Consider the following 127,468-nt stretch of genomic DNA (forward strand, 5'->3'; position numbering starts at 1 on the left):
TTTTTTTTTTTTCCTTCCTGGTGTAAAAGTTCTCAAGCTCTGGACAACAACAGGTTGCAATACAGGTTGTTTCACACCACGCTGAAAATGTGCTTTGCATTTTGCACCCTGATAGCCTGGACCCCTCTCAAAATGACTCAGTAAAGAGGTAAAATCTGAGGTATCATTTTCTTCAGCTGTATAAACCCCAGCATTTTTAGAAAATATAATCGGAGATCACATATCATACCTGTGCTATAAGAAAAAGAATGAAATAAAATCCAAATTTTGAAAAGAAATACAGAGTTTTCTTAATTTGTCAATTTATCACAATTTATGCCACAGATAGTGAAAACTACTCTTGTCTCAATATTAGTCAGACAGAAAAGAAAAAAAAAATAAAAGAACTGTAATATTTACCAGCACTGCATTTTTAGTAAGTTTAGTCATCTTATTCAAATCTTTTTCACTAGATTATCATCACTTTCTGGGGAAAAAAAATAAAAATGAAAATAAAAATGAAAAATCCAAACATTTCCAGTTTCTGCTGTAGAAGAGACAAAATGCCTGTGACTTAGAGAACCTGTCACAAGTTATAAGCGTAAATAGCACAGTTTTATATCTTCGGGAATAACTTCAAATACACAGAACAGCCCCCTGGTTTTAATCTTATTTTTTCCCTTAATAATTGACCTACATAAGCAACCAAATCCTTGGTACATTGTAGTGGCATAATTTAAATTTCTCTTACGTGTACTGTAGAGTTGTCACTGAGGTCCCTAACCAATCATTATGGAAGACTGAGGGCTGGAGTGATGCTCTGGTTGCCGCACTATTTAGGGGGAGGAAAAAAAAGGGAAGCAATAATAAAAAAAAAAAAAAAACAAAAAAAACCCTCTAGAAATGAACAACCTGGTGGAGATTTCAATCCATTAGCAGCATTGAGCTTGCCAGTTCTGTACTGCAGCATTTGACAAGGCTCTGAGCCAGAGATTAAGGCACGTCTCCTGAGGAAGGAAAAGAACAGGAGCTTCCACACTTCATTAAGGATATGTTTTATTTGCAAACTGCCAACCCACAGAGTGGCACTGACTTTTGGGTCATGGAAAAGGTTGCAGTTGTGCACTTGAGCCGTGCCAAGCTGACTTGGATAATAATCCTAAAAAAAGCAAATCAAAGAAAAATGATAAGGAAAATAGGGAAATCCACTATTGCAAACCACCTAAAATAGGACTTGAAATGTAACTTGTGCTCCAGTCAGGATTTTCCTCCTCAAAAATCGTCCTAAAGCAGGACAAGAGCCCAAAACAACAGGGAGCAGTTAACTACAAAATGCATATTCAGGCTGTATATTTTTTTTATAATTTAAATATACATTCTCAGATTTATTTCACAGTGATTGCTATAAAAAAAATGTTAATATCCCTATTGAATCGAGCCTTATCTCTATTTGATGCTTTGCCAAAGACTGTACTAACATTCCACAACTGTACATATTTTTTTTTGCTAAGCTATTGTTGTTTTTTCCTGGCTTGTTTTTCAAAATCCAAATAGAAATACGTAGTTTATATGGTTTAGAGCATAAATCATAAATCACTTGTCATAAAGGGCCAGTTCTTGGAGTCTTTATTTGTTATTTGCACTGGCAATTTCCCAATAATTCTCACAAGGAGTAGAATTTGAATAAAGACATGGTTACCAGTAAAGGTAAATTTTCTCTCTTCTAGGAAAAAAAGCTTTAACAATAATATTCTGGGTGTAGGTTCCAGATCCTCTGCACTGACATCAACAAGATAATTTGAAATGAAAGGTGCTCAATGGCTAAAGGTAAGAAAGAAGAGTGCCCATGGGACCGTCACTGGGAAGCTGGCCTAAGAAGACATAAATTATATTTCTGGAATGTCCATGACCTATTTCCTTGGATTTGAAAAGCTCCAATAGTGATGACCAACGAAGCTGTGATTTGTTCTGCCTGTGCACCCACCTGGTCCAGTTGCAAACACCACTGCAGACACTGCAAAAGTGGCAGAGGTGAAGGTGTAGCTCTACCAAGACCAAAGCTTATGGCTCTGCATCACCTTTGGTGCCTAAAGAAACCAAAGCAGTTACTTTTATTTTTAATCTGCAGCTGAAAGAAAACCATTTATGGACAGAAAATGCTTCTGCTCTGTGTCCTTCAATAGTTAAGAAAATATGAATTTGATTACCTATTGCTGCACAGAACAGCAGTAATTTTTAAAGTACTTCAAGCTCAATCACCTTGATGGAATTTCTCTTTATCTTTTTCTTTTTTTTTTAATGGATGCAGATCTCAGGGTATTTTCATTTAACATGCATTTACCAACCACAGTTGACTGGTGGTTCTCCCCTGTTGAGCTTCCTGATTTTCCCCATTTCACCACCTTTAATGACATTTTCAGCTAGAACTGGTACTTTCTGTGCAGCCCAAAATGACAAGATGTCATGGGAGCCATAACTGGCAGCAAAAGTAGCACCCTGGCTCAGCCCAGGCAAAGGCTCTGGGAAGCATCTTTAATGAGATCAATGGAATTTTTGCTTTGCTTTGCCTCTCCTCTCTGTTAGAGTCATGCAGAGCAGGGAAAGTCAACAGCTGCAAAGATATTGGTCTTTTTTTGGTCTTCTCCATTCAGGATAACCAAATCTGTGATCTTTGAAGGAACAGTTAAACTATTTGTAAAGCTGAAGTGGATAAAATCATGAGCCAAAATAAAATGTTCACCCAGAGCAGAATCATGGCATCTCCTCAGTCTTAGGAGTTGAGAGAGAATCAGTGATTGGGAAAAATATCAAAAGCTTACAAGAGAGAACTTTTGAACTGTTGGCCAATTTTGCTTTGCTCCTATAAATTTTCTTCACTTGCCATGTTCCGCTTGCATGAAAAAAAAGAACAAACAACTGACAACAAAAACACCAAACCTATAACCATTAGTTAGCTCTGTGGTGAGGTGTTTGTCTGCCAACCTGAGGTCAGAAGCAGAGCTGGGATCCCAAAAACGAGGCTTTGTATTATAGCATTGTATTTTTGATGCGGTATTTGAGAGTCAATTACTGTTTCCATTATAAACCCTGTTTTCCAAGGGCTTATACCTCAACCAATTTCATTTTCATCATGCTCAACTTGGCATATGAGCATTATGGGTTCACAATTTTTAAATAGACTAAATGAGGTTGGCCCATTTTTAGATACAGAGTAGTCAGAAACTGTCAGTTGGTTTTCATTTTTATTCTTTGAATTTCACAAACTGAACTGTAGTTTCACTTTTAGAACTACATTACTTCAGAGAATTAGTCTCTGTGGCTCTGTCTGATACCTCTCAGCACTTCTAAAAAAAATTTAATTGCATTTTTTTTTGTAAATAAAAAAGCCTTTTGACAAATTCTCCCTTTAAGAGCTGATTTTCTTTGTGCAATTTCAGATGCCGAAGCTCCCAAGCCATATGTCCCTACAGAGGCTGATGCACATCAAGCCACTTTTACAGCTGAGAAGTGGATTTTAGCCCAGTAACTTACCTCATTTTGGAAAACAGGGGGCAATGCATCAATTCAGAGGTCAACATCTCCAGTCATAATCTTTCCGGTGACTTCAGAAAGCTTTGGACCTGAGAGACCTGGAGGAATTGTCTCACTGTTTCCCCCACCAATGACTCAAGGTTGACTGTGCAACGTGGGGCAGAGGGAGGGCTGTCTCCTGGGCCAGGTGAAGCCCAGAACAGAGTGTACCCTTGATAGAGACTGAAATCCAGATGGCCACTGGCTGCTGAGCCCTCCATCTGGGGCTGCGTGTCACTCAGTAATTGCACACAGCAGATGCTAATTGCTTAAAAGCTACTTCAGCTTAGAAAACTCACTTTGCCAAGGCCACGACGAATATTTTTCTTTGACTTCAATTTCCATGCATTCCTTCCACCTGAATTTCCTGCATTTTTTTCTATTAATTGAAGATAGCTGGAATCACAGGGCAATGACACAAAAGTTTCACAATTTGGCTGTAGAACTGTTGGACTGACTCATATTCTGTTCATCCCTGTGAACGCCTGTTTCTGGAGAAAAGGTTTGTTTCGTCTGAAGTGCAAAGAACTCAAACTTCATTCTTACTAGAAAGGTTTCTGGTATTTTTCCCCAACAGAGCTGCTCTTAGTCTAAAATCAGAGCAGAGTTTGCTCTCTATGAGCCAGATCTCTACTTTAAGTTGACCAATAAAACCTTTAACTTCTAAAACACAATTCCACATAATTTTTTTATTTTTTTTTTTTTTTTTTTTTTTACAAATCATTCTTAGAGTACACCGGTAAGATCTGTCAGTTGGAACACACTAATTTGCTTCATTGGGAAAATGAATCACAACAAAGTTGTTACTCACCCAGAGCCACACAGAGGATCAGGGTCAGAGACAGGAGGAGAAAAAACATTCCAATTCCCACTGCCGTGGGTTGCTTCCCCAACACAGAAACTGAGCAGAAACCTATTAGATTCTAGTCCAAACTTTGCCATTGGCAATTGTTTTCAATAAGTTCTAGGACAAATCACTACTTCTCACTCATTCTGGAGGAACTCACACGATTTTGTCACCTCTCCTTACATCCCCTATCGCAGCAAGGTGAGGCACCATGCCAGTAGGCAACACCAAGATCCACCACTGCTACAGTTTACATCATACTGTCAGGTGGAGCCAACTTTTTCCACATGTGATTGACAGGATGCATTTCAGGGGTGGAATGCAGAGTTTTGGGCTGCCATCTTCCCTTTCACCATCTGTGTAGGATCACCACGGGCTGTATATGCAGAGAGTGCTTGCCCAGATCATGTTTTTGTGAACACTGACAAGAAGAACTTTCTTGAAAGCTATCAAAGGCCTCCTCATTATCCTTTATGGGCTGTGTAGAAAATGTCTCCACTATTAGACATTTAACTGGAGTGTAGCAGAATGATTTTGCTGGCCCCCTCCAGTTCTTCGAGTAAAAGCTCTGTTCATAATCAGTTTCTGCTTTTTTTAATGACCCTCAAGAGGTCCCTTCTGGTACACTTCAGTTCCCTTTCTAGTGTCCCATTGATTTTACAGACTTTAGGAACTTGCTCTTAACCTTCTGTTTTTTCCCTGGATCACTGCTGAATGATTAGGCACTACACAGCCCTTTGTTACCCAGTACACTGAGAGTGATATCTGGAGAATTAAAACACCAGTTACAATAACATTTGCTGGGGAAAGAGACTGTTCTTCTCTCAGGGCTATTGACCCCATTTATGTGCATGATTTTCTAAGAGGACAAGAATGACTTCAGACTCAAGGAAAAAATACAGGACGGTCTGCTTGAGCACAAGATTGAAATCCACTCAAGAGCCTATGCTTGTACTCTGAATTTCAGCAGCAGCAGAAGTGAAAGCATTTAGTGTTGGGAAGGGCAGGCCAGAGCCTGGAATATGGTGGGCAGTGTGCAAGAATAAAAAGTAGAGATTAAAGAAAAGGATTTTAAAGGATTTTCCAACTAAAGTGTTTCCAGTTATCTGATTTGATTCACATGGAGCCACAGCAGTGCCAAAAATGTATGCTTGTTGGGTTTTTTTGAAGCTGGAGAAGTTTGAGAATTACTTCTTAAGACATTCCAGGTAAATTCAAAGAGAGGGATGCTTGATGCAAGGACATCCTCCTAACCACAGAATAGCAGTGCCACAGGCTGTGATTAAATGTGCTGTTCCTCCCAGAGATTCTGATCCTTCTCAGATGCTCTCATTCCACCCAAATCCTGGTGCAGGAATCATAGAATGGTTTGGGTTGGAAGGGACCTTAAAATCATCTGATTCCAACCCCCCCCTCACTATGAGCAGTGACTTTCCCATGCAATTTTAGGGCTTTTTTCTTTACCATGCCCTCTCCCAAGTACCCCATCAAACTTTTTCAAGGTAGATCAGTTCTTTGAAAAAGATAAAGGACCGAGCTCTGATATCATCCTACAAACTTCCTCATTCCCCCACAAGATTTTCCCAGGAGGGTGAAGTTCAGGAAACTCCATTTGCATCAACAGGTTTGAGCCAGAGTGCAGAGACAGCTGCTGCCCAATTACCGCCCGCCCTCGGCTGGCTGAAAGATGCTGGGAGGGGGGCAAAAATAAAAAAAAAAAACAGCCAAGCTTAAAACCAGAGAAAGAAATCTCACCGTTGTTGTGGTTGTTGAGATGCCAGCTGAAAAGGAATCATTATAAAGAGGCTGATACTTTCAGGGGAAACAGAGGACTCACCCGAATGATCCCAGTTAAGGGCCTTAACAGAGAGGCGGCTTTAACGGCTCTTTGGAACTGGTGAGTCTCCCTGCTTGGCTGGGTTTGAATTGTGTGTTACTGCAGTAACATCTCACAAACAGGGACACCCCTCCTCTAAAAAACTGTTTGGTCCCGAAATAGCAAGGCAATTTAGCAATATTTTGTATCAAGACAATTACATTGTAGTATTATTGTAGTCTTAGTACCTCATTAAAACAAAAAAATGTTAAATCCTTGTTTTGTTGAACACAAGAGATGAATAGTAAATATTGATTTAGAATGAATGCAAACATTTCCCTAGGAGTGGATAATTACAGCCTTTCTATGCAAAACACTTATATTTGAAGAAGCACTTCACTTACTTTGCCATGTGGTATACATTCTTTAGTACATTTTAAATTATACGTTGTCCTGGACAGTGTCTGCTCTGTAATTTCTTGTGTCTCTACACCAGAGTCAGTATGTAATTTTAAACTGCAAACTTTCTGCCAAGGAGAAGGGGAGAACAAGCTTAACTCTTTCCCTTAGCTGGGCTCAGAAATCAAATCAGACTGCACACAGAGTCCTACAACCAGCAAGCTCAGGGCTCGAGCAGCAAAGAACAAGTTTGGAATAGCTGGAATTTAACAAAGATGCTGCTCCCAGCACTCCTCGTTTTCACACGGCATATTCTGATTGCATCCGAGGCTCCATGTGCTCCAGTTTCCAGCCAGACAAGGAGTCCAAAAGTTTGAACAAAAAACTCAACTTCCAGAGAATTCACAAATGAACTGAACATGTGAAAAAGAGCACTGAAGTTAAGCACATTCAAATGTGTATCTCAAGGAAATAATTTATTCTACTTATTTTGGCATTAAGATGGGCAGTTCCTTTGCAGACTGACATGGGAGAGGCTCGGCTCTTTCTAAGGAGGGTCAGGCATCCACATGGTGCTTAGTGAAAGTAGAGGACAGAGCTTATACTCCGAACCCTACAGCCCTTGTCAGGCATTTTAAACCATGTATGTCTATTAGGTTGAAAAACTGGAATATAAATTCATAATCAGGCAACATGAATGTGAACACAATATGCCCCTAGTAACTTGAGAGATTAATCCAAATGAGTTATGAATTTTGTTATCTTATATAACCACAAGCACCCTCACTGCATATATTTCATGGACCATGTTTTCCAAACCTGGGACCTTGCACCTAAATTACTTTTTTTTTCCATAAATATTCAAGCCCTCATCTCCCCATCCCACAACTGAGACAAGCTTAAATGGATATTTAAACTCATCCTAGTTTAAGCAGCATTTAAGGATGCATTTAGAGCCCCTTGACACGTCATGCAAGGAGAGGGTTCCGTGTGCTGCTGGATGCAGAAACTTCAGGTCCCACAGAAGATTAGAGACTGTGGTTAATTCGTTGTAGTAATGAGCAGAGCAATGGTACTCAAAGGAAGAGCAAAGAAGCATTGAATGTGATTCCAGACATTGACCACAAATTGCATTGACTAACCCAGCACAGCCCTGGCAGGAGGTTCTTACATGTGCCATATCCTCTGGATATCTCCAACTTTTTCTGTAAAACTTACAGAGCTGCCTGTAACTACAGGACAAGAGCAAACTGCCTCAGGCTGTGCCAGGGGAGGTTTGAGTTGGACATTGGGAAGAATTTCTCCACTGAAAGGGTGGTCAAGCTGCCCAGGTGGAGTCACCATCCCTGGAGATGTCTGAGGAATGACAGGATGTGGCACTCAGTGCTCTGGTTTAATTGATGAGTTGGACATCAGTCAGATGTTGGATTCAGTGATGCTGGATGTCTTTTCCAACCTTAATGATTTTATGTTCTATGATTCTGCAAGTCTTACATGCACACATGTACACTGGCACATTCATGTTTGCTCACAAAGCTCATCCCAGTGTTACTCCTGCTGGATTTTTAGCCAGGGAACCCATTGAGTATCTACTACTGTCCAAAGGAGTTAAATACAGGTTTAAGGAAATATCGTTGTATTAGGGCAGAGGTGGAGGGAGGGGAAAGAAACTAGATAAATTTTAAATAAAATATTTCAAAATAATTCCCTGGATGGGGGAAAAGGGGAGAATGAACCAAAAAAAAAAAAAAAAAAAAAAAAAAGCAGCATATCAAAATACATCAAGTTCTAAACTGAAACAGCCAAAGATTGCTGGGAAAAGCAATGAAATGCTGATGCCCCTTATTTTCCCCAAGATCTTTCTCATGAGCCTCACACACTTCACCCACCACCAAACCCTTTCCACACTGAGGTTTTATCCGGCAGCTGATCATAAGGAGACACATTTCCCTAACGTGTGCTTCCTTAGGCACAGCTTTGTACTTCCCAAGAAGCTTAGCAGAGCATTAAGGCAAGAGACTTCAATCCTGTGGGCAAAGTTATGTGTCTACAAGGAAAATATTCAACCTCTCCACTTGGCACCTACCCCTGTGCTATTTGGAGGCAGCCCCATCTCCACAGCAGCACCCAGGATATTCCTGCTCAGAGCGACTGAAGAAACCTTCCACTGGAATTTGCTAGCTTTAAAATTGCCTCTTCCCTTTGCCCCCTATTCCATGGATTTTCATAACCATAGGGGAAAAGAAGACACGAGATAAAAATAAGTGCGGCCACTGCGGATCCAAAATCAAGGGGAAAGTGTCAGGGCAGTGTTTTTCTTTGGGTTTTAGTGGAGACAAAATAACTGAAACTACTAGGAAAGATAACGTATGACTAAGAAAATTCCCTGAGCAATCAGAGGATGTGTTTTCAGCTTTTTTACATTCTAGTTTTATTTTCTCACAGCAATGAAATAGGATGAGATTGGAGTCCCATGACCAAGCTGGCACAATCCACGCACCCTACCTGGATAATCACGGACTGTAAATCATCATTTTATAAGAATTTAACTTTTCAGCTTCCAACATAATCAAACGTGGTGGCGAGGGGGGCCACTAATCATGACAAAAAATATACTTCAGCTTCTTTCTTGAAGTGCCAACTCCAATAAGTTCTCCGAGCAAAATTAAATGCATGCTCTTATTCCAAACCACAGTTTCCCCCTGGGATGGCCCAATCTCAAGTGGGGGCTGAAAGGCCAGTTGAACCACAGCCCAGGGTTACACCCATTTTTGCAGTTTTTTTTAACTACTGCATGTAGTATAAATTGTATCCCAGCCCACTCAGTGACTGTGCTTTCCAGCATTGGTAATAAAAAAAGATGTCTTCATAGTTTCCACATTCCAGCACTAACGAGTGAGCCAGTCCATATCTTCCCTCCGTTTCTCACAGTTTTGTGTTTGTTTGTTTTAAAGGCTTCTCTGCAAAGCCAAGGGCAGAAAAGAAAGAAAGATCTGGTGTGTGGCGTGACGGTTGGCACCGAGTCTGAGAACAGTAACAAAGAGTCATTTTAGAGCAGAAATTAAAGTGGAAAAGACCCATTAGTCCATGTGCTGCGTGTCCCTGCCAGTGCGAGGGTGCTCTACAGAGCGATGCTTTTCCGCAGGCTCAGCACCAAGCTCCCCTCTCCTGCCACCAACGCCGAAATCGCAACATTCCAGCACAAAACGCAGCCCTCGACATCCCAAACCCTCAGAGAGGGAGGTCCACCTCCTGAAGCCTCCCAGAGACCGAGCATCTCCTCTCCAATGCCGCAGGGGGCTGGGAGGACCCTGGCCTGGCCTGTCCTCCAGCAAAGGAGCCGGTCGTGGTGTCGGCGTGCCAGCTGCTGCCCTGCCACCACACTGGCCAAAGCAAACATCACACCATGCAAATTTATAACAAAAAGTGGAGCAGAGGCCAAGCACAATGCCCTCCTGGTGGGAGGAAGTGTGGAGACAAGACTTTTTCCTTTTTTTTTTCCCCTCCCCCTTCCTCTTGGAAGGGAGGAGAAATGCTCCTTGGCTCCTCACTGTGAAATACAGCAGTGGCAGGGGAAAGGGAGCAAATCCAGGCACTGGCTTCTGCAGATATCGATCTCTGTGCACTCTGAAGTGGATTGTGACCCTTGGCAACCTCACCCCCAGCCAGAGAGCGGGGTCAGGGAAGACTATCTGAGATGGAAATAGCCATTTTAGTCACTTTTTAACCCTGCAGTCCCTCAGCAGGGTATGAAATGCTGGAGATCGTGCAGGTTGTGCAACACAAGGCAAGTGCTGCAGCAGGCTGGGCAAATTGGAAGGAAAGGGTGGAGTGGGGTCAAATTTTTCCATCCCGGCTCCCAGATCATCTCCAGAAAGCTGATGGCATAGAGGGGAGTTAGAAAGGGTGAAGTCCTTTGCCTATGGCATGAGTCAAATGTAGAGGCAAAAGAGAAGAGTGGAAGCACGAATGGATTCACACTATTGCAAAAAAAAAAAAAAAAAAAAAAAAAAAAAAAAAAAAAAAAAAAGAGTAATTTTATATTTTAACAATACTGGCACTCAGGAAAGATGCAGTTCTTGAAAGCTGTCATGTGTTTGGGACTCCAGTATTCCCCTCCAGACACATCCATCCTCCATTCACAGGACTGATGGCCAACGCATTCAGGGCTAATTCGGCGCATTCCTGATCCCTGGGACCCGCTCTGCGTGTGCAGAAGAACTTCTCACAATGCAGGCAGTTGATCTACACACACTGCAGGCTTTGTCCAGGACTTCTCCATGTCAGGCATCCAAAGTGGAGCTGCTGAAGTCCGGAAACAGCCCAGACAAATAGCGAAAACACTATTTCTCTGTATGCAGAATATTTTTAAGCAGAATAAGGGCACTTGGATTATGCCGGCTGTGTAGGGGAACAACCTTAGAAGTCCACTATGAGAATGTAAGCACTCAGCAGACAGGCCAGCCAGGGAACAAGCCTCTGTATCAAAGGATAATTGAGGCTAGGAGAAGCAAATCCGAATTTCCTAAGCACGGAGAGGGCTCACAGGACTGGTGGAGATGGTACTTACCATACGAAAGTGTTAACAAGCAGTGAAAGAACTGAAGCGCATCTAATTAAAAATGCATACCAAGGCATAAAGACAGAGTATAAGAGTAAACAAATGGCAGAGACCAGATTTGTTTGCAATAAATGAAGAGGAAAACACCACACAATGCAAACTCATCCAGCACAGAGGATATGGAGGGAGGCGGGCAGGGAAAGGCACCACTCTGCAAAAACCTCCCAAAGCAAAGTACAAGGCAAGAGAAAAGCACGTGGTGCACTCAAGCATGGATGAGGGGAGACAAAGGGCTGGAACTGGCTCCAAGACACCATCCCTGGTAGGAATATTTGCCGTTTCCAAACAGGTACCACACTGCAATATGGTTAGACCAAAAGATGCTGCCAAGCAGAGCTCCAGCTCAGCATATGAACAGGCCACCACAGGACACAAAACAAAACAAGGCTTTATGGGAAACAGTACAATTTAATATTTCTGCTGTAAAATATCTAGAAATAGGCAGGAAGATACTGATTTTGTCCAGGAGGTTGGGGATGTAATGAAAGAGTCACTTCTGTTTAACTGGCTGGATGCACAGAGTTTGTGGCTATTTATATAAGTGGCACTGCCCCATCTGCCCTGGATTTTCAGAAACAAAAATGTCTTCAAATCTTAGAATGATTTGAGTTGGAGGGGACCTTTAAGCTCATCTGTTCCCACCTTTGCCATGGCCAGAGACACCTTCCACCATCCCAGGTTGCTCCAAGCCCTATCCAGCCTGGCCCTGGACACTTCCATGGGGGTCCAGGGGCAGCCACAGCTTCTCTGGGCACCCTGTGCCAAGGCCTGCCCACTCTCACAGGGAAGATGTGCCATTAGAAGAGCTCTTGCATCCAGAAAATACTGACACCCCACACTGTTGGTGTGTTCATCATTCCTGATTCTGAACAACACTGGAAAACAAAGCCCAGACACTCTGCCAAGACTTGCTATGTCACACCTTAACCACAAGGAAAACATGGGCTTTCCAGGGCCAGCAGGCACTCAGGCCCATTGGCAGCAGCTTGTCCTCTCTTCCCTCACCCCAGTGACAAAGCCACCTTTCTTTATTCAATAATTTTCTCTCTTTTGGGTCCTGCAGCACTGAACAATGGTGATCACACCATTTCCCAGAAGCAGCGTTTGCTTGATTACTGCAGAGCACTGTCATCTGTTTGTTTTTTCAACACATGATAGGCCACTGCCTTCATCCCCTTGGGATTCCCAGCCAAGCGCAGTTCCCATCCAAATGGGGATAAAAGTTCAATTTTATTTCACGGTTTTGTCTTCCTTACAACAAATCTTTTCTGACAGTGTTTTCTGACTGCTAAACTGTTCCGTTTTGAGCGATTGATCTAAAACATCTGTCTTTGAGATGAAAAGCCACATTGAAGGGTTACTGTGATGCTAGTCCAAAGGTGTGGAGGTGTTTGAACAGCAAACTAGTAAGTAACAGGAGGGAACTTTTAGGAAAACTCATGCACCTCACCACTTGGGTTTGCAGCATGCATCTTTCCCCAGAAAGTTTTGCCAACTGCCACATAATACAGGAAGTCGTGCTTCAAAATATTTAAGGTTGCATTTCTCACTATTTCCTCCTTATCGTTTATAAGACCCACATTTTAAAATGTCAGCCTACATATGGGAATGTTTAATCTCAAGGATGCTGATCCTTTGGGAAACTTTTTTAATCTTCTCCTAAAGTTGGGGGATTTGTTGGAGTTTTGTTTCCCCCCTTTGCTTCTCTCTTCTCTTAATGTTTTGCTTCTGTTTAGGCTGTACCTTGTTTCTTAGCTGCTTTTAAACCCCCCAGCCTCAAGCTGTTCTTCCCATAAAGAGGACTTATATACACCTCTTGTAATACAATTGAAGGCGGGAATATTACATTCCCCTGATATTTCAGTTTTCCAAGAAATACAACAAAATTATAAACCAGCAAATTTAACTCAGAACATTTAAACTGTGAAAGTTTGTGTGCAATGGATGCATGGTGTGAGTTCTGCAATGGGCCTGAATACCAGTCTCAATGTTTGGCATTAAATTTTAGTTTAAATTCCATTACTTCCGCTTGCCCATGTTACTGCATTTATTTTTAGTGTGTGTTCCTTACTGCCAATTTAAATTCATTTAATGTTAGGCACACCACGGTTTTTCAATACCTTTCTGTTATTTGGCTCTATAATTAGCTTTCCAAAATATTATTTATTTTATTTTAGTTAAGTTTTGGCAAGAAAGCAGGGGGCATGGGGAGTTCTTCAAGAACAAATTTACTACTGGCAACACTGTTAAGAAGGGCATGGAGACCAGCATCAGAAATCTATCTTATTCACAGAAAGGGCAAATCCACTGGGGATTAAGTGTAGCCCCTCTCCACCCTCCCCTTCCCTGTCCCCCTTGGCTACCCTCCATTTACCAGCTCAGACATGGAACTAGGACTTATTCCTTGATTCAGAAAAAGGAGCTATTAGAAGGCAACACCAGTTCTGAGTGTGCTGGACCCCGTCCAGGCAAAATTTGTTCATTTCTTAATAATAACAACATCACATCCTTCTAGGTCATTAATAAATAAAGGGTTTGGAGGGGCAATAAAAGGATTTTTCTTTTTTCATTTACAAAATGAAACTATTGCTATAAAGGCCCTACATAATTCACAGTAACCTGTGGTATCATAATAAAATGTGTTCCTTGGCCCCAAGATCATACAGTGCTTAAGAATATGTTTAACTGAGGCACTGAATAGGACTCTCATTTAGAAAAATAAAAAGAGATATTTCCCTGCCTTTCAGGAGAACATATGTGCCAACATTTAGATATTTGGGCACCTGTGCACCTTGACTCCTGGAAACAACCACAGTGAGGTCAGTGACAACCAAAAGTACAAGATTCTGCTTATTGAAGAAGATATTTTATGCAAAGCTTTCTTCAGCAAGCTCCTGATCACATCAGGAATGGACTTGAGATACCTTCCCCCGAAACACTAGTGGACCAAAAGGAGCAGCCATCTTTGACAAGTGTTTTAGACTTTCTCCTTCAGGCTAAAGGACCTGTCTGTGTGGATGGGAACAGCCCTGGACAACAAACAAAAAGCCAGTACACACAAAAAAAATCCATCAGCAGCTCCATAAGCTATAATGAAATAAATTCTATTTGCTGTCATGAAATTGAAAAATTATATAATGAAGAATATGTATGTGTGTATACATACATATATACATATATATATATATATATATATATATAGGCTGGACATCAACAGACACCCATCCCACATACCAATGCTGTTGTCTCTAGAATAGATCCTTCTGGAGTAGATAGTTTTCTGGGAATAGTTTTTTCCTCTATCTTCTGATAAAGACTGTTAAAAGCCATCTAGTCCAAACTCCTTCCAACAAACAGGGACATCTTTAACTAGACCAGGTAGCTCAGAGTCCCATCCAGCCTGACCAGAAGCAGGGCAGCTACCACTTCTTAGGACAACCTTCTTCAGTGTTTTACCTCCCTTATTAAAACTTCCTTATTTCCAAGCTAAACAAACCCCCTTTCAGTTTATCCCTCATCCTCCTATCACAACAGGCCCTGATAAAAATTTGCTCCCATCTTTCTTACGGGGGAAAATATGCACAGTCTTGACCTTTTATTGTCTGACAGCCTGAGGATATGGTGGACCCCCGTGCTGATCCTGAGGTGCCTGCTCTTCCCTTTGTTTCCTCCTCTGATGGAGCACTAATGAGTGCAATTATGTGTCTTTTGGATTATTAATCTACATGCAAGAATGCAGTCCTGAACCTTCAGAAAAAGCCATCCCACTCATAGTGGGATGACCATGATGAGTCCTGCCCTGCATCCAGCTCATCAGACCCTCCAGGAAGAGGTGAAGTTTCAGGGTGACAATGTGGCTGTGGAATGAGGTCAGCTGCTGCCTCTCCCAGTCTCACCTTTCCTGTGTGGAAAACAGGATGTCACTCAGTGATGTCTCATGCCTTTCCCCCAGTCAGACTGAGAAATGGGGACACTGCACATCCTCTTACACCACTCAGCTGCAAAACTGGTGTGGGGCTTTGAATAATTAACAGCAACGACCAGCCGTGGCTGCTTACAGGAGTCATCAAGAGAGATTAGCTGGAAGTAAGTACTGATGCTCTTAAACTTCTTATGTCTACAGCTGGCCTTGTTTTTTTCCTTCCTGTTTCATTTAGCACCAAATTCTCCAGGTGCTTACAGGGCAGAGCTGTACCAGGGGATGGTCCCTGCTGCCACCCCAGAGCTCAGTCCTGCTCAGGGGCTGCCCCACTGCATCTCTGCTCCCCACGTTGGAACAACTGCCCCAGCTCGATGCCTTCAAGTTCAAATTCCCTGGATTTTGTTTGCTGTGCCATAAAAAGGACATGGTAGCTGCAGTCCATCATGCTAAATCATTTTAGCACCTCCTTTACCCTACATAGACTTACAGTGCTGAGAGCACATTTGTATTTTTCTCCTGCTACTTTGGATTTATACAAAAAATGCCCCAATTTCCATTTATTTGTGACAGAATATTGCCTGTCTTCTTGTTTTATCTTTTCAGCTTAAGAAAAATAACATAGGACATGATCACCACTAACAAGACAGCACGTTCTATATAACTTCTCCCGCTGTGTTGTTTTATTTACCAGCTTTCAAATCCCTAACCTTCCTCTCTCCAACTTCCTTTTAAATGAAAGGATCCTCTTGTCTTTGTGAAGTTCTTATCATCTGCACTGGTTTGCGTGCTAAAGTTTCAGCATCCATTTAATCAGTGATGGTTATTCTGCCTAATGACTCCTATACCCCTGCTAATACTCTTTTATCTGGCTCTAATATTTTAAGATCTTGTCTAATATTAATGCTAAATGCTAATATTAAAGATTTGCCACTAATATTTTAAGCTCTTGCTGGTAGTGTACTAATGTTTGGGGAGGTGCTTGGGAGTTCATTGTATTGGAAGGACTGCTGGATAAATTCTAACAGCCTTTATGAGTATTGCATAGAAATCTAGGCAAAATAACTGGAATAGAGGTACAGGTTTTAGCAATTTATTTATGAGTATCCTGCCAGCACTGAGCTCAGAGTCAGGTTGAAAATGTATGTGTGTGTGGGCATGTGAGTGTGTGCCTCTCTGCATCTCTCAATAAACCAGGATAGAGAAAAATAATCCAAATAAACCAGGATAGAGAAAAAAAAAAACAAAAAAAAACAAAAAAAAAACAAAAAAAAAAAAAACCAAAACAAAAAACCAAAAAAAACCATTGTGAGGCAGGGGTGGGGGACACCTGCTGTCTCTCCCCCATCAGGTTCCAGGCAGTGCTGCCACTCCAGGTGATGGTACAGGGACAGGGAAGGAGGTGGCTGCTGTCCCACAGGAATCCCAGCCCTGAATGACAATTCTTTCAGTATTGCTTCTTCACCACTTTTTTCTATATACCTACAGACAGCCATGTTTATCTCTTGGCAATAGAACATCCTAAAGGTTTACAGAGAACTAGGAAAAAATATTTAAAAGAAAAAAATAAATTAAAACCTCCTGTATTTCAGTATCAGTTTATTGACACGAACCTCTGCCACATGCAAAGGGAGAACAGAATCCACTCTGCCTCTGAAGAACTACCTCCTCCACTAAAAATAAAATACAGTGCAGCATTTATTTCACCACAGTTTAAGAGTTAATGAAAGATTTGCACCTGTACAGCTGTTGCAGACTGAAACGAGCTTGTGGAGAGAATGTGTTTTCTGGTTGAGACAGTTGTAAATGCCTTGAGTAAAAACACTGAGGACTGCTAATGGATAGGTTTATTTTAAAGCATGCCATCTGCTATCAATCATAGAGAAGTATAGGAAGCAAGTTTGGCTGTGCTCCCTCCTTGTGAGCCTGATAAAGATAGGGCTGTGGTACTCTGGAACATTTAGTACTCAAGAGAATAAAACATCAAACCTACTCAGCAGCTCCACTAACAATAATAAAAATGCCTCTGCCTAAAGGTGACATTCTGAATTTACGATTATTTGTGTCTATAAAGTGTATTCTTTGGCTCCTGACTCATTCTGACTGTCTCACTACAAGAACAATACATTAAGCCTGCCTGAAGTAAATGGAAATCCTATCCTTTTATTAAACCAGCAGCCAGTACCTGAGATGTTCTTATGCCCTGTAGGACCCAAAGAAGGTTTTCTGCTCTGAGTGTTAATTCTTTTGGTAGGATTAAAGTCAACTGCAGAGAAAATGCTTATTTTGTGCACTCAGAACTAAGCCCTTCTCCAGGTAAATGTACTTTTAAAAGAATAAGAATAAAAACAAGAAAACCCAAGGCCGATTCTGAATATGCAAATACATCAAGCAAAGGCTGCAAAAACTGCAATTTACCCCAATAGCTCATATTTTATGCTACTTAGCATCTGAGACGGGAAAAGCTTACACTGTGAGAACCTGCCCAGGAAAACCATGCACAAAACTCCCAAAAGGTGTGTCCCAATCTTCCTTCCTAGCTCTGAACTTCACATCTGCTGAAATTCTCCAGAATTGAATCCAGGGAAATTTTTTTTAATATAATTTTTTTCCCTCTTTTTTTTTTTCCCTACCCTGCATTTTCCCCAGAAAAGTCAATTGGAAGATACAGAGCTACTTCCCCGAGATACACGAGCATTTGGTTAACTTCAGAGGTATGAATCATTCCCCTGGCTAACACCACATTACTCTTCTCTCACTCACACTCTGGTACCCCACTGATCAGGGGCTTTTGAGCCTGCCTGTTTAAAAATAATTAAATATATAACACTTCTTGGCAAATTCACCAGATATAAAAAACATTTAGCAATGGAGCACACCGGATCCAATCACATTGGGCTCCCATCTCCTATCTGCAGCTTAACAAAATTCCCTTGCAAGCCTGCTGCTCATTGGAAAGCATTGCTGTGGAAGCTTGGGGAAAACCCACCTGGTGATCAAGCTCATGAGCCTAATTCAAGTTAGTAGAGAAATTAAAAGTGGGAAAAAAAATTAGAACAGCAGCATGGAAAAAAAAAAGGAGTAAGCACTAGGAATAGGAAAAAGATAAAAAGCAATGGGAAAAGTGAGCTTTCCTTTGAAGTATGCTCTGGAAAGTGATGGTGATTTCTTTCAATGCCCCCCACATCCTGAATTCTTTACACAGCGGGCCATAGGTCCAAGGAGAAAACTAGAAAGTGGAGGTTTAGACTCACAAAGTTCAAAATACTAAATCAAGGCTGGTTTTGGGCTGTGTTCACCATTTTGGTCCTCAAGAGCTTCACTGTCTTTAAAGTCCATGGTCAAATGACCACTGGTTTCAAAAGATATCTTTAATCCCTTTGAGGAGCAAAAGAACTGAGAAATAAGTTTCTAGGGGAGGATCAAAACTAGTACATACTTGGAATGAGTAAGATGAAAGATTATGAAAAAAAATTATGAGACTATAGAGACAGAGGAAAACCACAAAGATAGAGAAGATTGTTCTACAGGGAAGTGGATAAGCTGTGAGCATGTTGAATACTCTGAGCATGTTGGGAAGCAGTCTGCATGGTCACTTGGCTGCAGAAACAGAGAAATACTGGAAACAATGCAGGAATATAGGAAAGCAAGGCTCAGTAACAGGAAAAACTGGAAAACAGGCAGTTATCAAAAATTCCATGCTCAGCAACACCTGGGGAAAAACTCCCTGGAAGTACTTCTCACTTCTAGGTGAGGATTTCCAAGTTACTCCCTGCAATGCCCCAACTTATAAGGAAATAAATATCAATGACCATCTCTTATTACTGAGCTCGGTACCAAAACCAGTCTGTTCCATGCTCCAAAATGAGGAACAGCAAGTTCACACAAGGGCACATCATAACACCAAGGTCACAGACCAGTCACAAACATTAAAACCTCCAGCAAAAAGAGTTCACCAAAACTCCAGCTGATCAAAAAAATTATTATAGCATTGAAACTTTCACAGAAACTGAGCTTTTTCCTCAAAAAATGTCATTGCCAGGATTTTAAGTCTGGGATGAGGGTCTTGGATAACCAGAAGAAAGACAGAGGAAGCCAATCCAGACTCACCCATAGCCTGATGTACACGCCCAGGGATGGCAGGAGGTCCAGGTCCAAATCCCAACTCTGAAGACATTCCCAACATTGCTGACAGCATCCAGAAGGAAAGATGTGCTCCATAGCCTTGCTCCACGACATTGTGCAGGAAAAAAAAAAAATATATATATATAATTCTCAAGGTTTTCTTTTTTCTGTCTCATGAGAATTGGAAACAAATTAAAAGGCTTGAAAATTTTTCATGGCATAGACTCTTGTCTGTGGCCAGCCCTAACCCCACACTGCCCAGAGGTTCACAGGCACTCTGCTCCTACCAGAGCTCATATGGTGAACTCCCCATCTTTTGCACAAACTTAACAGGATCGTTTTAGACTCGCACAGAACATTTTCCTGTGAAAGCTCGCAGGCTCGGAGCAGCTTGTCACCAGAGTTCAAGTCCCTGGCACAGTTCATTGCAGCTCTAATGAAAAAGCACAATGATGGAGCCTGCGTTGCTAAGATTAGACATTAGTGGCCGTATCAAGAAGAGAAATACCTGCAGATTAGCAGAGCAATTTGCTGCTCTAAATCTGAACCTTCTAATCTCTTTTTTTTTTTTTAAAGTAAGTAGCAGCCCATGAATATGGGAGCAGAATTAAAACTGCATTTACTAACTGATTTCTAAAATACTTCAGCATGTGTTTTAGAAAACTGACAAGTCATTAAAATATAGTTAATAAACATTATTCAGAACTCGTTGCTTTAGATTAACACTGCTTCAAAATCACAGACATTGATTGGTTCAGTGCACTGCTGCAAGAGGAACTCCAGCTGGTGTCCATGCCCTGTAGAAGGAAACATGATGGGCAACTCGAAGTTTACCTAGCATCTGTATTTTCTAACCACAAAAATATTTCAGAAATATTTGCAAAAGACTTTAAAACTTGGCATCCTCGCCACTGAGAGCATGCACAGAGACTGTAATCACAAGTGAAAACCATGGAAAGATTGAAGGGTGGCAACAGACTGAGATAGTTGGGGTTCTTCAGCCTGGAGAAGAGGTTTTGGGAAGACCTTAGAGCCACTTCAAGAGCCTCAAGGGGTTCCTATAAAGGGACTTCGGGCAAGGGGGAATGGCTTTAAGCTGAAGAAGAGTAGATTTAGATTAGATTTTAGGAGGAAATTATTCCCTGTGAGGATGGTGAGACCCTGGCACAGGGTGCCCAGAGAAGCTGTGGCTGCCCCTGGATCCCTGAAGTGTCCAAGGCCAGGTTGGATGGGGCTTGGAGCAACCTGGGATAGTGAGAGGTGTCCCTGGAAGAGAGGCTGGAACAAGATGAACTTTAAGGTCCCTTCCAACCCAAAGCATTCTATGATTCTAAGAAAACTAAAATAGGAGCAGAGATAGCAGCACCATTTTCAGTGACCAATTCAAAGGAACCTGAAATCATGAGCCATTTTTGATCAAACGTAGGTGAGAAACCATCATGCACAGCTTTCACTGATGACAACTTTTTAAAATTTATTGTGTGACTGTCAAGAAATTTTCTCTTTTAGAAGCTCTGCCCTGAGCCAACTGGAGCTGACTGCTTTTCTTATTTTGTGCAACCATGATCAGCTCAGATACTGTGGGAGAAACAAACTCAGGCACAACTCTCAACTCTGGACCATTGCTGGTGACCCGAAGCCACCAGGTGAGCTCCACCATCAGGTGCCCTCCCTGCTGCAGAGGACAGCAAGCTGGTTTTGATGTTGTTTGCTGATATTTTGAAGGAAAGGGAAGGATTTAGTGAGGTATTAGTATTTTGAGAAGGGGTTGATCAAACTCTCTAGGACAGCCCCTCCTGTTTTAATTTTTTTATCCAGGTACTGCAGGTCAAACTCTAACAGAAGAGAGATGAAACTGAGAAGAGAGACAATGTATCTTAAAAATGAAAACATTGCTATTCATAGTTGACTTAGTAATGTAGCTAAAGGGAAAAAAAAATCATGGCTCAATAAAAATTGTGCCCATCTAACTTAAGCTAAGATAAATATTTGCAAATGCTCTTAATGACCATTTTTAATCACTTGCAGGATTTAGTGGCAGCTTTCTTTTGTTTTGTTTTTTTTTTTCTAATAATAAACTACTTCATATTCAGAAATGTCTGTAACCTGGTGAATGGTTTTGATTTATGACATCTCTCAGACATGAGAATTCTGGATTTGAAAGCTGAAACATGAAGGGGATCCAGATCCTCCAAGTGATTTTATTTTTCATTCTTTTAAATAACTTGGAGCGCAAAGTCTTTCACCATTTCATATTGCTACTTATAAGGAAAAAAGAATAACACCTTGCACCAACTAAGATCATTTGAGTGATATCAGCAAATTTATGCTTTGAAGGTTCTTATGAGATGGGCGTGGTTAAACCCATTTTACCTTCCTTGATCCACGGTGCCATTTTTTGGGGCCACAAATCTCCATGAATCTCTACAAACCCACTCATTTCCTCACTTCACCATTGTGGCTTGGGCATGTTTGTTCCATGGGGCTGAGCAGAGCAAATGGTGGCGTCACAGAGTATCCCAAATCAGAAAGGATCCACCAGGATCATCAAGTCCAGCATCAGGAAGCTTTAGCAGAAGGAGAATCTTAGAGAGATGTCACACACATGAGGGGGCTGCAACTGGAGCAAGGGTGAAGGGTGACTCCTCCAGTGACACATCTCGAAGCAGCAGGGATATTCTGAGGCTGTGAGAAGCTGCTCTGAAGAACGCAAGGAAAACTGCCTGTTTGAAATGAAAAAAAAAGAAAAGAAAAAAGGAGAAAAACAAATCTTTAAGAAACTCAGAAGTGCAGCTCAAGGTCTTGTTTTCCATAGCCCAGCAGTGAAGGAAAATTGTTTTCAGAAGCACAAGTATTTAAACAGCCTCTGACAGCAAGGAAGCAAACGACTACTTCTGCCAGTGACCGAGGAGAGCTCAGCTGATTCACATCCAGCCCAGATCTGGGAACACTCTCTGGAGCAAAAATCCCTCTCCTCAGCCTCTGTAGCGCCTGTCTCATGAGCCACGGACCAAACCTCAAAGCCCCTGATCACATGAGAGTGTTCCCACTTGGATCTGGGCTGCCTGGTCCCCAGGTGGAGGGTGGCAGGAGGACCCACTCGCCGTGGGGCTGAGTCACCGTCCTCTTCTGCGCCGCTCCTTCCAGCACTTCCAAACAAGCCAACAGTGTACAAATATGTGAAAATATTCCTCGCCCACTCCCAACCATGTTGAAAAGAAACCTGTTGTGGTTAAATGACTCGGTCAGTTCTTCAGGGATTTTCCAAGGTTTCCTATAAAAAGAAATCTGTGGGAAATGAACGATTGCATAATCACTAACACATGCCAATTCATCTAAGCTTATTATCTTTTATGGCATTTTGTACTCTATTGTCCTTACTCTGGTGAGTTTCTGTCTTGCAATTCTTTTCTTTATTAAATTATTTGCACATTTTGCTCTCTCTGACCCTTTTGCATCAGTGGGATACTTAGCATCTCCATAAGGAAAGAAGTCAATGACAAATGGTTCCACCACCTTTTCTCACATCATATTTTTCCCACCTTCACAGGAATATCTCAACAACAATCCCAGTGAGAATGTGAAGGACCTGTTCAAGTGAGAAGCTGTATTAGCTGGGTCTTGGTGCCACAAAAAAGAATTTTCTTAAGGAATATGCATTTTTACAGAGGTTTTCTAAGGTCCCTGACAGAAATGACCAGTATTCATAGTTTTAAAACTACATAGTCCCTTGAAAATGCTGCAAGTTGCCTACAGGTCATAATTTCTTAGAAATAAACCCCCAAGTGTCTTGGAAGTCTTAATTACACCACATTTCAATTGGATTTAGGCTGCTAAACCACAGGTTTTAATAGGAATTTCAGATCTTTAAAAACCTTTTGATTTTCGACTTTAAGACCCTGACATTGCCTGAAAGCCAACCAGGCATTCACCTTTAGAATTAATATTTAATCATATTTTGAGTGGGTTTTTTTCCATGTTTGAGTGGGTTTTTTTCAAGTTTTGAACTCTTCCCAAAAACAACAGGTTTGAAAATGCATGAATCATGGCTAAGCTCTCACCTCTCCACAAGGTGTGGCCTCTGGCATCACTGCATTTTTAAATAAGAGAAAAGTGGAGATTTGGAATCTCCTGTGTGATTGAGGAGACACAAGACTTTTGTTCCTAAAATCCCAGTTATTGAGAGGAATTATCACTGATGACTACTGACCACTACTGACCACTGGTGACTACTGACCACTGACTACTGTCTGATGACTACTGGGAAAAGCCCAAATCAGCGGCAATAATCTTTAAATTAAACTAAGAGGTAACTCCCCATAATCTTAATGTGAGAGAGGAGACTGCACAGCAATAATGGGCTCTAGGGACATTCAGGCAGAGAATAAATGAGCTACAGGTTCACTGAGCAAGGCCCCTAACCCTAACCCTGAGGTGGGATAGCCAAGCTTTGGTTATACCGCTCATCCCTACATTGAAAATCCAGTTCTTCAGAGCAGATCTGTGTGAATTTTCCCCAGAAATGCAGCAGGAAAACAGGAGGGTTGGGGAGAGGCCTCATGTCCCAGACATCTCAATTCTCCATCTCCCAGAGCAGGGCAGCTGCACCTTAGGAAAAGAAGCAGAATTGGAAGGGTGGCCTGGATGGGAGATGGGAGTTTAATGGGGATCAGAGCTGGTGGTGCTGAAGACAGGGAAGAGCAATGATCAAATACTGAATAACAGTGCAAACAGGAAAAAGCTGTGCTGTTACACAACCTCCTCCCAACCATGCAAATCCTCAGTGTTCCTGCAGCAACTCAAACAACTGCAACAAAAAGCAGCTCTGTCCTCTCTTTTGCCATTCTTGAGATAAAAATGTCTTAGACTCCACTTACCTTTGAAGAGGGAAGCAACAGCCAGCAAGTCTCCAATTTCCTGACAAGTTTTACCGACTCTAGGAAGCCAACAGGATCTTACTCTTAATTTACCTTTGACTCCCAGCAAGCAAGAGTAGAAAAGTTCTATATCAAGTTCAGAAACATGTCAGGCCAATGATGTCTCTATGAATCGGATCAGCTTTCCAGAAAAAAATATTATTTCCATTGCCCACAGAAGCAGGTTTTCACAGACAGAAATACCCATTTTGGTTCTCCTATACTATTTTACGTGTTCCTTTGACGCGTACATTTCTGAAACCAAATTGAATTTTCTTTTCATTGGAAATAATTTGCAAGACTATCTGGCAACATTCACATCCTGCAAGTGTTTTCTTGTTGTCAAGGGCTCCTGAGGATCTCCAGCACCTGTCATCCTCTGCCAGCCTCAACCTTTCCATATGGGCAGGTCTCCAGAAAAGATTATGGGCAGTGTAAAATCCACCCATCTTAAATCACCATTTCTCTGATGTACATCAGGGGTTCAGAGAGGAGAGTCCATTCGATTTTTTTGCTCCTTTCTACACTTTCCCTTCAAAAATAGATTCACTCATATTTCTATTGGTCTTGTAAGATCTGCTCTGTTATTTTCTATTAGCTGACTATTCAGTCCATTGGTAACATTTTAAAGCACTTTATCAGCCTATATAATTTTATAATCATTTTGTTGTTTTCACTAAAAAAAAAAAAAAGTAACTAGTCAGACACCTAATGCTACTTAAGTGCAAATAGATTTTTTTGTGGTTGAATAATAACATCTGTTTTGATTTTCCAGCCACAAAAGTGCATTTTATCTGGCCTTCCTTTATTTGAACTTTTCACATCTGCTCAGGCCTGCTTCCCATAAACTAAATACCAGATCCTTTCACAATGTAGGAAATTTACCTGCACCAGTTGTTGTCCAAGCTCCAAAGACTTCTTTATAAAAATGTCAAAAGACTATAAATGCAATCTTAGTGCACTGTGTATTTATTAAACATTGGTCTTTATTTTCTCCATCCCAAATATGTGATACTCACAGTGACCTAATCCTGAAAAACTTATTTTATGAATGAACTAATTTAAGTTTATGGAATAAAGCACGTTGTGGGCTGGTGCCCCCTGTTCTACACAAAAATTAGATATAAACTTGTCACAATGCTCTATGTCATCAGTTACAAATTCAATCAGAAATTACAGGGATAGTCAGATGCATTGTGCTTTCAGCAAATAAAAGAAGTCATGAGAGGAATTTCATGAGCCATTTTCAGGGTTATCTACAAAGATTTGCTAGTGAAATTTGACTTATTCTTGTCTCTTCAGAGGTGAGCAAAGTCAGGAAGGATAACTATGCTAATCAAAAACACTTTTATTTTTTTTTTCCAAGTAGGTATTTATTTTCTAATTGTAGTTCACATCCCAAAACTTAAATATGCTTTGCTAAAGGGGAAAAATTAAAGTGAATGCTAAGAAACTTCAACTGAAGCAAAACAAGCTGAGGGGTTGGAAAATACATCCTGGGTATCAGATGAACGTTAAGGATCATTCTTTGAACTCAGAGCTAAGGAGAATTTTTCTCTGCTGATGTGACCAGGAAGATATGCAAAAAAAGCACCCCCTCATCAGCCTCTTCATAATATCTGCATCTATTCAGCATTTCTTGCCACTGATAGAGAGATACGTCTTGAGAACTCCTACGTCCCTGGGCCCTGTGCAGCTGTGTCTGCAGCAAAACTGCAATATTGGGCCACTTTCCACAGACAGAAAACTCAGCAAATGACTCTGCAGAGCAGAGGAGAGAGCACTGATTGCAAAGCTGAGAATCCAGGTTTTCCTTCTCTCAGCACACCAGGAGCATCTCTTCAAAGTCTCCTACCTCTGTTGTAGGGAAGAAACAGAGTTTCATTCTTCTGTTGTTTGGAATCTTTAGCAAATCTGGAGGTCTGTGATTTGGCAATCTCATCAAATACAGCTTTATCAACCCAAAACACCCACCAGCAGCAGTGTCTTAAATAGACACGAGATGGAAAAGTGCAAGGAGGACCAGAGTGGTTTTGGGAAATGTTGGAGGGGTAAGACAATATCCATGCACTGCCCTTGATTTACACCTTGATTGTTTTCCATCTGCACGAAGGATTGAAACTGCGTCATGATGGAACAGTTGTGAGAATCACAAAGAATTTAACAAGTCAAAAATGGATTAAAAAGCACTTTATGGCTTGTTAAAGAAATCCCCCTGTTCCTCAGAAGCATTTTTAGCATCTTATTAGTGGTATTTGATCTGACTAACATATTGACTCGTCATTTGAATAGGAGATGAATCCTTTTTGATGGACCACAAAGGGAGTATAAATTCAAATGAGGCACTTCTCCAAATTTTTATTTAAGCATAACCCCAAAGAGCCCATAACATCTGTAAAGGTTTTTTCTGTGCCCCACAAAAGACTATCCTAATGATCTTTTAAATCATGCTTTTTTTATTTTCGTTAGAAGTAATCATTGCATATGTATTTAAATCAAATAATAATGAGTTGGAAGTTCTCTTTTACCTGTTTTCTGCAATGCCATGCATTAATTTCACTTAAGAAAATACTCTAAGCCAATATAACTTTTTTTTAAAACAATCTGTCATGGAACTCATACTTTAGCATGAGTTGAATTCATCATCAGTCTCATACAAAGTAGTTCAGAACTTGACAAATGAAAAGCACAAAACATATCAGAGAAATATGCAAAAAGCCTCATGCCTTTCAATCAATTTCTGATATGAAATAATTTTGATCTATCCAATCTATACTATTTAGGACAATTTCAGTGTCACCAAGACAGATACTGCTATGGAGTTAGTAGGCAGACCCACAATTGGCTTCCCTTTGGCAAAAGCCAGAAAACTTGCAACTAGTAATTTTTTGGAGCAATTTTATACCATCTAAGAATTTGCACTTAGGAATAAGTTGGAGACCTCCAGCTCATTTTGAAAACAGTAATTTATAGCTACACAGACATTATGATTTTACAGTGTTTTGATAGTTACGCCTTCACTATCCACATGGAACATTTAAAAACGGATTAGAAGCCATTAATCTTGGAAATATGAGGGATTTGTAGACTGAAGAGGAACTCAGAGCATTTGCAGTCTAAGTCTCTTTCTGCACCTAGGTGTATGGTGTTTATAAGGTATTTTATCCTCTTCTAGAACAAGTTAAGAATTATATTGAGGCAAACCTTCTGTGGTAAAAGTCCTCGATAATAAATCAGGGATCTTCATACTTTCTCACAGATCTCTTATTGACCTTGGACAAGTATTTAAGCTGGAAACCACTTTAGGCAGTTCCTGTCTCTTGTTACCATCTCCAACAGCACTCAGTCAATTGGATCCCCATATGCAATTTCATCCTTTAGGCACAATAATAATCACGGCCTTCCACTTCACTGAAAGTCTTTGATTTTAAAATTGAAATACCTTAGAGAAGGTCAAATCAAGTCCTTGTATTTTCCACACCTATGCCTTGAAATGGGGGGAGATCCCCTCGATCCAGGTCTTTGCAGCAGGCTGTTAATTCTTCTGGAGCCTGACCTCAGATGCTGGGTTCAGCTATTCCTAAACTCTGATAAACGTCAGGTCCAAATCCAAATCTGGAACCCAAACTTGTGGTATGGGCCCATCTGTACTTGAAAGAAACATTAAAAAAAAGAGGAAAGCTAAGATAATGAATATTTCTATTTGAATACTGCATACAACAGATTTATGAACTTAAGCAGTTACTTTTTTCTTTGCGAAATCAAAACTACCACAGGATTTCCCGTCCATATATACCATATGCTTTTTCCAACTTTGCTTAAAATTCTTAGCGTCCCAATATGCTGAGGCTTCTGAGCACTACTGAGGTGTTGCGGGATTTTTTTGCAAGCTTTATCAACTTTGCAAACTACACTATAGTCAAGGATTAATTTTTGTATAGGAAAAATGAATTTTATCTATTTATTTCTGCAATATGGTAATGAATGGTGAAAGCATCCTATGCAATGGAGCCCTTGGGGAACAGCCTGAAATAGGATTAATTCTCCTAAATGACAAGAGCGTTCATTTCAGTGTAACTGACTGTGTACATTGGGTCAAGAGATGCAAAACCGAGTCCTGCCAGCACATGCCTTGCAGGATCTTCTGAGTACAATCATCATTTAGAGCCCAGTCAGAAGCATGACAAGTGAGACACCAACAACACTAAAGGAAACTTATAAATGTTTGCAAATTCACTTTATGGATTAATGACCCTACACATAAGAATTGACATTTCCAGGACAAATCACTTCTTTATCCTACTGGTATTTCAGCAGTTTTTGCTTATGCCAGAGCAGAGGCAAATTTTTCCTTCTTCAGATCAAACGAGATCTAAAATCTGGGAAGATTTAACAGTAAAATAAAAACAATGGGGATGTAAATGTTAACCATCTGCATTTGTCGCTGCTATTTCTTATGATGTGATATCTCCATCAATGGCATTATATTTTTACTTTTGTTATCTCTCATAACTTTTCATTCTATTATGGTTAATCATTGATAAACAAACACTTTGACTTATAAAGTGGCAATCATCTTGTCTAAATTTAACTGTGTAAAAGTCAAACACCTACTCCAAGCTACTCGTGAAGGCTCTTTCTATAGATAGTGGTGACAGATTGGCATTTTCAGAGAGAGACTTATCCTACCTGTCTTACACACTTGTTTTAAGACGGGATTAATCACTCTGTGGAAGTACTTTCTTATTTTTCTTTCCTTGGACTGACTTTAGTAAAAAAGCAGCGCACAAGTTTTGTTAACAAAAAAAAAAAAAAGAAAAAAAAAGTGGGGGGGAAAACTCCCAAGATATTATTTCAGGCCTTGAACTTGAATCCACAGAGGTATTTAGCCTCAAAAAGCACAGTTTCCCTAGGATGCAGAAAGTTCCTTCCCAAAGGCAGATGGGAAGAAGGAAGGTGGAGAGAGACAGGAGCACAGCCTTTATAATAATATTTATCACCTGCCCCGACTCCCTGCCTTTAGGGCTGGTGAGAAACAATGCTAAGGAGAACAAAGACACAGGGGAATAGCAGATTTACTTTGCATTGTTTTACCAAAGAAACCACGGGGACCGTCATAGTTTCCCGCTGGATGGAATTCCAGTGACGGAAAGGTTTTCCAGGCTTTGGCAAGAGAAAAGGGCTGGCCAACAGCTATTCTGCTTCAGCAGAAGCAAAGCAAAACCAGCATCTCCCTTTTTCACATGAGATCAGCTCCAGCTCAACACAGGGAAGGACCACACACCAACCATGGCTTCAGGACATGAGCCTTAGGAGGCAATGCAACGGAAACTTCTAATACCCTTCACATCATTCAAATGAAAAGATGCTGATGCTGAAGAGGGGAGAAACATTCTTCCTGGCATCTCTCCATTTGAAATTCTGCTACAGTGACAGTATCTGGATTAGACTCCAGGACAGTATTTCTGAAACAGCAGGAACCCTGCTTACTGCATCGGTTTCAAATTATAAGCCTTCCAAAGATGTCAACACCACTTTCCTGGAGACTTTCCTGAAATTAAAACACTGAGCTTTTCCCCTGAGCCTTCACAGAGTCCTATGGATCCATCGCCCAGTGTCACCATTTGTATCGTGATTTGCCCATGCTGGGTCACTGCTACTACTTCATTTCTGCTCTATAGTCAGCCTGGCTCTTTGATGTTACTCAGTCACTATTTCCTTTCCCTTTACTTTTATCTCTGTCCTGGCATTCTTCCTTTAAGCATCCTCTCTACCAGATGGTCTCCATCTCTCCTTCAGAAGTGCCCAAAATATTCCTACTGCCTCCTCTTGATCTTCCCCCAGCAGCAAACCTCTTCATCCTACAGAGCTCAAATACCAATGGATTTCTCCTCCTTGCTGCTTCTTTCTTGCACTTTGAAAAGGAATTCACTGGAAGCAGCTAACCTCCAATCCTCATTATGCACGATGCACTCATTTATAAGAGTTTACCCAGGAGAAAAATTCAGACGGGATATAGGCTGCTACAATTGCGTTTTTTCAAGTGGAAGCACATCTGATGTCTGTGTGCCGAACCTAAGCTCCTGTTTTAAAAACAGGAGCTCCAACTTTTGCATTTGGAAATCCATATGGATCCTTTAATCTGAAGGTCAAACAGCTTTTATGAAAGATACTGAAAACAATGATACTTTATATTCGCCAGCATAATTATATAAAGATGATTCAATATCGTAGTATCATCAGAGGATTCAGAAAAGTCTCTGTGTTATGTATTTTTAAGATGGGGTTTAGATGGTGTAAGATGAGGCTTCAGAAGTTTACAGACGGGAAAAAAAAATCTTGTCACAGTTTATATCTTCCTAATAGGTCACTGAAACTCTGAGGATAACAATTGCTTTTACTTGCAGTTGGCAGTGCACTGTAATCAAGAATAAAGCTCTAGATATTTTTGTGGAAGAACAAGCACTTACTAAAATGCAGCAGCATAATAATGTATTATATATTATACAAATACAGCGAGGTGGGATTTGTGTTTGTCTCTTTGCAAGAGAAGAAAGAACTCTGAAATGACCTTCTGTTCGTAAGTTTCTTTGAAAAAGGCTTGGCCTGAAACCACTTCACTGCTATTGATATAGCCTGTTTCTGTACATAAATCTTAAATGTAAGCACGGCTTCAAAAAATAACTAAGCAATCACAAAGCTTTACTTTTCACATTCAATTGCCTTCAAATCCTTTACTGAAGTCCCCTTGGCACTGTCACTTCAAAATCAGGATAATGCTGCATAGTGTTTCTCAGTTTCAGTAAAACAAAAGCCTTATTGAATAAATATGTGTGAAAACATTGCAAACAGAACCATCTCAGCGGCCACCACCTGACCAGGCTGTGGTGACCCTCCCTGGTGAGCCGCGTGGGCTCAGCGCTCGACTTCTTGGCTTATCCCAGCACTGCTAAATTCCACTGTCTTTGTCCTTAAAACTGCAGCAAAACACACATTTTCCTCACAGAAACCTAAGAGCAGGCTTTAGACATCAAGGAACAGCAAGGTGACCTAGGATTTCCATATGCAGGAATCTGCTGATCAAATGGTATCTCCTTTTTTTAATGTGCTTCTTGGATAGTGAATATAGAGGAAACCTTGTGGTTCTGCTAATCCCTTAACTCTGGGTTTGTAAGGGGAGCTCACAACATTACCCCATCTTGGAAACGCAAAGGCAGAGTACAATATCCAGTATTTACTATCTCATGCCTTGTTCTGCTCTAAAAAAGGGTGACTCAGGAAGGTTTTTCTTTTTTCTACACATCATCCTCTGCATATCCTACATTTCCCAGTAGTTAAAATATTAGCTCAGGCCCACAGAACCCATTATTGCAGCAAGACAGCCCCACATGCCAACGTCCCCGTGATCAGGTTTCAGGGCTGTGAGCTCAGGTATCCAAATCCCTGAAACCAGAGTCACCCAGCAATTAATTCCTGACATTTGGGCACTCCTTGTTGGCAGGAGGCACACAAATAGTGCTGGTTCACAGCTGACTGCACCAAACAGCCACAAATCAGAACAAAGTCAACTGAATTAGATTTGATTGTCCTTTCAGAAAGGTTCTCCTATTAATTTGCTGCAATTTGTATTTCATTTGTTATCAGAGAGCCTCAATAGTCCTCAGAAGCGCAAAGAATCTCACAAGAAAATGTAGCAGGTGAGGTAACAGGGATTTTTTTCTCTTGTGGAAGGGTAATTTCAACATGCTATCTCTAAAAAGCAAGAATTATTGTCAATTATATTTCTGACTCATTAAGGCTAGTTAAAAAATAATTACGAAGCAATTATTGAAAAGTAACTTCTGAAGCTGCAGAATAAGAAACAACAAACAGGCTGTTTATAGCAAATACAAAGAACCATTGTAAAGGTAAACCTGTTGAGTTTTAAGTACCAAAAATTGAGAGAGACACCAAGTATTCAGAAAATATCCTGGTTCTCTCTGAAGATTAGAAATATCCAGTAGGAATGACAGCACAAACTGGTATCTGGGTTGAGGTATTGCAATTTTATCTCACCTGAACACGAGTTCTGCCTAACCTCCTGGCAGTCCTGTGTCTGTGAAGCCAATGCTGATTTTCCCCTCAATCCTTCCATTTCTAAACCTCTCATTTCCACAACCCCAGCCAGCAATGAGCAGTGCCCAAATCAGGTGTGCAGAGCACAGGGAAGTGGCCTTGACACGGGCCAGGGTGAGGAGGGCAGCCTTCACTTAATAGTGGGACAGCTACAAAAACCTGATGCTTCACACTTCACACCGTGATGGGAAGCAGATGTCCATGTCCTCGCTGTTAGAAAGGGCAGATTAAAAAAAAGAAAAAAAAAGGAAAAAGAAAAAAAGAACAGTGAATAAATGCTACAAATTGAGGTAGGGTCAGCTCTGCAATGTAGGAGATCAGGCTAGACAGAGGCAGAAATAATTTTCTTGCAGATTAGAAGCAGAAAAATGAGAGAGAGAAAGAAGGAAAACACGCAATACAGAAAGGAAGATAAGAAAGAAGCTGTTCATCTTATGTATGGGAACCAACTGCTGCATATGTATTTCCTATGCAGCTTTAGTAACTATCCCCAAGATGTTAATCTGAAACACTTTGCAGGAAGTGGACCATCTATTTAATTTAAAATGTTGCTTGGAACACTGCAGGATTTTCAAATAATTCAGTTAAAGCACTGGACACTCAAATATGCTCAGCAAAAAGGCTCCAGCCAGGATTTTGAATTTCACACATAGATGTCTTACTTAGGAAAAAATGCATTTAAGCATTCAAGTTGAGTTGTTTGTACTTGCATTTAAACATTTTTTCTAAGATAACTGTTTACTGACAACATGAAATATAAATTACACATGCATGACTGAGGGCATGCAGTCATCCACCACAATTAGTGAGTGGGCACAAACTAAGCCCAAAAAAAGAGGGTATTTCCAATGGAATTAATAGAAAAATAAACAACCTGTAAACCAAGGTGAATTCTTGTTCATAAATTAACACAGAATAGCCCAGTGGGAAATGTGACGTGCAGTTTTCACACATGGCAGAAGTTTGCTGGTGGTTGTGTCCATTAAAGGTGAAGGCTGTGTTACCAACAAGCACGTTTTCATCTGGCCTTAGACTTAGAAATAACAGTAAAAATCAAACACAAACAGTTATTTTCTTCCTTTTGGGATTTGGCACATGTGCTAGAACAGACCTAGATGGAAACTTCTAAAATAAATTAAGGAATGTACTTGTCAGTTTATTAATCAAAGTTTACCTGCTTCACATTACACAGAGACAAATTAAACAAGCTACCACGGTACTCGGAAAACATCTGCTAACAAAGTCAGAAGTAATGATAAACAAACTTGAGTTCCCTTTGTGGTTGATTTCCATCCAGCTGCATTTAATTATAAAAGAGCTATCAAAGAAAGCTCCCCATTAGCAGCTAATTCAGAATGACTTCAGAAGAAAATCCCAGAGCCTCCAGGTGATATCTCTCCAACAACTTTCTCATCTCTGCAAGTGATTGAGAAGAGCTGAATTAGACCAGTTTAGTGATCAGTCCTCCTGCTAACTGCCAGAGTAGAATGAAGATGATATATCTTTTCAGTGACTGCCTGTTTTCAAAGTAGGACCTATAAGATGTAGCAGACTCTTCCTTGCAAGTAATCTCTGCCAAAAGTGTCGGTGCCAGCCAGAAATACAGAGATAACCCTGAACATTGCTGTATGCATTTTCTAAAGCAGAGCAGCTGCTGATATCAGGCAGAAAGAGAGAAAATTTGTCGCTACAAGTTTTTTAATAAAGTTTCTTTGACTTGGGTATTTTCCACAGAGAAATCGAAGATATGGGCATTTATAAATATCTAAGTCTGGTTTACAGCAATCAGGAATTTTTGTGTTGATGTAGCGTATAGTCCCAGACTCATGCTCTGGACCAGATGGCAACAGCCTTATCATAGTTTTTATTCTTTTAAAAATTAATTATAAATTAATAAAGTTATTAAAATATAGCAGCCACTCTTAAAAAAAAACGTTTGAAATAATGAAAAAAAACCAAATACATCAGGCTTCTCCTGTAATTTCTTAAATTGAGAAATTTTGGTAATTTTATAGATAGACAACCAAAGCTAAAATGTGAGAGATTTTCAATGCACCCAGATTTATCAGGAATTTTTATAAAATTCCATGAAGACCAGCATGAATCACACACCCCAAAAGTGCTCTGTGTACACAGCTCAGTAATGCACAAGCAACTTGTAGCATATTCCAACTGGGAGCTTTGGACAACAATACTTGATAAACCATTGAAAGATTTTTCCTTTCTTTTGCTCTGTATTCTTATTCTTTCCGTACAAGACAGTAATGGGTAATTCTTCCCTGAAAGCTCACTGCTGCCTGGCCAGCAAGCAAATATGAAATCAAAAACCCTGTGTGCCAGATCTGCACAGCTGTATTTGTGCTGCCACGGCTCCCAGAGGAGCGCACACCACATGTCGGCTCCTTGACTTGGGGTGGGTTGGTGAGGTGTAAGTTAAAAGGGCAGCTGTACACTCCGGGAAATTTTCCAGATTCATTTTCTACCAATTGCTTTAACAGCACCACAAGCCATGCTGGGTTGGGATGCTGGGTAGCACAGGTAAGAAACAGGAAAACTTTTGCTACAGCTTATTCTTGATCCAGTCCCCTAGCTCTCTTGAAAAATCTCTAGGGTCTTTATAGAAGAGTTTTTTTCCCTGCAAGAATGAAGGAGTTGGCTCTGATTGTTGCTATTCTAAGAGGTTAAGGGAAGAAAAGAAATTATTATATATCCACATGGTAATCAACCAAGGTTTCATGTAACTGTTGCTCTTGATGTGGTTCTTCCAGACTCTTCCAGAAAAGAGTTTATTGATGTACCTGGCCTAGAAGTTGGAGAGCCAAAGGAAGAAAATGATAACACAGTTTAACAAACCCTTTGTTTACGTAAACATCCATCCACAATCTGTGTCTGGTGGGGTGAACATACGGCTTTAATTTTACCCTTGGCACACGGATCAAACAATGTTGCCAATATCTATTGTTCTCCTCATAACAATATGCCTGGTGGTTTCAACATATCCTCTCCATTAGCTGGCTTCAGATCAAGCATTGCTGTGTATGTGCTTGTGTCTCCATAAAACTGGAATATGGATCTCTTTTTTTTTTTTTTTTTTTTTGCCTTCTTTGTACCAAATGTGTAAGAAGGAGCACAGTTGAGAATGGTGGTCAACCGTCCCCGTGAGTCATGAGAACAGCTCACTTCGGATCACGCGGCGGAGCAGGCACCGGGTGGGAAGGAAGGGTTGGATTGGATTTGAAAAGCCATGGCCATGCAGCTTAGGCTTTTCAAAAACCAGAGGAAGTGGTGAGTCAGATCCTTATCCCATTTTATTTGGGCTTTAGCAAACCTTACTGGATTTGGTCCATCTCTGATCTGCATAAGCCCTGCTCTGGAGCATGGAGACACCACAGGTGGCTAGGAAAAGGGTGATTGGAGCTGCTTTTCTTTGGATTTTCCCTCTCCTTTCTATTTTTCAGTTTCCCTTCCTTTCCATTTGCTGCAGAAAGCCACAATAATTCTTTTTCCTTTTAGAAATTTCCAGGTTCTATAGAGACAGCACAGCAGAGGAGATTGGGATCTGGGGAATGCCACAAGAAGAAACTTCCAATGGACTCCCCAAGCCAGGGTAGCTTGTCAACTCCATGCTAATCTTCTCAGCTCCTGCCTCGGCCTCTGGAGCAGCAGCACTGCTTTTTTATGCTTCCAGCAGCAATCAAACTTGACATTTCTCCTCTATATTGTGCTGTGTTTCAGCCCATACTTCCAAATGTTTGGTCCAAAATTCACTCCAGTCAGCGGAAAGAATCTTATTGCCTGGAATATACTTTGGGTCTGGCACCTTCTTTCCACTTGATCACTAATGCCTGATTCATATTCAATAAATCTGTGAGAAAATAAGGATTTCCAATTTCTCTGGTGTCATTTTCACAGTAATGGAGAAAATCTCACTGAAGAAACATTTTCACTGGTAAAGACAACAATTATATCTGGGCCATTCAGAGAACTTATTTTGGTGGTTTCTTTCATTCATGACATCTTGTTTTCTAAGGCTGAAAGATGATGTTAGAGAGGAAATGGCTGAGAAGAGTTGATGGTGTCTCAACCATTTCTCCTGCCTGGAGCAGAAGCTGCTGCTGGGGGTGGCAGTGCCCCGACACCCTTGGTTGCTCTGGGGCCCTGCATGTGGCATAAAAGGATGACTGAAATCTTGTGGGAACTCTGCAAGGAGGCAGCGCTGGGAGATAACACAGTGGTGATCAGCACCACCAAAAATAGGGCTCTGCAGGCCTTTTTTTTTTCACCATGCTCTCATGACACTCCTCCTCACTGGAAGTAGTAATTCTGAAAAGCTTCAGGGTTTATTCAGTATTTCTGTTTTCTTCCTGCTGCACTGTTTCTCCCTTGCCTGTTTCTCCCCAGTTTTGATGTTTTACCTTCTGAATATGCTGAACCCAAGCCCAGTGTTTGAATGATTTCACTGACCCTGCATGTCAGCACAGATACATATCTTTTAGGTTTACTTTTCTCTATGCTAATTTCACTTCCCCCTCACGATTTGGAAGCTGAGAGCAAATGCAAGGCTTCCTGTGCATCCCGAGCTACGATTTAAGGAGTTTAAGAAGAATTAATCTTGATGCTGCTCGTGCTCTCATATATATTCAAGCACAGCTTTTGGTCTCCTCACCACACATGTGCTTCAGCCTGTTCTCGACTGTCACAGTGATAACATTTCTATGTAAACTCATTCATTAAGACTATCAGATCGTAATTATCTCTGCTGTGCAGAATGAATTCAGGTTTCCTCCTGTAATGGCATGGCAAGAGAAGGAGAAGAGGGGGTAGAAGAGCACTCTTTTTTTAAATTTTTTTTTTGGAATTACTGTTTTGCTCTGAAAGCCATGGCAGTTCTGGCATTACTGGAAAGCCTAAAAGTAACATCCAAGTCCTAGCCCTTAGTGGCTGATCCCATCAAGACGCAGAATGCTTGCCTGAATGAATCAGGCAGTCTCCATAATATGGATATTTATTTTTGGGTCCAACCAAAACTAGGGAGTTATTTCCCCTAAAAACACCTGTGGGAGGTGGGGACACTGGGAGTCAGCAAGAGAACAGACTCCTGTATAATTCAGGCCTTATGTGGAGAAAAAAGTAGTGCATTAGCTTTGAAATTGTCTAATACCACAGATTTATTTACTATAGAATTAATTACCTTGCTTGAAGTAATTAATTACCTTACTTGAAGTGGCACTCATTGACACATGATATTTTTTCTAATTCTCTACTGTGCATAAAAAGGCAATATATTGTAATATAAATGGTAGATGTTATTGCTTTAAACACCAATTTAATCAAGGGGTTTGACAAATGTAACCATAGACTGATAACGCTCTTTTGTCAGTATTTTATATTAGGACTTTGTCAATTTTACTATCAGTTTGATTTCATTCTGAAATAGCAAATTATCATCATAAAAATACTCTTGTCCTAATCCATGCAATTTAAAAAAAAAAAACGTTTAATCCACCCCATCCATTGCCATATTAGGCATAGAACATAATTTGAGTTTAGGTGCAGTGAAAATTGCACAGCTCAACACAAGCATATGGGTCAAGCTTCAGGGTTACTACAGGGTTACTACACGGTTATATTTGATTTGGTTCTCCTATCTGTGTCCAGCATACCCTTAGTAGTTACTGGAACTCTGCTTGGGATAGATTTGAGGAATGGAAAGAGCTTTCTGACCAAACATCCCTAGTGAACTCCAAAAAGGCCTGCTAGTCAGGGAATTAAAGCAGTATTAAGCCAAACCGAAGCACATGCTGGCATATAATTAACAGAGCATTGTCAAAGAGAGCTCATGGTTTAATTTTAGTGGGGAAAATATGGTATCTCAGATACCATGATATGGGTGTTTGTTCACAGCCACTGTACCTGTCAACTATTATTATCCTGATGCTGCCGTGTTCCCTGAACTGTTTTGATTTCTTAACAAGAAGAGAATTTTCTCTGATGTGCCATCTGTAAGGCACAGTTTACCAAAGGAAAATTTTATCTAAAATTTTTAATAATTTTCTGTCAATTCCAATAAAATCAGATATATTTTTATAATACTTACAAAATAATAGCAAATGTGACTCACCACATGTGCCACTATTTCATTTGATATCCTTCTTCTCCCACTGACTTTTCTTTCCAGCACAAAATGCAATTTAAATGTCAACTTGAACTAAAAAAAGTTACATTCCTGGGGAGATTACTGGTATCTCACACAATATGAAATAATTCTACTTATTCCCACTACTTTACCTGTTTTCTTCTATTTTAGTCTCTCATTGCAAAGGTTCTAAAATTAAAAAATGGTGGAAAGGATGAAATAATACACTTTTTGTTTACACATAAGTGACAGGACAAATCATAGAATTATAGAATGGTTTGGGTTGGAAGGGACCTTAAATCTCATCCAATCCCATTCCTGCCATGGGTAGAGACACCTTCCACAGCCCCAAGCTGCTCCAAGCCCTGTCCAACCTGGCCTTGGACACTTCCAGGGATCCAGGGGCAGCCACAGCTTCTCTGGACAATTTTTGCAAGGGCCTCACCACTTAATTTCTTCATAATATCTAATCTAAATTGAAAAAAAACAAAACAAAACAAAACAAAAAAAAAAAAAAAACCAAAAAAAAAAAAAAAAAAAAAAAAAAAAAAACAAAAAAAAACCACTTCAAATCAAATGTGAACAGAGAATATCCACACATGAGGTGCAGGTCTGCTTTTCTGTGTCCAGAGATGTTGTGCTTGGCAAAGTCATTCAGCATTGTGAGAGCGTTCACATTTTTATATTTTAGATTAGCCTGGAGACTTTCAGGTTCTCCTAGGAAAGTATCATTCCTACACAAAGATGTTTGCACTCTCCACAGGTTTGTTTTTCTTTGGGGCAGCACCACAGGCATTGGATACAGGACCCACCAGCCTGGATTTTCCCTTCTGGGACATGGCACAGGAGACTTCTCCAGCTCAAGCTCACTGTCACATAGTCAGGAAACAGTGATGGCAAACAACTGCCCTGCCTTAATGCCAGAGTTCAAATCCCTTCCCTCACTGCTGAATTTATATGCATTTTTCACTTCCATAAAAACATCTTAATCCATAACACCAGAGAGTTGTCATGATCTTTCTTTGCTAATGATCACTCTTCCTCCTAAATTTATAAGACTGCTGAATGTCATCCTCAGCTCCCTGTAACATTGCACAACAGGCATGGGAAAGCTGGGAAAAACAGTTTTGCTGACATCAGTTAGACGTCAAAAAGTTTAGTGCTGAGATTTAGCCCTAATCTCTGTGTCTTAGTTCCTTAATTCCAACACTCCTAGCACTCCCCAGTTTGTGAGAATACACAATAAAGACTGAGAAAACCAGCTCCTCCATTTTTTTCAATCATAGGAGAAAATTGGACTGTTCAAGTTCAGGAGAAGTGAGGATTTTGATATCAAGCAAACTGAGGACTCACTACTGCCTGACTTAGAAAAGATGGAGATGGTTTAGCCTAAATGAAAATTAGATGTTCAATATGTCAAAGACACCAAAAGCACCATGAAATGTAGGAAGCAGACTCAGGTTGAAAACTCACCTGGAATTGCCATGGGAATTGCTGGAAAAGCCATCTGGAAAAATTCCTCCAAGAGAAGAGTTCTTGGTCAACCTGCCTGGGCCCTTCATCCAGTCTGAATACAGAGTTTCCTTACAGACACAAAAGGTTCAGTTGTGCCACAGATTTTCAGGATATTGATGGTATCTGCAGCAATGGACAAGACCTGCAACAAGAAATGTTCACCAGGAGATTTATACAATTATTTTCTAATGAAGTTATTGAAAACTGGGGCTAGAGTCAAGTTCTGTATACTAACACTGACTTCAAAGGCCATTTTCACACCCAAAAACCCACTCTTCCTCTCTTTTTCTGTAATTCTGTGCATCATTCACCATTGTCACCTAACTTTTGAAGCAAACAGGTGATGACATTTTTAGCTCTCAGCTTTGATTCTCCCCTGCAGTAAAAATCCATCCTTTGCAGAGAATGGGGGATGATCTTTCAGGAAAAAAATTCCCAGGCTTTAGGATGCATTTTATTACTCATTTTCTGACTCAATTTAACGAAGATAGATATATCTAAGGTATAGATAGATAGATATATTTTCCCAAGAGGAAAGGTCGCCTACAGCCCCTGTATATTCCAGAGATTTGTAGGGTTGCTGTGCTCCACGGACAGATGAAGAGCACCTCATACTGCCTGTATTTACCTCTCAGAGGTGTTGGAGGCTGTAATTAATTACTGTTTGTAGAACCCATTGAGATTGTTAGAGAAAGGCACTAGAGAGCGAGTGGTGTTATAAATTATTACACTTGAAAACGTTCAAACTCTTCAGCCTTCCACTGCTCGCCTTCTCAAAAACGAAACATTTCCTTTTCTCCTCCTGGAATAAAATTTGCCCTCTTGACATGCACAAACCATTAGAGAGGCTGTGCTTACAAGCACCTAACAGTATTTTCTCAAGTTTATTTTGACATTGACTTTTAATCAACGTGACGATGATTGAAAAAGCCAGTCCAACGTTTCACTAAAAGGAATATTAAAAGTGCATTGATTGTGTCTGCAAAGATATGCAATTAAAAAGTATAAGTGCTGTTATTTAACACTTGACTTACTTATTTTGAACTCTTGTGGCCCTGTTGTGTACATGGTTAAATGTGCAATGCTGTGTGTTTCAAGTAACTTGGCTGTAAGCAATTTTATATTTTAATGAAAATAATTACAGTTTGAGTAATATGAAGTGTATCTGAAGTATAACCCCTGATGCTACTTCCCCAGAATTAGCTGTGATATAAATTATCATGATTTATTATGGTGACTCTGGGCTTTATGTGTTTATAGGGGATCCTGGCTAGCAATGATGATTCTTAACTAACAAAGAATTGCATTTCAAAAGCAATTTTTTCTTGGATCTCATCTGTAATTCTTCCCCAAAAGTGATATGATTTAACTGTGCTGCAGTATGTGCTATTGCAAAGATGGCATTATTGTGCTGTCATTTTGACAGCTTACTTTAATTTACACCATTTAATGGGTGAATACATTTTTTAAAAATCTGGTGTTATTCTTTCTTAATATACCATATGCCATCGATCCCACATGCACTTCTTTGCATAAGCATACCAAGTTACAGAGTGGTATAAAGCAACCTATGTGTCATGTACAACCTCTCCTTTGAGTGACACATCAGAAGCTCAGGTCCTCTCTGTTCTTCAAGGATTCTGTGGATCCTGTGACATTTCTGAGCCTCGAGCTGAAATATGTCACACGATACGTGATGTCCCCACTGGCATCTGTCCACCTCAGAGATGGGCACTTTTCAGATACACTGTACAAAAATAAATTTCTGAATGTCATTTGCCTTGCTAAAAGCAGTAATATAGAAAGTGTAAAGATTGTTGTAATTACATTACTGCAAAGGCCAGTATCTGCAGCAGCTGGTTTCAATTCCAACCACTATTTTAAACTATTTGGTCAAACAAAATCTCTTCCAGCTCCTGACACATTTTGCCAGCTAATGGTAACTACTCATCAGCACGGGCAAAGGTTGGACAATCATTCCCTTTGTCTTCTTTTGGGGAGGGCAGCCTGATCATTCCCCTGTCTGGGGAATTTCAGGGTCACCTCCAAAGGAAGCAGAGAATACAGGGGTTTGATCCAGGCCTGTCCACACTTTTCCCGTAAATGTACACCTCAGCTCAGCAAACACCAGCTTCAGTAGGGCTTTTCTATCCAGAGTCCTTTACTTAGGCAGCCTTCCTAAAGGATTCAGATACCCAGACTACCAAGGCCAGGTTGGACAGGGCTTGGAGCAGCCTGATCTGGTGGAAGACGTTCCTGCCCACGCAGGGATTGGAACAAGATGAGCTTTAAGCTCCCGTCCAACCCAAACCACTCTATGATGATATGATTCTACCCATGTTATTGCTCAGAGGATGCCACTGAGAGCAATCCCTCCTCCTCAGGATGATCTGTCACCCCAGGTTCATGTACTGTGTGAAAGCATCTCCACAGCTCCCGGGTCACACCTGGATTTTTTCTATCTCACTTGGTCCCATCCACAAATACCCCTCTGCTGGTTCACTCAGCAAAGCCTGCAATCCTGGCCCAGCAATAATCTCTGAAGGCTTCAGAAAATCTGCTGTGGGACGTTATCTCAGTAGAGGAAAATTTCATTTGGGAAGCAGCCCAATTTAAGAAAACAATTTCATGACAGCGTGGAAAGCAAGCTGATGAGCTCCAAGAACTTAACTTTATTTGGTAGACTTTTGCCTGCTTTCCAATGACACCTAAGGGTTAAATAATTTAAGACTGTAACAAAAACAACAAAAAAAAAAAAAAAAAAAAGATATCCTAAGTCGTTCCATTTTCCTGTTACAAATATTATTTTTGGACAGAAATGCTGCAAATAAAAGTACAAGACGAGCTAAAGATTTTAAGCAAGAGGTATCCAAGGTTGAAAAGGATTTTGTTGACATGAACTGAAGAAATACAACATACCTTTATACTTACTTAGCTCTTTGATGTTATACACGATACCCAGTATGGCATTACAACCAACTGTACATGTCATAAAAATACAGAGATTCCATGTGGAGTGAACCTGCAGTGAATTAATGCCTCTGTCAAGGTGTATCCTGAAATGTATTATACCATCCTTGCTTCAAATTCCAGTTTACATATTCCCTGCAACTCACATGACCAGGAACAATAAATCACCCCAGCAAAAACAGGAAACCGATTCTTTTGAATTCCATCTCACTGATTAACAGTAGATTTGGAATGAGAAATCATGTGAAATATTTAGAAAATTGTGTGCTTTTTAAAAAATGACAGCTATTGTGGAAAACTCTATAATTCCCTATTTTTTCTACGTTAATTTAAGACAGTAGGGTTTGGGTCTGGAGCAGAAGTCTGATGAGGAGTGTCTGAGGGAGCTGTGGTTATTTAGGCTGCAGAAAAGGAAGCTCAGGGAACATTTATAACTCTCTACAATCCTAGGAAAGAAGGTTTTGGTGAGGTAGGCTCAGTTTACTCTCCAAGGTAATAAGGAACAGGACAAAACAGCCTCAAATTTCACCAGGTGAGGTTTAGGTTAGGTATTAGGAAATTTTTTTTCATGGCAATGGTTGAAAAGTATTGGAACAGGCTTCCCAGGGAAGGGATGGAACCACCATCCTTGGAGTTTTCAAAAATAATGTGGATATTGCACTAGGGGAAATGGGTCAGTGGATAACATGGTGGTGGTGCAGGGTTGATGACTGGGCTTAAGGGTCTTAAAGGTCTTTTCCAGTCTTAATGATTTCACAATTACACCTGTGTCTCACCTAAAAAACTGCTGGGAATTTTATATGCCCAGAAATGAGGCATTTGTACATAACAGAGCAACAGATGCTGACAACTGACACATACTTCCTGCACCTACTGAAAAGGACCAACATCTTAAATTATCTCCAGGTGCTATGGAAAAGCTGCAGACCACTGAACAGCAAGTCAGAAAACTGACACAAGTGTGATTTCTTGGGGGTTTTATGCATTAGCTTGAGTGGCCACTTCAGACAGAATTATCAAAGTGAAACAGTAAAGAAAATGCAGACAATGCTGTGTGTTAGGAAGGGACTTTCATTTACAGCAGGTTTTTTTATTCATTTATATTTTGCAGAAGACATCTCTGAGACAGGATTTGCACTGGACTTTGCTGCAGGAGTAGAGAAGTTGCATATTTTAAATCTCTAGCAGAAATCCTACGGAGTAGAAGGGGCAATGTTCCCTCTTCCCTCCAGTGCAAAAGGAGCAGATGAGAAATTTTACAAGTTGGACACACGGCCCCTTGACCTGTGTGATACTGGATAACCCTCTGCAGTGTCAAGCAATGGATCATCTTACCTGCTGCTGCAAAACAGACTTCCTCATGTGCTTGGAAAGGACATTTCCCAAGTCTGAGACTGAATTCCTAGGCTGTTTCACCTATGGAAGAAAATCATAACAAAACAGAACCCACAAACAAACCCCACAAACAAAAAGCTAAACAAATAAAACAAAACCAAAAACAGAACAAAGAGAAACTTTACAGAAAATTGAACTCAACCTTCAAAATATTTCCCAAAGCAGCCTTGAAAAAGTGCATTTCTTGTTACATCCACCCCTCTTTCAGGGTGGAAATGTGTTAGAGTCGCAGATGTTAAAAATTTTAGGCTTTCTATGCTAACAAACGCTAACCCCCAAGAAAACACTACATTTAACCTAAAGCCATAAAAAAAAAAAAAAAAAAAACTTTCCAAAATTAATTTATAACACTAAAATTATAAGTATATAATTTAATTAAAAATATATAATATCAAGTAGTGAAAAACTTAAATGTTAAAATTTTAGAATATAGTAATATATATGTATAAAACAAAATAAAAGTTTTAAAGCAGAAACCGAGTTCTAGAAAAATGCAGCAGAACTGAGAGGCCCTGATGGAAAGGAGAGTTTCTGGCCACTGAGAAAAGCATTGCAGCAGATTGGTGCTGTATCATATTTGTTTCTGATGGATTTAGTTGGTCAGCCGTCTTCCTCCTTCCACGCAACACATGCACACTGATCTATAGCACACACATATGGTCACCAGCATAGAGGCAGCAAATGCCAGATCAGATAGAGAAAGGGTGAATTTAGGAGGTTATAAATGTCTTTTCATAATAGTATATATCCAATACTGTCACTAAAGTAAGAGTGTCCAAACACAATATGAACACTTTTCTCCTCTTTTACAGGATCATAAGAAAATAATTTCAGTTCAGCGTAGTAATGGCTTTGCTGCGTTGTTAAAAGGTGATTAAAAAGGCAAAACAATTTTCATTTTGAATCTCTAAGGAGAACCATTGCCCTAGTGAATATTAGTCAGAAAGGTTCTTTCCTGCCATGAGGTCATGAAGAGGTGAAACCTTTTCAGTGGGAAGGAGGACAGGGATGTTGTTGGTGCAACACATCCTGACAGTCACACAGAGGGGGAGATGGAAGCCTTGTGAAACCAGTTCTGTGTCACCTCTACAGCTGTGTCCAGCCCCCTCTTTGTGGTTTCAAACACAAATCCAGCTTTATGTATCTGCAAAAACCCTCTCACAGAAGCATTTTCTTCAAAGAGATGCTAAGATTTGTTTTATCAGATAATGCTGCAACCCTGTCTAACGAGACACATGAAGAAAGATGAAACTTCCCTAAAAACATTCCAAACTCCTCTTTGTGCCACCCACACGTGCAGTCATTACTGAAGGACAGAGCTGCTTGTGGCTCTCACACACTGCAGGGCTGGAGCCTGGGGAGGAATCACCCCAGCAGCCACTGCCAGGCTGCCCAAGGCAGAGCAGGATTTCCCCACGACCTCCCTTCCCTCCCCAGCACAGAGCTCAGCACTCCCACAGCTCTTTGGGTGTCCAGCACAATAAAAACCTGGACACAAGATTTAAAATCAAAGGCACTGAGTTACAAACCCTGCTGAAACTCTGGCACTTTGCTGAAGTGTTGAAATACTTCTGGTCAAAATATGGCCATAATCACTAAAATATACAATTGCTTTTCATAATCAGCAGTATTTACTCACATAAATAATTTTATTGACTCCGGTCACAGGAAATGCTAATTTTTTGTGACACTGGGAAGGACTTTGAAGACCTAGGAGACAACCATAGTGTAAATATTGCAAAGACAGAGCTATCTAAGACTGTATCACTACAGCTTCAGGGGATGCAAACCAGAGTCAGTGTTAGTTCTGCAAATACTTCTGCATCACCTCATCAGGGTGTGGGAGCAAGAGGTAGACTTGGATCCCTTGGAAAATATGCAGAAGCAAAGAGATGGTAGAGAGAAAGAGGAAGATTATATTTTAGATGATCTTTAAGGTCCTCTCCAACCCAAAACTTTTTCTGTTAGGCACATATTTGTGAAGCACAAAACAGTGACACGGTGCCTGAGAAAGGACAAACAAATTATTGCACTATGAGTTTTGCTTTTGTTCAGCCACAAAGAAAGAGTCACCCAGTTGAGATACTCAACATTTGAGTTTTAAAAGGAGTGCTCTGGGATGAGGGTCCCTCATTAAGGGATCAGCTCTATAATTAATCAGCTAACAGGCCAGGGTGCACCATCAGCTGATGGCAGATATACTTCAAGTCAAACCTCTGCTCCAGCATATTTGTAAAGCTTTTTCAAGCAGGGTCCTGGGTCAGACCAGACATAGCAGTCTTGCAGTATTTTCTTTAAGTATTGCCCAGCCTTGGAAATACAGCTGAGCGTCTTGGATTCTTCTCATAAAGTGAAAAGGGCCATGTGTCTTGTAAAGACAAGCCCCAAGGGAACTGAGGTAAAGTATTTTTGTAGCCTTAACACAAATTTTCCTTGTGTTTATGACTTCATTATTTTAGTGGGTGTGTTATTTCAGTGGGTTTTTCAGCTACTTATTTTCTATCTTCTTTATGGTTCTCTTTTTTTTTTTTCTGTCTACTTTAAATGAGGAAAATGGACTCAACAGACGATGCAGAGGTCTTTATAGCAGAGCTACTGGTTTTCATTCCTGTTTCCTGAACCTCAAAGAATCATGTGCTTAAGATGCTCAAAGAATATTTTTGTAACATAATATTAAAGTTACTGTTGGTGTCTGGTCAGTGTAAAAGCTCCCCATATGAGCAGAGGTGAAAATTTTAGGCATCTATCTTCTGTTAAGTGTAGTGAAAGAGTTAAGACAAAAGGAATTAAGTGAACACAACCGACAAGAGAAAAATTGTTTCTGATTAGCAGGAAAACCCAGGATTAGGATGTGGTTACTCTGCAATTGCAAAATCTGATCTTCAGTAATATCTGGCGGGGTTTTAGAGAGAAAAAACAGTGAAAGGACTGAAAATTAATACTAAGCTCATTTAAGGTGAATTAATCCAAAATATTGGTCTCCAAACCTATGGAATTGGCCCTTACATGGGGAGAGCCCTACCTCTGCAAAAAGCTGCTGGGATTGGTAGGCCAGATGTGGTGTAGCACATCTGTCTGGCCTGGGCAGAGTGGTTTTCACAAAAGTGCCCTTTTTTCTAGGTGCAGCTTCAGCCAAAATGCACAGAGACAAGCAGCTATTGATCGAGCAGAGCTGAGCCGATGACCCATCCAAATTGTTGGGTTATTAATTATCACTTCTGCTTTACCTGATGCCAGCTCACTTGCCATATCTGCTTTACGGGTAGCTTGTTTGCCTAATTAACAGTAATTTGGATTTTAACTGAGCCTGTAAGTTCCCTGTAAAGTCTGTGCTTGGGGACCCCAGTGATCACCAAGTTGCTGGTCAAAGTTTTGATAAGAAGTAATGCTTGAGTAAATCCTGCAAGCCATCACCCTAAGGCAAAGTAATCTCATGGTAGGGATGGCTGAGTAAAATAATAGGAAGCATGAAGCTTTTCTCAAACTTAGAGCCAAATATTTTACAAGACATGAAGTTCTCATTTTTCTTCTTTTTTTTTTTTCCTGTTTTAATTTGACATAGACATTTTGGTCTGTGTCAGAAAAAAAAAAAAAAAAAAAAGAAATCGAAATACCAAAATATCAAGACAAAAGTCTGTTCTTGGATTTATGACATGACAAAATCCAGGAAGGAAAGGAGACCTCATGACAAAGCCGGTTTTCACTACATTTTTACATGGCTTTCAAAGTGTATTCATTGGCAAAAAAGGTACAGATGCTAAAAATCAATAAAACATGAGGAGTTGCTTTCCCTACCAAATCAAAAGAGGTGGTACCATGCATTAGAACCTGGCAGAGTCCTGACATTCCAGTCCATGCCATGCAGTCTGCATCCTCAGCAAGAACCTGTGGACACTGAATTGTCCAGTGCTCAGCTCTTCCAGCTGGAGGTATCTCAAACACTCTCTTAATTTCATTCAAATATATTAAAAATATGGTGGAGAGGTAAAAGTACCTACTACACGCATAGGAAATGTTCAAGGCAACAGGCAGAAGTGAGTTCAAAGGAGAGCAGATAAGTAAGCTGCTGTAGTTTATGTTTTCCTGTTTCAAAAAAAAAGAAAATTTACAAGAAAAAGATAAATGTAATAGATTTAACACATAAAAGAGTTTGGTAGGAAACACAAATACATGACTGACTCAACACAGACTAGAGTGAGGAACACTGCCTTATAGATTATCTTAAGGGGAAACCAATGTCCTTTCTTCCCCACTCAAAAAAATGCAACATAATTGAATTTCACACCGACAGGATTGGACTTAACATCAACCAAATAAAAGTTCACAAAGCAGGTCATTAAAATTAAATAAGAATGTAAAGTCTATCACTCACCTCTCCTCTGTAGCTTGACTTTTCCTGTTGTTTCCTTCTAGTTTTGGAGTTTCAGAGAAAATTTGAATTTAAAATTTTCCTCTTATACACAGGACTATCCACTGCACTCATTTCTGCTGAAGAACCTCAGCCTTCATGAAATAACCCAATTCTACTTACAGGCCCTTTTGATTAGGCAGTTGAGTGAGGTCCAACCAGTGAAAAAAAAAAAAAAAAAAAAAAAGAAGGATATGTAAAAAGACATTGGTCACTAAAAAAAATCAAAACAGCAGCCAAAGGTGCCTACTCTGCAAATGCTGCGGTTAGAAAATTTGAATCTCATGGAAAACAGCTTTGGGTTTGGGCAGGAGAGCTCAACACTTGCTATAAATGATTTGTGCTGATGGTCAGGATCTGGTCATTGAGCTGGACAAACTTTCTCACCCTTTCCTTTACCAAGAGAATTTCTGAGCCTCTTTTCATACGTGCTGTATTGCTCAGGGACCTGCTGCAATAAGGGCATGTGGGACAGCAGCCTCATAAAAGTGGAAATTGGTGCCCTATTCACACATTCACCTAACTTTCCTAGAAAAGCACCAATGAGGGAAGCTGCTGCTCTCTGTGCTCTAGCAATCTACCCGAGGGTTAAAATATTGATCCTTACCTACAATATAATGTAGCTTGACATGTTTCATCAAGCATGTCGTTCTCACTCCAGTTCCAGAGCTCTTCTCTGAAAAGTAAAAACAGTACCAAAAAAAAAAAAAAAACCCTAAGACTGCTACTAACATGTAAAATATACTTAAATAAACCAAAATAGCAGAGAGAAAAAAAATTATCATAGCACAATAGATAATTTAACACCAAACTTTAAACAAATAGTACCATTTGCTTTTGCGACAGCAAAAAGAGTTTATTATTTCACTATTTCATCTCACCTTGTGTCATTAAAATATAGGACACAAGTAGTAAAACACAAAGTAAATATGTACATATCTTTACACCATGTAGAGCAGCTATAAATCTTACTCTTTGATAACAGCTGTACTATAGCAATCATTTGAGTAGTGCAGCTGCCACAACAATATCAAATTTTATAGTTAAAAGGCAGTCAAAACTTTAATGGTACAGTGGAGGTAGATATATATTGTGCTATAAATAAACATTATCTAATGAAGAAATGAAACATGTTTATTTTTCCTTGACATATCATTCAAAATCATATATCTTTGCTGCTGCAAGCTGCTATAATAGCAGCCATTATACTTCAGCATGTATAACAACAAGGTCTGTAGTTGGGCTAATTACGCTGGATTTAAATGAGGGATGGGAGAGCTTCAGACAGCGTGGCCTTGCAAGCAAGGCTTTCATTTCAGCAGAGCAGTATCTTAAAATGTTATCAGAGCTAACATGTGCTGGCAGAGGTTCTGAAGGGGCTGGGAATGCAGTGAGAAACGAGTGGGTTTTCCCCTCAGACGATGACTTCTGCTGCGCTGGTGTGACAGGGTGTAATCGATCTGGGGAGCAGGGGACCATGAGAACTGATGTGCTGGTTCAGTCACTGCCACATTACTCAAATATGAAAAACCTCAGAAAGGATTCAAGAAAGCACATGTTTAGTGCAGGCAGGCTCATCTCCCTCCCAAGGTAATAATGTGCCTAAAATGTGGTTTCCATGAATTTACTGAGGTTTCTGCTGTGCTCACATTCAGCCTAAGGATGCACTGATGGCACCTATGGAGACATTCACCTGCCTCCTGCACAAAGACTGAGTGAAGGCATGGGAATGACTTTAAACAAGCTAGTAACACCTAATATTGAAGAGTTTTGAGAACACAGCTCATCATGCTATGTAAGGGGAGGCCACAAAGCACTGTGTAAGTTTCAGCTGTGTGTTTCTGCAGGAATTTTCTCATGAGTCAAGACTGAACTTCTGAAAGACATCTCCCAGTCCATGATGCCCATCTCACTGCAAAGAGGTGTCTGGAAACTGCTTGCTGGGTGCCCTTGGAATGGCACTAAAATGCTGGTACACACCAAGGGCAAACACAAAGCAGTCCATCAGTGCCAGGGAGTCAGTCCGTGGAACACACTCAGTCCAAGGGTAGCCCCAAAAGACAAATGTGGTTGATTTGAGGCCCTCAGCATCAGCTCCATCTCCACTGCTCACTAGGATCATTAAGGTTGGGAAAGACCTCTAAGGTCATTGAGTCCAACCATGAACCCAGCTCTGCAGGTGCACCACAAACAGAGATGTTCCCTCATGCTACCAAATAAAAGACCAAAGTCCACAACTACAGTATGTCACAAGATAAGAAAGAAAGCTGAGGGTGGCAAAAAAAAAATATCCTGGGTTCCTGCAGCACTAGGGAAACTGGCAAGTAAAATTCATGTGCTCCATTCCCTTAAAATCCTCCTTAGGAAGCTCTGATTCCCTTCTTCACATCATAAAATTCTCCCTGCCGGAAGGGAGATTATCATCTTGCCTGGAGTTTGCCTCCTGTTCAGTGTGGGTTTCTCTGAAGGTGACACATGGACACCCTGGTGGGAATTGCTGTGACCCAGAGGAGCAGATCCATTGGAGAGCAAATCCCTGACAAACAGCTTATTACAGTCAAACTTTGTGCATGCCCACCATTGGAGATCCTCAGGGTGCTTTTGCTTGCCATCAGCAGAGCATTTATCCAAAAAACCCCATGAGAGGCTATAAAATAAACCCAACAGCTGTTAGCAGAAGATGACAAATCCTAGATACCTTTTTGTCACATTGCAACCTATACAATTTAGTCCATGTTTACAAACAAATTGCTGAAGAAAAATATTAAGTCCTGGCATTTAGAGAAGCTCTGGAAATTACTCACTCCCCTGGAATTCTGCATGACAAATTAAGACTACTCATCTACTCCTAATAAATGTAGCTAGAGCAAAGTTTCATAAACATTCTTGAGATTTCTTCTGTAACAGCTTTATTTTGGCTCCCCACTTTTCCTGCTTAAACAAATTGTAAGGTTGGCTGATATTGTCAAAATACAGCACTTCTCATGGACCAGGAGTCATTTATTAATGTAATTTATTGAGGTGGCATTGTAAAACATAAAATCATATTTTTACTGTGGGGCTCACACACACTAAACAAACAAAAAACAGTAAAAAACCCACTCATTACCCCAAGCAAAGATTTTTTTTTTTTTTTTAAGTCAAATTATTGCAACTGTGGATCTGTAAGTAAGATTATGTGCTTCCAGAACTGGCCTTTCAGAGGCCAACAGGGTAAGTGTTAATGAACCGTGCAATGTTGGGAAAGAACAGAACAGATGTTTGCACAGCCATCAGGTAGACCTTTGTTTATATAAATGCACCACAGTAGATAATACCTAATACCTTTCTCATGGTTTAGAATAACCTTCCCACTAAAAATACAAACAGGCTTTTCCCCAGTTGTGAACATGCTTAAAATCTAATTAATGCACAGCCGACTGCAAACCCACCAAACTGCTCAGGCAGGGTCGGGCCTGTCACCCAGCGTCACCTCTTTCATGACACAGTCTTAATCTCCTCCTTTGTCCTTATATTGCAGTTTTTGCTCTAAAGGTTTCTGCACTAAAAAAGTGGGGAGGTGAAGCCATAGTTCAATTCAATTTATTTTTATATTGCCTCTCATACAAAGTCTTTCAAAACTCTTTATAGCGAGAGATAAAATAATCATATAACGCTTGCCAGAATTCAGCGCTGTGACTTTATGCTTGGGGTAAAAGCTACGTACCAGGAAAGTAAAATTAAGAAAATTTAGAAATAGAGAGAGGATTAATAAATACATATTGTTTCTGCACTATGGGAGAAGAGGGAGGCACATCCCTGTTCTGGTGTATTTGTAGCCCTTCCTTTAGTTTGGTGGGTCCCAACATAAAGGGGCTGTTGGAGAGGGTGAGAAGGGAGTCACTCAAAGGAGCCCCTTCCAGCTGTGCTGGGTACAGAAACATCAGTCACTTGTTTTCCTTCATATAGAAAACCCAGTTTCCATTCAGAAAACAAGAAAACTTCAGCTTATCCTGAGAAAGGAATGGAAAAATGTACCAAGTCACCCACACTCATCATCTGACAAACACAACGCAGGAGTAGCCCCACAACCAGGCAGGGAAAGATTTTTGCAAAAGATGACCAGAAAAAGCAAAGAAATACTTATGGAAACACCATTATTATAATTAATTTAAACTATTTATAAACACTCATTGTTCAAAAACATTACCCTGTAGTAAGTAATGCAATTATTCATGAGGAATGTTAAACTGGAACCAGGTACACATCACACCCTTGCAGAACGACACAATCAGCAGTCATTGAGTGGATTTTGTTTACCCTGCTCTACTCATCAGACCCAGGAAATAAGCACCAAAAAACTGCCTCTTGGGCTCCCAATGTAACTCTACCCCATATCTAAAAAAAACTGAATATCAGCACGCTCACCCAGTTTAACCCAGTATAACCTCAAGCTGCACAGGAGAAAAATTCTCCTGAAGACACACTGATAATTAAAGAAAGCATGTTATAAATTCTGGGATACAGTCTTAAATTGTCATTCTAAAAGTTTACTACATCTTTGAGGTCCATCGATTCAGAAGCCCACACATAAAGAAGCCTGATAAAAGAGCATCTAAGAAAATATTTGGGCAACAGCTAATATTTCTTCCCACCTGTCTTCATGCCCACAACATTCAACGCAAGCCACATCTTTATAACACACAGTAAGAAAACACAATATATAGTAACTCATTTTCTGACCTTTTAATATTTCTGCCATTGATTGTCAGAAGTGAGGACGGCTCTCTATCCTAAGGTGATGGATTATTTAATTAACTATTGACCTTTTCAGTATCAGATGTTGACAATGAATGCGCTCCTGTGTAAGCTGCCTCCACTGGATGCTGCTCAGTTCTCCAATGCACATGGATTTGTCTCACATTTTGGTTTTAAGCAAAACATTTCTATTATTTTAATCTAAAAACAATTCAAAGTCTTGTATTTAATGGTGAATATTTTTAGGATCTACTGCTTTGATTTTTCTTTTGAACTGTACTTCTAGTGGAATTTATGTGAATATTAACAGAATTGTGTCTTTCATATATAAAAGAATTTCTACTGCTTACCTATGACTTAGGTTCCTGGCATGCTTTCAGGACAACTTCTGCACCAAGAGGCAAAGAAGCCAACCCAGACAGGAGAAATTGTTCATCATCTGTGCACACGGGTCAAAAGACGTCCCAGACTGAAAATTGTAGCAAACATTTGAAATTACACTTTGCCTTTGGGCCCAGCAAAGACTCCAGCCAGGAACATGACATTTACACTGAGCACCTTTAAAAAGAAAGAATTTCACTACTTTCCCACAAGATATGCAATATGAAGCTTTGTTTACACACAGGCAAACTGGCTTTTTCTCCCCCCAAAATAAAGAGAAAGGACCCAGATCCTCTTCCTGGAGACCTGGGATCCCAGTGCTCTGTTCTCAGCAATTACGTATTCAGCTACAATCTTTTTATAAGCAAACAAGGCATTTTACTCACAAGCTTGTTGTTGGAACCAAACACTGAACAAATGATCCGTGCCTCCAGGTTGTCAGAGAGATTTACATGTGACTACACAGCAGTTTGGGTATTCCACTGTGATTTCTCTCCAGGACTGAGAGAGGTGATTAATCTAACATATTCCTGGTAGAAACCATCCAGCATTTCTCCAGGAAAAAAGTTGTTAGCCTGGCACACCTTTCTAATAAATACTGTCTTCTGATTTAATTTGTTCACTTAGAAAATACATATTTGCCAAACCAGACACGAGACAGAAGTTTTGGGGGTTTGTGGGGTTTTCTTGTTAAACAGACAATAATAGTTTTTCAAGGTGTTCCATTTCCTTAATTATTTTGGTAACTATATAACCATAAAACCACTTCATAGGAATAATTCCACAATGTATCCCTGCACCAGCAAATAACAATTAACACATTTCTAGAAGATCTGTTTACAACAAATCACGTTCTCTTTATTTTTTTTATTTTTTAATCATATTTTTGTCTGTGAAATCAGCAGCACGCACGCCAGGAAATATTCCTGCAGCTGATGGATTTGGTAAGTGGTTTTAATCAGGAGCTTTCCTTTTGCATCAATCAGCCTTCCCCGCAACCCAGGAGAAACCCCTACATATGTCATCGATACACCCAGATAGCAGAGCTATAAGTCGGATTTTTTGTGATGTTAATACAATATTATGATAGATATCTATTAGTGGGGAGAGCAGAGCAGCAGACAGACTCCAGCTCCTCTGACAGCGGCTGCTCTTTCTTTGTCAGTGTCAATCCGCGCCGGAATCGCAGGGAATGAGCGAATGTGACAGGAGAGGACCGCTCCAATTATGGATGAAGGGATACTATCTACTCCCACTGGTTGATGTGATTTATTCGACGGTCCTTCTGCATTTATAGAGCAGCAGATTGTAGCTGCTTATGAAGTGACAAATAGTGCTCGATGACATTGACTGACTTGTCTGATCAATTTAGCTCGTCTGAAAAGTAGCCGCGAATCGCTGTCCTCGTTGAATGACGGCACCAACGGTCCCGGCTCAACTTCACCGACCTGAAATCTCAAATGCCATTAGAAAAACTATTAAAGAGGACTCCTTTTAATCAAATAACACGACAGTTCCATACAAAGGATGAAAAATAGAAGCCTTTCCCACAGCTTTGCTTTGAAACGCACCTCACTTAAAGAATGTTTTGCCCTCGATAAACATAAAAATGTTCTCCGTGTCAGGAGAACATTTTTATTATTTTATAAGTTCCTGAATATTTGATATATTTTGGTGGAGGAGTAATGCATTTGACAGAGGGGAAACAAGTGAAGTTTTCTTGCAAGAACCAACAAAGCAACTTCTCATGTTTTCTAGAAAAGCTGCCAACTGTCCCAATTTTATTGAGCCTTAAGTCATTAGATTAATTTTAAAATTCAGAGGTCCTGAAATCTGGTGATGATGTAATCCAGCTTTTATATTAAAATCAAGAAGAAAAAAAAAAAAAAAACAAAATGTCTGGTCTTGCAGCCAGAGAGCAACTTAAAAATGTGGTTTTTGTGAACACAGTACAACCAAAATCCAAAATAAAATTGGAAGCCAACTTACAAACACTGAAGGGTGTTTGTGGATTCTGAGAAGTAACCTTAGGACTACTGGAGCCTGGCAGGACTTTTTCACACTTGGGTTTGACGGCACAAGAATTTCTTAGATGCCTGGCTCATTTTGATAGAGCTGTTGTGTTAATACCCTAATACTGAAAACTGTCAAATTCTCAGTGGCTGGAAGCCCTCATGGCAGAGAGAGTTGTTAAATGGGAAAAGGTGGCAGAGCCAGGCTCTTGGGTGACATAGAATTCCCACTGCTTTCCTGAGCCTCAGCACAGCCCTTCTAGTAAGTCTGGAATTACATGATAAGGTGTCATTTGGCATAAGCAAAGGCCTCAAAATAATTCCTTTAAACAAACACAGAATTAAAAACCATTGAGAAACTGTTAACAATTGCATTTTATCTAACATTAGATTAGTATTTTTATAAAGTCATAATGTCACATCACACCTTATAAATAATGCTTATGATATTTCTTATATGAAGCAGGCACAGGAGTTGCCTGCGAATGGTAATTCCGTGCATAAATATATACAAACTTGTGAGGGAGTCTACACACACATATCAATATATATATATGGCCATAGCACGAATAAATCAATGTCTGCATGTGGGGGGTGCCTGTGGGCCATTCATTATATATTACAATATTAAACTGTTATCCATGCACAAGTATATTTATGTATATATTTCAATTTATTAGAGCTAGGCAGGCCTTTACAGACTTAATAAAGAGCACCAGCATTATAAGCCAAGAACCATTTTTCCCTTTCCCTGTATTATTCAAATTTATTAAACAATATTTCACATTTGTTTGACACAATGTCAAACTCGGGACTCCTAAAGAACTGCTGCAGCTTTGGAACTGTTATGCTTTCTTGGACTTTAATCATTTTTGGCAAGGCTCCATTTCCTGTCAGAAAGTGAAACAGCTTAGGAATGTCATTTTCACGAAAGAAAACAGAGAGAATCCGAGAGGAAGTTCTCCTCCACTCCAGAGCCCCTAAGATACTCAAACACACTCGCAGGAGGGCTGGAATACATCAAACATTAGCAGAGGGAAAAGGACACACTTTTCCCACATTAAAATACATGGATAAAGTTGAACTTTTGCTAAAAATAGTTCCCATGACTAATCCTATTAAGTTTTTAAAAAATTGGGCTGTATCTCCCTTCAAGTCAAATTGTTTTTTAACTTTAGAATGACATTAGAAAAAGACTCTAAAGTGGCTTTGCTAAGTCAAAGTCCCTGGAAGGTTATTTTTTCTTTTCTGCTTTTTTTAAAGTGAGATATGAAAAATGAGGACAGGAGCATGGATCACTCTTCTAAGAGGGCAATTTACCTATTGAAGAGGTGAGGAGGATCAGTCTCTCCCAGATCATCGCTGGTGATTTACTGTTTAAAAGAGGCTCCCTACAGAGGGAAGAGGTTCAAGGGAGCAGACACAGACAAACCCTTCCCTGAGCCAGCTCAGTGCCTGAAGGAGCTGAGCACAGCCTAAGAGGCAGGGATGTAGGAAGCCCAGTAATAGTTTTGGGCAAGAATCACCTCTTTTCTTTGATCAGAAGGCTGGTTATGTAAAATCCACCTTGACTGCTCGTTGTGATGGAGAAACAAGTAATGGCCAGATGGATTTTGAGAACACATCCCACACCCCAGCAGGAAAAACACTGCACCAGAAAAGTTAGCAGTTCTCACTGCATTGTGGCCACGTTGGCAGTAAATAGAACTAAGGACTTCTGACAACCACCAGATCCCTAAACAATTTATTAAACCTATTTGAAGCTCATCTGATGCTTTTCTAGCAGACCAAACACTTCCCAAAGTTTATGCCATCCTTGTTTGTCCTAACATCCCAGACAGAAATCTCAAGCTATGCTAATACCATAGTCGTTTCAGTGGGAAAGCAGAAGGAAGCTGGCTGCAGAGGAGGGTGAGAATCCATTCCTAAAGGAAAAGCCATTTGCAACAGGATGCTGAGATAAAAAGGATGTTTATCTCATTCAAGGAATTTGACCTAAATCCAAACAACACTCATACACAACTAGGAAAGGCAGGTAGGTTTATCTATCATATTTTCCTTAGAATTGGGTTAAACACCAAGTGGTGGGATTTAAGGAGCCTTGCAAATGTCTTAGTCCTGATTTGGTTGCAATATGTGTTTAAACCTGTGTGTTACAAACCCCAGTGGGGCACAGGCTGCCCTGGAGGCCAGATCAGTGAGGCCAAGCTGGGAGGACATCCCAGAACTATGATCCACAGGATCCAAACACAGGAAAAGAGCACCCAGCTGGCAAAAGCTGAGCAGAGTGTGACATGGTCAAGGAAAAGACAAAATCCTAAAGGGAAAAAATATGATCTATACCTTTGAAAAGTGTGCATACTTCTAGCTCAGTCACAAGAAAGATCAGGAATTCATATTAATGAAATTAGAAGGATGAAGAAGGAGAATAGAATAGAAAATTGGAGAAGGAAAAATAAAATTAAAATAATAACGCTCTTAGCAATAAATTTGCACTTTCTGCAGTTTGCTGGTTTTTATTTTCCTATGGATAGACGAGCACAGAGCACAAGAGGAAAAGGAATGGAGGGGTCACAGGAGTTGTCTGCTTCCATAAACCTTCACATCTCCCTGTTTGAATTCATTCTCCATCTACCTTTAGTTCAGCACAGAACAAGGAACAGACAGAACAGCATAAACCCCACTCAGGTTTGTACAGGTAGAGGCACACAGGCATTCCCTTCGGGAAGGGAAAGAGCAGAGCAGGTTGTGGTGGGAAAACCACCCCCCTTGCATGTGCTTTTTCTCTCCATCTCTCGGGCAGCCGGGTCAGGTACGATGGGGTGGTCCCAGCATGTCCCCCACACACCAGGGGACTGTAAAAACTCTCAGCATCAGCCTACATCTGCTTGCCTTGAAGTCATCCCCCCCACCCACACTTCCATAGCAGCTGAGTGAGGTCAATCCCCAAACACTTGTGAACACGTCGCTCCTTCTCACCGCCCTGAAGCCCCTCTGGCAGCATTGTTTTCTTTTCTGCCCCCAGCTGAGCTTTCATGGTGCTCTCTGATGTTCCTGCAAGTAATAACTCATTTCCCCAGCCCAAACCTGTGCAATAGGTACCTTTGCAATTTTCCTATAGCACCGCTGCCAGTCATCCTGACATTCCTTCTTTTTCCTCAGACCAGCCTCGCTGCTGAATCTCTAATTCCAACCCAGCACATGACATTTGCTTGTTGTCGAAAGTATAACTTGGTGCTTGCACTTACAATAACGTCTTGTTGCAAGTTAGTCACCGAGGAACATTCCCAGTCATTTATTTTCCAGCACAGACTACAGGTTTCCATGGCTATATTCCACAGGAAAAAAAGAAAAAAAAGAAAAAAGAAAAAAATTCTAATTTCATGTGTAGATGAAATACTTCAAAGTCTCAAACACTCAAGCCATCACTAACACATGCAATAATATAAACTGGAATGAATTTCCAGGATGTAGTAGGCTGAAACTCAGCTTTTGGAGCAGCAGGGTAGAAGTGCACTTTGACACCAGCCCTCCCCATCCCCTCTCCCCACACCAACTAAATCCTCCTTACCTCACCTTCTTCCCATGGCTGGCCCAGTCTCACAGCAGCTGGCAATCACCAATTAACACCAGAGCCCATGAACTTGTCCAAGCTGCAGCTCAGGCTGCACTTCCGGCCCATCACCATAGTATCAGTTTATACTGCAAACCCACGAAGTCAACTCATCACATGTTCCTCCAAAAATCTCCCCATTCCTCAGTGTCGTTCTTCATTCAAACTCTTATTAACCTTCATTGTATCCTGCATATTTCCCTGCATGTTAAGGCAAATACCAAATCATTTAGGTTGGGAAAGCCCTCTGAGATCAAGTTGAACTGTTAGCCCATCACTGCCGAGCCCAACACTAACCCATGTCCCCAAGTGGCACATCTACAAGTCTTAAATCCCTCCAGTAATGGGGACTTAGACACTGTGAAGGCTTATGTGATAAATCATTGTTAAAAATGTTGTTTGTATGTTGGAGGAGTCTTCAATTTCTACTGAGGGGAAGGATTCTGCAGAGTGAAATCTATATCTAGAGCTATGGTTCTATTTTCCTGTACAGTTAAATACATATAAGGACTTACTGAACTTCCTGAATTTAATAATATTTTTTAAAAAAGAGAATAATAAACTGCACTGTTAATTAGCTGTTAAGCAACGATCACCGTGCCAATTCTTCTTGATAAACTGTGTCACTTAAATCACAGCCTTTTCCCACTCCCGTAGCTATAGGTGCCTCTCAAACAGCAGTTCACACATTACACTTGGCCCGCCTCCCTTCTGTCCCAGCCTGGTACCTCCTTCAGGGTGTCACATGCAGACATCCATTTATCTTCCCTTTTTATCAGCTTGCTGAGCCATTCAAAGATGGGCAGAACTTCTTGAGGCCTCCCCCCTTTTTCTTCCCCCCCCACACAAATTTCCATTTATATCTAGATTTTTCCAAGCCCAACATAACCTAATGGGCAGGAGAAGGCCTGAGCCCAGATTGTTTAACAATGCCTTGAGGGGCTTATTCACCAAAGTTTGACGCTCTGACGAACAGCTTGCTGCAGCTCTAATGGTAAGGCATATAAAATGCATCATACATTAAATTTAATGTTGCCTCATTAGTCTTAATTAGATTCCTACATTACACCAGGATTATAGTTTCTTTGTGTTTATGTTTGTTCCTAAAATAAAGTCTACACTAGACAACAGTTTGGTGTACTTTCTAACCGTTGAATAAATACGCCCTGAATGGATACCTGTGGATACTCTTAACCTAGAAAAAAGAAGAAAGAAATTAGCTGGTGTTACAAATGCCTTTCAGACAGAGAGACTGCTTAGAGTCAGTTAAAAATTAATAAATTTAAAGAAAAAATATAGTGTGCAAATATTAGAAATTACCTTCTATTTTGAAGGGGAAACAGTGAAGGGAAAGGAAGGGACTGTTTGCTTCAAACAAGTGGTATCTTTTCTATTTTCATGGATGCTTTGATAGATTACTCTCATACTAATTAATTTTGTCTTCTGGATTAGATTTTTTGCTGTTTATTTACTTTCAGTTGTAAAATCTGTTTCCAAGTGGTGCCACTAATTCATCTTTGGAATTTGGTTCCAAACACCAGCAGAGCTCATCCCATGATTAGTCAAAATGACCTACACCAGGACCACACATGTCAGAGGTGAACAGTTTTTTAAAATGGAGCATCCCACTTTTCTTCCTGCAATTAATTTAACAAGCATTATCAAATTTTAAAAAGTTTGGAAAAAATACTGGTTATTTTGTCATGTCAAACTGAAGCTTGATTGTTAAAAGCATTGAAAAGGTGAAAGCTGGTTTGCCTAATGTTGCCATTCTTAATATTTTGGCTCAGATCTTGCCATGAAATAGTTCAGCCTCTTGAAGCTATTTCTCACCCAGCACAGAGTGCAATTCATACAAGTCCATCTCTTTCTTTCTGATTGATTTGTCCACGCTCCCACAGTAGTATAAAGCAAAGAGAAGTCAATTAGCATTATTACCAGTAAGTATTCTGCTGATATTTTTAAGATTATTTCCTTTCATGTCCCATACCATTAATTTGATAAAATTTAATAAAATTTCCTTTGAATTTGCATGTGGCCCGGTTTACTTGTTAATTAGAATTTGAAGAATATTATTGAAAAGACAGTGCCAGTCTGTACATTTCATTTGCTCAAGGATTTAAAATAAATTTGGATTATTTGAAATTATTTGGATTTACCCTTTTAGAAATCTTTGCACAAAAGCGAGCATTTGAGATTTCTTAATATTTCAGTTGGCCCTACCAGGTACACTAAAATAACATTATTTCCTCTGAGATAAAACAAGCTGACTTAGGCTTTGAAAAATCATTTCCTTGGCTCAGGAAATGGGGAAAATGCTTATGAAAATTTTCAAGAGCTGTCTGGTTTTAAAAGTAGATCAAAGTCTAAATATTTGTTTCACAGACAATACTGAAACAATTATTTAAATGACAAAGAGTGTACTTTGTTCAAACTCAAATTTAAACTTTTCATCCATCTACACTACAGTAGCTGGTTTTCCTTAGGAATGACATCTTGGGAAAGGCCTGTACAACACAAAAAGGAAAAGGTTTACATTTTCTGAAATCCCCTAATCCTGCCTTTTTGCAATCTCTCCAAAAATTGTTACCTTTTTCCTGAGGGGATAAAAATCTCAGTCGTTTCTTCAGTTCCTGGGGCAAACTGCAGCTGTGGAACAGCTTAAATCTCAAACAAACCAACCAAAAATCCAGAAAGAGAACTACCATCCTTCATCACGAATACAAAGAATAACAAAATCTATCAGTACACATGGATGAGGACCATATCAGTGGGCTAAGGGATGGATTCACAGGAGGAAGGAGGACTGGATGTACTATGGACGTATCTTCAGCAGCTAGTATCATGTATAATTACAGCACAATGCTGAGCACCTGAAAGAATTTTGGGAGAGGAGGGGTGAAAAAAGCAGTAACTGAATGACGATCTGTTATTTAGAAACTGATGCTTATGAACATACACTCACTTTTATCTTAAAACCACATAAAGTGTTTCAGAATGGGTAAGACTTAACAGAATTGTTTCTTTTGCCAAAAGGCCCAAGAAAAGTCAACTCTGTCTCTTGCGTGGGTTGGCTGCAAGGCAGGATGCAGCCAGGCAGGACACATTCACCTCCCTCCACTCTGGCTCTTACAACCTCCAGCAAAAAATAATAGATGTTGCAGAAGGCTGTGACATTTTTGTCTTTTTATTGCCTTGCTGCCGTGGCCCGCTGGCAGCAAGGACAGCCAGCCATGCTGGGCTTCACTGGGAAAGGCTCCCAGCATGGCTGGAACTAGATCCATGGAGAAGGGGAGCGTGTGAACCCCAGGCACCCCATGCTGTAGACCAGACCTCCAGATGTTGGAAGAGCAGCATCTCCCGCTTGGCGAGCGATGGAGGAGGCGACGAGGGTGGTGATCCTGCCGTCGGGAACTGCTCTGCTCTGCAGAGCTGGCAGGAGATGAGAGGTATGTTCTGCTCTGCAAAAAGCTGCAGCAACTTCCTCCAGAGCAACAGGGAGCTGAGCAAAGGGCGGCTGCACTGTAAATCACAACCCCAAGGCTTCCACAGGTGAGGCACAGCTGGGCAGGGCTCTGCACACCGGGATGGAGCAGGCCAGATCTGGTCCAGCCCATTGCTGCGCTGGTTGGATCCAGACCTTTCATTTTTCTGGCTCTGTGTGAGGGGGATCTATCACCTTCCTGTTGGATTTCTTTTGAGACAAAAAGAAAGCTCTGGGACAATACCCAAAAGGGGATTAATTATTTTATTCTGCCTTCCCAAACAAGGTTCGAGCGTTTCCGGGATCAGCCGCGCTCCTCGCACGCACATGAGCTGTTCTGGCAGGGGCGCCTCAGCCCAATTTAGTTTGAGTGACAAAAGTTAATTTTATTGATGCACAGCCTTCTGTGATGCTAGGTAGGAGGTCCGACAATGCAAATCAAACTGCTTCTCCCAAAATATCCCAGTGATTGATAATGAGGCAGTGATGCAGATTTTTGACACTTTTGATCCTACCACAAGCAAATGTTAAATTTAGCCCCAAGAATTTAAAAAGCTAATGCCACGTTGCTTTAAAAGCGATCAGTGAAAGATATACATAGTTTAACAAAGTCCAATGTAATTCAATGAAGATTTCTTTTTTATCAATGCCAAAACAAAGCTGTAATAAGCAAGATTTCAGAAATAAGGGGGGAAAACTAACTTGAAACAAACCTAGGCATTGAAACCTGTCAAATATACTATTCAAGTTTAATTTCACTTCTAGGTGAAAGGTTATATATTGTATCTTGATTTCACTACAGTATATCTACAAACATAAATGTTTCAGCTGTTCTGCATGATGTATAAGGGACATATCCAGAAGCATTTGAATAAGGAAGATGACTGACATTTATAAGAAAAACTTTATTATATGTCTATATTTTGTTTCATTAATCATGCATGTTGTTCATTAACCAATCACGGTAATTTATTATGCACTGTTTGAAGACATGTTGCATTACAATGGTGTCATTGTCACTTTGATCATCTAAAGATCTCACAGGATGACATTTCCAACCATAGGACCTGGTGCTGCATGAATATGTACTAGAGACTCAGAAGTGTTCAAAAAGAAAAAGAAAAAAAATCAACAACAAACCTGCAGTGCAACAGTGTTTGCAAGATACAGAAATTAATTATGTAGCTCAAAGATAACGACCCACAAATTAGGTAGAAATATTCAGGTGAAGTGATTTGCACATGATTTTAATAGTGGATAAGCACCAAAAGGAGACGGCATTCATTTTGTCATGTAATATTTGATCATTAAGTGTTTTGCTAGGTTGTATCATGCTCAATCTACACAACAATCTGAAAGACACGCTCTTTACAAAACAACCTAAAAATGTTCTCAAAAGTCTGGGCTTTCATCACTACCAGCTATTGCATTTATATAGCAAGAAACTAGATATATGTTTACCAAAAGACAGAGGCACCACCACCATAATGCAGCATTTCCTTTCTCCTCAGTCTGAGGTCACTGCAAGGAATGTTGTGAACCTGAGCAATACATAGAGTCTGATTTTATGGAACCAAGGTTTACAACTTCTTCACTGCTCATTTCTGCCTTCTATTGCACCTTTCATAAACCTACTGATTAATATCAAACAGTGAACAACTCTGACAAGCAGGATTACTAATCCAACATAACTGTTTATAGTGTGAATGAAAAAAGTGCTCCATTTCCAGCCACTGCACTTAATAATAAATTCCTGTTGTACTTAAATGTTGAAGGGATTACATAACTGTCAAAGTTCCTTTAAATGTTAAGGGTAGTAATCATATTAAAGACATACTATACAGTAGTGAAAGCAAATGTCAGTTTAGCTATTATTACCATATTTGCATGGAGTTTGGAAATATAGGACCAGATTCCTAAACACGTCATGTTTGGGCTCGTTGTGCCTGAGCAAAGAGGAAAAGGATCTGCAAACCCACCCTGCCAGTCGTGCTGCAATCCTGTGCCATATAAGGGTCAGAAAAAGGAGCTTCACGTGCCCTAGCACAGCCACAGGGCTGCTCTGGATTCCACCAGCTGAAACAGGACCACCAGGACAATTGTGCCAGAGAGACGGACGGGAATGCCACGCATTCCTTCTCCCTTGCTCCCTCTTCCGCTGCGCATACTTCACGCGAGGAAGCTGTTGGATTGGCTCAATACCATCCCAGGACAGTTCTGAAGCACCCACTTAAGACATGCTTATGACAACTGTGACCCTCTTGGGTATCCCTAAGACAGTGAGAGCCAGGAATCTGATGCAAACAAGATCAAATATGCAGATGCTCTCCATGCAGTCTTTAGATACCGTTCCTCTGACCTCTGCTATTGGCTTAAACATATTAAACACCCTAGAGTCAATTAGCAACAAGCAACACTATGAATTGTCCAGAGAAAATTAGGATAAATTAATTAAACTATTAAAAAATAAATTTAAAAAAAAAAAAAAACAAAAAACAAAAAACAATAGCACAGCAATAAAACCCCCAGTAAACAGACTTCCAAACCCAACGAAGACCAAGATCTCAGATTGCACTCTATATTTACCTCCTTCCCTGCACTGGAATCATTTGCAGGATTAAAACCTGAGTCTGGCGCCTCCCCACACTATGGTTATTGGCAAAGAAACAATTCTTTGACTGTCTTTCAGTACTCTTTTAAAGGACTGGGGTTATTCACACAGAGCCACACCCCGCATCCAGCAAGACAAGAGGAATGCTTGCCCATGGAAGTTATGTGCACGCAATGAAACCTTTGTTCCCAAGTTAGAAATGGGACCCCATTATTAGCATTCCTGATATTCATAGTACTGCTGGCGTTCCACATCACCCAGCAGGGCTCAGCCAGCAGCCTCAAGATAAAACTTGAGTTTTATATCATCATGAAACCAGGTCATTTCAGAGGAATTCACCTGCAGTGTCCTGCTGCAGTGATTGCTTTGAGAGAGGGAGGATTCCAGCCACAGTCTTACCCAAAAGATGAATACCAGTGATGCCAGTTAGTGCTGATGTCTTGGAACAGCATCAGTGCTGAAATCCTTCTTCCAGTGCTTCCTGAGTGGTGTTCCTTGGAAGTGCCCCACTGACACACTGCCTCACCAGCAAGCTTTGCCTTATAATAAACAGAATAATGAAAAAGCAAAGAGGAGCAACATAATTAATTCACTGCACATCCAGGGATAGTTACAACATATTTGATACCTAAACATGGAGTATTGTCTGGTAACCTACTCGGTGGTGGGTGGAAAGCAGTCTCCCATGGCTCAAGAATCCCTGAGATGTTGAACATTTTCCTCTACAAACTCAAAAATTCAAAACATTTGCCAATAATACACGTGTAAGAATAGAGATGTCTCTGGATAGGGTCTAGAGAAGGTCAAATTGCTTTGAAATATCGTCTCTTTTTTTAGGATAGATATCACTATGGCAGTGATAAATATTTTGTGAAAAATCTAAATAAAGCAGGCTGGATGTTGCATACTTAGAACGGGTGTCACTAAAGTTGTTTTTTTTTTTTTTTTATTCCCCCAAGTGAAATTTCTAGGAAGGATTTTGGCAACTTTGTTAGTGTGGAAATCACCATGGGAAGTGCATTGGCCCCAAGGCGTTTGACGACCTGCGACGTGTTCCCTGTCACCACGTCTGGCCCCTCTTCATGTCAGCCTCTTCCTTTACAGGAATTTTGAGGTGGCAGAGGAATTGGTCATGCTCCTATTTCTCAGCATTCTCTTCTGAGAAAAGCTATCAAAACAAACTGCTTTATAAATGTACTTTTTTTTAGTTAGTGACTCTTTTTTTAATCTCTGGTTTGGTGTTTGTCCACAAATGGAGAAGGAGACCTTGTGGCTCAGCAGATGGTCACCTTAGATGTTTTTCTGAGGGTTGGAAAGGTTGAAAGCGGGAACCCCACACTCCTTCACTGGATCCTGAGATCCCCCTGGCCCGTTGACATCTACCATCTAATGCCTGATGACAGGGCAATGGAGGCTGCATGTTTCAGCTGCATTTCTAACACTATCAAAGCCCCTTTCCCTTGTAACTGAACTGTTCTAATTATGCACATTTCCCTTTGCTGTATTCCTCAAGGTCTTGTCTCACCAAATGATGTAACTCTTGATTACAGCTCTTGTATCCAGCTTGTACGACGAGGCTGAAATTCTCCTGAACACCTTGATGACAAGAACATGGATTTGCCTGGCACAACAATAACCACGCTAAAGCTCTCTTAACATCCTGGTTCCTTTGCTGAAAGCATCTGCCTATACTGTCAATTCATCCTGTGCCTCTTGGGTGCCTGACTTCAGCATAAGCATGCGAGTCCTATAAACGAATACATGCCGCTGGGGGTAGCACTTACAGTAGAAGAGGATTGTCTCATGAGTGATAAGGGTGACAGAAGCGCAAAGCAGAGCTGAGTGGATCTGGCGCTCACATTGCGAACAACACAGCATCCGTACGGGAAGATTTTCCCACAGAATGACATGCAATAATTTATTCTAAGCCCTTCCAACTTGTGTGCGGTGGTTTTGTTTTTTTTTTTTTTAATTTGGATTTTTTTTTCTTCCCCTCCTCTGTAAAGTTTCTATCTTCTGCAGCTCTTCTCTAAATAACTATTTAAGATGCCACTGCTAAAATGAAATGCATAGTTTGAGGGTAAACTAACCAGTCTGACCAAGTAAATAATTACTAGTCAACACTATCCCCACACAACTACATTCTGCAAAAGAGTATCACTGAGAAACAAAGGTTGAGTTTTTACACTAAAATACAATGGTCTAAGGTAATAATTAAAAATACTCAATTTTTAACCAGTGGTTATAAGTACACAATTAAAATAAAAATATGCCTCGTAAAGTTTTAAGCAGGAAATGCTGTTTTTTCAATGACAGCCCTGCCCTGAGCATTCCAACTTTCAAAAGGTCAGAGCATGAAGGACTTCCAGATCCCCCAATGCTGTGCAGCACAGAGGAGCAGAAAAACTCTCATCCTGAGCCAGACGGGCTTCCCAACATGTCCACTGTAATGTCTCCAACACCAGCCACCACCAGATGCTGCAGCAGATGCCAGAGTGGATGACATTAAGGTGGCTGTGGGATACTCCTTGTCTTCTGAAGGAGATCAAACTTGTTCTGACCACATATGACCTGGAACCAGATAGATACAGGCACTGTGCCATCACCACTGAGAACCATAAACTGCAATGGGACATCCTCCCATATATTGCTGCCCTGACCAAAACTTCTGCTGGAATAGGTAGAATTCACTGATGCCAGGGTTTGAAGTCATAGTGCAAAAGTCTGAAGACTCCCTGGGCACCTACAGTCATCCTTTTGTCTTTCCCCCAACTTTTCTTATCTCCCCCTCCCACCTAAGTCCTCCCTCTGTTGCTGCTTAGCTGCATTGTTCAGAAATTTGGTAAAAATAGCTATAAACTAAAAAAAAAAAAAAAAACCCACATAATGCCACACTTTCCTAACGCAGAAAGTCCACAGACTGCAACTTACATATTTTACAAAGATCTGTACTAACATTTAAAAACTTCCATTCCATTTAAATACAATCAAAGCAAAGGCAACAAAAGACCTGTTCCTTTCCCCTGGAAAGTTTGCTAAGCCTCAAGCCTTGCTCATGTGTCCATGAGACGTGATCCTCTTGCCTCTTGCAGCCTGTTCTTCAGCTGTTGGTGGTTAGTGCAGAAGAGACAGGGAGTCCAATCCTGTTCTTCCAAACATTTTTGTTTCACTCTCAGGCACCTTCTGCCTTCAGCAGCCTGGGCAGAGACTGGTTCTTAAGCATGTTCCTTTAGACTAAAACACCCACCCCCCCAAAAAAAACATTGAAAGGAGGTAAGCATTCAGAATTAGTCAGTTCAGTTAGTCTTGCTTTTCCTAGGCAGCAACCTCAAAATATAAGCACAGCCTTCAAAACACGAGCTTGGAATGTCACCTAAAGGTCACCATTTTATTATTTTTAAACCAGCTAAGTGTCTTAAAATGCCCAGATGGAAAAGAAAGAGTAATGATGTAGCAGTTTGAACTATTTAACAAGTCTTAAATATGAAAATCCTTTAGAAGAAGGAAATCCATGTGGTGAATGACCAGCTCTCACCTTGGTGTAGGGTAGTGGGAAAGGAGAGGAAGAGCTTGTAAGAAAAGTACTACAATATCCACAATGATTGGTGGATTTGAAAGGGGGGATTATCAGAGATAACAGTCCACTACAGAGATCTCACAGCACACAACTACAACACCATAAAAATCACACACACAAAAAAAAAATCAAACAGAATTTTTAAAATTACCATAAATAGGAGGAAACACAACAACATTAGTTTGAGAAAAACCTGTGAGGTGCTGAGCAGGTCTCTTCCATCAGATATCTGTGAGGCTACTAGAGCATAGCTGCAGGAGCACGTGAATCATTGCTCTGAGCTCTTTGTGAAACTGTCTTAACAGATTTCTGTAATACATATGTGAAATAAAAACACACTTTCATTTAAAAGTTTAGTTTTTGTAAGCACATCAAAGCTTTGCAAATGTAGATTTATTTCTTTTAATAGTGCATATTAATAGTATTGATATAATTATCACTATTCGTATTTGAAGACTCACAAATACAAATTTTTCAAAGATTACTTGAAATTCAAAATGGGGAGTAAAGAGATCCATAATTTAGCAGGTAGAAGTGGGAGTCAAGTTTTTTGGAGCCTAATTTTCCCAGTGTTTAAATATTGCAGAGAATCAATGCAAAGCTCTGAAATGAACTTTGGAAAAACTGTTCATTCCCTTTACTACACTTATCCAATACATAAACTCAATGGGCTAAAATTCATCTACTTTACAAAGATTTGGTGCAGCTTAATAGAGTGCTTTGAGATCTTGTGATGAAAGAGCGAACCCAAGTACAAAGTAATATAATAAAGATAGCACCATTAATTAGAATTATTAAAATTCATACACTAAAATCTATAATCTAAGCAGTAGGGACCAAGTTATTCATGGGTGTTTAAAATAGGGAAGAACATTAAGAATACTAATTTTGACAACTGAACCCGGCATACCAAAACTGTCCCTTTTGTTCTGTTTAGTCTTTGGGGAACAGACAAGTTCACACAGAAAAGACCAATAAGCTGCTGTGTCTGTAGTCTTTGATTTGTTTTTTAAGATGGTCAGTTACTACTCAACAGCAAGTGCTAAAAAACCTGTTATTTTCTGGAGCAACCAGTGGTGCAATGAGGTAAAAAAACCGTTTCATTTAATTTAAAAGGCGGAGAACAACACTCTAGATGTCACAAGAGGTGGCTGATGAGGAGATGAATCTGAGGGTTGGATGGGGCTCTGAGCAGCCTGGTCTAGTGGAATATGTCCCTCCCTATGGCAGGGGGTACAATGAGATGATCTTTTACCCAAATCATTCTGTGAATATACAGGTGCCAGCGAGGGCTGCAGTCCACACACAAGCAGATCCTTGGGCCTTAATTTCCAGACTTCAACGCCTCTTGCTAATGCCCTCAAAAAAAAAAGCACTGGGAGCCTCCACATGCATCTTGCCTAAGCCACACCTTGGCTTGAGAGATGAAGAACTGCCATGACTGTGCCCCTCTCCATCCCATCCTGCCATCTCCATCCAGCCAAACCTTGCTCTAGCAGACAAACTCACACATGCAAAACTTTGCTTGGAGGCAGCAGGATTGTCCAGCAACACTGGTGTCCAAAATAAGCTACAATGGCCACATCAGAGCTGCTGCCAGCCTGGGGACTGCGACTAACTTGTGCATACATTTGCATAAGTTATATAAAAATGAATGTATAAAGTTATATTTATCTGTACTTGTATCTGCTTTGATATGAGTGGATGTTGCTTGTCCACCCACAGTAAAAACTTACAATATTGTAGGCTTATAAATACAGAGAGCAGGAGAGCAAATTACAACAGATTTCTCCTAGGTTACATTTCAGATGTTCTTCAGGGGATTGGAGCTGTGGACAGCAGTGAGGGCTTGTAGCACATCAACAAATTGTCCACCAATGTGGCACCGTTTCCAGTGCTCGTGCTCCCATGAATAATGGAATTGGTGTGATAAATACCTTTATCTCTTCACCTCCTTTCCCCACTGCATCCAAGGCCCTTGCACCAATCCCATCTGTTACAATTCTCTGCCTGCACTATCCCAGCCCAAACTGGACACAAATGTGGGAAATCAGGGTCTGAGCCAAATCCCACTGCAAGTTGGTGGGAGTTTTCTTGTTGACTTCAAAGGGAGCTGGAGCAGGTCCTCACTGCATAGCAAGGAAGATGTTCATCAAGATTTATGAACACGATTTTTTTGTTCATTTTTTTACTGCCTAACTTCATAATCTCGGCTTCCTGGACTGATGCCATGGATTGCTGTTCTGTAGCTGATTTACAATAAACAGAAGAAGAACTCTGCAAACATATATTTTACTGCCAGTAACAAACACTTCAAATTCCTTCTGTATTTTCAATGAAAAAAAAATTAGTAAAAAGATCTAGAGAAAATACAGTATCTAGCTTAATCCCTAATTGAAGAAGAGTAGATTGTTATGGAGACACAAATTATGTTGTACATAATGAATTTCATCAGAATACAAATATAACAATATTGCTTTTCTGCCTTTCAACTGGGGAACATCCTATTTTAAACTTGGGAACCATTTAGCTTTCAGATTTCTCAAAGTATTTGCAAGGAGACTTGGAATTTCAAAGTAATTGCAAGAGTATGTGAAGCTCAAATCCAGCTTAATGACAAAGGGGGAGAGAAACCAAGAAATCTTAATTAGCCTAACCAGCGATAACTAGATTCAGTTTCTGGGTGAACAGTGTCAGATTAGTACAAGGACACAAAATATTCATTTAGGAAATATCAAGGTTCTGTGGAAAGAAGGGAAAAAAGGGTCAGAAGAGCTCAAATTCAATTGCCATTACCCCTCTGAAACATCAGGGCTCAAATTGTCCGAGATTACAAAATGACTGAACTTTCCTCATTGAGATTAGTTCAATTTGTCATTAAATTTTTGCTTCAAAAGATGCACAGTGTATAAATCTAATATATTTAATTTCAGGAAGAGAATTAGGAAGAAAAAGTCCCACTAAAAATATGACTCACCCCCACCTAGGTTGTGTATACATCTATATTTACAAACACAATTATCCAGGGAACACAATATCGTAGGTAACTACCTCGGCTTATAGAGATATATTTGTAGTTGTTGTTATTCCATGGCCATGCTCTGATCTCTGTAAACACAGGATTAATGAGTTTTCTTGAAACTTTCATTGTGTATCCAATGGAACAAGAACATCTTCTTTGGATAACGCAATATAAATTACCTAATTAAGACACATGATCTGTGTAATAAACCCACATATATAAAACATGTGCAGCAAAGGGTTTTTCAGTCCAAATGTGTCAATGGGCTCTTTTTTTTCTTTATTTTCGATTCAAGGGGAAAAAAGTATGCCACATGTAGACTAACAGTCTCCCAGATTTCCTTTTTCTTTTTTTCTCTCAATTACGAGAGCATTGTCATTACACAAGTCTAAAACAGAGCTCCTCATGCTGGGAGATTTGTGATTTATTTTCAGATTTTAACCAAAAAATGCATTAAATGTTCCACTTTTGGAGTTTATACGTATCTATGATGTTTTAAATTTGTACAGCAGCACTATAGATCATTCTATATCACCATTACAATTATTGCTAAATTAAAAATTAGCATGATATAGACTAAGTATAGCACATAAAATGCCAACAGCTTGAAGTTCCAAAGGAAGAATGTGATCCTCAAGTACATAAAATGGAGGATAACAGCGGCAGTGTTGCTGTCTCCTCAGTATACAGCACTGGGGAAACTATTCAAAAACAAAAAAAATAGCCATCAAACTAAACCCAAAAATACTCAGTTCTGCAATTAACACAATAAAATACCTGGCAAACTTGTTGGAATTAACTCAGGGGAGAAAAAAAAAAAAACAAATCAAAAAAAGACAAATTTTAAGAGCCATTGAAGATTTAAACTCCACCTGTTTCATTTATGAAAAAAAAGAATTTTGATAAAAGTTATATTTGTTCAGGCATAAATAATAAGAACCAAATTCTGAAGGTCAGAAGGCTAAAGAGATTTAGGTGAGAAATATTTTCTATACTGAAAAAAATTTACAATAGAACAATGTATTAAATTATTTTTCCCAAGGAAGAATATATCTCAAGCTGAGTCTTTAGGAACTATTTAAGGTGAAGCATAAATTGGAAATATCATGGTGATATCAGTGAACAAAGCACTATGGCCTATAGATCACAGGGTCAGACCAGTCCCTTCTGACCTTTAAATATAAGAGCAGCATTTTCTTTAGGGCTTCTACTCGTTGTATTCTGTTAGTCCTGAGAATTCCCATCACAATTAAACTCTGCATCATGGAAGATCCCAAGCAAACAGACACATTTCATGAGCTGTCCCCAAGACTTTACAGCCTTTAAGCTCAGTTTTGCAACTTTTAGTGAATGAAGTTCCTCACAAATGGGACCACTTGCCCAAATTCAATGATAACACAATACTGACTTTTATTGTAATGGCGTTTCTTTCATTTTGCCATCACAATATTTGGGAGTTCGACTGCATTCCTTGCTAAGTGGCCTATTCTGTTTTGCTCATACAAGACTCCAAATTGCCATTTAAAATTCCAGAGTTTATTAACTTTAACCCTGTTGCCAGCTATTTGAGATGACAAGCCAGAAGGCAGGAAGGGCACTGTGACGGAACACGACATGTACACGTTCCTGGAGAATACACTGGAGACTCCTCTTTCATCTGACCTCTCCAACACAGAAATGCTCGTTACATTGGCCAGATTATCTTCACATTTTAAATCCTCAGAAGTTTCCAAGTTACCCAGGAAAAGATTTACTAATGCTCATTTTGGCATATCTGACCTAATGGGGTGTCCCAACTTCAGTTATAGAATCACTGAACGGTTTGGGTTGGAAGGGACCATATTAAGGGTCATCTTGTTCCAACCCTTCTGCCATGGGCAGGGACACCTTCACTATCCCAGGCTGCTCCAGCCTGGCCTTGGACACTTCTAGGGATCCAGGGGCAGCCACAGTTTCTCTGGGCACCCTGTGCCAGGTCCTCACCTCCCTCACAGGGAAGAATTTCTTCCCAATATCCCATCCATCCCTGCCCTCTGGTAGTGGAAGCCGTTCCCTGTGTCCTGTCCTTCCATCCTTTGTCCCTCTCCAGCTCTCCTGGAGCTCCTCTAGGTTCTGGAAGAGGCTCTGAGCTCTCCCTGGAGCCTTCTCTTCTCCAGGTGAGCACTCCCAGCTCTCCCAGCCTGGAAGAGGGGCTCCAGCCCTGGGAGAAGCTCCATGGCTTCTTCTGGGCTCCCTCCATCCTCTCACATTGGGGACCCCATGTCTGGTTTGAGTCCCCATCTGTTGGAACAGCCACTTTCAAGGTCTCTGCTGTCCCTTGGAGGTCTCATGGTAATGAATTTCTGCCTACTGGCCAGAAATTGCACACAGCTTGTTTAAGCAGCACAGTTCACGTCCCCAGGATTGTTGTATTTCTGCTCACCACAATAGTTACTAAAACTTGTGCTCCAGACTGGTGGGATTCGGCTTCAATTTTTAGCACACTATTTTCACTGCATCCTACACCCAGCCACAGCTTATCTATCATTTGATTCTGACAGATACATATTTTATATTTTGACAAGCTGCCCACTTGACTGCTTTCCTGTGACATCATCTTATCTCTGAATGTACCAACCTGTTAATAACTTCATTTTCTGGTTGAATTTTTCCAAATTAAATTAAGCAGGCGAAACATGTTAAGCTCACCAAGTCCTCTTAACACTTCTGCTGAAGGGCATCCTCTGATAGCTTGATTTTGAAAAGGGCAGCATACAACCTGTTCAGACAGGGATCTGGTCCAAAATATCAGGTTTCTTGAAGGTAGAAGATTTCCCCCTCAGCTAAGAAATATAAAGAGGACAAAAACACACCACTTAAAAACAAAAATTAAACTTTTACCATCTGATAACTGCTATTCTAAAAATTGTGTCATTATTTAATGGTACCTGAAGAAATGCTTATGGGATAAAAAGGAGCAATAAAATCTAATAAACTAATTTTCAAGTTTTCTGTTGTAGATAGAAAGATAGAAGATAAATATAGTTCAATGGTAGCATGAAATAATTTTCTATCTTGTGACAATAAAAATCAGGAGATTTTCCTTCATGTTGACTAAAACAATTTTAGGGAAAAAATCTTCCTGAATATACTATACAGTAGTAATTAAATATAGGCACTTTCATACTTATTCTATTCTGTAATTAGCTTTTCTGTGGAAGCAATACTGCACTGGACATGAAATCACAGGACAGTGACAAAATTTAATTGGATAACACGGACACAAAATCAGGAAACCAGGCTCTTTTCCCAGTTGCAGAGCTCAGAACACTCCTTCCCATTCTGTGCCTCAGTCGGCTGCCATTTAAATTGAAAATGCTGCACCAAGAGAAAGAAAATCAATACAAAAACATAGCACAAGTTTGTTGGTTTTTTTTTTCCAGTTGTGTTACAACGTGAAACAGAGCACACTCAGTTCCTGGAGGTTTTCAGTTCACTTGGGTTGTTTCAGAAATAAAGTTTGGTATTCACAGAGCCACGATCACAGTTCCTGACCCACTTGGCTGCTGGCAGTAAAGGAGGAGTCCAAAGGAGCAGAGCCACGCTGTGCCCAGAGGGGAATCAGCATCTCTGGCCATCATCCCATCCTGGGGATGGTCCCAGGGATGGACCTCTGCACTCCAGACTCATCCTGCCTCAGAGAAAGGGCTTTGGCACCTGCCCACACAAAGCCACCAGGACCATGACAAGGAGAAAGCCCCAAAGCCCAACAGGACCAGAAAGGAGCCTGAAGTCCCCAGTCCCTTCATTTTCACCATGCCCCTACAACCTTCTCTGTACTGAGAGGAGGGATGATGAACTGAGAGAAAGACTGATATTCCCCTGGATTCCCACCTTTGAAAGCCTACTCAGAGACCTGAACTGCACAAAATGCCCCCACATAAATTACAGTGGGACTTTGTTAGCATTTATAGATTGCATTGCCTGATATACATTGAAATTGCCACTTAGAGCCAAAATCCTCACTCCAGACAGTCCATGGAGAGTATAACTAACAGGGTGTCAGGCTCCAACAGGGGTTCTGAGAGCACAGTGGATCTCATTGGGCTTTAAACCAGCAAACTTCAAAGATGCTGAGGGTGACTAATGCCACCCACCACTGGAGAAAGTAGCAAGAATGTGCCAGAACCTGCCAGAGCTCCTCAAGCTCAGGCCTTCCCTACCCCTCTTCTCTCCACTAGGAACTTCTAAACCAACCTTATGTTTCTTGGAAAATACATTAAGATTCAAAACCCTGAGTTACAATATATATTTTTCCTTACCAACACTAAAACAATTTTTTATGGTGCTCACAGTGGCCTGAGTCCATCCATCATGTTCCTGCAACAATCCAATTTTAAATCATTGAGGGTTTTGCCTAGAAAGGAAGTTCAGACCTGAGGCAGAAGAAACCTGGCATCAGAGACCAGCTACAGAAAAGGCTTTTAAGAAGAGATCTACTACAGGGTAGCCACGTGCAGCATCTGAAATACATGTTTATTGTATTGGGGAGTGGAAAAACCAATCCGTAACTCCAACTTGTTTAAAAGAGATTTAATTAGAACTAATACAAATGCTTCTTTCCTACATGGTTGATCTAATCAACAGTGGCAGGTTTAATTACAAGCCTATTTAAGGTGAACATATTGCATTACCGTGGAAAGGATGCATTATTTTACATTGTAGGTGTACCTCCTACTTCTCTATCTGTCACACAGGCAGTGCCTTTAATAGCTGTTAATGTAATGTCTCTCTTTCCAAGCTCCATTTTTTCTTAGGTTTTTAAGCAGATTCCAATGGAATCCAACTCAAATCTAATAATTGCAATTTATTTTATTTTTTTCTTCCTTGCTATTTAGTTTTCACCACAAAGAAAATGACAGGTCTAATATGAGGCTCCTGAAATGTAGCTACATCTAAGCTTCAGCGCTCCAGAGCACATAAAATAAATATGTGATCAATGAAATGAAACATGACAAAATGTTTCATATTGATGTTATTTTTCTTTTCAAAACGTCTTTTATGGTTAATGCCCTCAGTCACTCTTTCCATACATTTTCTTTTTTTGTAATATATAGCTTTCCTAGTTCTGATTTCAAGTTCAGGGTGCCTGGGGAGAATTGGAAGATTTCTTCAAACCAAGACTGTTCCTTCAGCCTTTCACATGAGAAAATTGTTAGGCGCATTAAAGTATTCCTGACTATGTTGCATTCCTTTGTTCAGAGTGAGTTTTGGGAACACATCCTTTTCTCATTATATTTCCATAAAATATATTTGATCTATTCTATTCTTAGAATACCTCTGATGTGGTCTGTGAATGGAGCACAGTATAAAAATATTTCTTTCTTTTTTTTTTTTTTAATACGAGACAAAATGTTTCCATTTCTTAGACACATAAAAAGTCACTGTATAGCACTCCACGAAAGTAAAACTTTACAGAGAGTATTGGTGCAACTCGGCACAGTCTCAGCAGCATCCAGTTGTAACTTGGAGCCTCATCAAATCCACAGTGACAGGGGGAGAAAGAGGGAGAGGAACAGGAAAAAAAAAGGAAGAGAAATAGAGGAGGAATGAGACCTGGATAGCACTACTGGGAAGCGAGTTTATATTTAGAAGCACAGAAAGATGTTAACCATGTGCCTGCTAGAAAAAAACAAATCTACTCTAAGAGTGGTTGACAATAAAACCACCTTTGGAAAAAGTCTTAAACTTTCAGAGCACAACCCAGGATATTCCCAAATGTAGGCAGATATTTGAAATGGTCCCTCAGACAGAGCACTGCAACAATTTAGGGGTTTTTTTTCCCCCTTCACTTCCCTATCTGCTGATTGTTTTTTCCTTCAGGACCTTGAGAAACACGAGTGGCAGCCGCTGAGCTTTTCTGCAGCTCAGGCTTGGCTTGGCTGTTTATTGCTACACCCATAAAATTATGGTTTTGATCAATCCCTTCCAGGTCCCTTTTATTCTCTGAAGTTTTCTATTCATCCAAGGAGCTCTGCTCCAATTTGACACGTCGGGAACACGAGGACAGGAACAGGTCTGGATTCACCCTGGCGTGGTGGGGAGTGAAATGCCCCTGATTCTCCCTGCAGGAATGTCATCTGATGGGAGCTGGGAGCCTGCAGCAGCCCAGCTGCGTTGGGTACTGACCACAAATGACTTAATCCTCAGCATAAACAAGGCCTAACCTTCAAACTCATCTGCTGATTCCCTCACAGCTTCCTACTCACAGTTCACAGGAGATGCCTTCTCCTGGTTCCCACGGCTGGAGAGTCAGGATCAAAGGCTTGAAGAAAAAATGAATATAAGGCTTTTTCTGGGTTTATTTTTTTCTTTTTTTTTTTTCTTTTAACTCAGGTTGCAAAAGTCTTTGCTTCAGTCTGCTGAGGTGTTTAAAAAGAAATAACCATATAAAATTTTAAGCTGTAACAGGCTCATGTAGGTACAGGCAGGAGTGACTGCATGGGGTGCAGTTTGTGCCTCTCATTATCCTCAAAAATTCATATATTTATTGTTGGTTGTTCAAGACACAAACTGGCACTCACTCTATTTGAGTAGCCATGGGAAGCAAGTAATGTAGGGGGGCTTGATATGTAGTTTAATTTCTAAAATTCTCATCAGAACTGAAAAATATTAAAGAAAAGTGATGTGAATAAAAATGTAAAATCGGCAAACAACATTTTTTTTCTTAATTACTATATTTCACTTTAGAGGAGTGAAATATGGTTTATGGTCTCAAAATCAGACTGGTGGTGTCTGCCTCAGAGCCTTCTGTGCATCAGCAGCACAAAACATCTGTCTGGTCCTGCACAAACGGCTGAGCCTGGAAATGTGGGAATTATTCACGTAGGTGTGTTGGCAGGGTTGTGTCATCTACCCCATAATGCACCTGGTTGCTATCACTTTTACTTTAAAGAGCACTAAAACTCAGCTAATAAAATTTAAAAAGAAAATCATATAAAGTGACATATAAGCAGGTTTCACATGAGAATAAAAAAGCTGTAGCATGTTCTTCAACACGTGAAGTGTACATTTGCTTTTATCAGGCTTTTCCCAATTAAAATAATGGAAAACACTCACTACCTAAAAAAAAAAAAAATATTTAAAAAACCCCTCAAACCAAACTCACCCACGTTAATAAGTAATGCATGTGCAGCAGGATCATTCTGGCACAGGAAGATTTTGATCCCCTCTATGAAATTTTCTTGGGTAACATTCGACATCACACTGTTCACAGATTTCCTCACATAAAGGGAATTACTTGAAGGCAAGTTTTTTCTGCTAGGAACTCTCCATTTCCAGCAGTCATTTTAATTGCCGTGTGGCACTTCCCTGCCCTCAGCACCCTTGGCTCTCCTATTGCCATCCCAAATGGGAGGTCCCTGCACAGCAGGCAGATCCACGTTCCAGGAAGGTGCTCTGTGTCATACTGGTAGGGGACACTATTTCTTATCACTGAGAGTGGTTCTGTGAGAACTGCTGATGCTGACAGGAACCAAGAGTACCCCAGCACAAACCTTCTGGCTGACCTACTCCAGGAGAATGATGCAATGCAACCTGAATAATTTTAATTAATTAAAGGCATGATAAGTTATCAACATAAAGCTGTTTTGTGTGAATTCCCCTTGTCACTGTGAGGCTGAATTTTCATCACTGAGAATCACAGAATATCTGGAGTTGGAAGAACCCCATCAAAGTCCACTTTCTCCACTAAATAGGCTTGTGAGCTCCTGTCCTCACTACGAGGAGCTGGAAAATCTGTTTGTGATGGACACCATATCCCTGTTGTCTCTAGCTTCACAGCCATGCCCCCAGCCACCTTTGCTCACCATCAGCCCTTCCCAAAGCTCTTCCATTCCCCAGGTGCCCCTTCACAACATCTGCCCACACACACCAAGTACAAGAGGATGCAAAGCCAACACCTCAAGTGAGAACATCCCAACGCATTCCTAGGGGTGAAGCTTTCTCCACTTCAAAGGAAAAGCAACTCTCAACAAGAGTTCATCCAGAATTAAAATAAAAGAATCATATGCTTCACTTCCTCTAAAGTACAGGGACTTTGGAATGGCTGGGATCAGGACAGCTCTAGCATCTCAGCTTCCCCCAGCATGTGCTGCACATCTACTGATGTGCAAGGTACAGGCCAGTGATAGAGCGAGCACTTTGCTTATTGACATTTCTTCCTATCAGCTCAGCCATCTACAGGATCAATCCCTTAATTTGCAACATCTTTTAAACTTGTCAGAGATCAGAAATGAGCCATATCTTGGTTGTTAATAAGTTTCTATATAAATCACTGCCTGATTAAAAACAAAACATAGTATCCTCCAGTAATGATCAAATTCTACAGTATAGCAATGTTAATGACCTTTTACTGTGGAACACTGGAATATTTTTATAATAAAGGTTATGACTTGCATTGTATTTATTGTAAGCAGGGGTTTTATATTCTTAAAAAAATCAATATTTTAATATGTAACACCTAAATATACGACCTTCCTATGGCTACATTTCAAAGGCAATGTGTGTGTTCCATTTAATTTTTTCTTACCAAAAAAAAAAAAAAAAAAAAAAAAAGAGAGACACTCTCTCTCCAGAAAGTTGTTAATATCCTAGAAAGCCTGTTAATCATGAAATCTTGCAAACAGAAATTTGTTTGGGGTGAGGGGAATCTGATTTGCAGCAAACTGCCTTTGTTTCAGACGCACCCATGCCCGTGCCAGCACACCAGCGTGTCATGCCTGGTTACATGTGTCTTGTCGGGTTAAAATGATGTTCCTGACATACCCAGGCTCGCTGCCCCATCTCCATTATGCGTCAGGCTGCCCATTTGAGGAGCATTAGATTTTAATTTCCTCACTCCTGGCGTTGCATGGGTTTGCCAACCAGTGAGCACGACTGATGCCCTCTTCTGTCACTGGTCCCAGTAGAGATGGCCCAGCAAGGCTCCTGCACTCACCAGGACTCCAAACACACTTAAATCATCCATGGCAGTAGTCCAAGTAGGGAGGAGAGGTTGTACAATAAACAGCTGTGTCAGCTGAACATGACAGTGTGGCTTGGTTGCTCCTTTCCCAGAGCCCTCCCTGAAAGCTCTGTTCCTCAAACAAGAAACAACCAAAGCCTACGGTTAACACCTGTATTGGATTGGTGGGCAGCTGGTGTGCAAAACTTCATGGTTAACTAGAAAGTGTAGATGAACTGAGCAAATACGGGCTTTGGTCCCACTGAAAGCAACCTAGAGAATCATTGTTCTAGGATTATTGTTCTACAACACAGCTCTCATACAGCTCTCAGAAACACATCAGTCTCCACGACTAAAATTTGCTTCTGTTAAATTCCTGTAAATTCATCCAAATATTCTGCCTCTCTTCCTCTGAAATCCTGTTATAATCAGCCCAGTACACAGGGCTGACTTCGGGACAGCCAAGCATCATTAGTAAACAGATGCTTCCTTACAAGGGCATTTTGAATTTCTTTTCCTTCTTACAAACCAGTCACAACTCTCACCAAAAGGCTGAAGACTTAAATGTGTATTTTGGCAAAATAGTAACTTCTTCCGCTTTATTCTGGATATAAATTGATAAAAAACCATAGCATCAAGTTTTAATGGTGCTACCCTGATAATACGACAAGTGTCAAACAAACATTCATGCATTCGAGGCAGAATTTTTTAGTTTCCCCTTAAACCAGAGGCCTGTAGAAAAATGCTTTGTGATAGGTATAACTTCCACAAGCACCCAACCCTCGCCTTATTCTACATGTGCCCTCCCCATACATTTGGCAGCCAAAAATGGAAGTTTCCTTGAGTAGGGTGTTCTAGAGAACATCTCACATAAAGCTGCAGAGCCCTCAGCAGAAGCAGAAATTATTTAATTTTCTCAATTCCTGCACCAGAACTACCTCCCCTCTGGGAAAGGGACCCTAGACCTTCAAAATTTACATTATACATTATTTATAGAAGCACAAAAGTAAAGCAAACATGTTCATTAAGTGAAGACTTTTGTACAGCTGACTTTGCAAGTATGATCCATGTTTGGATCTTGAGCTGACATACTTCAAAAGTGACAGAAACCAATTTTATAAAAGCAAAAAGTAACAAAGCAATGAATAATTAAGCTATCAAGCATAGCTACATCACAAGTCAATGTTTCTCCAACAGCAGCAGTTGACGTACACTGTATTATCTCATACACTTGAAAAATGTTACAGATATTACTTGTTGCTGCAAAATTCCAACAGCACACCCTGATTTTTTCAAACTGACATAAGTAGTGACACATATATGACAGGTGATCATAAAGGTACTTGAGCAGTTAAAAAATAAGTAAGCCTGAAAATGTCACCAAATGATAAGAGTCATGCTGGGCTACACTTGATAATTTAAATTCTAACTTTTTTCTTATTAAAAGGCTCCATATTTCTGCAAGGCTGTCCCCTACCCCAATTTTCAACTGTGCTTCAAATAGCTGGGCAGTTTCTGACATGTTAAGACCCTGACATAACTTGGGGTTCTTTGAACTGTGGCAGAAGTTTTCTGAGGAAAATCTGAAAGGCAAATTTTTTCGTCTGAATCTAAACATGTTTTTATTTTAATTAAAATTGACTGCTTTACGTCTTGCAGCATTCCAAAAAATAATAAACATCTGAGAATTGCTGCCTCTTTAGCTGGACAGGTTTCCCACAGCTGAATCCTTTGATGATACTCTTTGGGCTTTCTATTTTAGGAAGTCATCCCTTACTGCTTCTCTCTGGAGGAAAACTCTTTGGCTGTCCTGCCAATCTTCCTCTTGACCTCTCTGTCCTGTGTACTTGGCCCTTCCTTCTCTTTTCCAAAGTCCTCTCTCTCTCTCTCTCCCTCTTCCACACTGCTGGACCTTTGTAATTTGCAGTGACTGTAAGTGCCCCTAAATTGCTGGAAAACCTCTTCTGCCCTGACTACCAAACTGTTTAGTCCCCTAGCCTTCCTTCTTCATTTTTTCTGTAATATTTCCCCAATTTTCAGAGCAAGTGTACTTCCAAGACCACCCCACGTATTTGCGCCGTTGTAACAGCCAATATTGATACAACTGGAGGTATTAACTGCAGGAACCACACACAGCAGTAGAAATCTGTTATTCTGACACTGACGTTACACTTAAACACCAAACTTAATTGCACATCAAAAGGAAATTATTTTCCAAGCACTACAATTTAAAATCAATCTCTAATTTCCAAACCAAAGTATTATGTTAAAGAACACACAGAGATGTACTGGAGATTACCTTTTTTTCCTGTACAGTTCTGCTTTGTAAACACCTCTCTACCATGAGTGCCATAAAAATGGAAATATGGTCAGATCAGCTGCTTTGCTGTGTTTTGTGTGAACTCCATTATTTGTTGCAATGGTTGTAAGAAAGCAAGCAAAACCCTCTCCTCAGCACACACATTGACATTTTCTTCACTAAAACTACAACTCTGACTAAAGATTTTTATTTATCAGACTCCTCCAAGCCTTCTGTCAGACCTGGAAGAACTTTCCATGCCTAAGGATGAAGGGAGAGTGCTCGTTTTGGCCTTGGTCAAAGACCTTATTTATAGACACACATTATTCTCTCCCAGCATTATATCTCTATCTGCTCCAGTCAGATGACTATCTAAACATGACAACATTGTCATTCAAATGCTTCAGGCTTGATTACCATAGTTCTCACAGTCACAGTAGGAAGCCGCTGACTTTAAAAGAATTACAAATCTTTCAGAGCACAGCAAAACCAGAAGCAGAGGCGGCCTCCAAGCCCATCACCCTCACACACAGCCCTCCTCTCATTAAATATCACACTAGATACTTCGTTCCATTTTGAGTTTTCAAAACCCTCAGAGGGACAGAGCAGCTCTGTGAGCTCCCTCACCCAGCATGAACACACTCGCACTTGAGAATTGCCTTCAAATAGGAACACAACCAGGAATCAAACTCGTGGAGACAGATTAAATGGCTCAGGCAACAAAGAGACTCACTCCTAAAAATATAGCAATGATTAGAATACCAGCATTTCTAAAAGCCACTAATAAATCTTGCTTTATTGACCTACAGCAGGCTCACAAAATAACACCATAAAATAGACAGCTCCAGAAACACCTCTTCATAGACTGGGGCAAAAAAGAATAAATGCACTCTTTGCAAAATTTTGAAACAAGAAAAACAATTGTGAGGTTAGCAAAAACACTTTAAAATATTCTATTTGCCTGATGTACATTCTCCTTAATATCATGATATCATGTTGGGCTTAGAACATTTCAGCTTAGAACAAGTCAGCTTTCAACCTCAGATGTGTAAAGTCTTAAAAACTTCTGGTTTTGAGGGCCTTCAAGCCATCCCTGTCCCAGTTCTTACCTGGCAAAGGTATTGATCCTAACATTCATGTTCACTTTTTATGCACTGAAGTAGAACAGCTTTCAATTTAGGGACTAAAACACCCTCCAGCTGAAGAAAATTCTCACATTACAGTATGTTAAGAAGAATCTACTTCAATTGTGGTCAGTCGTCATGGAGAAAGAAGGAGGGGGGAAAAAAGTATATTCCCATGTGAAAACCTTTCTCAGTTAGGAAAAAGAAAAAAAAAAAAAAAAGAAAAGCACAAACAAAACCTCAACTCCCCTCCTTCCTGTGCTTGACGTTTTATGCAAAGTAGGTGAATCCGGAGCGAGAGAGCATTTAAAAAAATACTCATTATGCTATTTATGTACAGAAATGTGGTTGTGTAAAAGTATAACAGGAATGCATTCACAATTGGTTTAAGTAATTTTCTCTTGGCAAACCACCATAAAAAACGGGCGTCATGGCGCCACCAGAATCCTAAATTGTGGTGGAGAATCATCAGTACAGATGGCATTAATCTCTGTCTCCTTGCAGGAGACACCCTTGCCTGCATTGCTGGCCTGTCTCTTAAATCTAAGACATTGTAACTTGAGTTTAAAATGACACTATAAATAAGATACACTCTCCCTCCCCACCAAAAAAAAAAAAAAAAAAAAAAAAAAAAATTACCCACTTTATTAAAAAGACACATATTTTAGACAGTTTATTCCTGTTGAAGCTTTTCGTTGCCAAAGAACACCGAAAGCACAATACTAATGGGTTAATAATAGATCATGAAATCCTCAGCATATACATTGCACATGATTCAGACTACTGAGAGACTTTTCAAATATATACAAATAATTAGTTAACCCATTGGTATTACATTCTTGCTACTTTGGATTGATCACAAGACTGTAGGGATCTCATTATACCATCCCAGTTTATTTTCCCCAGTGACTAAGAACGCTTAGCTGTCTTTTAATATCTTACTATTAATCGCTTACTAAGTTCTTAAATCTTTATCCCTCTTCCAAATTTAGGCAGAGTTTTGTTAATAGAGCAATTTAAAATATCACCATTCTCCCTGCAAATTTCTCCGTGGCATGTAAACATTGTTAAAATGTTCTACCAGATGAAATTCATGTCTTTTAAAGGAAACTGTGTCTCTATTTTGGTGGAGAAAAAAAAAAAAAAAAAAAAAAAGACTGATAGTTTGGGAACACCCACTCAAGATAAAATAAGGATTCTGGAAGATTTCCTGTGGGGGTTAATGGAGGCCAGGCCAATGGTATCTGACCTTGAAGTCCCTAGATGAAGCTTCGTGTTTCTCCTCAAATTATTTCTGTTGAGGTTTTTTTTTTTAAGGTTTCTTCATTATGTAAAGCTTAGTTTGTCAACCCTGATATGGTGAGAGTCCAAAAAATGTCACTGATAAGTGCCACCTTTCTATGCTCTTACTAAAAAAACCAAGGAACTCAATACGGAAATATTTTTAGTTGATTTTCTTGTATTCTTAGCACAGCATTGCCAGAAACTTGCTAACACAAATCAGAGATAGTACAGCAGCACAGCATTAGCATTTTGAATAATTAGCAGAAAAAGGTATTTTAAATGAAACTTACCCCCAATGACACACGTTTAATTCAGATTGTGAGCCACAGTGTGCTTTTTCCCACAAGTTACACAGCTATATTACTGTCTTAAAAAGCCATTATTTTAGGTACCTTGGAAAAAAAAAAAAAGGGGGGAAAAAGTGTTAAAGATCCATACACAGGGTTTCCGCAAATGAATATGATGTATTCCAGAAACAACATGCACTCACGCAGACACTCAATAAGAAAGGGACTGTTTACTCAGTTTATAGCTTGAAAACCACTAGGGACTGTGTTCCAGTATGGGAAATTTTAGTACAGTGCATTGTTAATACAAAATAAAAAGCAAGCCTGGGAAGTTAGGATTATAATTTTTTTGAAAATGCTTGTTTGGAGCATTAAAAAAAATATTGCCTTCTGATGTCAAAGTACGAACAAATACTTTTTCAGATGAATAAAATCTGTAATCAGTTAGATAAGTGCAATATGCCTTTTTTTTTGGCATTTAATCAAACAATGAAATCACATACACATTTCCTGACACAAAAGACAAATGATGTAATAATCTGAAGGAGTTTCTCTATCTCCTTGGAACTTTGCATACTTGACTTGTTTTCCATATTTTGTGACTTTAAATGGTGGGAAAATTATATTAAAATGCTTGTAGCAGTTCCTCTAAACTAGCATCCTTTTTGTTTTATTGTATTTAATATAAAAGCAGCAATTATTTGATTTCAAAGTTATGAAAATATGTACCTTATGAGAAAACAAGCAATTTAAGCTTTAATTGGTGTCATTTTTCACAGAACTGGCAAGATTCTTGCATCCCTGGCATGTTGTTTTCTATAAAACTGCAGAGCTGCTTTCAATGAATGTTTTACGAATGTATAAGTTGTTACATGAAGGTATGTAAGTGGATGCCTGGAAATATAAGATTTCTGGAGGGATTTATTCACAAAAGATGCATTTCATTTCATAGTGTATATACTGTAATTTTTCCTTAATATTCCTAATGTGCTTTGGTTCCCATTAAGCATTTCTTCCATTCCTGCATGGGAAGAAAGGGGAGGTATGCAAAAGGGATATTTTGCACAGGAGAAATAGAAATAAAGATGGGCCAAACAATGGGGGGGACCTGCCTTGAAAGCATTATTTTATGTACATTTTTTGTGTAAAATTAGGCAGCAAGACCAGCTGGGTTTTGGTCTGTTCAAGTGGAGGGTTTTTTCTCTTTAATGAAAGACTCAATACCTAATTTAAATTTATAATACTCATGCTCTTACCCACGTGAATAGTCATGATTTTATTTCTTAATTTATTTAATGTTGTACCAATATGATACAAACTAGAGCCCTCTGACACTCATTCCTGTAAAGATGCACCAGAAGAGATAATCCCAATTAAAGATCTTGTGCAGCATTCAAACACTGGAAGGGGATCTCCAGGGAGGTGGTGGAGGATTCCCCACCCCTGAAGGTGTCCAAGGAACAACTGGATGTGCTCTGGTCTGGGTGGCAAGGTGAGGATTAATGACAGGTTGGGTTCAATGGTTTTGGAAATCTTTTCCAACCTAAATGATTCTGTAATTCTCTATACAAATATCCAACCCCTCACCAATCATGGACTGCAAAAACCAACACACCCAAAGTGTTGCAATGGCCCTGCCTCAAGATGGAAACTCCTGAATTGAAACATAACCCCAAACCTGAGATACAATCATAATTTTTGTCAGATTCGGAGCCTTACGGAGGAGCAGGAGCCTTGTGGATGCCGTATCCTGCTGTGCCACACATCTTCAACACTCTCTGAGAAACTCACAGGACCAAGGAAGAAGGGGCCTCACCTCCAGCAAGACAGCATCCCAGAATCGTTTGGACTCAAAAAGACCTCATAGGTCATCGAGATCAACCTGGCACTGCCAGTTTTACCCTGGTGGGTTGGTCCAGGACTCGGTGTTAGAGGAGGAGCAAGGTGATGTCAATAAGGGTGTGGAGCAATGGAATGATGGTGGACCCATCACAAGGAGCAGCCCTGTCCCAGTGTCCTGGTGGGATCATCCTTCCCTTCACACAGAAACAGAGGCCACCACTACACACACACACGTGTGACACAAGGACTTTGGTGCTTTGCAGACTCTTAGACATGACATCACCCAAAAGGATTTCAAGAGTAGATCTTTCACCCTGCACTTGGCCCAAACTGGTGAATTAATTCACTCACATACCCAGGGATTTACTTCTCCCAGAATAACTGCATTCCACTAAAAACCCACCATTGCCACTGGTTCTGGAGCCTGCCTTGTGAATCGGCCACGCATGAGGTGATGTCTCAAAGAGGGAGAGCACAGGAATTTTCTCTGCCTTGAAAATCAGGAACACCGTGAGCTTGAGCTCCCCACAAGCTCCTGTGTGGGGAGTATCAGCACGTCTCAGCCTCCAGCAGGAGGGCACGTTGGTGCTGAGCACTTAATTAAAGGTTCACAGCCATTTAATCCCTCATTTCTCAGTTTGAGATTTTACGAGGCAGACACCGATGCCTTTGGCTCACAAATGTTTCCATTCAGCCTTGTGTTTACTGGAACCAGTAGTGGGTACCTGTAAAACACCCAAAAACAGTGACAGGCTCTGCAGCCCAACCTCTCCCCATCTCCCTTCTCACACACTCCCCTCTTACATCAAAACATCTACTACTGTGCCTCTCTATCTGCCTGTGACCATTCCTTCTTTACACTTCAACATTTTAATTAAAAAGCAATAAAACACTTTAATTTGAGGTTTGTACATAAAAATACAAGTAAAAATGGCCTGAACACTGGGCAAATACTATTGAAATCTGAGCTAAAAGGCAGTTAGAGTAACTTTAACCACCTGAGAAATGCAATAATCACCCTGAAATGCACAGCCTGGCGTGTTTTATTGCCATTATAAACTGCAATTTATACATTAAAATAAGGAAAACAGTCAGACCCATCCATTTATGAGCTATAATAAATATGGTTATGACATCACTGACAACCAGTCACAACCTTCCAAACACATCCAGAGCTCTAAAGCAATTTCACGATTACCTTTTAAATCTGTTTTCTATCAGCACATGTGCATTTCTTGAGTGTGCACATAGCCACGGGCCTGACTCAGCAGCCCTGTCCTCATGGATGCAATGGTCTCCTGTACTCTTCAAGTTCTTCACTCAACTTTCTCTTTCATATCCCTTGCACCCATCCAATCCCCTGCTACATTTACATCCTCTGTGTTCCCCATGGAGAAGAAGCAAACCAGAACAATCTGGCTAGTTAGAATCATTCCTAATTTTCTTTTTGTAGTTCTCAAAACAGCATTTAGGTGAAATGCTGTAATTGGGGAAAACTCTAAAATGACCATTACAACTCTCATGAAGCCACTCTCTTTGAGAAACAAGTGCTTCTCAGCTATTTACACCGAATGCCTGCACCCAGAAGAGTTTTTCTTTGCATGCAGCCTTGAACCCAGCTGCTCAATCACTTTTCTTAGATTCCTCCTTCAAACACCGTCCCAACTTTTGTTCTTTCCACTGTTGCAACTTTCTTGGGGGAGGAGAGTTTCTAAAAAGGATATATTGTACCTCAGGGAGCAGCTCTTCTCTAAGAACAAGTTAACAGGATAAGCCTATAATAGAAATATAAATCAACTGCAGAACTGGTTTTTTTGGGTTTTTGTGGGTTTTTCTTTTTTGGGCTTTTTTTTTTTTTGGGGTTTTTTTTTTGGTCTTTTGGAGAGATTTTTTTCTCTCAGAACCAGCAGTGCAACAATTCCCTTCTCAACTTCTCAACTCTTTTCCTGGTGAAACCTCTCCTGGTCCCTCTGCCTTCCAGCTGGCCATGCATGTGTCACGTGCACTGCTCCTCCGTGGGGATCAAAGACCTTTCACTCCAAATCCCAGACTGATAATCTGGAGCTAAACTGGAGGAGATGAGCCATGGTTGCATTTCCATGGGCCTGATCCGGCAGTGGCTGGGTCCCCTGTGTGGAGGACAACAGCTGAAGACACTGAGATCAGAAGGAACTCGCTGAGCCAGGAAGAGCTGGGAGTCCCAGGGTGAGGAGCAGCCACCAGTTTGGTGCCACACTGTGTGACAGGCTGGAGCAGTGCATTCACCATCACAGGGAAAACCTAAACACCAGGTGAGGGAAGGAAGAGGCACACATCATGCTGGAGAAGACACAGACTTTGGTATGCTTGGCTAAATACAAACTCATGTGAGATATCGTGGTTCTGACCCTGTTATTTCATGTTTTATCCCTCCTGCTCAAAGCATCTCATTGCCCTTCTGTTCCTCTCTCTGCAGCCCAGAGGTGGCCACTTCTAATCTCCCCAAATTTTCCCTTAAATCAGCCCAAATTTCTTGCAGAATCATTCACTCTGCTCACAGGGAAATCATCTCACCAGGGGATCTTCAAATCCTCCACCTTACCTTGCGGAGCAGCAAATTCAGCCCTTGGTGGAAAGTTTTCTTGCACAAAATACAAGCAAATTAAGACTGGTCAGGCAATTATTTTAAAAAGACATTTCAAGTACCTTGTGGCCAGCAAAGGTAGGACAGGATGTGCAGGATGAGATAGAAGAGCAGTGGTCAAGAGAGATAAAGCCTTTTCACAGGCCTTCACAGAAATTCTCTCTGAAGACACGCTGGTTATTTGCACAAGGAAGGATTTAATATCCAGCAAGACTCAAGAAATTTGTCTTTTCAATACCCTTCTAAATTAGATGAAAAGGACACTTATTTTCACCACTTTGAGGAATTAAACACAAAGACAAAAATTATACATATTTTTTTCCCACGGTTGTACAAACCATGGGAAACTGGCAACTAAAGCAAACAATTTTCAGACAACTTATTCTATAGTGCCCACAGAATGCTCTTTAATACCTAAAATGCAAGAACCAAGTCTAAAAGTTTGGTTTGAAACCTTGATTTTGGTTTAAAACCTTGGTTGGTGACTTAGAAGGAAAGCACAGATGTCTTCAACTTAACTCAGTATTTTAAAATAAGCCAATAGAGAGTGAAGTGCAGATCCAACATGCTTCATGCTTACAACATATTACATTATTCTAACTACAAAGGAAATGTTAAAAAGTGTAACAGATGATGTCACACTTCAGACGAAGTTACTTAAAAAAAAATTTCCTTCCCAACCTACCAGTAACCAGAGATGGTAAGAAAGGTTATTCGTCTTCAGTACTGAAGTTTCACCTCTTCTTTTTCACCAAGTTCATTGAAACATCTTAACCAAAGCTGATGGCACAACTCTTGTCTCTGTGACTTCACCTGCCAGCCAAGGCAGGACATGGTCTCTCTTGTGAATATTTATAATTTTACATTACCTCGACCATCATTGGCAGATGTGCATTTAATTCCAGTTATGTTTTGCTTTCTATTGATGAAGACACCATCCATTTCTTCACCTGCTTCTCCTTCTTCCAGCTACAATAGTGTCTGCAGCACATCCACATTTCTTCTCCAGCACCACCACATGCTGCCTTGGGTCAGGGAAATCCCATGAAAGAGCAAGGAAGCCTTATGATTTTGGCAATAAGTGCAGTGGCAGGACTGCAGTTGTGTAAAGAAAATAATTTTCCTCATCACTGAGGAGATTTGGGGCAGGCCCATCAGGAGGGTTTTGGTGAAAAAATGATGTTTGTGTTTGAAAGGGTTTATTCTGAAGAACTCTTATAAATTTGGTTGATGTGGTACTGTTGGGGGGAAAGGAGAAAGAAGCAAGTTAAAAATAATTAACATTAGTGGTTAATGGTAAAATAGCACTGGGAAGACGCTGAGAGGAAAATAAATAAAATAAATCTTTTTTTCCAGCCCTCATCATGCAGCAAAACAAGAATATAATGCATTTTTTAAATGTAAGGAAGTTAATAGCTCTCTTTTTATGCATAGCAAAACAAAGGCAGGTAGAACATCAGGCAGGGAAAAACTCTACTAATTAGTCTGGCATAACTCATGCTGAAATACACACAGAGACACATCCCCACCCAAAGCTTCTCAACCTGGTGTGTGCAATCCCCATTTTCCTAGTTAAAAGTCTGAATAGTCTGAATTTTAAGAAAAATTGTAATAGAAATTCAAAAGGTTAAGAGAGATTATAAGAATAGGTGTGCACAGGTGTCTCTCAAATAAATATATGTTCTTCCAGGACAATAAAGTTTCATCACTTGGAAATTTACTTAATTTCATGGGATTTTCAGCATCAGCATGTACAAATTTTTCACTGACAAAGAATAACTTTTCTCCCTTTCATCAGAAAATCATTTCTTAGTTGGAAAAATAACTCCTCAGTGCTCCTTATTAATATCATTAATAATTTAAAATGTTTACCAGTTTGCTGTATCCTAGATATCTAATTATTTGCAGACTTTCACTTACACATTGCTAATGGGACAAACATCTTCTGGCCTCATTTGTTTTTTAATTTGGGAGAAGTATCAAGTTACAGTAAATGCAGTGTGCAATCAAAAATTCAGAATATTTGACCTTTTCATGGTAACCAACCAATAAGCAGGGATCCCTGTTTCTCAAAACACTGAGGACACTGTTCCTCTCAATATTTGATAAATTATTTGCTATTTGAAATGAATGTTCCATCACTGTAGTGCTCTTGTTCTTTGATTACATGATCTGAACTACAGAATCAGGTGGCTACTCTGAATAATTTGCTCTTGCTTTGCTTTACTCTGAGGGATACTGGAAATACTTTTGTTAGTGGGAATGGCAGGCTAAGAGAGGGTGGAAATCAGACCAGGGGAATGAAAAGGATTTAATACATTTTTCTAAAGAACAGCAAGGACTGTGTGTAGCTCAGTACTTGAATCAACAGGTTACTACGTCCAGCCTTTATCTCAGTGACCAGGGCAATAAAACAGTAAAATCAAAATGTATTTGTAACACGGAATTCAAGCTTTCAAGATCTCGAGTGAAAAATCAATTTGTGCAATTGCAAACCAAGCCTTAACCCTACAAAGACATATTTTTATGTTTAGCTGTACCCAAACTGAGCAGCACCATTTTCATCAATAAGATTCATCATGGGACTACTTAGAGACATTAACACTAATTAAACACAAGCATAAAACTCTTTGCAGGATTGAGACCTAAACGACTTCAATTTCCACTAAAAAATTATTTTCATCTTGTAATTAAAGCAAATTTTTGCTCCTGGCATAGTATCTGATCGCCACTTAAATCTAGGGACGTAAAACTCTGTTAGCACAAGTGGCTTTTGGAAAGCCAATAAGAGCAGTGAAAATACCTGCAGTTCAATTTCTGGGTAAAATTTGGTTTCTGAATTCTCATTTTTACTTCTTTGTCACTCTTCATTATTACCATGATTTCACTATGGGCTAGTCTGTGATTTTAGTTTCCTTATGTCTTATGGCCTATTCTTATAGACCTTCCTTTAAAGAAAGGGATATCCCCAAGATGTTGATGAGTACAGCCGCTGTGCCTTTTCTGAGGTCAAAATCCTGTTCTTCCCAAAGTTAAAAAGTGAATGTTGGACTCATGATCAGCATTTTGTGGTTTAAAATCCAAGAATCACTTAGCCAGCTATTTCCCCAGCACTGTCAACCACAGCAGAGAATCACATCTTAGGACTGAGGCAGTTATGCTATTAACAACATAAATGTGGGTTTGGGGTGGGTTTCTTGTGGGGGTGGAGGGAGAATGAGTAGTCCTCTTACTAAAAACATACTAAGGGCTTAATAGCAAGGCCCATCTGACATTTTAAATCGTTATTATTAAAAAAAAAAAATGTTAATTTTCCTTTTTTGTTTTTTTTTTCTCAGAATAAATGCACTTTTAACTTCTCATAGGCCACTTCCAGCTATACTTTTCTAAAATGACATCAGCAAAACAAGGCCAAAAATTTAGTGTGTCTGCTTAATAAAATATTACTATTTATATTGACCAAACATTTAGGGAGGTCAGCCTGCCCCTCTACTCCACCCTGGTGAGTCCAGCTGCCTTCAGCTCTGATGTTCCCAGCACAGGAAGGACGTGTTGGAGCTGTTAGAGTGAGTCTAGAGGAGACCATGGAGCAAATTTCAGGGATGGAGCACCTCTGTGAGGAAATGCTGAGAATATTGGGAATGTTCACCCTGGACATGAGAATCCTCAGTGTGACCTAATTCCAGCCTTCCAGAACCAGGGGGAAACCTACAGAAAAGATGGAGAGCAATTATTTACAAGAGCCTGGAGCAACAGGACAAGGGGGAATGGCTCCAAACTGAAGAAAAATGGGTTTAGACTAGATATTAGGGGAAAAAACAATATTGTGAGGATGGTGAGGCCCTGGCACAGATTGCCCAGAGAAGCTGTGGCTGCTCCATTCCAGGAAGTGCCCAAGGCCAGGCTGGACAGGGCTTGGAGCAGCCTGGGATAGTGGAAGGTGTCCCTGTCCATGGGGAACATTGCAGGACGTCACAATCTTTAGGGTCCATTCCAAACCAAACCATTCCATGCCTCTGTGAAATCCAAGCATAGTCATGAGTGTCATGGTGATCTGGGGGTCTGGAGCGGGATGGGGGAGTCCAGAGGAGCAGCAGAGCTCAAGGAGTGACAGTGTGGGCTGAAGCCCCTCTGCCAAAACTGCCCCACCACAGAGACAGGAAGCTATTTCTGCACCCTGACTTAAATTGTTATTTATACCACTGAGGTCCTATTTTGAGTATTTTGAGCACTATTTTTAGATTTTTGAACAATCTTGTGACTATACAGCACATGTGATCCAGTAATATCAGGAAATAAAACATTAACCAAAATATTCCTTCAAAGAAGGTTTTTTTAGCCTCCTTTCTAGAGCTGGATAGAAAATGATCACAGGACTCCACCTCCCATACCATTCCACAGCACACTCCCCACCTCTGTGCCATTGCCAGCTCAGGGCTCTGAAGCCTTGAGACAGCCCTAAAATTATGAGATTTACTCAAAAATACCTTTTTTTTTAATCAAAAGTAATTGAGAGAGTGGGATTGTTTGCTTGTTCTTTGCTATGAATATGCCTCATATATTTCTTTAAATCTCTCCATATGGGCAACCCACCAGGAGAAATAATTTTTTATATCTTAAAAATGAAAAAAAGCTGAAAATTTCATGCCACTGAGGTTTGAAGAGGAGGAGCTTTGCTGTACTTACTCAAGCTGACAGCTTCATCTTTTTCCTGGGAATGACTGTAAAGAAGGAAATTTTAGCAAGACCTTTTAGCATAGGAACAGGAAAAGGGACAAGGACTGCCCATAACGCGTGGGTTTTAATTTTCTAGGGCAGAATTACAAATGAAATTTCTTCAGTAATAAATTTTATAGCACAGCACTCAGTTGCCTCTTCTGTGACTAATATTTCTGTATCAGACTCAAACTTCCCAGTACTACTATGGCATCAAACCATAGTGCCTGATTTGCATTTCCAAAAAGGAAATTGTTTTCCAAAAGACGCGTGTGGCAGCAAGAGACTCCGAACAGCATTCTCATAGTAACACGCAGTAGCACATTTCAAGCCAACTAAATTTACTGAGCACTCCTCTATGCTTTCAGCATGTTTCAGATAATTTTTAAGAGCCCAGAAAGAGAGCAGCAGGCATGGGGGATTTATTGAAAATGTAGTTCTTTAAATCTCTCCAGTTTAGAGACAAGGATGTCCTGCAGGACAGCGTCAAATCCTCTGCACAGTTCTAGGCAGATGAGGTCAGTCACTCTTTCCTTATCCACAACACTCTAACCCTACCTCATCTGGCACTATTTGTCTGCAGTGAATCCGTGTTGGCTGTCACAAATCACCTCATTTTCCACATGGCTTCCAGGAGGATCCCCTCCCTCATCTTGCTGAGCTCAGGTGAGCACCTTCCATTTTTCCCCTTTTTAAATATGGAGGCTCTGTTTCACCTTTGCAGTCAGCAGGGTCTTTGCTGGACTGCCATGGCTTCTCAAACGTGATGGACAGAGGCCGAACAGCTCCATCCACCAGTTCACTCGGGACACACATAAATGTGCCTCCTCAGGTTCCATGACTTGTTCAGCTTCCTGTTCTTTAGATGATCTCACAACTGATCTCCTACAGCAAGTGGTTCTCTGTCCTTCCAGTCCCTGCCTTTGCCTTCTGCACTTTGGGTGGTGTGACTGGAGCACGCCACAGTGAAAACTCAGGCAAAAAAATGTCCTGGAGTAGCTCGGCCTTCTCCATATCCCAGGTAAGCAGATTTCCCATTTCTTCATGGAGAGGCCCCACATGTTCTCTAGCCCTCTTAAGATATTGGGAAGCCAACAAAAAATAGAAAATTCCGACCTGCAAGTCCCTTGCGGGTACCTACCTCCACCTTGTGCTGAACGTGTCACAGATGAGCACTGACACACAGAGCTCATTCCTGTCCCCACCTGCTCGTGTATCACAGTCCATGTGCTCTGGTGGCAGCACATTTGGTGGCAACATAAGACACCACAAGGTAGAAACTTCATTCCCTGCTTTTATCCAGGAGCCCTGCTCTCGGTCTGATCATCACAGCCTAGATGTCGGCATGTAATGAGGCGAAGCTATTTTAAAATCTATATGCTCATAAAATAAACATAAAATGACAATAAAACCGAGAAATAAAGCTCCCAAGTAATGGCCATATGCTCCCCAAACACCCAGGTATTGGCTGTAGATTTGACAGTGAGACAGAACCTTATGGAAAGTGTGCTTGGTCAATTCGTGTAAGAGTTGGTCACCTTTGATTACTCTGGGTTTTTTTGCCAAAAGCAAGACCAAGCAAGAAGCAGAAGATATGTTCATATCACACACTGCTAAAGTGCTTATTAGTGAAGTTTTCCCAGCTGTGAACCTCTATAATTTTTCAGCACCTTAACAGTCCGCCCAAAATTCGATAAAATATCACAAAAATCTATAGCTGCTCCTATTAGTGGATGCACACTTTCTCACATAAGGGCTTCAAAATAAAACAACCTTTTCAAACTGAATACATATATTTTCCTTTTTTTTTTTTTTTTTTACCCTAAGATAACCTTCTTTAGTCGTGATATGAACATGATGACTGTCAAGCAGAAAGCTGAGGAGAACAACAGTATTATGTTTGCAAAGGAAGTTATTTTTGGAAGATATTTTTCACTTAGGGAAGGGGAAAAAAAATCTAAACAAAGTAAACAATTTAGTTCATAATCATCAACACAGGGACACTTTGCGCAGACATTTCCTCTCATAGGTCACTACATTCATTGGATTAGAATTAGTTAGAGGACTGAAAATAGTAAATGACAAAAACTACTGGAAGTAGTAGCCCATGAAGGAAAACATAGTCAGCTGAGGTGAAAATTCGATCACATTATGCTGAACCTACTTCCCACATGTCCTGTGATTCAGGATATGTACAGCTTGCTATAATGAAACATAAGATCTATTAAAGATTTCAGCAGTGTGAAATTAATTCAGCTTGAGAAATTCCTACCAAAAATCAGACAAAAAAGGAATTATTCTCAGATCAAAGTGGTAGTTTTTTTTTTTTTGTTGTTGTTGTTGTTGTTGTTGTTTTCTGGGTTTTTTTAAATCATCCTCTGCATAGCATCAATACACCATAGCAAATTTTCTCTGTTTTAAATATCACCCTCATTCATACTGTGATTCAATTTAAGAATCATTCAAAGATAAATCTAAATAAATAACAAGCTGGCTTTCAGGCAAACAAATGAATTTGCATTGTTTTATATTCATCATAAATATTTCACCTAATTACTGAGGTACTATGTTCAGAAATACAAAACAACATTATAAATTTATTAGCACTGTCCCTGCTGATTTTACAGAAGTTCTGTGGAATGTAAGAGCCAAAAGTAGAAACAGGCTCAAGAGCATAACCAAAAGAGCAGAGGCTGCATTCAAATGCTAAACTGGATTGACACCCTCTGCTTTGCTCTGCATATTTACCCCAACTAAAGCTTCCTGTCTTGAATCAGGTGTTATCCTATTTATTCTCAAAACCCAAGGTCAACGAAAGCCTTTTCCTTCTGTTGACTTTCGAAAGCTAAACATCTGAATCAGGCTGCTTCGAGTATTATCTCAAAAACTATCACAGGAGTTATTTTTCCCCTCATTGTGAAATTGTGAAAACGTAAAAGGATGTAACAGCGTTTTTCAAAGGTTTAGGGAGGTCAGCTGTGTGGAGAGAAAATAAGAAGTACTGCTTAAACATAAAAGGTAAAGTACACAGCATTTATCCTCAAAATTATTTAAGTTGTTTTAATGGCTCTAAAGGCTACGAAAAATGTTTTTAAAATGTAAATATGTGGGTCTTTTAGAAGAAGCTATCCTTCTTTGTAAACCACAGTATCACTGGTGATTTATAATTTTCAGAAAATCTTAATCCCACAGGAAACATATAAGAGTTCCTCTTTATTTTTAACCTAATGCTGTATCTAACATGGAATGCAGTTTTTCTTATTGGCAAAAAAGCTATTATTTTTATTTGCTTACAATAAATTAAGAAAAAATCTGAAAGAGCGCAAGTACGAAACCATTTTAAAAACAGATTACTCTTTTCCCTTTACCTTTGAAACAACTTCAGATGTAAATAAAATTGTGGTTATCACATTTCCCTAGGGATTAAGTACTCTTACTGTTCAAATGTCATTAATTACCCTTAATGCCGTTATGAACTATTTGGAGATTATCATTATTAAACTGTTAGAGTATTTCTTAATTCCTCGCCAGAAAGCCACAGAGTGACTCTGAGCCTATCCTCCCCCCTCTTTTGTTGAAATAACAATAGCCCAGAGGAATTGTGTCTGCAAAGAAGAAGTCAAGAAACAACAATAAAACACATTTTGTTGGACTAAACGAGCAGTAGAGAGAAGAGTCTGGGTTTTAAACCCTGTTCTGTTTCATAAGTGGAATATCTGGGTCTGGTGCAGCCCCATGGGAGCAGCCAGGGTGTTCTGAGGGATGGGGGATGCAGCAAAAATCCCTCTAATAAAAGGGTCTTATCAGTAGCTGGTCCATTTGGGCACATTAACATCTGAAAAAATTAGTTGCAGGATCTCAAGGAAGTTTCACTGCCGCAAAAAACAGTCCTTAGAACAGAATATGGATACTGCACAGACTGGGTTCGGTGTCAAAACACTTCATACACAAAAATTCAAAATAGACACATTCTTGTCACAGTCTCATCTTTTTTCACAGAGCACTAAAGCAAGGAGGATTTTAGCACAGTGGTTATTTGACTGTGTCACTTGGCTCTCTCCCCGATTAACCGTGGGGCTGGGAGGGTTTGCTCCACCACAGGGGCCACGTGGTCCTACTACAGTTCAGACCCTCAGCTCTTCCAAGACAAATCAAAGTGCCTGGATTCATGTTTTGAAGTCTGTGTTTTACTTTGCTGTTATTATTATTAAACTTGTATTTTTCATTCAAATGCATGCCAGCACCTTTATATTCGTTTTTAAAAACATAAGTAATAGGTTTAGCTACAGGAAAATTTGATCAAACAGAAAAAAGTCTCAACAAAAAGTTTTTAATGACTACCTGGAAAGGCAGGAACAGACAAAAGTAAAGTATTTACTCACTTCTGGTACTGGAAATCAAGCTACTTGCCAACTTAAAGGCACACATTAAGACACACACTCCCCTACATTGTGCTTACACATTAGATTAACTTCTCTGGGGATTTCTGGGTGTAATTTTTTTAAACAAAGGGCTAAGGGGGTTCACTGGTCCTGCTTTCTTGGTCTACATTTCTATCTCCCCTTGCCTCTAGTCTGGGGGAGTTCCCAGTCCCTGCCTGGAGCACAGTGGGCCAATTTGGTGTTTTTATAGGACAGGAGAGCTGACAGGTGATGCTGCCCGTCACCAGCTTTGTGAGTTACCACCAGATTATTCTCTGGGAGTGTCTGTCCTAGAAAGGAGGGGGACACTAAAAAAGGACACTGCTGAAAAGCTGTGATGGTTTCAGAAATGGGGAAAGAGCATGAGAAGGGCCATCACAGAGTGACACTAATGAGATGGTGTGGTCTGGGATGGGAAAAAAGCTTTTCTCTGCCTCTTTTCCTGATCAGATCTACACATTGCAGAGGCCAGGGCTCCCTCACGGAGCTCTGCTGAAAGGTAATGCAGTGCTGAGGATCTGTTATGAGTTATTCCAGTCAGGAATGTCTGGCTTTTTATGGTTATTTTAATTGGTGACAGTACTCACTGCTTAAAGTACTCGATCTGGCACTGAGGTTCCCCCGTGTCCTGCTCCATCCTGAACACTCATCCTGTCTCAGGGCTGCTTTCTCATCCCTGTCAGAAGCTGCTGCCCCATCACTGTCCTTGCTCAGGCATTATCTGATCTGGTCTGCTCTGTGTAACACCAGCCCAGGGCAAGCACTGACATATTTCACCAGAGATTAATATTCAGGCTGCCTGTCCAGAGAGCATGGGAAGTTGATAAGTGCAACAAGCTTTAAAGCAAACCTGAACTCAACCCTCTTTTTATATATTTTGTTTACACCAGTAGCGAGCAGTTCTGCCTCTTCTTTGGTACATAAAATAGGGTTTTTATCAGTGAGAAAGAATCGCTGACAAACTTGTGGGCCTGACAAAGGAAACACCTTTACACAGCTTTTCTTCTAAGTATCTCACAGAATTCTACTACCATCAGCAGCCTTTGCTTTGCAATACTTGTAGAAGACCATCATCATTATGCAGGATGACTTAAGATGACTTCATTTGCCAAAGGACAAATGAATTAACAGCAGTAACATCGTCAGTGTCTGTTGCCCACTGATTTAAACACAGCCCTCCCAGTCTGCTGGGCAGTGGCACTTTGGTGGGTTTCAAATACAGGGTTGACTCATGTCATTGTGCATAAGGCATGGAAAACAAAGCCTACATGAGTCACTCTCTCCTGTTTTGATGGAGAATCAGGAGCTAAGACCACTGGTGCTCACCAGAGTACTTGTCTTGGCCCCCTTTCATATTACCAATAAAGAATAACCACGGGCTAGTGAAGATGAGCAGCCTCCTTCACTTAAACTTAGAAAAGAGGAAGAAAGGTGAGCTCAGCAACTCCTCTCTCCAGCTTCCTTCCTCACCCATCCCTCTCAACCTTCTCCTCCTTGCACTGATCCCACTCCTTGCTCCACTTCCCAACCCTTTCCCAACAAGCAGGGCTGTTGCTCATCCATCCTATAGTACCACATGGAAAAATCCTTATTTTTTTATTTCCCAGATTAAACATACAGAAAGAAACTACAAGCCCAGAGACACTATCTGGGGGAGGAGACAACTGCCAATCACCCAACCAGCAGAAAGGCAGTAGGAGGCTGAAGCTGGGAACCACCGCATCTCCCAGTTTACATCCATGGCTCCCAGCCCTCATTCCTTGCTTTGCCCTGCTCAAAACCAGCCCACGTGTTGTGCTCTGCCAGAGCTTGGGAGGCTGCTAACCCCCGGCACAGGTCATGGAGAACGGACTTTCCTTTCATCCCCGCAGGCAACTTTTGGCAAAAAAAGGCCAGGGAATAATCACAAGACAGTAGTGACTCACTGTTTCTGTCAGAGGAAAGAATCTCTGCTGCCCAGTGCTCCTCTTCTCCCACCTGGCATCACCACCAAAACCACCACACCGACGAGCAAGGAGGTTATGCAAGGCTGTGAGGCCGGAATATTAACTTACAAAATTCAGGAATGGTGGGAAAGGGCTGCCAGCTTGACTGCATCAGCTTCCCTGGCCTGCTAGGAAAAATAGGTCAAGGTTTTCCAAGGTGACCAACAATTCTGGATGTCCAACTTTGTGCATGTTTAAAAACAAAAAAAAAAGGGAAAAAATTTATTATTTTGGAAAAAACACTAATTGTCTGTCACTGAGGGGAAAAAAAGGCAGCCAGACAGCTGCATGTTTCAAGGTCCTTGTGGCTGAGCACCCCAGAAAAAACAAATTACCTTGAGACAGGAGCCCCTGAAAAAAAAAATAAATAAAAAAAAGTCAAGCACTGTGTACAAAACAACGGAGGAAAGCCCGTGGGTAAATAAGTAGTGGGAGCTCACAAGAGCACGGCTCAGGATACATGTGTGCTTCTACTGCGGGAGAGAGAACAATTGAATTACGAGGAGCTCTTAAGCAAGTAAAGTAAACATCTTTTGGCAATTTAGTGCTGCACTTTGAAGCCTGGCGATGTCATACAAATGGTGAAATAGCACGGACACCCTTCTGCTGGCTAGTTTGTTTAACATGGTGAGTCGGGAGTTTTTTGGAGAGCAGCACTCTTTTATGAGCTCACGAGCTGGAGGAGGGAAAGTGTGGAAGGAGCAGGAGAGAGATGTTTAAGCAAAACTGGAGCTGTGGGAAGCAGCACGAGAGAGAAGGGAGCCCTGCAGCATCCGGGGGGCTGCCACCATGGGAACAGACTCTGAGCATCCCCCACCACGGGAACAGAGAGGGGGAGAGAGAGAGGTATGGGGTGAGGCGACAGGGATAATCACATGAGCGGGGTTAATTGCTATAAATATCAAGAATCAAATCAATATGTCAAGATGTGTGTTCCACTTTTCACATATATGCGGCACGTAAATGAGAAACGGAGAGAGAGGGAGGAAGAGCTAGAAAGAAAAAGGAGAGACTACTAAAGAAATAAGCCCCCCTGTACAGACAGCCTGACGCCAGATGGCTTCTTCTAATAAATATTCAACCTTAACTCAGTTCCCATGTAACTTTGTTGTAAAGCTGCCAGCACACCCACACAGATCTGGGCCAGCAAAATGATTACAGTAGTACAAACAAAATAGTGCAATAGAGGAAACAGGCAGACAGGGTCCTGTATACAGAAAGACAGAGCTGTAAAGATGTGAGTTGATGAACCTTTATTTCAAATTTCTCAGTATTAAATCTAATGACTTGGGCAGACGGGAGAAAAAGCCTTGGTATGAAGGGGAAACACGCCGACTTATTTTTTCCTTGCTGCTGCTTTTATTGTTGGGAATACAGAGAACGAGAACATCGTTCTGCTAAGACAGCAAATGAGGCACTATAAATCAGTTGCTCTTCTGCATATTTTCTGCATTCAGCTGGAATTCGGATACCTTCCCTGAAATCATACCCCATCTTGCATTTCCGCTGTGTCTTGCACTCACACGGGGCACGAGTTAAAAAGGGAGATTGTGTGCATGACATTTGTTATATTAATTGGGAAGAGAAAGAAAAGGTTTGGTATATTATTCTTAAGAAAACACTGGCACAGTGCTCAAAACATGCATTTCAGTTGTGTGAGTGTTTTTGCCTCAAGCTCTTTAATTTCAAAATTGGATTATGAGATCTGAATATCAGAACACACCATGTTGGCAACCCCAAAACTATTTAAATAGGACCTTGACCAAATCATGATCTTGTGCTAAGATTAGGAGCAGGGGAAAGGCAATGAGAAAGGACATGCTTTGCAGAAAGATTTCTATTGATGAAATGAAGTAAGAAAAAATATAGATATTAGAAATTAAATTTTAAAAAGTGCTAAGGATCCATCCTATCAATTTATTGGCTCTTTATACAGAATATCTTGAGTTTAGAAACTTATCTAAAATTACTTGCAGTTGTTTAACAACCACCTATAAGCCAGCAATAGATCAGGGAGTTAAATTATACATTTACTTTGGTTGAGAATGAATCAACATGAGGCAAAGCTCTTCTTTCTCAAGAACATAACCTTTCGGTGTTAGAACTCATGATGTGCTCCTGGAAGGACATTATTTTGCATGATACAGAGGAGTATAAATAGAATTAATAAGACAGAAATAATAAAAAAAAAAAAAAGGGGGGTGTAGGCTGAACGTCAGAAAATATTTCCTGGTTTGTGAGAGTCTCCCTCTGCAAAGCAGATCGACAAGGAGATGTAGTAGGCTGTAGAGTCAGGCTTTCACCACTTCCCTCGGGAGATTGTCACTGGAGGTTTTAAAAACAAAGCTGAACTCAGCACTAGTAAATATGCTGCAGGGAATAACCCTGTGTTGGGCAAGATATGGACAAGATCAATTAACAGATCTCTTCTATGTCTACTTTCTATTATTTTTGACTGTTGGGAAGAAAACTTTGCTAGAGAAAAGCCTGAACCTCCCTCCACCCCCTGCCTTTTCTTTTTTAAAGAGAACAGGCTCTCTGGCACTGCGGGCTCAGCTCTGTTCATTACAGCAGCGACGTCTCTCCCACCAGTTTTCCTCTGCTCACCCTCCATCCCCACTATTTTTGAGAAGCCCTGCAAAGAATATCCTGGACAGAAAAGAAAGGGGGGAAAAAAAAATCTGAATTGCTCTTATTTCTGATCTTTCCAGGCCCCTTTATAATATTCATCTATTCTGAGCAGCATTTGACACTTCCTTCCCCACCCACCCCCATTAGGAATCAGCTGTGGGTTGCCTCCTAGTGCTCCTTTTCTCCAGCCTCAAGGTGCACATTACAATTCTATTCTTATCCAGAGCACGATAGCATCAAACGAGGGAAGGAGTCTGGGTAAGCTCCACGCCTGAAGAAATGCACACCTTTTGTTTATGGCAGCAGGATGAAAGCCACGAGCTGGAGCCGGACACAAATCTGTCAGCCCTTGGGAAAAGAAGCTGCTAACGACGGCAGCGCTGAGTACCCCAGCACATCAAACAATCCCTCATTGGTTATGCTGGCTTGAAGTTCAACATATCTGTACTTACCTTAATAAACCAGGCCTGAAAAATCACTGTATAAAGCTTAGAGGTGCTTAGAGGTACAAGGGCACCACTTGGATTGCTCTGGCACTAAGCTTCATTCTGCAAACAAAATTGGATCAAAATTAGGGTTCAATTCAAAATCAGTTTAAATCCTCCACACACACTTTTTATTTTAAATATGCTGGATATTGAAGGGAATAAGACCAAAGTACGTGGATTTCTTCCTGGTGGAGAGGCAGAGAGATGAGCCCATGGCTAAGAGCAGCCTTTCCCTGTGGGGTGGGGTGCCACGGCGTGACCACGCTGTCACACAGCACAGCCCCTCTGAATCAACACACAGACTCTGATTTTTGCATTCACTTAATAATTTCTATTACAAGTTTCTATTAGTATTGTTTAGTTCAGAAAAGGAAAGAGGTAAAGGAACACCAGGAGAAAAAGATCACATAGAAAATTAAACAGTAAAGAGACCTTGTCAGAAAGAAAATGATGGACAGAAAGTTCTGCCCCAGCCTCTCTACATCCTCTCCACTGCCAGTTCCATTGTGCCAGAAGAGATGCCACAGCCAACAATGGCAGGCAGGGCTGGAGCAAACCTCAACTCTCCATGGTTTCTCAGCTAAGCACCAGAATAAATCAAATAAAGGCAAGAACATGGGAAGAGATGAAATGTGGGCTTGGGGAGAGAAAAGGGGAATGAGAAAGGAGCTCTGGATTGCCTAGAGGCACCCAGGACATAATCAGAGTAAGAAAACTTTCCAGTGAACCACTTTTCACCGCTTTTGCATGCAGCTTGGGTCGAATCCCCCCATGAAGTCCTTGCCCACATCCCATCTCCTCCTGCCAGGGAGCAGAGAGGGCAGTTTGGGCCCTGTGCAGCCACAGTGGCTGGGGGAGTAGAAAGACACAACAGCACTGAATGTCCTGAGCTGGAAGGGATCCACAAGGATCACTGCACCCAACTCCTGCAGTGCTGGAGCCCAAGTCCTCCAAGGCTTCCAGCTGGAAAGAAATTGGCAGGATCACTCTCTCAGTGAGGAGCTGGTGAGGGTTAGCTTCTCAGCTATAGAAGCAACCTGGATGAACACTTTGCTGCCATTCAGGTTCTGAGGGTGCCTGTCTGAGGGATCACTGTGCTTACAGGCTCAGCACCCTGCTGGAAACCACCAGGATTCATCAGGAAGGCATGCATCTGGGTGCATCACATCCACATAATGCAACCCCCATCACATGGGATTTCTTCAGACCAGAGTACTCACCTGGCTGGAGCAGCAGCAAATCTCACTATTGCAAATAATTAAAAAAAAAAAAAATAGGGAAAAGAAAATTGGCCAGACTTAAATTTTTTCCACAAAATTTGGTGCTGTCTTTGAAACACAGGCAGTGATTTTGGACATGAGACTGAGCAGAATGCATTGTTGATGCTCTCAGCCATTAGTTTATAAATTGAATAAGATAGATGTCTTCATTCATATGAACTAATGTAGTTTTTCTTATGAAGGTTTCATATTATACAAATCCATTAGCATATTTACAAATTAATCTTCCCTTAGGAAGAAAAAAGATCAAAGATTTACAGAAGGAAGTGCTTTATTACTTTTAAACTGCCTTTTTTTTTCAAAAGAAAGAGAAAAAGAAATGAAGGGAAATTATGTTGAACCATAAATGTTTCTTTATGACTACTGTACAGCAGCTTTGTGGGAGATTTAAATTTACTAAAGGGCAAGGGGGACTTTAAGCCGTCTATATGAGTTCAGTATTAAAAATATATATACATGACAGGTGCCCATATAAGTTCATGCAGTACAAAATATTCCATAAATGAGCTCATTTATCTGAGTAATTTAAAAAGAGCTTCTGCACAAGGGGAGATATTTAGTATGAATTATAGTCCGTTTACCTTTCATAAGTTTTTTCATCACTTCCCATACCTCCTTTGGTGCTACTGAAAATATCTGTAGTTATCAAGCCTTATATTCAACCTTGCTGTTCCTTATTCCCAGGAAAGCCCTATTGGTGAAGTGATTCCATGTTCAAGACATGCAGCTTGTAAAGCCTTGTATTATTTCTTCTTCCCCATTGCCAGCTAAAACAAGATCAGGCTAAGAAATCTTTTAATCTAAGCAAATAACTTGAATAACAGAGTATTTCAGGTAAAGGAAAAGAATCTCTGGGTTTACCCCCATTATTTAGATTTGACTCAGTTGCGAAAGATTCCTCCTTCTGTTTTCAAAATGACTTTGTACTATGGTTGGAAATAAAGAGTAGTAGAGCAGCAAGGAAATGAAATGAGATGCAAACTTTTAATGATTTATTAATAACCACTTTCTGAGACATTTCTAACTGCTAAAGAGAAATCAGAACACTAAATTCATTAAGATCTTCAAGGGCAGGGGGTGGAAGGGAGAACTATTGGAAAGTTATGAAAATAATGGAAAATTTCCAAGGCTAAAAAAGCACCTGACAACCAAAGCACATTTTAGGTAGAGCTGCTCCTGCCTTGGGACACGAGTTGCAAATAGATGACCTCTGAAATCCCTCCTAGACACAAGCTTCATACTTCTATGCTGAAATGTTTGAAGATATTTTCCAACATATAGCATTAATTTATCTTTTAGTCCTTTAGGATATAGTCCAAAGGAAAAGACTATAGTTAAATCACCATTCATGAACAGAATAGCACTCATTTTCTCCTGATCACTGCACTCACTCAAGTATAAATTCTTTCACTTCTTGGAGCTTGCTGAAAAAATGATGTTAGATTGAAAAGGATCAGAAACATCCACCTTTCCTGGAACACAAGGAACCAAACTGGACTTGTTCTCCTACCTACCCCTCCTCTTCCAAAACAATCTTCTCCCCCCTCCATCCACATGCCACTTATCCTCATGAAGGACACACACCTTGGCAAATTTTGAAAGAAGGATATTCCTCTACTCTGGAGCTGACTTTAATAGCAAAATCTCTCCACATCCTCCTGCTCCCGTTCAGGAGTGCTCTGCCTGAATAACCAGGCAACTTCATCTCTGCGTCTTTCCCTCTGTTTTCCTGAGGGAAGCTCTCCAAAAGGTTTCCCTGTAACAGTTTGTGGGGAAGTTCAGTGTCATTTTTTGTTTTCCTTCAGACATTGCATTTGGCTATCAGAGTGCTCACAGTTAGCAAACCAGGACTCTTCAATGTCTCAGTCGACCCACTTGGGAAATCAATAAAAGATAAGACTTCCCATGTTTCAGTGCTATGAGGGATGGCAAATGCTTCTAAAGTGCTTTGAAAACCTGGAAAGGTGCAATGTTCTTATAATGGCCTGAATGCTTTGTAGCTCTGCAGAATATTTTATTCCAGAATCTTAAGCTTTTACAAGTAACTAGCCTTAAGTACGACAGTCCTAGAGATGTCTGTAAAAAACAATAATGTCAGGATAGTGCTTAGTCCATCATATCTTAGTCCAAAATACTGACATCAGACACTGTAATTTATCCTTCATATGATCTTCCAGTCCTGCTGAAGTCTACAAAACCTTTTTGTTGGAAATATTATTGCCAAACCTACTCAGTAGATTAATGCTAATTATCTTAGGGTGGGAAAGTTGTGTATTACTCAAAATTTGGCTCACAAAAAGACAATGAATAAGCAAAGAGGCATGTTCTAGAGCCAGCAGGGGAGAAAACAGCAACTCAGGTTCAACTACAGAAAAAAAAAAAAAAAAATATACATATCTATCACCAGAAAAACCCTTAGACTAATGTTTTCTCAGTTCAAGAGGCATTTAAGGTTAGGACCTTACACTTTCCAGTCATTCCTCTCTCCAGCCATCACCACCTTGTTAAGGATACTGTCTGCATCACACATGCGAAAGGAAGTTTGGCACCACGAGTTTTCCAGGTGAAAAAGTGTGTCATCAACGAAGAAGAATTACAAGTCATTAAACTGGAGTGCATGCTGTGCATGCCTCTTCAATTCAATACAAGGAATTAAGAAGTCAAATGCCTGTGGCATTAAATATGAATGATGAATGCGAGAAATAAAATAAGTAGAAGAGAAATCTATGTGTTTCATTACATGAGGTAGCTGTGCCACTGGCACCTTTTGCTTTTTTATTAAAAAAAAAAAGTCTAAGACAAGAATGCAAAGAAAAGTCGGTTTTTAAGGAAATTCATGTACCATTGTAATGAGATTAAAACATAAAACATTTTCTAATCTGAATTCCATCCTAATAATCTGAAAAGATCACAGAATATGATGCTGCATGAAGCAGGAATCGAGAAGAATAGCACATACATCTCTCTTCACAACGGGCTTCTAAAAGAACAGCCAATATTTAAGGAAAGAACACAAACTACATAAAAAGAGCAATGTCAGAAGTGACACATTATCCCATTTTAAGGCATGTGTCTGACTCCTGCTTAGAATAGGAAGGATAAACAAGATGAGCCACAAAGGCTTCTGTGTGTATCACAAAGCACACGGCATGGGAAACCACTTCTCCCTCTCTCCGACGGAAATGGTTTCTTTCATCTCCGATCAAGTTTCCGAGGTATTTTTATTTATTTACACATGAAGGGCTGTGAACCAAATTCACCCCATCATTTCGTACCATCAACTGAAAAATACATCTATTCAGCAGCCTCACCAAGACATATAGAGGTTGGAGTTGTGTCCCTCAGGTAGTCAGATGTCATCGGCACCCAAGACATCCCTCTGATGAGCACCAAATATTAAGCAAAATTCTATTAATCCTCTGAATGTGGTAGAACAAGTGACTATGCCCTAAAAAAAATGAGAATTGAGAACATACAGGTAACATCTAGAGGTGCTAAAAAAGAAAACAAACATTCAAAAAGCTGGTTGAATATTTTTCAAGATTATGAAGATGAGGGAGAAGGAATTCTATGAACCAATCACCAATTTCACCAAAAAATGAAGTGCTTGGAAATAGAATATATTAGTAAGATTGTGTTCATGATTATTTTATTGGCTGTTTGGTGATTATGAGGCTCCAAGACAATGTGATAGTCAGAGAACTGAATATCAAAAAAATTCTGATCCATTTTATATTACTTAATAATATTTCTGGAAAGATAATGAAAATAGAAACTGCTTGAAGACCAGGAAAAGTTTCTATTCCAAATGAGCTGGTTTTGAAACCCTGACTGAAACATAACACTCCATTATTGATAAAATTAAATTCTGTTGATTTTTGAGGACAAAAACATGAATTATATATATGCATAAACACAATGTAAATAACATAAACAATGTATTTTGGTTCACAGTGTATTTGCTGTCCCATATAGTCTCATCCACATTTTCCTCAACTTATTTTTAAGCACAAAATATGAGATGTTTGAGTCATGTCATTTCCTTCTCATAACATTGTTGTGTGATAAATCACGATGAGAACGGCATGGATCACATCCTAATTAGCAGAATCACTATGGAGGAAAAATCAACAATTTGAATCAGACACTCACCAATCCTAACACCTGATATGGGAGTCCTTTAAATCACTTCATACAGTCTGGCTCTGTGCAGGCACCTAGAAAGGGGAGAATATTGCAATTAATCTCCCAAACCTCAGGTATTGTACATTTTACAGGCATTGTGTGCTTTTATGAATTCATCATGTTTTTTAACATTTAACAGGTGCTTTGTTGTGGGAACTGGATCACTGGAAGTTTTCACAGTTTTAGTTTTTTTTTTTTTTTTTTTCAAAACTGCCACTGTGGAAAGATCACAACTCCACCATCACCATCCAGCACATCCTTAATATGGTTGATAGAATAATTCAGGTGGCACAGGGATCTTTGAGAATTTAAATCTGAATTATTTTTTTTAAATAAGATTTTTTTTCCTCCAGTGCCAAAACTGAAAATGATGTAAGTGCAAAAATCTCTGTAGTAAATTAGTGATAAAAGAATAAAACTGTTAAACGAATATATTTTTTCATGCTTGAGGGCTGTGTGTTTAACAGTTTTCTAACTGTTCATTCATTTATATAAAAATACTTTGGTTATTATCTACTTGAGTTGAAATTAGATATTTAATTGACTGGAGGGAATGAAATCCACTCACTTTTAAATAAAGCAATGATTTAAAAATATTCCTGTAAAGTGATTTGTAAGACCACACCAGCACTAGTTCTTGGCACACGTCCTTGTCTGTGTATATATTTAAAAAGCATGGTTGTTTTTACAAATGTAGTACTGTGAGAGCTAACTTCTTCAGAAACATGTTTATCTTAATTAGGAAAGTCAACAGACTTCTAATGGGAAGAAATGCGTATTTTTCTCTGTGGTATCTAAAGCATCAAAGGCCTCGTTCTCATGCCAAACCAATCTTCCTTCCTGCCTGCCTTTCAAACCCAGGTGATTGCAGACAGCTGAGCAGACATTTTCCCAAAAGCTTCTATTGACCTGGCTCCAGTCCTTTCCCGTGCTCTGTCTCCTTTTCTATCCGCATGTCACTTCTCTTTCTCTTTCTGTGTATTTGTTGTATTTTTGCCCGAGGAAACCTAGGGATATTCATGGCACTGAGGCAAATAATGTGGAATTAAAAACTAAATTCTTCAGGCCTTATCCTAGCAACAGGACCATCACCATCTGTTCAGAGGACAGGACTGCCATTATCCGCTGCATTCTTTGTACGTACTCCATCACCTGTGAGGGGAAAAACATTGCCCCTTTTCCTGGGGTCTTTGTTTAAAAACAAAGTTGTCTGCTTCTCTCTGCTACCCATACATTTCATAAATGTGATATACAGTACATTGGAAGGGATTAGGCAGCAATAAAAAGCCTTAAAAGCTTAAAAGGAAAAAAAAAAAAAACTAAAGGGAGGACATCTGCATGATAAACAACAAAAGCAAATATTGTTCAATTTAAATAAACAGTTGAGATTAATTAGTAAAAGTTCATACAAATTCTTATGTCTACTACCAATATCAGCGATGCAAGCACCACACCTTTCATTTTTGGAGAATTTTACAGCAGTACCAGAAATGTTGTTAGGAATTTAGATTGTTTTTTTTTTTAATTTAAATAACTGATTTGAAATCTTTGTTCCCCAATATGCTGCAAAGGCCATATTGGCTGCTCACAAACACGTCTGCAGCTGAAGTCCCAAAATATAGCAACAAAATCTGAAGGGCTGCACACCTTTTACCTCAGGAAAACTTGAAGTTGCTCAAAGAGCTAAAATGCCCTACAATTTAATTTGAAATCTTCATCTTTTACCCTCTAATAATAGTACTCCTTATTCCTCATTTATTACTGCTCTGAATATTTGAACATGGGTAAAAGTTCATGAAGGAGGAAGAGGTAAAAAATCAGGGAAATAAAAGAAAAAAAAAAATTCCTGGAAATCAGAGCAGCAGCCTTGACCTCAAATTATGTTTTCAGTTTAAAATTATAATTTATAAAAGCTGGTTGACTGGCTGTTTCTGTTGTTTTTATGCCACTTATAAACAAAGCTGCAGTCATATTTATTTCTCAGGGCTTAAAGACACATTTGCGGTGTGCAGCTTGGCAACAGAAACTGGTAACATTTTGCCTGCTCCCACCAAATCTCCACAGGGCTCAGACCATCCCATAGTAGCCACAAGTCTGAAGGTCCTGGATGCTGACCCTCACCTCCCCAGGGAATAAAAGGGCAGAGCAGAGCCACCTGCTCTGATCACCCTCCTCTTCCTCTGCCCAAGAGGTGCGAGTAAGGATGGAAATCCACAGCCTTAGATTTGCAAAGGAAATTCCTCTGCTTCCCATATTTTTTCACAGCTTTTTTTTTTTTTTCATTCCAATTTAATTGATTATCTTAATTGCTTCTGCTTTTCTGCAAGCTATGGGGCTGACAGGTAAAATTTACCAGCTTATTTGGTGGATCACAGGATTTCCTAGATGGGCATTCAGCATCACCTGACCACAGAGGCTGGACCCATCACATCTTCCTTTTCAAGTAAAAAATTGAGTCAGTTCAGTTTTCTCACAAATATTTACAAGGATTGGAAAAATTTCAAAAGGACTGAAGAAGAAATAACCTATCATAAAAAAAAAAAAAAAATCACCTAAAATTTGCCTTAAACTATTAATTTGTTGCATTAATGACTTTCAGACCTTGGTATCAAACAAGTGTTAATGGCTTGCCTCAGCCAAGCAGATAACCAAATTTTGGTGAGCAAAATGGTCCAAAGCAGAAACATAGAAATTTTTTCATCTCAGAGTATCTGGAAGGTTTTTTTACTACAGAATAAATGATCAGTTCTTCTACAAGCTTGCATGTGAGAGGGGAATCTTCCTTGGAAGCAACAGAGCTCCCTTGGCTCTGGATAGAGGCTGCTGCATTAATTCAGCTTGCTCTGCATCTAGGTGGCCTCAGATAGGATTCCACTTTGGCCAAATATGAATATAATTGTGCTTTTGAAATTGCCTCTCAATGGAAAAATCTGTCTCAAATGTCACTACTTCAGTTTTGTCAACACCAACATAAAGATTTATTTTTAAAGCCTTTGAAGCATTGTTTGGATTTTGGCTTTCTTACCATACTACTAAACTTCTCATCTCTGCATTCCTCCAATATTTCATGAAAGTCATAAACTGTTGTACATATTTACAGACCAGAACCGATGTTGCCTTCCCTTTAGAGAATACAAATACCTGTATTAGTATTCACAAAATCCTACCATCATTACAAACCACCCTTTAGCAGAAAGGGAAAGATAGAAGCATTGTTTCATATGGAAAACTGGGGGATGGTGGAGGAAGAGGGAGACTAGAACATAAAGGTACTGAAAGCAAAGCTCACATTTCAGTCACAAACTTAAATTTCTAACACTGCTCAAGTGCAACACAGAGACAGAACTGAGGGCCCTCCATACTTGTCTGTTTTCAAGGAGGAAGTTTGTAATTTAAGACAGATAAAGAAATCCACTAATTAAAATATTCTGAGATGAATGGCAGCCTCCAAGTACTTCCCTGATTTGACACAATCTAGTAACAGTATAACATAACATTTTACGCAATATCATGGGATTGTGTAAAAACAAAGAACAAACTGAATTGGAATTTTGAGGACAACAACAATAGAGTGCTCACAGGCCAGCCCATGGTTGGATTCATCTCTCAGTTTAAATGAATACAGAAATGAGCAGAGGAAAGCTTGATGCTGAGGAATAAGTGACTTTTCATAAGAATAAAAGTTGTGAAGGAGAACGTTAACAGGCAATAAAGGTTACAATCTATTATAAAATCATTGTACAGGTCGGACTGGAAGGGACCTGAAAGCTCATCTCATTCCAACCCCTTCCATGGGCAGCGACACCTTCCACTACCCCGGGTTTCTCCAAGCCCTGTACAGCTCAGCCTTGGCAGGGATGGGATGAGGCAGCCACAACTTCTCTGGGCACCCTGTGCTGGGGCCTCAGCCCACCTCTTTTTGTAGCTTATGTGCAATTTCAGCAACTCTATTCTTTTATAAAAAACAATTTACATGCTCCTCATCTCCAATTGCTAAGTATCCACAAACACAATAAAGCCCAGATCTCAAGTTTTCCCCACTCCAAATCCCATTGCAAGGCAGCAAAAAGTTCACCATCCAGCTTGATATCTGAATACAAAGAGCTGTATAAACCTCCTCTCATCTCGAGTGGAATTTAATGCAGCACCACAATAACTGCTGAGAGCACACCCAGGGTCATTGATGAGAGAACAGAGGTGTCTGCAGGGGCTGGATTTGGGCTGTTCTAGCAAAGGCTGGTGTGACAGGGACCTAGCAGGGCTGCTAGCCACGTGGAGATCTCTCACTGCATGACACACTTGGGTTTGGCCACTTAGAACAAGCTGTGTCTCAGTTTTACCATTAGTAACATGGATATTAAACATTTGTCTCCATCCTGATGTATTGCCAGGAATTTCTGTTTTACAGGAACATTTTGAAAGCTATAGAGGAATAGAGATGATGGCTGTGGCTATCAAGCCAAAGCTTAGCTGCTGGTGTAGTGTGTAAGCATAATGATAATGGGGAATGGTAAAGACATTTTAAAAGCTGTTCACTGACAGCTCCAGCTTTGATTCACATCTCCAAGCTGCCCAGCCAATTACTAGGAGAGGAGGTGGGAAAAATAAATAAAAAGCTCTTTTTTCCACATAGTGCTTCTTCAGATAGACCTGATAGCCCTGTAGATGAATACAGCTCACAACCAGTAGCATGAAAAAGGGGCCAACAAAGGTAGAACACCATTAATTATGGAACTGGTTTCACTGAGAAGGCCACAAATACAAGAGCAGATCATGGGGTTGGAATCTTAGATGACACACTGGGGCCATGGGCACTGGTAGTGATGCTGTAGGATTTTAGCTTTTATATTTTTCATATATTTGTAATCCTGCAATTCCTAGCTACTGTCTTGAGATTTTGATTAGACAAAACAATTCCTTTCTAGGCCTGGGAATCAAGGACACCTCACTGTCTCAAGTCTGCAAAAGAATAAAAAAAAATGTAAGTTGGGGAGAAGCAAACTTGGGGTAAATTACTTAATTACCTGAAGATGTAATTGGAAGATTACCCACAATATGCAAATTGGACCAAACTTATAAAGCTGTGAAAAACTCATGACCCACTGTCCATTTTGGGTGCAGCCCCTCAGGGAGGGTTCATCCACCCTTAATGTACCTGAAGGCCCTTCAGTAAGTATATCCACTTTTATTCTCTTAATCGTGTGTGGCCTCTGTTTTTAGGGAAGCCCTAAGAAAGGAGCAGTGGTGCCAGGGCAGGGCTGCCAGAGGAAGGTGGGAGCCCAGTGAGGCAGGGCTCTCCAGCCCCAGCCCAGCAGAAACGGCTTCTGTTGCTACTGCTAATGATGAATACCATATGCTTGGCTCTTGCTGTTACAAAATAAGTTACGTTACTGCTGCCTGAGAGTGAATCAACTCTTTTCTTTCATTAAAAATAGATGTTTGTGCCCATTCATGTTTCCTCAGCACTAGTACATGGGCAAAAATGTTTTTTTTTTTTAAATCTAAATATCTTCCAACTGCAGCTTTTTTCTGCCTTTCACTATATCACTACCTTGTTGCATTTCAGATACAGCATCCCTTTTCCCAGACAGTAATCCTGAAAGAGAGAAGAGAAGAGAAAGAATTGATGTGATCATTCATATAATTTTTTTCCTTCTGTTACTTCAAATCAGTTCAATTCACTGTAGTGAAAACATAACATATGATTGGCGGCCTTGATTTGGGAAATCCTTTATTAGACACAGGAAAAAGAGATTGCTGGTGATATCTAATTTTATTCAGCCTCCTACTATCTGAGAATTAGCTCTTTTATTAAAGTCATTTTGGCCACCACTTACTAATTTGCCAGTGGAAAGGAACCTCTTGGATCCACTTGTTTTTATTTGTAGCTTCATATACAAACAACTTACTTTGTGATTTCACTAAAGGTGACCAAATCACAGGACACACAATTAATTTAATTAGGATGAATCCTGCAGGCCTATCCACTCAAATGTCATAGGAATATTTCAAAGTTTCATAATTTTAAATTGTTGCCTTCGCAACTGTATACTCTGTGATGTTGTGAAATGGAAAAATATTTTGTATTTATGTTTTCAAATAAACATCCCCCTCCATTTTACAGGTATATTAGCATATACTTACATATGTTGACAGCCCCTATCTGCTTTGCGGATGCTCAAACACAAAAGCAGAGATTTAAGATTTTGACACATCTTTCTCTACTTTTGGGGGTTTGCTAAGATCAGTTTTCACCAGTCAAATGAAGCAAAGGTCCTGAGGAGCAGCACAGTGTCAGCGCAGGTAGAAGGAGAGTGACACAACTGTATCCCACAAAAGACCCCTTCTTCGTACTCCTGACAAAACAAACCTGCATATTATTTCAAAGCCTGCTATAAAAAGAAAACTGGAAAGAGAAAATAATAAAAGGCTGGCAACAAGCCTTTAAAACGGAGACAACCCTTTGCAGCACCTCTCCCTGTTTATTCTATGCCAAAACAATTTCCTATCCACCTGTTCATAAAAAAACGATAAGAGCTAAGAGTATCCAGTAATTGTGAATTGGAGTCACAGGGAAAACTAATACTTTGGCACAGAGCCTGTAGGAAAAAAGAACACAATGTATTACTTCCCTCATACGTGTAACAACTACAGGGGATCATTTTCATGCACTTCAATAGGCCACTGTTAATGATCAGCAGTTGATTGGCCAAATTAACCCCAGGTCTACCTCCAAAATGATTATGATTGCATATAATAATTAACAATGACACTAAGGATATTAGGCTCAGAAGGGGTTTTGTTTGTTTGAATGAGTGATGGATCGTTCCATTCAAGGGTAGATGTTCGTGGCATGCTTTGGGCTGATGCATTTCCAGGAAACCTTGGAGATAATCTCATGGCTGGTGGTAATTCTGGAGAAATGGGAAAGGGAGGGGGGTCCCTTCTGGATTTTAATCTTATTTCTTCCCTTATGGAATGGAATTAGAGCAACACTTCTTGGTTGAACTCTAGTCAATCATTTTAATTAAATGTATCTAAGGAGCCATTGTGAAGTCTAGATGGGAGTAATAGGTTGGCAAACTGAATATTAGTGCCTAAAGGCAGCAAGGAATGTCTGCAGCAGGTATTTAAGGCCTTAGTAAAAGACAGGTTTTATGCATGTGTAATGCACCAAGAAAAAAAGAGAGGTCTAAATTCCTGACCAAATCCAAGCCCAGATCCCAAAGTTTGGGAGTCTGAGTGACCACTGATCTAAATCTTATCTGTTGTCAGCCACTGTCTCAAAAATAAACCGGCACCTGAAGTTATATCCCTTGAATTTAATAACCCTTGAAGTTTGGCTCTGGTTTTAAAATTAGGATACAATCACTTTGTTTTTGCCCTCTTAATCTCTTCCTGCCTGGAAAGATGAACACCTCTAAGAGCAGTTTGAAAAGCTGGGGTTCTGAAGCTGAATTACTGAATAGCCCCAAACACAGAGCTGGCTTCACACTCCAGCACAGAGGTGACACACATTGCTGGAAGAAGCTGCTGCAGAAGGCTCTAGAAACCTGAAATACAACATGATTTACCTTTCAACCACCTTTCTGTCCACATTTAAAACCTCTAGAGTGAGAAAAAAAAAAACACCTAACTAGAGGCAGGGCTGTGGCTAACTCATTCCTGGACAAGCCATTCAAAGCAATGTTTGGACATTTTCAAAATAAGCTGCACCCTCTTGATCCAAAAACAGAGACAATTGAACAAGAAACTTGGCCCCTGAGGTAGTCTTTGCACTTCTCAATATGATCTTCCTTGAAAATCTGCCACCTCAGCACCAAAATTCTTAAATCAACACACTTGCTGAGAGTGTGCAACATATCTGTTGATGGGTTGTAAAATTATACAGAGGGTGTGCTACTGCATGTGCAAAGCATGATCTTCAGCACTGGATTTAACAAGAGATTTATGCATGGCTTGGAGAGAAAAAACAACCTTTTCTTTCCCTCCCACCCCCCAACACGTAGCTGATCTCCATGTGTAACTTTACAAGAATTCCTTCTAATGCATGTAAGAGCAGATTAAAAGTCTTTTCTGTGTGTCCATCAGGTACAAATTTGAAGCCTCAGATCAGGAGTTCAAAACTGATATTTGCCACAGAGAAATTTTGGCCTGGGAAAGAATTACCCTATACATGTTACTGGAAGACTGATAGTAATAACAATAATCTCTCAACCCGTAATTCCATTCCAACTGCACATCACGTATGGAAAAACAAATATTCAAGTGAAAAAAAAATAATGCTGAGCTGCAGTAAATGTTCATTTTCTTTCCTTTCATATTTACTTTTACACTTTAGTATTCATATTTATACCTACAATTAAAATAAACTAGAGGTTTATGAGGCAAAATACAAATTGTGAGTTGCTTGGTCTTTATATTATTTTTTTCATTCTTCTAAGTGCATTGTTTTTCATAAATATATATGTACAGGTATTTGTGTCCTCTTATATAGCCTAGAAATAAACATCTTAATTACTTTACCTCACCAATTTTTCCACTGCTAAGATCTGTCCACCTATGGTTTTAAATACAGCAGCTACTTGACAGAGTATATTGATGGGCTTTAATCACTGCTGAACATTTCCTGTCTGTTTGTAGGCACTCAGAGAAACCCAAGGGGCATCATTTACAAGAGTCCAAACTGAAGAGATTTGACAGGATGTCACAGGGAATAATCCAAGAATTATGAGGGTAAAAACAGATATTGAATAGCACAAACCAGTGCAGCCCTGGCAGTTTAGCAATGCCTGTAAAACCAGAAGAATCTCTTACCAACATGACATAGTTAGAACAAATTATTTAGGAAATCTTTGTGGAAAGCTTAAACAGTACTAAACTCCAACTGAAGAGTACAGACAAGTTTGAGAGGAGAGGGAAAAACCACTGATGTCCCAGTGGTTCCTCATTTCTCAAAAAATGATGCAATAAAACCTTGAGAGCTTTTAAAACTACACTCAAAAAATGGTAGAAAGGCATTTCCATTTTCTTGTTAGAAGTTATTTATAAAAAAAAAAAAAAAAAGTAATTCAGCTTTCTTCAGTGTTTTTTTGGCTCACACAGGAATAGAAATCATGGTACAAGTTGGAAAAGACCTTATTTGCTACTCCAAGCCCAGGAACTGCAGATGAGCTGTTTGCATCGAGGCAATTCTGCCTTGCTTTACCTGGGCACTCCCTTCCTCAGGGATCCAGAAGCAAAGAAAGGCCCAGGTGACATGGACAGGCCACATCTGTCCAGATATGAACGTTTTTGTACACGTGTAGCAGCAGCAGAGAGGTGGTGATTTGGCAGATGGGAGCTCACAATAGGACCAAGCATCTGCGGGAAAGGATCCAGGTCAGAGAGGTGACAGGGGAGCTCAGGAACAGGGGGTGATGGGGAGAAAGAAAACAGGAAAGAAAAAGCAGTTGACAAGAGGAATGCTGACTCTGAAAAAAAGAGTCAGAGGAAGAAAAAGGGGAGAGAAAACCAACATGAATTATATTGATTAGGGGATATGAACACCACTAGAAAATAATATAAGCTGGGACATTATTACTCCCTGTGGTCCTGAGAGCTTCACCTTCCCATTTACAGAAACCTGCATTCCTTGACTGCAGACTGACAGGGAGCAGGTGAAAGGGAGAAGGTGTTGAAGGACTGGGAGGAGGGAAAGTGGCTGCAGAGATGCATTAGAAAAACTGGGTTTTGACAGGGTGCTATGTATAATTCAGCACAGAAATGCCCTTGACAATGTCTGGAGTGAGTCCCCCAAAAAAGTCCTCTTTGTGTGCTTACAGCTCGATTCTCAGCTCAGCAAGTTGCTAAGCCAGGGCCTTGGAGAAGGGAAGTTGATTCCTCTGGTAATGAAAAATGCCTGTGAGGAAGGAGAAGACATACGTGCATTGTGAAGAAAAAAGACCACAGCCCCTGGATTTATTATATACATAATAATTAATAATGACCCAATTTTTCCTATTCCAGATTTCAAAATTCCTAACTCACTTTAATTAAGTTCACTCTAAAAATAGGATGCTGTAGAACAAAGAACTTTTTTACTACTTTAAAAATGAAAGCTTACTCACTAGTTAGGATTTTCCCAGCTCCCCTTGCTTTGGTACAAAGAGCTATTATGACACGATATAAATGCGCTATCAGTGGGAGACATTTTTAGATAAAACTTGATAATGTAACATTTACTGATTCCATCTGTCAAGACAGATAAAGAGAGTGAGACTTCATAGCAAAACATGCAGGAAACATATAGGCAGCAACAAAAACATGTGCAGGCAGTGCAGACCCTACTTGTGGACCGGCAATCTGAGTTAATTTTTTTCCCATAGACACAGGGCCCACTTTCTACACCAGTATGGCTCTAGGATCTTCAGTTTCAACAATACAATTGCATTTACTTGACAGCATTCAGAGCCTTTTTACATTATGCATTCCTAAACCTCCTAATTCTGTCTTCTGCCCACAATTTTAATGGTGAAGAGCAATATGGGGCTATCGAGCTGCCTAAACACACAGCCAGTCCAATGAGATCTCCTTCCCTGAGGCCCATCAGCAGCACTGGCCTCATAAACACAGCTCAGAAGCCTCACATTCCCCTTCTGAGCCACAAACCTGATTTAAATTCCGAGCAAAGACCAGCATCCCCAGTGAAGAAGAGCAATTGCTCTTTAAACGACTTTTGTAAATGCTTCCTGTGCCAAGGAGGGAGCGCAGAGTTTGCTTAGGTGAAATAAAGCTGACAGACCGACCTCCCCACGCCCTGCTTTGGTTCCAAGATTTCAATAATGAACAGGGGTGTGCAAAGAAATGAGAGCGGTGGAAGTGCCAAAGGTATCCCTTGGAGATGTGAGTATCCTGTTGTCATGTAAAAGAGCTCTTGAATGATAAAGAAGAGGAGCCCAATTACAACTGGTTCCATGCTAATCTGAACCCACGACTAACTAGGTTTCGGAGGGTGTCATGGTGTCCCCAGCAATTAATTCACTTCTTCCTTCCCAAAACATGCTAGGAAATTAATTTCCATTGCTGGAATTAATTTGGCACCAGAAGATGTGTAAATACTGTTTGGAGTTACCTGGCAATGGTTCTGAGGTCTCCTCTTGGATGCAGAGAAGCAGTGCCTGCCACCTCATGGAGGCTCAGGAGCACCACTGCCATGGAAATCTGCACTGTGCCATGCTTGGCCCTGGAGAACGGAGCTTATCCCAACCTTTTTTTGGGAATGATGGGCACCACCACGCAAGGAGAAGACTTCAATGGACCAAGTTGGGGCATTTAAATAGATGAACTCGGGATCTTGGTGTTAACATGATATGTTCTTTGTGGTCACACAAAGAAACAAATTAAGAGCAAATTAAACAAATTAAGAATGAATTCAAAGTGAACAAGCTCTTTTCAGGCCTTTATAAATAAACATGAACACCTCACTAGCTTTGTGAGAAGATGGTGATAAGTATGAACTTAGAGGTGCTAAGAAATCTTGGAGGTACAAGTGTAAAGTGAAGTCTGCTCTGTAAAGTAAAAGTCACATTTTAAGTGATTTTGGATTAATTTTCATATGTTCAGGCAATGAAGGCCTCCTAAAACCATTTTCACTGGAGCTTGAATTCTAGTTAATGAGAAGAATTTTACATGCCAACAATCTTAGACGGCTCACAAGTATTCTAATTATCTTTTTTTTTTTTTTGCTTATAAGACCAACTTTATAATTGTGTACCACAATTTTAATGTTGCCAGCCTATGAATTCATCCCACCAGATAATATCAGCAAACCAGGAAAAGTGCAAACTTGACATAGAATTTTGATTATGAGGGGAGACGTATAAATGTTTAGTAGAAATCATCTTTATCTCAAAACATTTCTGAAAATAAGTAATCCTCCTAAATTCTGTTGGAAATTTTTTTTTTTTTTAGTTTAAATACAAAAACTAGCATGATACAAGGATATCACAAAATGCCCTGGGCTAATTTGTGAAATTTACACAGATAAATAAAATATTTCTTATCACTATGGTTAACTCTACTTGTAACCAATCCTTGTCTCTCAGCCTCTGAAGGCTGAAGTTTATCCAGGAGCTTTGCTCATGATGACATTTGCATCACATCAGTGGGGCAGAAAGAAGCTTTGCCTCCCCAGACCTGCCCCTGACAACACTGGACCACTCCAGTGATCACACAACAAGATTTTGGTCCTGGGACAGCCTCTGGAAAGTATTTGCTTTACCTCTTCACTACTTTTTTTTTTTTTTTTCCCTGAAAAACCCCCAATTTATAGAACAAAGCTAAAGCTGTTGTGATAGGTAGGGATGTGGCAGAGAGACCCCTCCATGCCCGCATCACATCTGTTTTTTTTTTTAATTAAAAATGGTCTTATCCATCACCTCAAATTTTTAAAAAATACCTTTTTGCACTAACCAAGCTTAATTTTCTGAATTGCAGCTTTTTTTTTTTTTTGCTTGGTAGAGAGAGAAAAAAAAAAAAAAAAGAAGAAAAGCAATGCTTCAGAAATGGAATTTTGCCCATAGACTAGTGACTACAGATCACATTTCTAGTGGGCTTATAACCTGCTCCAGTGAAAACATAATTTTTAATTTGCTTTTAGGGTTATTTATTTTTTTTATTATTACACTAAGGGTTTATAATTTAACGTCAAACATAATTTTGCACGAATTACGAGGCTGCACTGTGATGTTGAAGATAAGATGTATGTGACTGGTTGGCACAGCCTCAAACTCAGTTTCTAGAAAATGGATCACTAATTGGCAGGCTGCCATCCCATACACTGCTCAGTGCAACTTCACATCAAACAAGCTATCTTTTGCAAAGAGTTATGCATCTCATCCTCCCAGACAGTGCAAAGAAAAGAAGACATCCCTTAACAACATTGTATTTACCATTTCACACCATACATGCAATATTTGATGTTGGAATCACTTGATAATATTAAATTTCTTCAGCTCTTATTAAAAAAAAATAAAGGCAATCGTAAATGTTTATGCTTTTAAAAAAATAAGACTTTTCATGTAGCAATTAAAATCCTAAATTATTGGTCGTATCACTTCATAAAAATCACACCAATTTTGATTAATTGCAGTTCAGCCATTTAAGAGCTGAAAAAACATGACATTTTACTATGATGTCATTTTCCCATTCATTCCAGTGGTAAAAGTCCACCACCACAGCTACAGTAAGAATAATATAAAAATTAAAGCATGGAAATGATCAGAGGAAATAATTTTGACAATGAAGTAATTTCCTAGATTGGTTTTTAAGTATGACTTCTTTGTCAGCATTAAATAAAAAATAAAAGATGCCATGATTTTATTGAACTTGCATGGGGAATGAGTAATGTGCATTTGTAAGAAGTGGTGTCACTTCACTTGAAAATCAAACCATATGCTTGAGCCCAGCTAGAAGAGAACACCCCAAGAGTAAACCCAAATCAAACATCTGAGCCAAGGTGTGGTGCTTTCAGAACCAAGGACTCCTAAACATAAAACCCACAAAAAAAGTAGGATGTTGAGGTCAAAGGCAATTCCATGACAAATAGACAATATAGCCTTTATTCAAATTTTTGTTCAAAACTGTAATCAATACTTTACATTTCTTATCTCAAATGCCTGTCAATTTCAAAGATTTTTCTTCTAAATCAGTAATTTCAAAATTTTTACTGTTGGTTTGGGTGCTTTTAGTATTGTTGAGTGCAGTTGAAAGTGAGGCCCTTACATATGTTTGTATTTTCATAGGTGCCAAACTGGTGCTAGGATCCAATCCAACTACTTTTGAAATCAATTGGAATTTTTCACTTGACTAGAATTCAAGCATGTGTTATTAGCAATTTCAGAGATGGAGAGAGAAAAAAAAGTCAAAAATAATCCAAAATATGGTGTCAGGACACCTAAATTTTCTCTGTTGCCTTAGTTCCTCTAGATATTGTGTCACTTGCAAACTGCTTTATTACCCAAAAGGATACCAAAGATGAGAAAAAGCAGCAGGGACAATATTCCTGTGATAAACACCTACCCAAAAAATGACAGTGTTCCCCATCAGTGCCTTACTGGAACAGCAATTCACAAAGCTCAGATACAGATGCAAAGCCCTCACACAATCCTGAATTTGCAGTAGGATCCAAGAGCAGAACTTTGGAATGAATTTCCTTTTACAGCAATTTACATCATCCCAAAATGCCTTTGGACTGGAAACAAAACAGGACTTCTGGAAAGGGCCTTAAATCTTATCTCATTCCTTCCTCCCTATCATGAGCAGGGATCCTTTCCACCAGACCAGGTTGCTCAGAATTCCATCCAGGCAGGCCTCTTTCCAAGATTCCAAGGCCTCAGTTCCCCCATGCAGAATAGAAGGGCCCTCAATTAACCCTCACCCAGGACAAGATCCAACCTTTCAGACTCAGAGTACATTTTTTTTTCATTAACGACCTCCAAGTTAAGGAAAACTTAAATTTAAACCCACATCTCCAACACACCCAGCCACCAACTACATCTACTTTAACATGCCTCTAAAAAGAGGGAGTCCCCACTACAAACAATACAGCTCAGAAATGTTGCAACTGCCATGAAATGAAATTTCATGGGGGAAAAAAAAGAAAAAAAAAAAAAAAAAAAGAAAATCAGAAGGGAACCACTCTGCCTGGGCAGAGCCTCAGTGAGTGAATCATCAGTACCAAACTGGTTTTTCTTTGAAACCATGCAACAGTTTGTGCATTTAGGACAACATTTGTTTAGCAAACAGACATCAACAAAATTTGCTCGAGGAAAGTGTGCATATGTCTTGGTAAGGAGGTGACCTCTGGAGAAGAAGATCCAGGCTCCCTGCAGTGCTGAGTCCCTTTGGTCCTGGCTGAGGCTCCCAAGGCTTCTCTCACAGGACTGACCCAAGGAAGGATGGATTTACAATCTCAAGCATCTCATTGCAATGTACAAACGGGGATGCAGTTGTAGCAGCAGATAAACTTCAATTTATTTAACTTAAACCACTATAACCTTAACATTATGGTTTTTTTTATACCTAATATTTTCCATTATGAAGACAATTTCTTGCATGTAGGTGGAACTTTTGCAGCTTTCATGGGATTGCCTCACTTTTTGTTCACATGGTAACTTGATGTGTAAGATATTTTATTTAAGTCACTGAAATCTTAATAATAAAATATCCCAGAAGCTGTTCCTACAGTGCAAGCCAAATATAAGAGGGAACAGCACCAAGCATAGACTACCTGGGAATAAAGAATCAGTACAGTGGGCTCCCTATTCCTTTAAAATTCATGGGTAGTTTCTTTGCCAAAAGCCTCATTTCACATCACAAACCACAAAAAGCAATCAGAACCTAGCCAGGGTTGCATTTTTCTGCATGTACATGGGATATTTCCTGAGAAGCTTTTCCTGTCCAGTCTTACACTACTGGGAGTCACCTGGATACAAAACTCTGCCATCCAAGTGCTGTGGAAGCTCCTGAAAAGTGAACTTCAGATAAAGTCTAAAGATTAATTCCAGTCAGGCCATCACTTCGCACAAGTTTCCCAATTTTCCTGGTAAGGGTCTAGAATCAGAAAGTGATTATTCCACAGAATGATTTCATGTAAACATGTAAGTGCAGAGTCAGGAGTTTCTCTTTTCATAATGATTGACTAGTACGAACCTTTCAGCTTCACTTGAAATATCCAAGTTTTTCTTCTCTTTCCTAAATTATGAGCATAATCATCATTTCCTTTTACCAGATTGCTCTAATGAGTGTACAGGAAATAATATTTCAAAAGACTTCTACAGACTTGTAAGAGATCATTCCCACTCCTGAATGATTTGATTAAAATATTTTTCAGTTCTAGTTAAGAAATTACTTTCCTATAATTTTATTTTGCCTTTCATTCATGCTTATACTCCACCACAGTGCACCATAAGAGCCTCACTGATCCCTCACTAAGCAGCTGGAAATCATGGGATGGTTTGGGTTAAAGGGACCTTAAAGTTCACCTCATTCCAAGCCTCTGCCCATGGCAGGGACACCTTCCACTAGACCAGGTGGCTTCCAAGCCCCAAACAACACAGGGCCTCATTTCCCCCTCCTTTTCACTCAAATAAACAAAGTACAACCCCAGCACACAGCCCAGTGCCCTTAGCACAATATCACAGACCTCCAGGTTTTTTTGGCAGTCCTAAAGGTTCCACAAAGGCTTGTTCAATCAGTACTGTAACATTAATATGAAAAAAATAAGAAAAAAAGAAACAAATTAAAAAGCTGTAAAATGCATCATAATCTCTCAACTTTACACATATCAAGAATAGTCTATTTCAAAAGTAATTAACTGAAATAATTGGGCTCTCTGCAGTGTTTCTTGGACTGTTTGTTTTTCAGGTTTTTTTACCTGCAAGGAAAAATGCAATATATGAGATCAGTTTTTAAATCCTTTCATTCACAGAGGTTTTTTCCCCTCCCTCCACTCTGCCCAAAGATTTTTAGGTTTTTAGATGAGCAGCAGGAGCAGAGCACAGGTGGCGAGACTGGGTACCAGGTACCATCCTGCTCCCACCCCGCTTCTTCTCTCCTGCTTCCTGTAGCCAAGCCTGTTTCTTCCTCAACTCTCCCTTCCCTCTACTATTTTCTCTTCCACAAGTTTTCAGTTTGCAAAATTTTCCAGGAGAGGAGCTGCCTTTACAACTGTGGTTACCCATTGTATTTCTATTATTATTAATATTAATACAATAATTATTATAGAAATGCAGATGGAGTCACAAGTGACACAAATCACATGTGCCACATGTTCACATGTTCATGTTTCACATGTTCCCAAAAAAACCCCAGATTTTCACTTATGCTTTTCCCCCCTCCAAATTAAATATATGCAAAAGCCATTTGAGGAAATGCTGAGCATGCTGATGAAATACAAGCTATTAAAACAGCACAGTATTGGTTTTCTGAAAAAGAAAAGAAAATCCAAGTCTCCCTATTCCCAAATTCCATGTGAATCACTAGTGAAGGGGCTGTTACCCTGAATCTGCTGTAACTTGCAATATCTGCCCTCCTGACTATTTCAAAATCTTGGAATTTATCTTTTTCAGACATATATTCTTGAAATCAAAAATAAAGCAGATAGAGATGA

The 127,468-nt window shown here is 40.1% G+C and overlaps 5 long non-coding RNA genes across 11 annotated transcripts in view; all 5 read right to left on the reverse strand.

Moving 5' to 3' along the window:
- LOC137477582 (uncharacterized) overlaps positions 1-8,929 on the reverse strand; it is a 17,978-nt gene extending 9,049 nt beyond the window's left edge. The window contains exons 1-2 of one of the 2 annotated variants that reach the window (XR_011001063.1): positions 8,698-8,929; positions 1,964-2,066 (exon numbers count right to left, since the gene is read on the reverse strand). This is a non-coding gene — a long non-coding RNA (uncharacterized lncRNA). The remainder of the gene's footprint in view (positions 1-1,963; positions 2,067-8,697) is intronic. The other variant, XR_011001064.1, reaches the window with a different exon arrangement.
- Positions 8,930-39,721: 30,792 nt separating this feature from the next.
- LOC137477583 (uncharacterized) lies at positions 39,722-48,869 on the reverse strand. The gene is made up of 4 exons (XR_011001065.1): positions 48,696-48,869; positions 44,264-44,344; positions 42,890-42,980; positions 39,722-40,081 (listed from the first exon to the last, which is right to left on the reverse strand). It is a non-coding gene; the product is annotated as an uncharacterized lncRNA (long non-coding RNA).
- Positions 48,870-53,830: 4,961 nt separating this feature from the next.
- Positions 53,831-62,206, reverse strand: LOC137476795 (uncharacterized). Its single transcript, XR_011000607.1, has 3 exons — positions 59,433-62,206; positions 59,110-59,189; positions 53,831-53,937 (listed from the first exon to the last, which is right to left on the reverse strand). It is a non-coding gene; the product is annotated as an uncharacterized lncRNA (long non-coding RNA).
- Positions 62,207-70,651: 8,445 nt separating this feature from the next.
- Positions 70,652-87,609, reverse strand: LOC137476797 (uncharacterized). Of its 2 annotated transcripts, none has more exons than XR_011000614.1 (3): positions 86,149-87,604; positions 74,857-74,990; positions 70,652-71,275 (listed from the first exon to the last, which is right to left on the reverse strand). It is a non-coding gene; the product is annotated as an uncharacterized lncRNA (long non-coding RNA). The 2 variants fall into 2 exon arrangements; XR_011000613.1 differs by lacking the exon at positions 70,652-71,275 and adding an exon at positions 71,326-72,254 and having other exon boundaries at positions 74,786-74,990; positions 86,149-87,609.
- Positions 87,610-87,621: 12 nt separating this feature from the next.
- Positions 87,622-120,219, reverse strand: LOC137476796 (uncharacterized). Of its 5 annotated transcripts, XR_011000608.1 has the most exons (10): positions 120,139-120,219; positions 115,868-115,912; positions 111,226-111,468; positions 110,296-110,348; positions 104,816-104,911; positions 97,148-97,202; positions 95,297-95,331; positions 91,296-91,848; positions 90,673-90,772; positions 87,622-89,698 (listed from the first exon to the last, which is right to left on the reverse strand). It is a non-coding gene; the product is annotated as an uncharacterized lncRNA (long non-coding RNA). The 5 variants fall into 5 exon arrangements; XR_011000609.1 differs by lacking the exon at positions 97,148-97,202; XR_011000610.1 differs by lacking the exon at positions 90,673-90,772.
- Positions 120,220-127,468: the final 7,249 nt, after the last annotated feature.

This window comes from Anomalospiza imberbis, chromosome 7 (assembly GCF_031753505.1).
Source record: "Anomalospiza imberbis isolate Cuckoo-Finch-1a 21T00152 chromosome 7, ASM3175350v1, whole genome shotgun sequence".
NCBI lineage: Eukaryota > Metazoa > Chordata > Aves > Passeriformes > Viduidae > Anomalospiza > Anomalospiza imberbis.